This window comes from Phyllostomus hastatus, unplaced genomic scaffold (genome assembly GCF_019186645.2).
Source record: "Phyllostomus hastatus isolate PE091 unplaced genomic scaffold, TTU_PhHast_1.1 phas_scaffold_1224, whole genome shotgun sequence".
Classification (NCBI taxonomy): Eukaryota; Metazoa; Chordata; class Mammalia; order Chiroptera; family Phyllostomidae; genus Phyllostomus; species Phyllostomus hastatus.
This window is the reverse complement of record NW_025334008.1, coordinates 1,369,743-1,478,961: the sequence shown is the minus strand read 5'-3', so window position 1 is coordinate 1,478,961 and position 109,219 is coordinate 1,369,743. Positions and strand designations below refer to the sequence as shown.

At 53.6% G+C, this 109,219-nt stretch overlaps 2 protein-coding genes across 12 annotated transcripts; one reads left to right on the top strand and one right to left on the bottom strand.

Annotated features, from left to right (window-relative positions):
- Positions 1-1,290: 1,290 nt before the first annotated feature.
- KCNC3 (potassium voltage-gated channel subfamily C member 3) lies at positions 1,291-13,238 on the top strand. Of its 5 annotated transcripts, none has more exons than XM_045856462.1 (5): positions 1,291-2,163; positions 6,100-7,207; positions 8,717-8,908; positions 9,144-9,271; positions 12,957-13,085. In XM_045856462.1, the coding sequence occupies exons 1-4, from the start codon at positions 1,291-1,293 to the stop codon at positions 9,245-9,247; spliced, it is 2,277 nt and encodes a 758-aa protein (XP_045712418.1). In that variant the 3' UTR covers positions 9,248-9,271; positions 12,957-13,085. The 5 variants fall into 5 exon arrangements, with proteins under 5 accessions (XP_045712418.1, XP_045712421.1, XP_045712417.1 ...); XM_045856465.1 differs by lacking the exon at positions 9,144-9,271 and adding an exon at positions 11,948-12,007 and having other exon boundaries at positions 12,957-13,058; XM_045856461.1 differs by lacking the exon at positions 12,957-13,085 and adding an exon at positions 11,948-11,981.
- Positions 13,239-16,891: 3,653 nt separating this feature from the next.
- MYH14 (myosin heavy chain 14) lies at positions 16,892-100,715 on the bottom strand. Of its 7 annotated transcripts, none has more exons than XM_045856190.1 (42): positions 100,567-100,715; positions 86,843-87,253; positions 80,804-80,960; positions 78,307-78,334; positions 78,078-78,180; positions 77,392-77,415; positions 76,004-76,096; positions 75,605-75,668; positions 73,113-73,211; positions 72,014-72,154; positions 63,970-64,065; positions 60,712-60,830; positions 59,303-59,455; positions 58,990-59,163; positions 58,517-58,690; positions 57,047-57,161; positions 53,321-53,508; positions 51,616-51,737; positions 49,866-49,935; positions 49,573-49,733; positions 48,461-48,569; positions 45,779-45,910; positions 44,767-44,973; positions 42,772-42,909; positions 40,984-41,107; positions 40,263-40,434; positions 38,394-38,606; positions 37,699-37,843; positions 36,908-37,114; positions 36,148-36,252; positions 35,911-36,063; positions 34,448-34,696; positions 31,388-31,600; positions 29,453-29,665; positions 28,457-28,618; positions 26,530-26,658; positions 25,808-25,896; positions 25,597-25,720; positions 21,718-21,926; positions 19,249-19,357; positions 17,887-18,059; positions 16,892-17,612 (listed from the first exon to the last, which is right to left on the bottom strand). In XM_045856190.1, exons 2-42 carry the CDS (start codon positions 87,248-87,250, stop codon positions 17,459-17,461), a joined length of 6,018 nt encoding a protein of 2,005 aa, XP_045712146.1. In that variant the 5' UTR covers positions 87,251-87,253; positions 100,567-100,715; the 3' UTR covers positions 16,892-17,458. The 7 variants fall into 7 exon arrangements, with proteins under 7 accessions (XP_045712146.1, XP_045712148.1, XP_045712147.1 ...); XM_045856192.1 differs by lacking the exon at positions 100,567-100,715 and adding an exon at positions 92,065-92,112; XM_045856191.1 differs by lacking the exon at positions 100,567-100,715 and adding an exon at positions 91,064-91,271.
- Positions 100,716-109,219: the final 8,504 nt, after the last annotated feature.

Here is a 109,219-nt window from a genome sequence, read left to right as displayed (position 1 = left end):
TGCAGTCGGCCGTTATCTGGACCTAGTCCCCTTTCCCTCACCAGTTGGAAGTTCTTGCCCCAGCCTCTAAGTCCCCACCGACTCTTAGGACTCCGTCCCAGGTTCTCTAATTCCCAAGACTCTTCGTTCCAGGTCTCCCCTCCCGCCCCATCCAGCCTGGCAGCTTTGTACTCTTTACAGGTCCCTTATGCATCCCCATCTCCCGTTCCTTACCCTCTCTTAGGCCTACACTGCCCCAACCTAGCCAGACTGCTTTCAAGCCCCTTAGTGCCTCGACCCTCCCTTAATCTTGCCATCCCACAACCCATTCTAGACTTTTACTATCATTCGTAGGCCCCACCCACCTTCCTTAGTCCCGCCCCATCCATCCTGACATTAATTACCACGGTAGAGCCCCGTCTAATCAGGCCAAGCGTGAAGCCCCGGCCCCATCCTTTCTTTACCTCGTCCCGACCAATATTCCTAGCCAGGCGCTCTCAGGTTCTCAGGCCTCGCTCATCTCCTCCCCTTCTCACTGGGTCTCAGTCCATGTAACCTTTGCCCTGTGCCCTTTCAGCAGCCTAACACCATTTTGCGTGACCATACTCTCCACTCTCCACTTCCAGCTCCCACACTCATTTAGTCCCGCCCCCTCACTGTGCCGGGCCAATCAAAAAGTTTCTACTACTTTTCTCGACCCCGCCTCCTTGTAAGATCCGTCTTTCCCCGTCCGAACAATGTTCGGAGCCCAACCCCGCAGTCTCCAGATGCCCTTCCCCACCAGGTTCTGCTTATCCGCTCTTTAAGTCTGGGCCCGCGATTTTTCTCTTTCCACCCAGAGGAGTCTCCACCATTGTGGCCCCGCCCCCTCACTTCGCCCTTCACGGCCGAGCCTGCTTCTTTAAATAGCTTGGACGGTCCCTTTTCTCTGCCCCGCCCCATCCTTTTTTCATTTTAATCGATCTTTCTTATATCTAACCCCGCTTCTTCAGTTTTCTGTGCTGCCAACCCAGCCAACTTTAGAGGTGCGTCCCACCTCCTGCAACACCTCGCCCAGCCCCTGCTCTCGGAAAGATCCAATCGTTGTGTTTTATCTGCTGCCCCACCCCACTACGCTTGGCCCGGTTAGAGTCCCCGCCCTTCTCTCTCTGCTTCAACTCCGCCCCACTATCCCTTAGACCAATCACTTCGGTTAGCCGCCAATTTAGGCTCCGCCCTCATATTTATTGCCTTTCCCACCCAATCCCGTTTGTCTCTCCCCTGAGGCCCCGCCCTCAAGGCCCCGCCCCTACAGCCCCGCCCCCCCGGCCAATGTTGAGCTCAGTCTGCGTCTCCTCCTTCCGCCGGCGCCAGGGGGCCAGCAAGCAGCAGCCTGCACCGCCGCCGCAGCCTCCCGACACCCCGCCGCCGCCAGCGCCGCCGCTGCAGCAGCAGCAGCAGCCTGCGCAGCCCGGCCCTGCCGCGTCCCCGGCGGGCCCCCCGGCATCCCACGGGCCCGGGGACCGGCGCGCCGAGCCATGCCCCGGGCTGCCGGCGGCGGCCATGGGGAGGCACGGCGGCGGCGGTGGCGACAGCGGCAAGATCGTGATCAACGTGGGCGGCGTGCGCCATGAGACGTACCGCTCGACGCTGCGCACCCTGCCGGGTACGCGTCTGGCCGGTCTGACGGAGCCTGAGGCGGCGGCGCGCTTCGATTACGACCCCGGCACTGACGAGTTCTTCTTCGACCGGCACCCGGGCGTCTTCGCCTACGTGCTCAACTACTACCGCACGGGCAAGCTGCACTGCCCGGCCGACGTGTGCGGGCCGCTCTTCGAGGAGGAGCTCGGCTTCTGGGGCATCGACGAGACCGACGTGGAAGCCTGCTGCTGGATGACCTACCGACAGCACCGCGATGCTGAGGAAGCACTCGACTCCTTCGAGGCGCCCGACTCTTCGGGCGCCGCCAACGCTGCCAACGCCGGGGGCGCCCACGACGCGGGCCTGGACGACGAGGCGGGCGCGGGCGGCGGTGGCCTGGACGGCGCAGGCGGCGAGCTCAAGCGCCTCTGCTTCCAGGACGCGGGCGGCGGTGCCGGGGGGCCGCCAGGGGGCGCGGGCGGCGCGGGCGGCACGTGGTGGCGCCGCTGGCAGCCTCGAGTGTGGGCGCTCTTCGAAGACCCCTACTCGTCGCGGGCAGCTAGGGTGAGCGTGCTGTCGGAGTCCCCATCCCTCTCCTCTCCCCATGCACTCCCAGACCCTCAGAATCCTATGGCCGATCCCAGCCCCTCCCTCCCTCTCTCAGCCTCCCAGTCTCTTAGAAGCCTTTAACCCCAACCCTGAGTTTCCCCGCACACTTCGGAACACACCCTCCTCTCCCGGCCATCCTCAGATCCTCAGAGGATGGTTCTCCAACCTTCAGAATCGCCCAGATCCCTTTGAACACCACCCTGCCTCTCTAGGTCACCCTAGACCCTTAGAAACTTGCTCCAGGGCTCCTCTGAACAACCTCTCCCCACCGTTCCTGGACCCCTCTGGCACTCTCAGAAGACCTTTCTGCAACCCTCAGCCATCAGAAACCCCTCTAAACTCCTCACTTCTCTTGGCCACCCCTTGGATTCCTTGAAGACCCCTTCCTTAGCCCTCAGTTTCTTGGACCAGCCCCAGGCCCTCAGAAGACATCCTTTCCTAAACCTCAAAGTATCCCAAGTCCTGTGAAAACTGCCTCCCTTTCCCTGCCCCCTGCAGACCCCTGCTCTAAGCCCCATCTGCAGCCTTCGGTTCCCCAGTTCTCCCAACACCTCCCTGATTCCTTTTGTCTTTGCCCCTCTCCCTCACCCCACCCTCCAAGTTTGAGTCTCCTGACTATTTTTTTAATACCCTCCCCACCTGATTCTTCTGCCAAAGTCTCAGAAGACTCCCCACCCTAATTTCAACGCATCCTGAACCCCTCTGAATGTCCAGACCACTTGCTCTGGCTAAGATACTTCCTCCTCCCTTCACTGCAATGATAAGTCTGAGGACATCTTTCCTCCTGGGACCCTCTGCACCTCTCTGTGTTCATCAAGTCCCTTCATGCATCCTCCACACCAGCTCCCATCCCAAGGACTTTCCCCATAAAGCTCCAGACTTCCCCATAGGCTTTCACACTCCTCCGTGACTCCTGAGCCCCCAGTAATATGCCTTTCCTCTTCAGAACCTCCCATGAGCTTTCCAGAATTGCGTCCTCCTCACCCATACATTCTCCCAGCTCCTTCCTTCCATCGTTTAAGCTGCACAGCCCACTCCCTCCCTCTGGGACACCCTCCATCCCCGGCCCGCAGCCCCTTCCCTAGTGGATGAATGACTTTTCCTCTGGTCCAGAAGTTTACTTAACCTTAATCCTCGGGACCACCCTCAAGTTATCAGCCCCAAAACAGCTCCCAGTTCTTTCTGCCCTGCCTTGGTATCTTTCCACCTGCCCCAGGCCTGCTTGCTCCCCCTTTTTTTACTCCTTCCCTCCAGTCCGAAGCCCTGGAGTGAGCCCCTCCGCTTCTCCCTGCACTCCAAGGTGAACCAGAGAGAACACACACTCCACCCTTATCTCCCTTGAATTCCAGATCTTCCCCAGCTCCCTCCATCTTCCTCCCCACAAACTTTTATAACTTCAAACATTTGTAACTTCCCAAGCGAAATAGCTACCCTTCCCCCTCCTTCTCCCTGGAACCTCTCCCTCCTCCTAACTTCTTCCCCTTGTTGGAAGAGAGGAGGGCAGTTCAAAATGGGGGGGAATTAGAAAGAGGGAAAGAGAGACTCCAGGGACCCCTCCTAGCTTCCTGGGGACCTAAACACCCTGAGGAGCTAGTCCGCCCCCCTCCCCCCAGGGTGCCGCGTCCTGAGCCGGGAAGGACGCGGAGCCGCAGTGCCGCATTCATGCTGGGGGAGGGAACTACGGGGAGGGGGGCCCGGAGGCTCCGCATAAAGTTTGGTCCCGGGGAAGCGCTGAGTTGGCGAGATTTGGGGTTGGGTGAGGGGAGGTGGGGAGGACGAGGTACAGAAGGGACGTGGCCCTACATGCCCCGTCGGGCTTTTAGGTGGCCCCTTCCCCCTATGGTCTAGGGTGCCCTTCTTTCTTGCGACCCCATTTAAGGGTGCCGAGGTGAGGCTAGATGTCCGGGACAGCTACAGGGGTCACTCGTTGACTCCACAAATATTTTTGAGTGTCCATGACATGCCATTCACTTTCCAGCCTCAAGTGAGATAGCTTGGCAGAGTTGGGAGCTGAAACCAATGAAAAGTGGAGGGTCCAGCCCTACCTCCCCCTCCTCCCTTTCCTCGTAATCTCTCCTTTCCTTCCTACAGGGACTTTATGCCCTCCTAACCCTTCTGCTTTTGAGCCTTCTCGGGACCACGGGTTAAACCAGTCCCGACGCTGTCCAGCCTCTACAGCTGCGCACTGCGGCGAAGCCCACCTTCCTTTCTATGTCTCGGGAGGGAAGGAGTTAATACAGCTCCCCGGCCGGCGGCCTCCCGCGGTGAAGCGGCGGCACTGCGGCTGCGCGTGGCCAGCTTGGTTGCAGCTCCGATGGGGTTAAGACGGCTCCCAGCCTCTGCGGCTGCGCACTGCGGTGGGGGGAACTGTCCGCGGTGCTGGCCGCCGCGCGCCCCGCCCCCCGGCCCGGGCCGCCCGCCCCCACTGCGGTGCCGCATCCTGAGCCGCGCGCTGGGCTAGGAGCAGGCGCGGGGGAGCTCTAGGCATGCGCTCTGCGGCGGCCTCTGGCCTCTTAAACCACTGCGGAGAAATGAAGAGGGGGGCGGGGCAGGAAGGGCCCACGCTGACCCCCAACCCTCCCCAAGGTTTAGGGTCCTCTCTGCAGCCCGACCTGGCCCCCCTCTCTTCTCTGCAACCCAGAACCCTCCACCTCCTCTCCTCTACCCATCTTATGGAAGCCCCCTCTTTGCCCCAACATTGATTCCCTTCCCTATCCAAGGACTAACCTCACTCTTTCACCCGGTGTATTCGATAAAGCCCACTAGCATCTCGAGGGGCCTGATCCACCCAGTTCTCCCAGATCTTGACTCCACTCCCTCCCTTCCTCATCAAAGCCTTCATCAAAACCCACAACACAGTTTGGCAGGACTCTGGTCATCCCCCATCCTGAGATGACCAAGCACGCCCCTACCCCCAATTCTCTGCACCTCTGAAAAGTCCCTTCATCTACTTTGGCCCTAAGTCCTGTGCTCTCTCCCAGGTCTAGGCCCCCTGACCCTCCATTCCTTCTGAGAGCCTTAAACCCCACCTCTCCTCATATGTACCCCCCTTTCTTTTGGCAGACTTGACACTTCTCCCCGCTTAAGGGCCCGAACACCCCTCCTCCCCTATGTTCTTCCACCCCTGCCCTGCCCTGTCCTCTCTGGGTGAGGGCCCAAGGAAACCCTGACTCCTTTCTGAGGCCTTGGCCTTGCCCGCCCCCCCAAAAAAACAAACAAACAAACAAAAAAAACAAAAAAAGATGCCTCCATACCCTCATAAGAGCTCAAACATTACTAAGCTCCAGACACTGGACCAAGCACTGTTTTGTGTTGTTTTTTTTTTTTCAGCCAGTACCTTTGTCTACTTACTAATGTAATCCTCACAATAATCCTGTAAACACTTGAGGTTTGGAAGGCTTAACCACCTTGCCCAAGTTAGGCAGGGGAAATGCTGGAATCAAACCCAAGATTTTACTGTTAGCCATCTTGTGATTCTGCCTCCCCACCCACCTTCTCACCTTCCCCTTCCCTCAGCTCCAGGTCCACCCCCAAACCCTCTGAGACACAGGATGTGTGATCTTAAGTCTCCCCTCCTACACCTGGGTCCCCTCGCAGAGCCCAGGGATAGGGCACAGGGAACAGGAGAGTGAGGGGAGGCGGTCTAGGAGACAGAGCATGGGGCCAGAAATCACTGTTTCCAGGACGTAAATTGCCCATGTGCTCTGGCCCCTGGGGCCAGCTCCTCTCCAGAGCTAATCCTCTACCTTCCCTTTCACTAGTCTTAGTGGGGAGAGGAGCAGAGGGAAGTGTTGGGGCTAGGAAGGGAGCCACTGGGAGGGTCTTGTGGAGACGGCTAGTGGACCAGACGCCCGGGTCACCTTTTGCCTTCTCTCCTGCCCTGTCCCGCAGTATGTGGCCTTCGCCTCCCTCTTCTTCATCCTCATCTCCATCACCACCTTCTGCCTGGAGACCCACGAGGGCTTCATCCACATCAGCAACAAGACGGTGACGCAGGCCTCCCCGATCCCCGGGGCCCCGCCGGAGAACATCACCAATGTGGAGGTGGAGACGGAGCCCTTCCTGACTTACGTGGAGGGTGTGTGCGTGGTCTGGTTCACCTTTGAGTTCCTCATGCGCATCACCTTCTGCCCAGACAAGGTGGAGTTTCTCAAGAGCAGCCTCAACATCATTGACTGTGTGGCCATCCTGCCCTTCTATCTCGAGGTGGGCCTCTCTGGCCTCAGCTCCAAGGCCGCCAAGGACGTGCTGGGCTTCCTGCGGGTCGTCCGTTTTGTGCGCATCCTGCGCATCTTCAAGCTCACGCGCCACTTCGTGGGGCTGCGTGTGCTGGGCCACACGCTCCGTGCCAGCACCAACGAGTTCCTGCTGCTCATCATCTTCCTGGCGCTGGGTGTGCTCATCTTCGCCACCATGATCTACTATGCCGAGCGCATCGGCGCTGACCCGGATGACATTCTGGGCTCCAACCACACCTACTTCAAGAACATCCCCATCGGCTTCTGGTGGGCCGTGGTCACCATGACCACCCTGGGCTACGGAGACATGTACCCCAAGACGTGGTCGGGGATGCTGGTCGGGGCGCTGTGTGCCCTGGCCGGGGTGCTCACCATCGCCATGCCCGTGCCTGTCATCGTCAACAACTTTGGCATGTACTATTCGCTGGCCATGGCCAAGCAGAAGCTGCCCAAGAAGAAGAATAAACACATCCCCCGGCCCCCGCAGCCCGGCTCACCCAACTACTGCAAGCCCGACCCGCCCCCACCGCCCCCACCCCACCCTCACCATGGCAGTGGTGGTATCAGCCCCCCGCCACCCATCACCCCGCCCTCCATGGGGGTGACTATGGCTGGGGCCTACCCACCGGGGCCCCACACGCACCCCGGGCTGCTCAGGGGGGGAGCGGGTGGGCTCGGGATCATGGGGCTGCCCCCTCTGCCAGCCCCTGGGGAGCCTTGCCCATTGGCTCAGGAGGAAGTAATTGAGATCAACCGAGCAGGTGAGGAGGGGGCCTGAGGGGTGTATGGGGTGGAGGGGGGCACAGGCAGAGATGCATGGGAGAAGGTGGGGAGGTTTCGAGGGGGGCAGGAGGAGGGTGCAGAGATAGGGTGGCCAGCAGCAGAGAGGGGAGAGAAGAGGGAATGGCAGTTGCTGAGGCCAGAGAAGGGGCACAGAAATGGACAAGGGCAGAGATGGATATTTTGTGTGACAGAGTTTTGGAGAGAGACAGATTTGCAACTGACGTATTCAGGGGGACCCGGGAGAGACACATGGGGAGAGGGTCTCACATGCAAATCACGGGCTGGCTGGAGACAAGAGGCCAAGAGATGGTTGTAGTGCCTGAGCTTCCTGGAGAACACCCTGAAAAAAGTCTAAAGGCCACAGAGTCTGAAACCTAGAGACTGTCAGTGAGAGGGGAGAGAGAAAAGAGAGAGGACCGAGGAGGAGGGAGGGCTGGGGCGGTCCGTGGCCAGGGTTCAGGTTTATTCAAACAGTGAAACCAAGAGAGGAAATGAGACTTAAGACTAAAAACTAAGAGTCAGAGAGTGGCCAGGGGAGACAGGCCCAGCGGGTGGCAAGGCCCTGTGACGGGACAGTGGCTCGGAACCCAGGGCCCAGTCTCTGGCTCTGCTGAGAGGGGTCCGAGAAGCTCAGAGAGGCGTTGCAAAGAGGGAGAGGTGGAACCAGCGAGTTGGGAGAAGAGTTGGCTGTGCCTTGCAAGTCCCTCCCCCCAGGGGACTCTGTGCCTCAGAGGCGGAGATTGGGGTGTTAGTTGTGGAGGAGGGACAGGCCGGTGGGCCCCACCCCCATGTCTTAAGTAGGTCAAGAAAGGGAGCTGGGCCGCCTGGCCCCCCTGGCTTGCTCCCTCAGCCGCTGACCCAGTTTCACACCAATTAAAAATAGCTCGAGTCAGAGCCTGGGGGACCCCCACTTCCCCCTCCCTCATCTGTCACCTTCTAACCCTTCCTCACTGTGTCCTTACCAGCACCCGGCACCCCTCCCTAAACAAGCACCTCCCAGCCCCTGACGTTCCCACCAGCATGTGCACCATCCCAACACCCTACCAACTCAACACCCAGTCCCAACCTGCTCTGCCCACCCAACTTGCGTGCCAACCACCTCTTCCCCGTGTCCCCCTCTGATGGGTGCCAAATGCTCCACGTCCTGCCCTTCCCAGCACCCAGCCTGACTACCTCTCCTTAGCACTCAATGCCCTCCCTCTACCCACCTTCGTCCAGTGCTGTCCCCTGTCCACCCTTCCCCACCCCACTGTCCTCCCCAACTCTCAACACCCTTCCCCCAGTGGCCCACTCCCCAAGCCCATCAGCCATGCTCCTGACACCCTGCTGCCAAATGGGCCCTCCTGCCACCTCCATCTGCACCCTGCCCTTTAGTCACCTATTTGCGGCCCTCAAGTCTGCCGACACCTTCTCCTGGGTAGTGTTGTCCCCACTGTGAGTTTCCACGCCTCACTCTTTGTGTCTCTGTCTGACCCCCGGGGACGCAGATCCCCGTCCCAACGGGGACCCAGCAGCAGCCGCACTCGCGCATGAGGACTGCCCGGCCATCGACCAGCCCGCCATGTCCCCGGAAGACAAGAGCCCCATCACCCCCGGGAGCCGGGGCCGCTACAGCCGGGACCGAGCCTGCTTCCTCCTCACTGACTATGCTCCCTCCCCTGACGGCTCCATCCGGAAAGGTGAGGTGCCCCCCCCCCCGGACCCCTGGGACCCTCTCTCTCTCCCTCCTCCCCTGGGGGAGGAGGGAGAGGGAGAAGGGGGAGGAGGTGCTGGACTTCTGCCATCCCGTCCCCCAACCTCCTCCCTCCCAGAGCCCCTCCAACCCCAGGTTTCCTCACCACTGACCCTTCACCTGTCTTTATTCCATCTCCATTTCCCCCACCCTGACCCTCTGGCCTCTTCCCCCACCCCCAGCCACCGGTGCTCCCCCACTGCTCCCCCCAGACTGGCGTAAGCCAGGCCCCCCCAGCTTCTTGCCCGACCTCAACGCCAACGCTGCAGCCTGGATATCCCCCTAGTGGACGAACCCCCTCCCCCCCGGGGTAAGTAGCCCCCACCCTCTGAACCCCTTCCTCCTGACTAACCCCTCTGAGAACGAGCAGCTCCCACTGACCGAGACCCCCCCCCTTCACCATGAAGAGCTCCATTCAATTAACCTTCACTCCCGACACTGACCCTGCACCCACCTGCCCAGGACTTGCCCTGCCCCTCACTGACCCCCCAAAACTAACCCCGACCCTCCCCACCACATGCCTGACCTCCCTCCCTGCCCTCGTGACTGACCCCCATCCTCACCCCCATCGACATCTCTCTCCCTGCACCCCCCCTTTTGTTTTTTTAAAAATTCAACCCAGAAAATGGGGTGCACACCCAGGACACTCTTCGGGGTGCATAATGGGATGAAAAAGACTCAGCCTCCCTTTCAGTCACCTGTGAGCAGACCAGTTTATAAAGCACCCACAGGCTCCCCGCCCGGAACTCATGCTCTCTGTTTGTTGGGAGAGGCAGACACAGAAAGAGAAAGTCACTCCTTGAGGCGACATATGAAGATGTGGAGGTGACATGGGGTCATACAGTAAGAGGAACACCCCCAGGGTAGGAGGAAACCACAGGAAAGACTTTCTGGAGGAATCGAGATTGACAGGGTTATCCCCACTGCTGGCGAGGAAGTGATCCCAGGTGACAGTAGTGACAGAGTGACAAGTGTGAGCAAAGCCGGGAGACCGGGGGCTGGCGTAGAACCATGAGGCAGGAAAGCAGGGTGGGGCCGAGGGCTGGGGCCTTGTCCCGGGAGAGGGGGTCAGCTCCGGGCCCTCGGGGATGGACTGGAGGAGGAGACAGGGACGAGGGTCCAGGGGAGAGGACAAGTCTGAGCCCAGGTCATCCCTGGGCTGTGGGGATGGAGAGGAAGGAGGCAGAGAGAGAGTTGGAACAGGAAGGAGAGAGCCAAGCACTGGCCGTGGGGAGGTCAGGGGACAGAGGGAAGAGAGAGCTGTCAGTGAGTCATTCAGCAAACATAACCAAGCACTTAGTGCATGCCAGAAATTAACGTATCTTCTGTAACCCCCACAACGTCCCTAGCTGACCCCTAGCTCCATTTCTCCATCCATCCATCCACCCATCCATCTGTTCAGCAACTAATGATCGAGGGCACAGTTCCAGGCGCTGGAGGTTTGGCATTGCACACAGCCAGAATCTGCCATCACGGAGTTTGTGCTCCAGGCCGTGGGTTGGCACCGTCCAGCCCATGGGCCAGCTCGGTCAGCTAGCTGTCTCGTACATGAAGCTTTACTGGGACAGTAGAATAGAATAGTTGTGACAGAAGCCGTGAGGCCCACAGAGTCCAAACTGACAGGCCCTTTACAGGAAAAGCTGGATACTCCCTGAGTGGAGGAAGCAGAAAATAAACAAGTTAAAAAACAACAACAACAAAAAACAAACCTCTTGCCACTTCAGATCAGAAGGTCTGTGGAGGAGCTTTCTGAGGCAACTGAAACCTGAAAGGCAGAGGGGGCCAGCCAGCCAGAAGGAGCAGCAAGTGCCGAGGTCCTGAGGTCCGGGGTGGGATGAGCTTGGTTTTTGAAAGAAATAGCAAGGAGAGAAGTGACGCCACAGATGGGCAGCCAAAGGGAGAGGGGTGCCAGACCGGCCGTGTGGAAGGATCGAGAGGGCAGTTTTGGCCACGGGGAGAGGCTGGATTGACTTTAAAAGCAATGAAGAGCCCCCTGAAGGAATGCAACCCATCACTTACTCACTGTGGAATCTTCCTTAGAAACACAGATACATCCTCAATCCCTGCCTGCAGCCTAAGGAGGGGCTGTAGGGGGACTTGGGGAGGCTCCAGAGACGGCCTTGCCTAAGCGCCCTTGTTTCACAGAAGTTCAAGGAGGCCCATGACTGCCCCAGGTCATGCAGCAGAGGGCGTGGGGACCAGAGGGGACTGTGTGGCTCTTTCGTCCCTCTGCCTCTCCTTTCTGCAGCCACCCCCCCACACCATCTTCCATTTCCATCTCATCACCGGCCTCTCCCGACTCCCATCTCGGCCCTGCCCCTGCTTGCACCCAGTCCTGTTCCCGCCCTTTGTCCCCCCACCCCCAGGTCTGGATGGGCCCCTTGGAATTGAGGGGCACAGGGAGTGGGGAGGATTTGGGGATGCGGGGGAGGGAGGGCTGGAGGTGGGGTGGGAGGTCTCTGCTTTTCTCGCCTCTGATGCCAAAATCCATTCATTGAACTCAAATAATGGCTGGAGCTGATGGGGCTGACTGAATCCTGGACCCCTCCTTCCTCACTCGCCCCTTCCTCTCCTTCCTCCACGACCCACCCTCCAATACTGCCCTCCCCCTCCCCCCCAAGACCCTTCCTCCTGGCTGGTCCTCCCCCTGCCCCATGACCTGTCCCTTCTTCTCCATGTGCCCTCACCAGCCACCTGAGCCTAACACCTGACACGTGTTCCCCCTTCCTCCCCAGCCTTCCCCCTCCTCCCTTGCCCCCCTCCTCCCTTCCTCCCTCCTCCCCTGGAACCCCAGCCACCCCGGAAGCTCCTTCCATATTTGATGTCTCTGGCGGCCCCCCATTTCACTGCTCCCCTTCCCCGGAAAACACCAGAGAGGAGGAAGAGATCCGGCGTTTCTCCGACCCCCAACAGTGAAGCTGTGTTGGGGGGGTCCCCCATGACCGCCCCCGCCCCCCGCCATGACTCTGTGTATTTCTGTCCCCAGCTCTTGTCACCGCCTGAGGCCTCGCGAGACCCTCGGTCCCCCCCTGCCCCTTCCCCCCAGGTTAGCAATGGGAAATGGCTGGGAAGGGGTGTCCCCAAGGTAGTGGGCTTCCAACCCCTCAGGCTCGCTCTCCTATGGCCAAAACACCATTGTCCAGACAGACCCCCTGACTCCGCTTAGAAAAGCACCCGACACTGGCAGAACTGTTAAGACACTGATAAGCTTCCACAGAAACCACTCATTGCGCCCGGATCTTAGATCCCTGTGGCTGTCCAGACACGGTTAGAACCTCCCCATCAGAAGGCTCCCACTGAGGCTCCCTGGCCCCTGAAAGAGGCCCCACGTGACCTTCAGGTGAGCCTCCACTCTCAGGCTGCCCTCCGAGCTACTCTCTGCCCCAGGGGCCCTGCGGGCTTCGGCTCCATCCTTCAGCCCCTCACAGCGCCCCCTCTCTCAACATCTAGGTGAGCCCCCCACCCCGGCAGACCTGCCAGCCCCCTCCCAAATCCTCCCCACGCTGCTCCCCTACATGCCTCCCACCTGAGCTCACGCCAATGCCCCTGCTGCCACCATCCGCCTTGCTGCCCCCACTCCTTTTTGCCTCAGATGAGGGGGCCAATGCCGGGAGGGGAGGGGGCCGGGTTGCGTGGGGATGGGGTGGGGGAGGCTCGGTGGGTGCCACCCTGCCTCCTAACCCTGAGTCTCTCCCCCCTCCCCATGTCTGGACCTTTCTACGTGATGCGACTGACTGTCCAATTTGTTCACTTCTCTCTCTCTCCATCTCCTTGGTCCGCCTCTGTCCATCTCTCTGCCTCCCTCCCTCTGTCTTTCTGTGTCTTGGTGTCTCTCTCGCCGTCTCTTATTGCTCTCCTGTGTTTTTCTCCATCTGCTGTTCCTGTCCGTTTCTCTCCTGCCTCCCTCCCTCTGTCTTGGGGTCTCTCTGTCTATGGGACCTCCCCATGCCCCCCTGCTCCATGCTTCCTCCCCGTGTTTCCGCCCCTCCCCCCAGGTTACGAGAAATCCCGCAGCCTGAGCAGCATCGCGGGCCTGAGCGGGGTGTCTCTGCGCCTCGCGCCCCTTGCCACTCCCCCTGGCTCTCCCAGGGCTGCCCGCCGCGCTCCCCCAACCCTGCCCTCCATCCTCTAGCGCTCCCCTCCCCCCCGTGGGGGGACTCGGGGGTGACAGGGAAGAAGGTCAAAGGAGCTGGGGGTGGGGGGCTGGGGAAAAGGGTTTTTTTAAAAATCAAAAAGTCATTAATAATATGCAACGGAGACGACCACGCCAGCAGACACCCCCGGGCCCCTCACCCCGCCCTGGGCCCCAGGATGGAGGGGAGGGACCAAAGCCCATGCCCCTCAACTCTGCCCCACCCCCCAAATAAAGCCTTCTCAGGTCTCCATGAGCCATAGGACACCCCCTCCCATCAACTCGTGTAAATACGTCCAAATTATGCCAATTACATTTGGGGCACCTCCCCCCTACTCTGCATGCCTCCCTCAACCTGGACCCCTCCCCCCACAATTCCACCTCAGCAATAAGCGCCGGGGGGCTGCATGCCAAGCGGTTGAGGGAAGGGGCACTCTGGGAAGGGGTGGAGACCTCAAGGGGGTGGGGCTGGCCTTTAAGCCACAGGAGGGTTTCCTGGCCTCCTGCCCTGCACCCCCGGAGGGCAGCCCATCATTCACTGATTTTTAAAAAATAAGTAGCGACAACGTGGGGGAAGGAGGAACAGTGACCCAAGCCAAAAACCGGAGCTGAGCTCAGATGGTAGGGGGGAGGGCGCTGTGGGCAACTGCTCCCACAGCCTTTGGGAGGATCCCTCTGGTGAATGGCACCCTCTCGCCCCTCCCCCCCATCCGCTCGCCTCGGGTCTCGCTGCATGGACTCAGACCTCCCATGCTGGAACTCCTGGGGCAGTCCGGCCCCAGCACACAAAACTCCCCAACATTCCCTCCAGATTCCCGGGACATGAGACCTGCACCCAGAACTCCTGACACGGGCCCTGGCACCCCGCATCCCCCAAACCTCCACACACCCCTGGAACGTAGCCTCTGCGCACAGATGCTGCCCCCCACCCCGCCCCAAGCCCCACCGCCACCCACTCCCTGGAGTGCATCCCGCACCTCTCAGTCCTCCAAGAGGTGGCCGCGCTCTGCAGCTCACTTTCAGCCTTTGGGATGCTCCAAAACCTCCCCCGCCCCGGACACTTCCTGGACACCCCCAAATCCTCAGGCCTCGAACCACCAGACACCCCCACATCTCTGGCATCAGGCATCCACCTCAGGTTCCCCTGCCGCTAGAATTTCCCAGATGGGCCCAACCTGTCTGCAATTCCGGGGAGCCTGACCTTTCCAGGGTACCTCCTTTCTAATGTCCAACCCTGCCCCCCAACAGCATCTTCCCTGAAATGGTACCCAAAGGTACCCTCCTCATGGACACCACTGTCTCCCAGAGGGTCGTGTTCGTGCCTCTGCTGATGCGCTGAGGTTTTAGGCAGTGCCAGGACAAACGCTGGGAAGGTTTTGTCTTTCACGGCACTTTGCACTTAGGCCGGTAAGTCCAGATACTACTACTGCTTGGCCAGAACACCGTTTATTTAGGTCAGAAGTGTCTCCATTTCAAGCAGAGACGGTGCCCGAATGGCCGGACACTAGAACACCAGGAGCTTAGGAAAGGACAACCTACCCACTCGGGCTGGCACCCCAGCCCGCCGTCCCCCGGCGTTCCTCGCCCCGCCACGTCCGCGGGTGGAAAATCACTTCTCATATCCCATCCTGGCTCAAGGATGCGCTACCTCCCCCACGCCCGGGGACCACACCGGTCCCAGAATCCTTAGAGGACCCCCCTTTTGGAGCTGGGGGTCCACAGAATTAACAACCTTCCTCCCTCTGCTCCCACAGCCTCAGGAACCCCCCGCCCCAATTCCCCACCCGAGGGTTGGGGAGGGGGTCACTGAGCACGATTCTTGATGCAACGATTCCTATGCAAGGGGCATTTTGAGTCCCCCCCCCATCCTTCCCTCGGACCCGAAACCCTGGCGAATCAGGGGTGAGGGGTGGGGCAGGTTCTGCGGGGAGCGGGGCGGGGCAAAGGGCTAGGGGCTCCAGACACCAGGGTATGGGGGTGGGGACTGATTATATTGCCAAAGGGTTTAACTTCTTAAAAAAGCCCCTCCCCCGGATTCCCCAGACCCTCACGGAAGCCAAACGGTGCGGGGAAAGGGGGTGAGGATCTTTTCCAAAGGGTACAGACCTCTTCCCAACGTCTCCCCGCCCCCCGCTCGCCAATCTGCCACACGTACCCAGCTTTTTAGTTCAGCTTTTAAAAAATAACCACGATCATTATAAGCCTCTACAACACGTGATTCTCACCCCCCACCCCCCCAAATCAATAAACAGTGTGGGATTCGGGGAGGGAGAGAGAGCGAGCTAAAGGGACAACTTTGAAGTCCCGCTCCCCTTTCCCCCCACCCCCCCGGCCGCCAGGGTGCCCGCAGCTACACGCATGCGCTGCATGACGCGCTCCCCGCACGCATGCGCGCCGCTCCTGCGCTCCGGGAACGCACGGGCACGGGGCGGGGGCGGGGCGACTGGGGAGGGGTGAATGGCGGGGGGCTTCCTGAGCTCAGCGGCTCCCTCTCCCCAACACACACAGCAATAAGTTTCTCTCACTCAAATGTGGGTGGGGCGGGCCTGGCCTGCCCACGTGTAGGGGGGGAGTGACAAGGGGGCGCTCTCAGGGATGGGGGCGGGTGTCCGGAGTCAGTGAGGGGAGGGGAGGTCTGCAAATCGTCCAACTCTGGTGCTAACGGCGGGTCTTCTCAGCCCACCCCCAGGGCAGGGAGGGAGGGGTCGGCACGGCCCCTCCCCCAAGCCTCCCCCACGCCCACCCTGGGTGCATGAACCGCCCAATGCAGAAGCTGCCGCATGTCACCCCCCCAAAGAAAAAGTGTCATGCCCCCTTCCACCCACCCTCTCATTCCCCACCAAAATTAAAGTTTCCTTTTCATTTAAAAGTTGTGTTCTGTTTGTGTGCTGGGAAGGCCTTCCGGTCAGGGCTGGGGAGCTTTGGGGGGTAGACAGAGGGGTTGCGTCTTCAAGAGTAGAGGTCAGATTAAAATGGCATAGGTGTGCATTTGGGGGACCCAGACATCCCCTTGATCACCTGCTCTAATCTTGTGATTTGGGATGAGTGCCTTCCTACACCGCTAACTGAAAGTGTAAGGGCACCTTGGTGGCCTGAGCTCCTGAGTGACCATGACTAGTCGCAGGGGTGGAGTGGACGTGGGTCCCGCGTGTGTTCAGGGGCTGAGGGCAGCGCACTCCATATCGCTGACTGTGAAGCGATCTACATGGGCTCAACTTCTTGGTAGCTGTGTGTCCTTGGGCAAGCCTCTCAACCTCTCCGTGTTTGTTCTGCCACTCTTAAAAGGCTAGGACGGGGTGATTAGTCATCCAGCAAATACGTGAAACCCAACTGGGAGCCGGGAACTGTCCTGGGTGCTGAAAACCAGTACGCTCCTTGCCTCTAGCGGTTGTGCTGAGAATTGAGACAAACATCCCGCGTTCAGCACAGCTAAATAAATGGTCGCAGACTCAACAAAGTCACTGCTGCCCGTTTTGCAAAGACGTGAGAATCAGTCAGAGGCCAGAGCACAGCAAGCACCCCTTCCGCCCCTCACTGACTGGGAGGTTTGGAGTGAGGGACATCGCGGCTCTGAGCCTCGGTCTCCTCGTCTGTACCATGGAGGCAATAACTCAGAGGGAGAAGGCTGGGGTGTGGGAAGTGTCCAGTACCCAGGCGGTGGCCCGGCAAGGGACAGCTGTGATCAGAACCAGCAGACTGCCCCCCCCCCGCCGCAGCCCCGGCAGGTGGAAAGAGCCAGTGCCCTTCTGGACCCATCAGAGATGCCCCCCTGCAGGAACACACACCACTCCAGTGGGGTCCAGTTGGGGCTGGAGTTTATTTCTGCCACAGTTGGAGGCTGGAGGGTTAGGGAGACTCTTCCAGCTCCTCCAGGGACTCCAACTGCACTGTGATCACACATCAGCAACCAGAAGGGAGGACAGAGCATGGGAAGAGGGAGCAATACAGGCCCCCTTATCCTGCCCCTCTGCAAGAATCAAAGGCCGGTGGAGTCCTGGGAGAGGGAGGGGGCCAAGGAGGAGGGCCATGGGCAGCCCTGGCTGAAGAGGGGTGGGGGGCCACAGTCCCATCCTAGTAAAAACCGTTTACACCGAAGGAAGGGTGGGAGCTGTATGAGGCCACAGCATGCCAACTACACCCGACTTTGCACTCCAGGGAGAGAGCCCCGGTCCTTGCCTCCCTGCTCTCAGACTTCTCAGTGTTTACAGGAGGTCTCGGGGGACCCTCTGGGGTGGGGTTGGTAAGTGCTGTGGTGCCAGCAGGTGGCGCCATTTCCAAAGTGCAAGAAGCCACAGGGTGGGTTCCTGGGACCAGCACCTGCCAGGGCCAGGGAGGGAGGGGCTGACAGCCAGGAGCAGGGAGGGGTCACTGGGGCTGTGCTTCTGGGGACGCATCAGGCTCCGAGGGCTGTGGTCCAGAACCCGGCTCTGCCTCCTCGGTCTCCTCGTCTGATGCCACGCCCTCCTCCAGTCGGAAGACCTGGCGCACGGTGCGGGTGGTGAAGGTAAGGGGGACGCGTCTGTGGAGAGGAGGAGCGACCAGGGACAGAGATTAAATGAGGGGAGTGGAGAGAAAAGTGAGAGAGAGAGAGATGTGGAGAGAGGTGATGAGGGGAGAGACGAGACAGGGAGACACGGAGAGAGATGGGCAGAGGGCACGGGTAGGGGCAGAGAGAGATGAGGGGACAGAGAATGAAGGAGACAGGGACACAGGAACAGAGGGAGATGGGGGACAGACAGAGGGGGTGGCAGGGGTTCATGGAGTGAGGGTGCGCAGGTGCAGGGTGGCCATACCGGAGCCGGTTCCTCAAGGTGGTCACCTCGCGGTTCAAGGACTCGGCGGTCTCTGTGACATCATCCAGCTCACGCTGCAGTCTTCTGCGGTCCGCCTGAGCCCTGGACGCCTCTTCCTCCGCCTCCTGCACCTGCCGCTTCAGCTGCTTCACTCGAAGGTTCCCCTTCTCCATCTGTGGGGGAGCAGGGAGGCTGGGTCACATCTCGGGGTGCCTCATTCTCATCGCTCAATCTGCTCCACCGCCCTATCCTTCTCTCTAGCCATCCTGGGAACCTGTTTGCTCCAAACCCACCAAGCTCATTTCCGTACCCCTGGGCCTTTGTCCCCGGTGTGCCCTCTGCCTGGCTCATCCTTCAGGTCTCAATTCAAATGTTACCTCCTAAGACAGGAGCCCCCAATCCTCTGAGTCTCCCTTGGTCTTCATTCCCTATTTCCTTCGTAGCTCTTGTCACGATCTGTAATTGTCTTTCCCGGTCTGTAGGTTTCTTGTGTGTTTCCTCCCTGTGCTGAACATGGGCGCTCCAGGAGCGCAGGCACCTTCTCTGTCACGTCTCCAGTGCCCCACACAGTGCCCAGCACACAGCGGCTGCTCAGTGGTTGTTTGTGGGGTGAATGGTACACGAACTACGGCTGAGCTTTAAAGGCCACGGCGATGCTATCAAGAGCCAGACAGACCTGGGATCCGATCCGGGCTCTGTCTCTGCTAACTATGACTTTGGAGCCAACTGTGTCCCCTTCTCAAGTTCCTGTGTCCTCGCGTGGGAAATCGGGCTGGCGAGGGAATGCAAGCGTGGAGTTTTTGAAAAAGCAGCCAACGCAGAGCTTGGGATTCGGTAACTGCTCAAAAATTAAGAGTGTAGGCTCAGCAGCCAGGGCTGGGGTTTGGACCCTGGGTCCGTCTCTTTGCGGTTAAATAATCTTAAGCAAGTTACTTCACCTTTCTGTGCCTCGGTTTTCTCACCTGACTATGAGAGGAAAAGAGCAGCTCACTACCATAGTGTTCTGATGAAAAATAAGTGCACGATATATTATGTGTTGAGCAGAGCGCCTGATGCATTGAAACCACCCAGTGAACATTTTGTGTTGTTAGTTTACCCCTGGCCTAAATTCTCCTTGGCTGTCTTGGGCCCCAGAAAGCTCAGCTTTCCCATATTCCAGAGTCGACGGATGACAAAGTCCCTGGTCCCAGCTCCATGCGACGGCACCACGCCCGGGGACAGTGTCTGCATGCACTTTCAGCGCAGCACCTGTGTGCCGCCTCCTGTGATGGAAACTCCCCACCTCCAGAGACACATGGGCTGCTACTGTTCTGTCCGTGCCCCTGCCACCCACATGGCTCCCTAGTGACGTCAGCTGCTCACCTGGTCCCTGAGCTGGTCGGCCATCCTCCGCTCCTCCTCCACCTGGAGCACCACTTCCTTAAGCCGCTTCTCGGCCCTGCGCACCAGCTTGCCTGAGAGGATGCGCTCCCTGAGGAGAAGACCGGTAAAGAAAACTCCTGAGCCCAGCTCCATGGGGGAATCCCACTAGACCACAACCTCCATGTCTCATTCATCGTTGTTCCCCCCGTGCCCAGGCAGGAGAGGGTGAGCAGGATGCTCTCGGTACATGTTTGTTGGATGAATGAATGAATGCAAAAGGGAGTCTTATATACTTTTTGGTATAAAACAACACTCTTCTCCACCAGATGATGGATGGTAGGGGAACTGAATGACAGATCAGACATCTGAGATTTACAGCCCGTCTTTGCCTAAGATTGCCTGTATATAAAACAGGGTGACAATGGCCCTTCTCTCACAAGGGTAGTGTGACTCGTATGTATATATACAAGTACCCGAGTCCAGCTTCTGACATAAGACCTCGATCAATGGAAACCGTTATTATTGCTACTCGAGTGTAGACAAATCTACTGCATTGAAATAGTGACACTTATTAGGGTTAGTGACAAAGTATTCTGTTAGTTTTGTTATCACAGTGGTTCTTTATTTTTATTTTTGTTTTTATTTTTTATCCTCACCCAAGGTCCTTTCTTCATTGCTTTTTTAGAGAGGGGAAGGGAGAGAAACATCGATGCAAGAGAGAAGCATCAATTGATTGCCTCCCACATGCACCTGGACCAGGGATTGAACCCACAACCTTTTAGTTACAGGACGACTCTCTAACCAACTGAGTCCCAATGGCCGGGGTGGCACAGTCATTTTTAAATGGGAACATTGGCAGGTGTTCCTAGTTGTTCCAAAGGCTAGAGATGGAAATGCTCTCAGCCCCACACAGCTGTTGTTTCCTGGCTTTGAACATGGATGGGTAGGTGTGATGTTGGGTTCAAGTGAGGCCATTTTGTGACCATGAGGGAAAACACCAAGGGAACTACATAGACTCTGACCCAGAGCCCTGCCAGCTTTCAGCTGCTCACTCCTCATCATGAGAGAAAAAGAAATCCTTCATGATAAACAGATGACAAAATGACTTCAATTGTCACCCTTCCTGTGTCCATATTCATTGCAATATAATTTTGCAGCTGCTCTGATCAAGAGGTACAGTCCATTTCCTCATTGCCTTAGATCTGAGCTGGCTAAGTGACATGCTTTAGTAACAGGATGCAGCAGAAGTGCCATTGTTCCAGTTCTGAGTCTGGGCCCCAAGAAGCCTTTAGCATTGTCCCGCACTCCCAGAAGCTTGGCATGTGAACACTCCTGGGCCAGCCTCGAGCCCAGTTGTTCCAGGTGAGGCCTGAGACACCAGAGAGCCCAGCCGAGGCTGGCACACCAATCTAGCTGACCCTCAGGTGAACACAGGTGCATGAGACCCACTAGGCTCAGATCAGCAGACCCTACCGGCCAGTCCAAAGACTCATCAGCGATAATAAACAGAAGTTGCAGTGGCCAGGTGGCCCAGCTGGCTGGAGTGTCATCCCATACACCGAAAGGTTGTAGGTTCAATCCCTACTCAGGGCATATGCAGGAAGCAACTGATCAGTGTTTTAGTCTCGCATCTCTCTCCTCTCTCTTTCCCTCCCTCCACCCCTTCCTCTTTCTCTAAAATCAGTAAACATCTCCACAGGTGAGGATTTTTAAAAAATATCTATAAAAAACAAATTGTTCTTGTTGTTGTTTGAAATGGGCAAAAGACTTAAGCAGGTATTTATTTCACAAAAGATGGTATCCAAGATGCCAGTGAACATATGAAAATGTGTTCAATCTTATTATGCATGTTGTAAGTGCTAACTCTTTTTTTAAACATTTTATTTATTTATTTATTTATTTATTTATTTATTTATTTATTTATTTATTTATTTTTAGAGAGAAGGGAAGGAAGGGAGAAAGAGGGAGAGAAACCTCGACGTGTGAGACAAGCACTGATTGGTTGCCTCTCATGCGCCCACACTAGGGACCCAACCCACAACCCAGGCATGTGCCCTGACTGGGAGTTGAACTGGTGACCTTTTGGTTCGTAGGCCGGTGCTCAATCCTCTAAGCCACACCAGCCAGGGCTGTAAATGCTAACTCTTAAGTGAATTGATTGTGATGACAGTGATTAATAAAATTATAGCGGTTTCAGGGAAACAGTTGTTATTTTAAGCCACTCAGCTTTAGGATAGTTTGTTATGCAGCTATAGCTAACTGCTACATTACTGTTTAAATCACCGTTACAGTGGAAGTGCAGGTCCTTGTAGCCCAAAGCATCTTAAATGATATAGGGAATCAGCAACCATTAACATTACGACACCTTTGGGATGTTTCTAAACCAGGTGTTTGTAATACCACTCCCCTTCCTCTCCTTGACCAGCATGTGGGCGTCACCCTCCAGCTGTGCACCCCTCCCCCACCTACCTGGACTCCTGCTCCAGCTGCTCCTCAGCCTGGGCCAGCTTTGACTCCAGGCCGGCGATGGTCATCTTCTGGCGGGCCCGGGCCCCAGCGTCCTCCTCGCCCAGGCGCTCCCGGAGCTCCTGGATCTGCCGCTCCAGCTGCTGCCGCCCGCTCTCTGCCTTGGCTGAGAAGCTGCGTTCTGCAGACAGCTCTGTGGTCAGCGATTCCACCTGCAATGGTGAGAAGGGCAGGATATCATGGTGGAGCTCCAAGCAAAGGTGGCAGGTAAATCCAGACACCTGCAGCTAAGCGAGCTGATGGCTGTTACCGTAAGTGCAGAGCACAAAGCCTGATACGCAAAAAGTACTCAGACATATATGGTGTGTATTTTTCCAGATTGACTTCTCAGCCAGCAGCAGTACTAGCCCTGAGATTTTTTTGTTTTGTTTTGTTTTTGTTTTTATTATGGTCCTGATAGCTGGGGCCATTTTTAAATGTTGTATTTATTTATTTTTAGAAAGAGGGGAAGGGAGAGAGAAAGAGAGGGAGAGAAACATTGATCAGCTGCCCCTCTCATATGCGCCCTGAATGGGGACCAAACCCACAACCCAGGCATGTGCCCTGGTCAGGAATCGAACCGGTGACCTTTTGCTTTGCATGATGATGCTCTAACTGAGCCACAGTGGTCAGGGCCCAGCCCTGGGTTTCAACCTTTTGGGTAGATTTTTGCTATTTTAATAAGTTCACAAGACTATCACAAACTTGTTTAAATGCTATAAAGTCTACCCCTGACTGTGAAAGTGTCTATTAAAGGATTATCACACTTTTTTTTTTTTTTGCAACAGGGTTATCTGGGAAACTTGTGAAGAAAAATTCAGACCGAGCGGATCCCCCCTCCAGAGATTGTGCTACAGCAGGTCTGGAGCGGGGTCCATGGGTACACTTTTTAAAAAATTTTTAAATTTTATTTTTATCTTTTTAATATTTTATTTATTTATTTTTAGACAGAGGGGAAGGAGAAAGAGAAGGAGGGAAACATCAATGTGTGGTTGTCTCTTGCGCGCCCCCTACTAGGGGCTGGGCCTGTCCTGCAACTCAGGCATATGCCCAGACTGGGAATCAAACTTGCGACCCTTTGATTCAAACTGGTGACCTTTTGGTTCGTAGGCCGGTGCTCAATCTATTGAGTCACACCAGCCAGGGCTGTGGATGGGCTTTTTTAACAAGCACCTCAGGTGGTTCTGAGTGACAGGCAGAATCATTCTGAGAAATGCCGGCTCAATGAACAGTAGCTACTATACAGAGAACATGTAAACACACCCCCAATAATAGCTCCTGCTTATTTATTCAGCTCGTACTCGAGTGAGGCCCTGTGCTGGGAACACGGGTATGAGTCAGATCCAGTCTGATTCATACATTGTATCACCCTCACAGGAACTCATGGATGTGGTGATTAGCTTAGCATTTTCTGTTTTCTTTTTTTTTAAGATTTTATTTATTTATTTTTAGATATAGGGGAAGGAAAGGAGAAAGAGAGGGAGAGAATCATCACTGTGTGGTTGCCTTTTGTGCACCCCCTACTGGGGACCTGGCCTGCAACCCAGGCATGTGCCCTGACTGGGAATCAAACCACTGACCCTTTGGTTTACAGGCTGGTACTCAGTCCACTGAGTTACATCAGCCAGGGCTGTTTTCTTTTTTTAAAAAGCTCTTAATAAGTAACACTATGATAAAGTAAAAAACTGATCAAATATGGCTTTATGAGTTAATAAAAGGAAAACACCACAGTCACCCCCCTCTTAGGTCAAGAGGCAGAAGCTGGGAACTCTAGAAGCCCCTCTAGGCACCGTCCCAATAACAGCCCCTCTCATCCCTCCTAAAACAGCATGTTGTCCTGGGTTTTAGAGAAATCACTTCCTCACCGCTCTTTCAAGTTTTATTACTCAAAGGTTCATCCCTAGATCCTGTAGTTGAATCCCGCCAGTTAAAAAAATTGTATGCATGTCTTTTTTTTTTACTTTTGAAATTTTATTAATTTTAGAAAGAGACAGAAGGAGGGAGAAAGAGAAACACTGATTTTGCTGTTCCACTTATTTGCACATTTATTGGCTGATTCTTATATGTGTCCTGACTGGGGATCGAACCCACAACCCAAGAATGTGCCCATCCGGTGATCAAACCTGCAACTTTTTGGCATGTGGGATGATATTCCAACCACCTGAGCCACGCAGCGAAGGCAACAGTGACTAATTTTCAAAAATATGGTGAACTCATGGATTTAAGATAGATTTGGTAGATTTAAAGCAATTGCTATTATTAGCCTTCTTAAGCTCAAATTGCTCCATTTAGGGCTGGTGGGAACTTGTCCAGGTTGACTCCTAAGTGCTTTTTAAAAAGATTTTATCTGGCACTTGATCCACTGAGCCACATCAGCCAGGGCAGTACAACTATTTTTAAACAGAAAGAATGGACGAAATTATTATCACACAGTAATTATATTGGCAGTGATATATTGTGCTTCTGAGTATCCATATTGTGCTTCTGAGACCATTGTGTATATAATGTGGGAGAAAGTAAATGATTAAGACAGGATATTGTAATTCCATCATCACCTGTGTCCATCCTGTCAGGATTCTCAGCATATGAAGAGCCCAGGTATAGATGTCATAGAGAAGATGTTAAGTTAAAAACAAAACAAAGCAAAAAAGAAAAGAGAAACCCAGCTTTGACTGGTGTGGCTCAGGGCGTTGAGTGTTGTCCTGCAAACCGAAAGGTCGCTGGTTCGATTCCCAGTCAGGGCACATGCCTGGGTCGCAGGCCAGGTCCCCAGTAGGGGGTGTGTGAGAGGCAACAGATCAATTATGTCTTGCACGAGGATGTTTCTCTCCCTTTCTTCCTCCCTCCTTTCCTCTCTTTCTAAAAGTAAATAAAATCTAAAAACAAATTCATGAAATAACGGAAACATAGGTCTCATTTTGGAAATTCCAGCCCTCTGCGGTCTGCCTAGCAATCTCTTCACTTCTTACGAGAAGTCCTCGGGCATCACCTCCCTCAGGAAGTCTTTCCTCAGTGCCCCCGGCCTCCAGGCTGGGCCAGTGTCTCATCTAATTTCCCACAGTGTCTTGTGCTCCCTCCACACTCATCGGTATGTCTGTATTGGGGTCGCCTGTCTCCTGCACGACACTAGGATGTCCTCAAGCGCAGAGACCTGAAATGATCCATCCCCAGGTCCCCAGCATCACTCAGAATAAGACCTGGGCCTCTAGAAGCCTCAGAAAACATTCTATAAATAAATATACAAATGAAAGTATGCTTTTCTGTGTCTGCCTAGCTCCTGCTTATGCTTGAAAACCCCAGCCAGGCCCTGGCCGGGAGGCTCAGTCACTTAGAGCATCATCCTGAGAGGCCAAGGTTGCAGGTTCAATCCCTGGTCAGGGCACATGCAAGAAGCAACCAATGAATGCATTGAAACAAACAAACACACAAACAAACAGCAAAATACCCTTTCTTCCAAATTCCAAATGCCTTCTGGTAACTCCTGCAGAGAACTTTCTCTCTCTCCCCTACCCTCCCTCCCCCAGCTCCAGGCCCCGAACACGTCTATTGTCACACACGCCACCCTAAAATGTGACAGTGCACTTCCATGCCTGTGTCCCCAGGGAGCTCTGCAGGACGGAGACCCCACATGGCTCATCTCTGGATTCAGCCCTTGAGAAGCCTCATAAATACAAGTGAATGGAGGCATCAAAATCTCCCCCTTTCCTTGAGACCTCCTATTCAGCCTTCAAAACCCAACGCAAACATTCCCTTTCCCTGTGTCTATTCAATAACAGGACTGAAGGTATGGCCCCAGGTGGATGGGGGCCCAGGCTGGCAGGAGGTGACCCGGGGGGCGCTCACCTGCAGGAGCAGCTTGCGGTAGCGGTCATTGAGCAGCTCTGCATTGCCCTGCTCCTCCTCCAGCTCCTCTTCCATCTGCCCCAGGCGGCCCTCCAGCTGACGCTTCTCCTCCAGGATGGCTGCCCTAGGAGAACAGGGCCGTGGATGCGGGGTGAGATGGCAGGACAGCCAGAGGAGGGCACCTTGCCCCACATTCCCATGGGCCACTCACTTGCTAAGGCTGCCATTGGCCATCTCATCCGCCATCTCGTCCCGTTCCTGCTGGGCCTGCCGCCGGGCACGGTCTGAAGCGGCCAGTTCCTGCAGCGGTGGGGAGGGAGGGGGTGGTAAGCAGGGGCAGGGGGAGGGGCCCCTGGGCACCAGCCTCACTGCCTCTCACACCCTAAATCTCTCGGCAATTTTTTTTTTCACTGCACATGAACACACCGACCCTGGGTGACTTTGGTGTGAACTTCAATCTACAGACGCAAGTCTCCTAAATCGGTCTCCTGGGACCGTGAGCCCCGCCCACCTCTAGCTGTCCGCCCCCAGGCCCCTCACCCTCAGCACCTCCCGCTGAGCTCCAGCGCCTCGTTTCAAACCTGCTCCCGCTCAGGATTCCCCCAGTCACGGTGGCCTGACCTTCAGGTATCTCCTCACCTTCTCTGACCCCTCTCCACCCACAGCCACGCACATCCTGCCCCTTTACTCTCTCTGCCTTGGTCTTCCTGTGTCCCCACAGCCCAAACTCAGGGCTGGTCCTCTCTCCCCTGCCTCCCATTCCCTCACTCCTGTCCGTCCTCCATCAGACCCGGGGCAGACCCCGCTCCGAACTCTGCGGGCTCTCCCTCATGACCCTAGGCCGGGTGTAGGTGGATCCCGCAACCCCCAACGCAGGGCTCTGCCCACTCCCCCCGCCACATTCCCCCGGTACCCCGCCCCTCCTTGCTTCACCTCCTGCAGCCGCAGCACCTCCGCCTCCAGCCCTTTGAGACGCTTGTCACTTTCCCGGTTCTGGGCAAAGATCTCCTCCCGGGAGGTGCGCGATTCCTCCACCTCCCGCCACAGCTCCTTCATCTGGGCCTGGGCAGAAGGAGCGAGTGGGAAGGTCAGCCTGGTCCTGGCTCATGGGGAGCCCCACACCCCCGCAGCAGCCGTGTGCGGGCTCCTCGGCTCCTGCTGAGCCCTGCAGACCTGGGTTTCCCCACTCACCCCCAGCGGCTTGCTGTGTGACCTCGAACCAGCCCGCCCCTTCTCTAGGCCTCAGCCGCCTCCTCATTAAAAAAGAAGTCCCTTAAAATTAAAGTAAGCCTAGAACAGTTATAATATCTGGGCTGTGTGGAAATAATCATGATGGCAAATACTCGCTGGTATTTATCTTGAGCCAGGCCCTGTGTTATACACACACTGGCTCCCACAATCCTCCCAACCCCGGGTGGGGGGGGGGCAGGGTACAGTGTTCTTCCCCAGTTGGGCAGATGGAGAAACCCAGGCACAGTGAGATTTACTAATGGCCAGGGTGGCAAGTGGCAGAGCCAGGACTTGAACTCAGGCTATCCTGTTTCAGGACTTACACTTCTAGCGGCTTTGCTACCTGGCTATCTTACTGAGAATGTGTAAAAATGCCGACATAAGGGTTTTCTCTTCAACGGTGCTTAAAATAAAGAAAAATGAAACACAAACCACCATTTAAAAACCCACTCCAGTCCTAGGTGGTGTGGCTCAGTGGATTGAGTGCCAGCCTGTAAACCAAAGGGTCAGTGGTTTGATTCCCAGTCAGGGCACCTGCCTGGGTTGTGGTCCAGGTTCCCAGTAGGGGGCACATGAGAGACAACCAGACATTGATGTTTCTCTGTCTCCCTCTCTTCTCTAAAAATAAATAAAATCTTTTTAAAAAATTAAAAAAAATTCATATCTTTACAACAGAATAGTGCCTAGCTATTGACAACTACCATGAGGACAGCAGAGGGCTTGAGAGAAGTTGGATGGTTATCACTGTCCTTAATATTACGTGCTGTTAACAAAGGCTTTTCAGGGTAGGGGTTTTCCTCTCAGGGACGACAGAGGGGCAGTTTTGACCTTCTGGGAGGGACCTTTCTACCCTAGTGGAAATAAATGCACTGCCAAGGCAGCACTGTTCACACTGTCCAGTAGCCACGTGAAAAAGGTAAAAAGAAAGCGGGAAAATGAGTTTGAACACTAATTTAGCCTAATATATCCAAAGTTATTTCCATGGATCATAACGCAAAAATTATTGAGATATTTTAACTTTTTTTTTTTTTGGACTAAGTCTTCAGACTCCAGCATGTAAGGAGGACTTGGGCCCAGCACCTTGTCCATGCCCACTAGCCACACCGGGCTGGGACCCACGGCATTGGACAGCCCGGCTCTGTACTTTTTCCCCTTTTTTAAAGACTTGGCTTTTTACAGCAGTTTTAGGTCCACATCAACACTGGGCAGAAGGTTCAGAGGGTTCCCGGCCGCCCTCTGCCCCCAGGTGCAGCCTCCCTCGTCATCACCAACCCCCACGCCCCGCCCGAGCCACACTTTTGTTACAATCGAGGTACTCACTTGATCCGTCATTATCCAATAACTTTTTTTCTAACCAATATAACTTTCATAATTGGGGGCAAACTTCAGGTATTTCCATTTCAAAAACTAAATAAGATGGGAGAATTGGCCTCAAAATTAAATACGTTAAATAAAGGCAATAAAAATATAAAAAGAACCAAAGGCATGGATGTTTGTAAGGAAGGCAGCATCTCTGGGTGCCGCCTGTGGGGTGGAAAGGGAGGGTCCCGCGGGTCGCCGGGAGCGGTGGCGCGGTCGCCCAGGCCCGGGCTTCAGCCCCGCCCCGGCCGGGTTAAGCCCCGCCCCTTACCTGCATCTTGCGGAGCTGCTTCACCGCCTCCTCCTTGCCCTGCCCCGCTGACGAGATCTGGGCCTTCAGCTCCTCCAGTTCCGCCTCCAGCTTCTTGCGGGCGGCCACGGCCAGAGCACGCTGCTTGCGTTCCTCGTCCCGCTCCACCTCTGCATCCCGCAGCTGGGGAGGGGGCGGGGCGGCGGCAGGGGTGAACTCAGGGCACAAGAGACCTAAGCTCCCTCCACATGCCCGTGACAGCGATGTCCACCCTCCAGCCCCTGCTCAGGCCTGTGGCCCGCTTCCTCCTCCCCCTGCCTCGCCCCTCCAAGCCCCCCCCCCATCTCCCCGCTCCTGCCCATTTCAGCAGGGTCTCTTTGTACCAGAGTTGACCTTGCCCTTCCCCTGCTCATGGTCCTCCTGTGGCTCCCCAGCGCCCCGGGAGTGGGGGGCAAAGTCTTGGTCCTTCACCGATGGTGAAGGGGGGATAAAAACACCCAGAGATCCTCAGCCTGGGTCGCCGGTTCCATTTCTCCTTCCAGGCCTCCCAGCTCCCATCTCTTCCCCTCCAGTCTGCGGCCCACATGGCCCCGGCGGGGTCTTCCTGACTCTCATAGCTGACCCGCCCCTCCCCACACTCAGCACCCGTCACCGAGCGCAGGGCCTCGCCCGCCGCAGTCCGTAGGACTGAGGAGGAACGAATGAATGCTGCAGAGAGGGAGCGTGATGGAACAGCAGAGGAAGCGGGTGGAAGAGCAAGTGAATGAGGGAGTGAGGCTGTGGGCGAAGGGGGTGGACAAACTGGTCAGTGAGCACGTGATGAGCGCATGGAGATGTGGGGGTTGCTGGGGCTAGGGTTACGGGGTGGGGGAGCAGCAGGCTGGCGGACTTGAGCAGAAACACTAGGGAGCAGGCAGGTGGGTGGGCGAGACTTCCGTCCTGCTTGCTGCCTGGGAAGCCCTAAGTCGGGCCAGCTGGACGGACCCGCCGCAGCCTCCCGCTCGGCCCCACTGGTACCTGCTTGGCCAGCTGCCGCCGCCGCTCCTCCCCAGCCTCGTCTCGGCCCTGCAGGTCCCGCTCGTGCTGTGCCCTGAGAGCCTGCACAGTCACTTCCAGGCGCAGCTTGGCATCCTCGGCTGCCGTCAGCTCGTCCTCCAGCTCTGTCACCTGCGTCCGCAGGTCACTGGCTGCCTGTTCTGCCACCCGGCGGGCTCGCTCCAGCTCGTGGACCTGGTGGGGAGCGGGGAAGGAGAGTGAGCACTGGGCAGCAGGGTGCCTGGGGAGGGTGGAGGCCAGGATCCTGATGTATCCTGGGGGGGGGACCCCAAGTCCATGTGCCCATCCTAGTTCGTTTGTTTGTTCATTCATTCCTTCATTCCTTCACCCTTTCCTGGGCACCTACTTACTATGTCTCATTCCGAACGGTTGTGAAAAGTTTTATAAAGAACCTAAGCACGATCATTCTGTTATCGGAAGCTCTCGAGAGTCTAACTCAAGTCTGTTGGGTCAGCTGACTCTCACGCGGGAGTCGGGGGGGCAGATTACTTTGGACGGTGAGTGCACCCCACGGAGACTACATCTCCGGGAAGGTGAGGCAGTGGGCTGCAGGTGTGACTCCAGGCCTGCCCAGGTCTGTTTCTGCCAGACTCCCCGCTCTTTCCCTCTATTTTTTTCAGGTTGGGGGGCAGTTCCCAGACTTTTAGGGAGGTATATATTATTAAAAAAACCCATACGCCCTGTGGAACAGGTCAGGGTTTATGAATTCTCAGAGACCCCGCCCCCCCCACCTCACGGGTAACTGTCACCTCTTCAGAGAAGCCTCCCCTGACCCCTCAGGGCCTCCTTGCCGCCCATGCTCCCAGCACTGAGCCCCTCTTCGACACAGCCCTGGTCACAGCACTCACTTAACACGCGTTTGACTGTCTTTTTGTGCTATGCCGCCTCCCACGCTGGACTGTGGTTCCACAGGGCCTGCTCAAGGACCCCTGGACTCCCCCCTCTCCTATCGGGCACCTGCCCATCAACTTTGTTTACATGAAGGAATCAAACTTTGTCCCATCGATATCCTATCCCCCCAAGAAGGGTCTCTGGACTCACTACAAACAACTTGAAAGTTTTCCCGAAGGGGATGCCTTAGGAGTTGGAGTGTGAGCTGGGTTTTTGGCTCCAGTATTCCGGTGGGGGGAGGGGGTGGGGGCAAGGACAAAGGTATATTTCAAGTTCGGGGGTTCTCTCCAGGCCTGGTTACAAGCTCCACTTCGTCAACGCCGAAGCCCGGTGACCTCGGGCTTGTCGCAGCTGCTACCCCAAGATTGTGTTTCGGGGGAAATGAAGGCAGGATGAAGTGGGGGGTGGGCCTTTGAGAAGGCGGGGACACTGGCTGGGTGAGGGGGCCTGGGAACAGGCCTGGGGCAGCCCTCAGGGGCCCTGGAGGGGCATGTGAGTCAGGGGGAGATGGAGGCCTGGTGGGGGAGGCCTGTGTGGGCTTGGGGCTGACGTGGTGTGGTCTCCTCACACTGTGTGTGTGAGTGTGCGCATGCACACTCGTGTTTGGGGGCTGGCTCTCAGCCTGTGTGCTGCGGTGTATTCTCCTCATGTTTTCTGTCTCTGAGTATTCACACACACACGTGTGATGTGATTTGCATGCTCTGTGTGTACATGTGTGTTTGACGGGAGAGTCTCCTCACATTCCATGTTTACACACTGGGACATGTATGTTTGCTGAGCCGCCCTCGTGTGTTGTGTGTGAGCATGTATGTGATGGGAGAGGTTCCTCGTTGTCTACGTGCATGTGGACACGTGTGTTTGGTCAGCAGCTCCGCTCCTGTGCTGTGCTTGTGCATGAACACGTGACTTGGATGACTGGGTCTCTACATGTTCTGCATGGGACAGCACAGACATGTGCATGCAGTCGTCCAATGGGTGTCTCGGGGAAAGGGTACGCCCACTCACGCTCTTGCCGACGTCATCCTTGCTGCTCAGCAGTGCCTCCATCTCCGCCCGCAGGGCCCGGTTCTGCCGCTCCAGCTCCTCACGCGCTTCCTGCTCCTCCTCCAGCGCCCGGGTCAGCGCCAGGGCCCGAGCCTCGCGCTCCCGGCCCTCGGCCTCCACCCGCTCGCGCTCCTCCACGGCCCGCAACACCGCCGCCTTCTCCTCGGCCAGGAGCTTTCAGGTGGAGGGAGATGGGGAAGGGGAAATAGATTAGCTGAAGGGAATGTACAAGGGGTTGGGGAAGAGGGAGCAGCCAGGGACACAGACAGGCAGACAGAGGCAGGGATACATGAGAGAAGCAGAGGGATTCACGTCGCAACCGTGTCCCAGACAAGCTCAGCTGTTGGATGGATCAAGCTCATCAGCCCCTCACTCCAGATACCGAACAGAGGAAAGGGTGTTTCTTCCTCTTGGGGTAGAATGAAAACATATACCTCTGTTTTAAAAATGTGCCCTGGCTGATGTGACTCAGTGGATTGAGTGCCAGCCCCTGAACCGAAAAGTCGCCGGTTTGACTGGGGTCAGGGCGCATGCCTGGGTTGCACACCAGGTCCCCAGTAGGGGGCACTTAAGGGGCAACCACACACTGATGTTTCTCTTTCTCCCTCCCTTCCCTTCTCTCTAAAAATAAAGACATAAAGTCTTTAAAAAATAAAAATAATAAAAATAAAAATGTACTTCAACATTTACTGTTTTTTTAAAGACACAGTCATTGAAAAGAATAAAACTTACAATATAGACAAAGAAAGGAAGAGAGTAGGATTCAGTCAAGATAAAAATCAGTCCATGAAAATAGATCCATGGATGACCTCAATACTATTGCAGAAAGACCATGTTAAATTTCAGAACAAGGAGGATACAGCAGGTGAAGAGACAGGGTTATTTCGCAAGGGATAGAAACCATAAAACAGAACCAAACAGAACGGAAAAACACGGTAACTGAACTCAGGAAGTCACTGGATGAAACTGAGGGCAGACTGGACACAGAATCAGTACACTTGATAACAGGTCAATAGAAAATCTCTAGACAGTGAGGGGAAAGGGAACTACCAGGGCTTTAATAACCCATGAGATGGCATTAGGCAGGCAAACACACATGTGTTTGCAGTCCCAGAAGAACTGGAAGAAAGCCCAATGGGATCTATAAAAAAAATCTACCAGCACTAATCAGTGAGTGTAGCTGAGTTGTAGGAAACAATATCAATATTCAAAAGTTGATTGTATTTCTATTCCCTAGCAGGCAGAAATGGAAAGAAAAACAATACCATTTAGCCCTGGCTGGTGTAGCTCAGTGGACTGAGCATGGGCTGCCAACCAAGGGGTCGCCGGTTCAATTCCCAATCAGGGCACATGCCTGGGTTGCTGGCCAGGTCCCGAGTAGGGGGCACACAAGAGGCAAGCACACACTGATGTTTCTTTCCCTCTCTTTCTCCCTCCCTTCCCCCTCTCTAAAAATAAATAAATAAACAAATCTTAAAAAAGAAAGAGGGAAAGAAAAGAAAACCACTACATCCTGTCAGAAAGACTAAGGTTTTATTTATAACAGCCCAAACAGGGAAACTCCTCAAATGTTCACCAACAGGCTAATGGATACACAAAATGTGGTTTGCCTATACAGGAACAATACGCAGCCGTTAAAAAAAAAGGAATAGATTATTGTTACATGCAAAAACATAGATGAATCTCAAAATATTGTGAGTGAAAGAAGCCCACAAAAAGAGAGATTTATATGAAAAGAATTCATATAGAATTCTAGGATACAAAAAAGTGGAGACACGAAAGGCCATGCTGATCTTTGGGACTGCATTAAGCAGCCATACATACAGGTATTTGGCGTCTGAGAAGAAGGGGGAAGAGGGAAGATGGCGCATAAAAATATTTGAAGAAATAATGGCTAAAAGTGTACATTTTTTATCAAAAACGCCCACCCAGGAAGCCTGGCCAACCCAAAGCAGGACACGCACAACGCCCACGGCCACACGTGTAGTCAGAACTGCTAAAAACCAGAGATAAAGGGAAAAACTGAAGCTGGCTGGAAAAACAGGTCACAGGACCCATGGGGAAACAGCGGTTTCAGCATCTGCTAACTTTCCATCTGAAACACTAGAGGCCAGAGATCGTGGAAAGGTCGCTCCCAAGGGCTGAGAGAATCAAATAGTCTACCTAGCATTCTCTATCCAGCGAAAACATCTTTCAAAAATGAAGGCAAAATAATAATGCTTCCATTTTCCAGATTAAAAGAATGAGGCACAGAGAAGGTGGAACAGTTTTCCTAAGCTACACAGCCAGAAAGGGGCTGAGCTGGGATTCAATAGTCAGGGTTGCTGGAACTTTTCTTTTTTTTAATCCTCACCTGAAGACATGCTTATTGGTTTTAGAGAAAGGGGAAAGGAGGGAGAAAGAGAGGGAGAGAAACATGGAGGTGAGAGAGGAACACCCATCAGTTGCCTCTCCTATGCATCCCGACCGGGGAATGAACCTGCAACCTGGGCCTGTGCCCTAACCAGGAATTGAACCCACAACCTTTCTGTTTACAGGACAACACTCCAACCAACTGAGCCACACTGGCCAGGGTCAGGTCGCCTGACATGAATGCTCTGGGGTTCTGTGATCTTTATTTCATCCTCAGCTTTCCAGATGCTCAATATCACACCTATTTCCTAGATGGGTGCACTGAGGCCGAAATGGGCAAAGCAGCTTGCCAGAGGCACAGTGAGCCTGCAGGAGAAGCGAGATGTGTTATTCCATTTAACCCTCACCAGCGCCCTTTGGTGCACCTTGCAGACACATTTGGGAGTAAAGGGGGTGCTACTGATAGTTACTCCGGGACGAGAGACCTCCACCAGGTTGGATGGGCATCTCATTTTAAAGACTCAGAGGGAACGAGCGTCTTGCCCTAGGTCTTGCCCTCAAGTTCACAGTGGAGCAGAGACACCACACACGTTCCCGACTGCCCACGGTGACGATGGCAAGCACGGACTGGCAGCCCGGCATCCCAGTGGCGTAACCTCGGGGGCGCACCTGGTCGAATTTGCGCTGCTTCTTCTCCAGCGTGCTCACGAGCTGCCGCTGCTGCTCCAGGTCCATGCTGACGTCGTCCAGCTCCTGCTGCAGCTGCCGGCGGCCACGCTCCAGCCGTTCCACCACCTCAGTTTTTTCCACCAGCCGCTGCGTCAGGGCCTCGGCCTCGCGGACTGCCCGGCGCCGAGCCTCTTCCCCGGCCTCCAGCGCCCCCGCCTCCTCGTCCTGGCGCCGCCGCCAATCTGAGAGCTGACGGAGAAGACAGAGACGGTGGGTGGCAGTCATGGCTGTGACCCAGGCGTGAGCCGGTAGCATCCCATTTCCCAGATGAGGAGACTGAGGCCTGAAGAAGAAAATTACTCCCCGCCTTGGGCTCTTTTGCCTCAGAGTGGGGTTAAGGTTGTGAGTTCTATGAGCCCCAGCTTTCCCATGAGGTTAAAATTATTCCTGCCACAACCCAGAAGGTGAATCAGACCAGGGCTCTGCCCTGGGGAAGCCCCAGTCTGGTGGCGAGGACTCAGTGTCACAGCCAGGGTGATTGGGGCAAAGGCAGAAGTCTGGGAGCCATGGGAGTCCTCAGGAGGCTTTCAGAATCTGTTTAGAACATTTAAGGGAGACTTCCTGGAGGAGGTGGCATTTGAGATGGAACTTAAGGTATGCATAGGAGGTTGTCAGTTGAAGAAGGGTGTTTGCAGGCGTGCATTCAACACCCATTTCCTCAACAGGCATTTTGCTGGGCCTCCCATAAATCAGGCTCTTGATTGGCCCACATTGGGGACCACATCTAACTCAAAGTCCCACTTTAAAGGAGCTTTCCTTCTGTTTGGTGGGGCAGAGGGTGTTGCAGCCCAGGATGACTGGAGTGGGGACAGAGGAGAAAGAAGGGTCCCGGGAGCTCAGAGGCGGGTGGCCAGGGACTTCCCACAATCGTGGAGTCCTGAAGCGTGACAAGGGTTTCGCAAGTGGAGCGGGAAGCAGACAAGAGAGGTGAATGCAGCCAGAGAGGAAGGAAGGGCCAGAGAAGGCAGGGCCTCCGGCACCCCGCTGAGAGCCACAAGCTTTGTCCAGGGACAGCTGGGGAGCCCGTGGGAGGGCTGTGAGCCGGGGAAGGGCAGGGCCAGCTCTTGGGGTAGAGAGGCAGTGTGGAGGATGAACCAGGGAGAGACAAGGAGAGACTGGAGGCAGGGAGGCTTGAAGGGAAGCTGAAATGAGGATCCAGCGGGCAGAGGAGGAGGCCTGAGCAGGGCTGGGCTGGGTGGATGGGAAGGAGGGGGTAAGACAGGACACCAGGGCTCTGCACAGATGGGCCGCAGGGGCTGAAGGGCAGTGGGAGGCGAGGCTGGCACCCAAAAGGCTGGGCTCTGGCCGGTTGAGCAAAGGGCCCATCTCTGTGTCAGGCAACCGGGAGGAGCAGGTTTGGGGACTGAGGCCCCCCGGAGGTCCCCTCCTCCAGCACTGCTCACCTGGACCTGGGCAGTCTGCAGCTCGCGGCCCGCGCGCTCCCTGGCGGCCGCCTCCTCCTCCAGCTGCTCCCGCAGCCCCGCCGCCTCAGCCTCCAAGGCTCGCACCCGGGACCCCAAGGCCAGCTTTGCCCTGGTCTCCTCCTGCAGCAACTCCTGTAGACAGAAGGAAGAATGGACGTCAGGGGTGGGCAGAGGGGTGGGAGGGGCCGGGAGCCAGAGGGAGGGGGCGGCGGTCACCTGGGTGTCGTGCAGCTGGGCCTCTGTGCTGCTCAGCTCCTTGCTCAGCCTGATGGCTCTGGACTCGGCCTCACTCAGCGCCCCAGACACGTTCTCGAGTTCAGCCTGCAGGAGAGGGGCACCTTCCAGAGGCGGCCTCCCAGAGGTGGCCTCCCCCTGGCCCACCCCAGCTGCTCCTCCACCTCCCATCCCGACCACACGGCTGGTGGGAATGTAAATGGTGCAGCCGCCGTGGAACAAGGTCTGGCCGTTCCTCAGACGGTGAAACATAGAGTATCCATATTGCCTAGCAATTCCGCTCATAGGTGAGCACCCAAGAGAAGTGAAAACATATGTCCATGCAAAAACACACACAGGGCCCTGGCTGGTGTGGCTCAGTGGATTGAGTGCAGGCTACGAACCAAACGGTTGCTGGTTCGATTCCCAGTTAGGGCACATGCCTGGGTTGTGGGCCAGGTCCCCAGTAGGGGGCACACGAGAGGCAACCACACATTGATGTTTCTCTCCTTCTCTTTCTCCCTCCCTTCCCCCTGTCTAAAAATAAATAAAATATTAAAAATATATTAGCACTGGCATCCAAGGAGAGTAAGGAGGACTCTGTGAAATACGCAGGATGTTTGGGATGAGATAACCAGTCAGCAAACACGAGCTAGCCACATGTGATTACATTGGAAAAGTTGGAAGGGGCCAAACAGAAGCCCAGAGAGAGCAGGCGTCTCTCTCCAGGTCACACAGCAGAGACCACGCCTGCCCCACTCACCTGGGCTCGCTGCAGCTTCTCAGCGGCCTCCACGCGCGCCCGCTCCCCGTCGCTAGCCCGGCCCTGCACCTCCTGCAGCTGCGACTCCAGGCGGCGCCTCCGCTGCTCACCCTCCTGACGCGTGGTCTGCAGGGTACTCAGCTCCACCCGGAGCTCGGACACCTCGGTCTCCAGAGCCAACCGGGTCTTCTCCCACGCGCCTTTGCCCTGGCAGGGGAGCGAAACAAGCGACGATTCAGGATGTCCTCCACCACCCAGGCCAGGCACATTCCCGCCTCAGGGCCTTTGCACTGGCTATGCCCTCTGCCTGGAAATCACCTCCTCCCCGATGCCGGGATGGCTCGACCCTCCGCTCCCTCCGTTTTCTCACTCAGCTGGCACCTTCTCACACAACCCCGCCATGGCCTCTATTTAAAGCCACAACCCCCCAACTCAGCACCTGACTCGGCTTCCTGTCCATCCTTTCCCACAGCACTTATTACCCCCATGCCCATGACAAATGTGATTATTTTGCCTACACGCTGCCTCTCCTGCCACAATGTGAGCTCCGCAGGGAGGGGAGTCGGCTATTTTGCTCACGGCCGGGCTCCCAGCATGGTCTCTAGAGCACCGTATGTGCTCAGTGAACGCTCAGTGAAGCTAAAACCAGGACAGGAGTACGGGAGAAAAGAACCCCAGACAGGTGGGCTGGCCTAGACCCCGCCAAGAACCCCCCTTCCAACCCAGCAGCCCGCCTGCCCTCCCTCCCCGTGGCCCCCCACCTCCCCCCCCCAAATCTGGCTTTCACCCACCCTCCGGGCCTGCTCCAGCTGCTCTGCCAGCTCTCCCAGCGCCTGGGTGTGGCGCTGCCTCAGCTCCTGCACCGCCACCTCATGCACTCGCGTCTCCTCCTCCAGAGCCTTCTTCAACTCCGTCACCTCCTGCTCCCTCTTGGACCTTTGTGTGTGAGGAGGGGGCAGAGAACAGAATTTCAGAACAATGGAAGGCGGGGGTTTGCGGGGAGCCCCCCCAACAGCTGGTTGTGCTTCTGTTTATTGTCCCTCTCCAAGGACGGGGACCTCACTCCACATTCCGTAAAGGATCTGGACATTGATGCTGTGGGAGGAACGTGGCTTTAGGGGTGAACTCCTACTGATCTTTCAAAACCCCATCCGAAAGGCCCCTTCTCAGGGGAGTCTTCCTGAACCCCCTCCCATAGATGTGGCTTAGAGGCCTTCTCTTACATGCTACACTGTTCCGTTGAAGCACACCTCTTTTGGGTCGGGTGTGTTCTTCACCCCAATCTGCCTCCCCCCCAGACTGGGAGTTCCCGGGGACAATGTCTGGCTCTGACTCCTCTCTGTCCCCAGGCTGGCCCAGACCTGGCACTCCATAAACAACTGTCGAGTGCCTTGTGTCAAGGGAGAAGTCTCACCCCAGTCCTCCCTCCTTCCGCCGCCCCTGCACGTGCCCAGGCTGTGCCGGCGGCCAGGTGGCCTGGCCTCACCGGAGCTCCTGCTGAGCGTTGGTGGAGTCCAGCGTGTCCTCTAGCTCGCCCCGCAGGGCCTCCAGCTCCTCGCTCAGGTCCCGCCGCTGCTTCTCCGCCTTGGCCCTGGCCGCCCGCTCGGCCTCCAGGTCTTCCTGGGCCTCGGCCAGGCCTGCTTGCGCCTCCCGCAGGGATTTGAGCAGCTGGGCCCGGGCCCCGCCCTCCTCCTCCACCCTGGGGATGGATAAGGACCGCAGAGTTAGTCACAGGGGCAGGGATGACTGGGGGCAGAGAGGCCAGATGTGGACTTTGTGGATGACTTGTCTGTGGTTCCAACACAGCTCTGCTCCTGGGCAGGGGCCTCCAGTACTCAGAGCCTCAGTTTTCTGAGCTGTAAAATGGGAATGACACGGACAGTAATCCCAGGGACAGTTGCTAAGCTCCTGCCACATGCTAGCCCTTTACTCTGTGGTCTCACTTAATGCTGACACCCAATGAGGAAACCAAAACACAGAGCAGGGCAGATGCATGCCCGGGCACACGGTCATTGAGCAGCCGAGCTGACCCCAGAGACCTGCCTCATGACCCCTACGGGACACGGCCTCTTGCACAGAGAAGCGGAATGGAGGGGCAGTGCCAGCCAGGGGCTGTGCAGACCGGGGTTGTTTGTGTCCCCGGCGAGGCCAGCTGCCTGGCAAGTTACCGCCTCTCAACAGTAGGCTCCCGGCCTGTGAGAGGCAGAAACAGCCCACTTCCCAGGGTTGCCAAGAGAAGGGCAATAAAATTCACACAAATGCAAAAGGCTACATGCTGTATGGTCCCTCTTATCAAGAACAGGAAAGTCCCGTCCTGACCAGTGGGCTGTTTGTTGGATGTCGTACAGCAAAGTGAAAGGTCGCTGGTTCGATTCCCAGTGAGGGCACAGGCCTGGGTTGTGGGTTCCTTCCCCGGTCTGGGCACGTGGGAGAGGCAACTGATCAATGTTTCCCTCTCACATCTTCTTTTAAAAAATTTACTTATTTACTTTGAAATAGAGGGGAAGAGAGGAAGAGAAACATTGTCTCACATGCGCCCAACTGGGTACCTGGCCCACAACCCAGGCATGTGCCCTGACTGGGAATCGAACCAGTGACCTTTTGGTTTGCAGGCCAGTGCTCAATCCACTGAGCCACACCAACCAGGGCATTATGAGCACCTTCTTATTAAATTCCTATGGTAGCCCCCATTTTACAGACGAGAAAACTGAGGCTATAGTCGATGGCCCTTGGTGAAGTCATGTGGCCAGAAAGAAAGGAGCCAGGATTTGAACCCAGAAGTCAGACTCGAGGGTGTGTGTTCTTAGCCACACACACACACACACACACACACACACACACACATTGTGTACCAGCGATTCTAAGAAGCACATTTTTCCTATGATCAAGTGCATCTCAGTTTGCATGAGGCACAGTGGACCAGAAGCAATGGAAAAACCCAGCACCCTCTCGGGGACATAGCAGGTGCTCAGTAATCGGGGATGCCTGTCACTATGATTCCGACTGCTAAGATGGTCACACTACTTTCCCAACCATGCCACCTCTGGGCTGCTCGGTGACAGGAGGCTGAAGAGGCAGAAGAAGAAATCACATGTTCTTGCCCCTGTTCTGCACCTAGAACCGTGTGAATTACTAGACACCAGCGCCTTGTTCCACCTTTCCCTTAAGCAGGTGGGCCTGGAACTCTGGCTAGGGCCACTTCACACAAGGGACACAGAGAAGGGGTGGCATGTGCATGGCTGGTGAGGGGCTCTACACCCAGGAGGGTCTCGGTGGGGTGCACCCCCCCCAGCAATGCTGGCAGGCCAGGTGCAGTGCTCTGCACCCTGCCAAACCCCCACCCCCGACCCCGCACCTGGCCACGGCAACCTGCAGCTCCTCCTCCTTGCGGCCCAGCTGGGCCCGCAGCTCCTCCACCCGCTGCTGCTGCTCCACCATCTGCTCCTGCAGCTCTGAGCTCTCCCCGTCCAGACGCCGCTTCAGCTTCTCCAGCTCCTGGCGGCTCTTCTCCTCCTTCCGTAGGCGGTCTGGAGACGGGAGCGGGGGGCCATGCACGAGGGCTCCACACCCACATACCCCATGCCTGGCAGCTCCCAAGGAGACCCGCGGTCCCGCACTTGACAGGCGTAAAGCTCGGCTCAGCGTCTCCCTTCTCTTTCCAGCTTCCCGGCCAGACCCCCGGACACTGTCCACTCCTCCTCGCCCCCTAGGACAGCCGCTGCTCCTGCTTGCTGCCTCTCTGCCCTGCCCTCTCCTCCCTGTCCCCCCAGCTGCCTCCTGTGCTTGGTCCCTTCTGCTTCTGATTCCAAGTCCACAGCAAGAGACAGTGAGACAAAACAAGTGTCGGATACAGTGAGTGGGACGGAGAGAGAGAGAGACCCAAGACAAGAGAATGACTGAGAGACAGAAACAACGGGAGAGCTGAGAGGACCCCCACTCCGTCTCAAGCCTTCTTTCCTGCCCCCATTTAGCAGATATGACCACTGAGGCCCCAAGTGGCGCAGGAGGCTGGCCCGAGGTGTCCCCAGGGAGCGTGCACAGCCCCCCTCGGGTGCCCACTGCCGGCGGGCGCTCACCCTCCATGTCTGCAATCGTGGCCTCGTATTTCAGTCGGAGCTTATTGAGGCTCTTGACCTTCTCCTCCTCTTCGGCGGCCTGGGATGAGAACTCGGCCAGACGCTCCTCCAGCAGCTTCCGCTCCTGTGGGTCGTGGGGGGTGGGGCGTCAGGGCAGCGCCTGCCAGAGCCCCATCTGGGGTGTAGTGCTCACTGGGGTGTCTGCTCGCCTCCTTCCTCTCCTGACCTTCCTGCCCCCAGTCCCTCCCTCCCGTCCATTCCAGTCTAGGGTCTCTGTCCCTGTCCCCGCCCACCGGGCCTCATGCTAACTGTGGTGCAGATTCTTTACTGGAAACACAGCATTGTTCACTGACCACCCCTCCCCTGATGGACCCTGAGGGTGAGTCTAACGATTTGCTCTTCTAAACAACCCTGCGGCATCACGTGGGAGGGCTCAGCCCTCGCTACTGCTCAGCATGCGGACGGTGGACCAGAGGCCTCAGCCTCGCACAGGAGCTTGTCCCAGAGGCTGGATCTCGGGTCTCCGGCCCACCCCGGGCCTGCCACAGCAGAACCAGCATTTTCACAAGCTCTGGGTGAGTATGGTTCCCGAGCTCACAAGAGTTTGACAGGCGCCAGCCCAGAGCAGTACTTTTCGAACCTTGAGCCATTTTAGAAATCCACACAGCAGGTCAGCACGGCCCCTTAACAAGAAGGCAATGGAACAGAGTGCAATAGAATAGCCATGGCATGCTCCAGAATGTTCCAGAAAACTCCTGTGCATCCTGGAGCTCTCTGCTCAGGTGTGGATTCCCCCAGGAAGCCCGAGGTCACCCTGACCATCCCCGGAACAGAGCAGGCCACCCCTCTCCACAGTTTTCTGTTCTTTTCTGCCACAGATTATCATTAAGTCACAAAGCGTGATTATGTTTTATTTCCTATGGGGACTGGCGTAGCATCCCTTCCCCCAAGGAGGGCGTGGACAGCTTTCTAGTTAGTTCAATGTCACGCCCCCTGTGCCCAGCGCAGCCCTGGCTGTGGCTGGTTAGACAGTGGCAGATCCTTCGCTGTGTCCACCTCTTGGGGTGGAGTCTAGTTCCCCACCTTTGAGTCTGTGGCCACTTGAAGCCCAGTGGTCTGCAGATCAGTGTGCAGGCCACACCCAGCCCGCCGCCTGTTTTTATAAGTCAAGTTTTATTGGGACGAATCCAAGCCCCTCCGACCAGCAGCTGTCTGTGGCTGCACCCAGCGACAACGGCAGAACTGAGCGGTTGCGACTGCAACAGAGGGGCCTGCGGGTGTCACTGCCTGGCTTTCCGGAGCCAATGTTCTCCAGCACCGACCGACAGGGTGTAAGGGAAGTGGTGTCGGCTGCTTCTGCTTCCCTGGCCCCGAGCCCTGAGCAGCGGCGTCAGACATCGGGGCTCTCTTGTGGGGAGACAAGCCCCAGAGGAGCTCGGAGACACCAGACACCCAGCCCCAGCTGCCTCAGGGGGGACCGGCTGCCTGAGAGGGGCAGAGGAGGACCTGCGCGGCCGAGCCACAGGGCGACGGGGTATAATGCAATGGTGGTGGTTTGCACAGCTTGTGGTGCAGCGACAGGTAATGACACACAGTAGGTGTGCAATCAATGCCTGCTTGAGTGACAGAGTGACAGAGGGAGGCAAGGGGAGAGAAAGGGAAACACAGCCCAGGCTGCGAGTGACACTCTGTGGCAGGGCCAGCCGGGGGCAGAGGCAGAGGGGGACCCATGTGCCCACCACCCCCGCCCCCCACTATCCCCAGCCCACGGGGCTCCCGGGCACCAACCTTGCTCAGCTTGGCATTCTGGTCTTCCAAGAGCAGCAGATCCTCCCCGAATTTCTTCAGCTTTGCCTCCGTCGTCACCTTCTCCAGCTGCAGCTTTTGCCGGGCCCCCTCCTCCGCCTCGAGGTGGGACTCCAGCTCCTGGAGTGGGCAGGAGGGCAGGTGAGGACCCAGGACCCGGGGGCTGGGGTGTGACGGGAAGGATGGGGTGGGAGGGAAGGCTCACGGACCCCCGGGGCTTGGGGCTCCAAGAGGCCCACACTGCAGGCGAGGCTGGGAAAGACAAATCCCTCATGGCCTTTCTGTCTCACTCATCAGCTCAGCAAGCATTCAATGCGTGTCTCATGTGTGCCAGGCACTGTGCTAGGCACCAAGAACAGATAAAAATCTTTGTCCTGCCCTGGCTGGTGTAGCTCAGTGGATTGAGCTCAGGACTGCAAACCAAAGGGTCGTGGATTTGATTCCCAGTCAGGGCACATGCCTGGGTTGCTGGCCAGGTCCCCAGTAGGGGACACTTGAGAGGTAACCACACATTGATGTTTCTCTCCCTCTCTTTCTCCTTCCTTTCCTTTCTCTCCAAAAATAAATAAATAAACTCTTAAAAAGAAATCTTTGAGTTTTTGGAAACTACAGTCTTGTGTGTAGGAAGATTTTGACCACCCTAAACATTACACATAAACACGTCATGTAGGTGGGCCCTGTCCCCGAGGGTAGTGACCAGGCGCATGGGGAGACTCTGGTGTGAAACCAGAAATCACAACTCAATATTTGGAGCTGCTCTGACACCTATAACATTGGGGGGGACTACGGCGTCCTAACCACAAGCCCTCCTACCCACTCTGCTCCAGGGACAAGGTTCCCAAGCCAGGTCACCCCCTGTCCCACAGGGACCAAGCACAGTGCCTGCTCATCCCTGTGGGGGGACGTCAGATTCCCGCCAGTGGGAACGAGCCAAACAAACCAGTCACATCTTCCTGCAGGAACCAGGGTCATCTCACCCTTCTGTCACTACAAAGCCTGTCTCCTACAGTCACGGCTAGTTCACACTATTCCTGAGTGCGCCCCCTGGTGGCTCACTGTGGTGTGGCGTCTGCTTTGCTCAGGTTTCGAGTTCTCATGGCCAGCACACTGCTGCCTATCTCACCTGTCCCAGGCTGGGAGGGTGCGTTTAGCCATCTCCCCAACCAAAGGACAGGATGCCAGCCTCACCCACCGGGTGAAGGGGATGCAACAAAAACATTCTTGAGCTCTTGAAATGTGAGCTGTGTGAATGAGCAATTATGTTTTCCACTTTATTTTATCTTAAATTTAAAAAAATACACCTAGTTAGCTCTGGCTGAGTGTATTGAGCAGGGGCCTGCAAACCAAAGAGTCACCAGTTCGATTCCCAGTCAGGACACATGCCTGGGTTGCCGGCCAGGTCCCCAGGAGGGGGTGCGCAAGAGGCAACCACACATTGACATTTCTCTCCCTCTTTCTCCCTTCCCCTCTCTAAAAACAAATAAAATCATAAAAATAAGACATCCCATTAATTTCTGAGAAATTTTAAAGCATGTTTGCAATAACTTGGGTGTGTAAGTCAACTTTTTCAACTGAAGAAAGTATGGACTATAAATGTAGAAAAACTATTGCCAGTAGTGACTCAGCCTCTAAATTGAGATGAGGCTTAAATGTAAAATATACACTGGATTTTGAAGGGCAATCCTGGGAGGGTAGCCTGCCAGTGAATGCAGTAGCACAGAGACAAATGGAGCCAGTAAATGGAGAGAGGCAGAGTACTGAGGAAATCACTTCAGCACCTGGATCCAGCCATGCCTGAAGCTTACACATTCTGGAGTCTCCCATTATTTGAACCACGAAAGGTGTTCTTTCTGCTTAACCCACTTGGAGCTGTTTTTTGCAAATTCATAGCCAAGAGACATTGTTTGCAGAAGCCAAGGTAGGTGGGGTAGACAGAAGGGAGGGGGTGGGTGGCTTGTGGGTTCATGGGGACCAGACCTGTATATGTTGCTGCAGCCTCTTCTTGTCATTTTGCAGCTGGCGGCTGCACTCCTCCTCCTCACCCACGCGGGCCTCCAGCTCCGACACCACCAGCTCCAGCTCCTGCTTTCGGGCTGCCAGCCGCCCCCGGGTCTCCTCGGCCTCAGCACACAGCTCTGCCTCTGCTCGAAGCTGCTCTGCCAGGCGAGCACGCTCCTCTTCCAGCTGGGGGTGGGGGAGCAGTGGTTAGCAAGTGATGCTCCCAGGCAGTGGAGCATCAGGTCCCTTCTGTCCCCTGATTTGCTCTGCTCCTTGAGGTACAGCCCCCAAGCCCATTCTTCTCCCAGGTCCCCACCTTGGGGTGACCCCACATTCCCCTAGTTACCAAGTCAGAGCCCTGGGTGCTGCCCTCTCCTTCACTACCCCATCAGTCCCCAGCCTTGTCCCTCCTTCCCCAACTCCCTCTGCCTTGTCCCCTCCTCTCTGTCCTCATAGCTGGGGACCCTCCCCCGCCTGCAGGCCCCCAGCCTCTCCCTCTCCAGTCCACCCTGCCGACAGCCCCACAGAGGCCTCTTCACCAGCTTACATTTCTTTTAACACTCCTACACCCAGCAATTTAACTAAAGGACGCAATTCAAGAAAAGCAAACAAAAATTCTCAAGGGGTTTGCTTCAGCAGTATTTTCAGACCCAGAAACACTGGAAAGAATGAAAAGTCCACAGCCCATACACCCTAATCTTGCTGCACAGATGCTCCCCTGCTCTGCCCTGTCCTGGAGCCCTTCCCCTCCCCCCTCCCCCGCCCAGAGTGTGGGCTCGGCGGGAACCAGCCCCCCACTCAATACCTTGGCTACACCCCAGGGTCCTGCCTCCTGCACATCACTGCCCAATCACACCACACAGTTTCAACCCTTATTCGGCCCCAGTGCACCCTGGCTCTGACCCAGCCCACCCATTCTTCTCACAGCCCCGCCCCTTCTAACCTGGCTCCACCCTCATCCCCGCCCCCACCCGCAGCCCCGCCCCCTTACCTGTGTCAAGCGGCTTTTGAGCTCGCCCACCTCGCGGGCACTCTGTTGCTGCAGCTCCTGCACTTTCTGCAGCTCCTGAGCCCGCGCCTGCAGCACCTCGTCCTGCCGTGTCACCTGCAGCAGTGGCTTCACCTAGGGGCAGGTCAAGGTGGTGAAATGGCTGGGCTGCCGACTGGCCCAGCAGCTAAGAGCTCACACTCGGAGTAGGGCCGGATTCCTGGGTCCCAAAGCCACATCCTCCACTGACTAGCGGAGTGACCTCGGGCAAGCACAGTAGCGCCCCCGTGGGGACAATAACGGCCCCTACTGCACAGGGTTTTCGCAATAAAGGACGGAGTTAACCCTTGTAAAGAGCCTAGAACAGAGTTTCTGTTTTTGCTACATGAATCTTTGTATGCAAGTGACTCCGGTATTCTGCACAGCGTTTCTCAGAGTTCTCAGTCCCAGGTCCGTGGGGAGAAATACACTTTACACAGTGCAATTAGGTGAACCAATCACCGGAATGAGAGTTTCACCAAACCACCCTCCCCCTTGCTAAGTGGGACCCACTCTGCTAATTTCTGTTCCATCGCTTTCGAGTCAGTTCTCAGCTCTAAGTGATTCTTCTCTGCTCGAGCCTTTTTCTAGTCTGTTATCTTCTTTTCTGCCCTAATTCACAGCATTTATCATAGCTACAACTTTATATTTATCTGTGGGATTCGTTCACGGGTGCCGGTCCACCCTCCCCACCAGCCCCCAACCTAGGGCCGGCAAACTGTTTCTTCAAGGGCCAGCTGGGAAATATCTGAGGCTCTGCGGATCACCCTGTCCCTGTCCGAACGACTCTGTTCTGTGGCTGTAATGCAAGAGCAGCCCCAGAGAACACCTGTATTCTCTATCAACCAGTGGGCGTGTACAAAAAGAGGCGCCTGGACCGTGGGCTTGCTGACCCCGTGCCTCAGACAGTGGGCGCTACAGGGCAGAGCTTTGTCTATTTTTGTTCACCATTGTATCACAGTACCCTAAAAAGTTATTGGCACCTACACCCCGGCTGGCGTGGCTCAGTGGGTTGAGCACCAGCCTGAGAACCATAGGGTCACAGGTTTGATTCCCAGTCGGGGCACGTGCTTGGGTTGTGGGTCAGGTGCCCAGTAGGGGGCGTGAGAGAGGCAACCACACATTGATGTTTCTCACCCTCTTTTCTCTCTCCCTTCCTGTCTAAAAGTAAATAAACAAAATATTTTTTTAAAAAGTTATTGGCACATAGTAGGTGCTCAATTAACACTGGCCAAGGGCACACAGGCAGACAGCTCAGACATGGTATCCGAATTATACCGAAGAGCTGTGTTTTCTCCTCCAAATCTCCATCTTCCTTCCTTCTCTCCAGTTCCCCACTGGGGGGCGCGCTGCTCCCAAGCTCACAGGGCACCTGACTACCTGGCTCAGGCCCTCTGCTTTGGGCGGGCACGTGGGCAGTGGGCCTGCTTCACCGGATGTGCATGCAGTGAGAGGGCTGGATGGTCACATGACCGCGGCCGGGCCAATGAGAATGAAACCTGGACTCTGAGCTCTGAGATGAGGGAAGCCCACGCCGGCCCAGCGGGGGGCAGTCAGTCTGCTGGTGGCCCGCGTGGCCAAGTCTGCAGGTGACCACCATGGAGGAGACACAGTGCAAGGTAACTAACCTCACTGCTTGGGCCCTCCGTGTGCAGTAAAGGTTTAAGTCAGCAGGCCCAGCTTGTCCAAACCCTGCTCATTCCAAAGAAAGCACTGGCCCTTGCCTGGGACGAGGTAGCCTCTAAGTCCTTGGAATATCTGTCTGACAAACGACCTGGGGCTTCTGGGGCCACATGGTACCAACCTGACCTCTGGAGGGGCTGGAGACAGAGTAACAGAGGTCCTCCACATGCTGGTCAGCCATGCCTAGGTGACGACCCTAGTGAGAACCCTGGGCACTGAGGCTCGGGTGAATACCCCCCGCTTCGGGTGGGCGGTATCCCAATGTGTTGTCACTCGGCATTTCTGGGAGACTAAGACCTGTCTGCGGCACACCACTGGAAGAGACACTTGGACGCTCCCCTTGGTCTCTCCTGAGCTCTGCCCTGTGTGTTTTTTCTCTTTACTGATTTTACTATTTTTTGAAAGATTTTATTATTTTTAGAGGAAGGGGAAGAAAGGGAGAAAAACATCAAAGTGTGGCTGTCTCTTGCACGGACCCTACTGGAAGCCTGGCCCGCAACCCAAGCATGTGCCCTGACTGGGAATCGAACCAGCAACCCTTCAGTTCACAGGCAGGTGCTCAATCCACTGAGCCATGCCAGGCAGGGCTCTCTTTACTGATTTTAATCTGTAGCCTTTCACTGTAATAAACTGTGACCAAGAGTGTAACAGTTTTTGTGATTTCTGGGAGGCCTTCCAGTGAATTTTTTAATCTGAAGGGGTCTTCTGGACCCCCTAATTCAGCCCTGGATCCAGTTACACCTGAAGCTGTCATGCATCTTTTATCCATGTTGGTTGGAGTCCAATTTTTTTGGCCACTTGCTACCTTGAGAATCCTGATGAACAAAGGTCAGGCTGATTGGTCCCCTTTGACAGATGCAGCAAACTGAGGCCTAAACAAAGGAAGTCACTTGCCCCAGCAGAGTTGCCCCCTGAGGCTCCCCACCTCCTTGCTGCTTGGGCCACCCCTCCAGGTGCCCTCACCTTGATGAACAGCCGCCACCACTGCCAGTGCCTCAGCTTGAGGTAAGCTGCGCAGTTCCGCTGCATCACCCGGAGAGCGCTCTGCTGCTGCTGCCGCTTCTGGAAGGCCCTGGGCGGGGAGACAGGCGGGTGGGAGAGTGGGCTCCCTGCTCCTCCAGGCCCTGCCCCCTTAGCAACAGAGGGCTCCCTTCAACTCGTCAACCGTTATTAAATGCCTACTGTGTGCAAGCATCGTTCTATTACTGGTAAATCTTCTTGTGCACAGTTCATCAGTCTCCTGCCCTTGCCCACCTCTGCCCTGCCCCTGCCCACCTCTGCCCTGCCCCTTCCCCTATCCTCACAGCCCCAGCCCCATTCGGGCCTCACTTTCACCCACCTGCACCTTCACCCAGCCTCGTCCCCAGCCCATCCCAACAAGCTTGCAGAGGGGTCTTTCTACACCTGCCCCTCCCCTGCTCACAGCCCCCCTGAGGCTCCCCAGGAGCCCAGATAAGGTCCCCGCCCCTCAGCCTGGTATCTGGGGGTCTTTTATTTGCTGATTGATCCCTCCTCTGGCCAGTTCCAAGAGGAAGGAGATGCCCCTGCAAAGCTCCTGCATTCCTGGAGCCCGGAACCCCTTCCCCACCCTCTTTGGTCCACCTGGGCGCCTGTGTGACCCGGGTGCCCTGGTTTACTGGGCTCCCCAGTGCACTTGTCTGACCCCCATCAAAGCACATCTTGCCCTGGACTGTGTCACTTTGTGCCTGTGTTGTCTCCCCCTCCGGATGGAAGTCCCTCTAGGGATTGGCCAATAGGGTGACCACCTCCACCTGGGGCTTTCTCTATGTTAGCACTGAAAATCATGCATCCAGGGAAACCTCTAGCCCCAGGCAAACAGGGGTGGGTGGTCACCCTATGACAGAGTCTAGCTCTTCTCTGTGTTTCTAGTGTCCCTCACAGGGACCTCAGGCACTGCAGAACCATGAAGCATGGGCACCCAGTGGGTCCCTCCCTCTGTCTCTCAGCCTTTCTACCATTTCTCAGGCCTTGACATCTGGGGCCATCTGGTCAACCCCTCCCTGCGCCCCCCCCCCTTAATCATGGGAACCCCAGAAGACAGTGTGGAGCCCCACTTGCGAGCCAGGTATCCCCGGGCAGCTGCCTGGAAGGACACGATGATGTCCGTGACCTTCAGATCCCGCTCCTCTTCCAGCTGGGCCAGGACTCCGGCCCGGAAGAAAATCTTACTCTGTCCCACGCGGTAGAGGTTGGGGTCCAGTTCTAGGGCCTGGATCTGTGAGGGGATGGGGGTGATAAGGAGAAGGGGCAATGACAGGGGAGGTCCCTGCCCCTCTCCTCCCTGCCTGGGATTGTGCACACGCACACACGTGCCCCTGCATGCCCCACCCCTGCCCCCCACACTCACCATCTTCTCACAGGCCTGCTTCCCATCCATGAAGCCCTTGGGGATGGCATTGGGGGTCAGGATCTCGTACCTGTCAGGGACGGGCAGGGGTGGGGAGTGCAGGGTTACAGCAAACCGTCACCATGGCCAGGCCCTGGGCTCAGAATGACAGAGAGCAATAACTGATGACAATAAGGAGAACAGTCAGAGAAACGGACATTCGATCTCAGCCACACACCGGGCTGAGGGCATTAACACCACCACCGCTGACACAGACAACAAAAGACCCAGCTCCTTGGAAACGACTGCGTGTTAGCTATAAGAGTTTATTACATCTCACTGAGACGGAAAACAATGGTGGGGCTCAGAATGGGAATTTAAGAATAACAACAACAACAACAACAAAATAGCAGCTGAGCCCTGACTAGGTAGCTCAGATGGTTAGAATATTGTCTTGCTATACCAAGGTTGTAGGTTCAATCCCTGGTCAGGGCCCATACAAGAAGCAACCAATGAATGCATAAGTAACTGGAACAACAAATCAATGTTTATCTATCTATCCATCTTTCTTTTTCTCTTCCTCCCTCTCTCTAAAAATCAATTTTAAAAATGTTTAAATAGCAGCTGATGTTTTGAACCTCTTATGGGTCAGGCCCTGGGCTAAGTGCTTTACAGTAATTTCTTTCAAATTTCTGAGTGGAACTCAGAATTCAAACAAACAAACAAACAAACAAACAAACAAACAAAACCCCTTTGATAGCCCTGGTCCGTGTGGCTCAATGGATTGAACACCAGCCTGTGAACCAAAGGGTCACCAGTTCAATTCCCAGTCAGGGCACATGCCTGGGTTGCAGGCCAGGTCCCCAGTAGGGGGCATGTGAGAGGCAAACAGTTGATGTATCTCTCCCTCTCTGTCTCTCTCCCTTCCCCTCTAAAAATAAATAAATAATATATTTGAAAAAAAACACACACCACATTTTGAAGACTTGATAGGAAAAAAAGTCTGCACCATATCTCACCACTAATTTTTTATACTGATTACATCTTAAAATTATCCTATATCTTAGATGTAGTGGGTAAATAAAATATCTTGTCAACCTTAATTTTGCCTGTTTCTTTTAAAAATATGGCTATCACAAATTTTTTAATTGTATTACGGGGCTAACGTCCTATTTCTAATGTACAGCACTGATATATACAGCTTGTATGAAGTGTAATTTTTATTATAATATTTACCATATTATTTGCTTTTTTGCAAGTTGATATTTTTCTTTTTTATAAGAACTTCTTTTGTTTGTTTTTTGTTTTATTTATTTATTTTTAGTGAGAGTGGAAAGGAGGAGAAAGAGGGAGAGAAACATCAATGTGTGGTTGCTTCTTGTGCATCCCCTACTAGGGGCCTGGCCAGCAACCCAGGCATGTGGTCTGACCGAGAATCAAACCGGTGACCCTTTGGTTCACAGCCCAAGCTCAATCCACTGAGCTACACCAGCCACAGCTGATATTTTTCTGTTCTATCCTATTCCACTTCTTTTTTAAAGAAATAGTGATTGCAACACATTGATTGCACTAGGACGCTCTATGCCCTTTCTCTCTGGGAGTGCACGAGTGGGTGTTTGCTCACCCGTATCACAGAGGGGACTACTGAGCCTCTGAAAACCTACGGAACCTGCCCGGCGTCCCATCACAGAAGCAGCAGTGGGAGGTTAGAAGCAGGTAGGGTGTCTTCCAGACTCAAGACCCACCCCACCCCACCCCTCACCCCGCTCACCGCTGCCGGAACTCCTGGAAGAGGATGCGATTGGGGAAGCCTTGGCGACAGATGCGGATGCCCTCCAGGACACCGTTACAGCGCAGCTGATCCAGCACCAGCCGTGGCTCCAGCTTCCCGGCCTGTGTGGGGAGTGGGATGGACACGCAGGGTCAGTGGCGCCAGCACGGGGGTGCCACTCATTGGACAGCGGCCATCAGGAGAAACTGCGTGGAACGGGCCGGTTCGGCAGGCCGACAATGGTTGGCAATTTCGTTTGGTTCAACCTATAATTTAGCACCTACTGAGCACCTATTGAGTACCTGAGCACCTACTGCATGCCAGGCAGAGATCCCTGCCCTGGGGGAGTTCAGTCCAGTGGGAGAGACTGACAGTAAATGTGGTGAAGTGACTAATAAATGAAAGGAATAAAAAACCATAAATGTAAAGTGGAACGGGGCGGGGGGCACGCTGGCTGAATTAGCACATAGGATAGTCAGCCAAGGCATGGTGTGAACAAAGCCCATAAAGCATTGTATTTGGTAAGAATGATAAAAAGGGTGAAAATCTAAACAGCACACAAATTTAAAAGATACACACACTCCAAAAAAGACCTTTTGCCCTGGCTGGTGTGGCTCAGAGGTTTGCATGCCAGCCTGTGAATGGAAAGGTCATCAGTTCGATTCCCAGTCAGGACTCATGCCTGGGTTGCAGGCCAGGTCCCCAGTAGGGGGTATGCAAGAGGCAACCACACACTGATGTTTCTCTCCCTCTCTTTCTCCTTTCCCCTGTCACTGAAAAGAAGTAAATAAAATCTTTTTAAAAAAGAAAGAAAGAAAGAAAGAAAGAAAGAAAGAAAGAAAGAAAGAAAGAAAGAAACCTTTTGCCTTAAAGAAGGAAAGAAAGAAAGAAACCTTTTGCCTTGCCTGTGCCCCCAGAGCAGTCAACACAATCCCATTTCCTATGGATTAGTTGTTCCCATTTCCTTCTAGATTAGTTGTTCTCAACCCTGGCTAAACACTAGCACCAATGGGAAGCTTACAGCAAGACAATAAAAATAACAAACCCCCCACAAAAAACCCACACCCGATGCTCTGCCCTAGCTCAGGGCAGAATTTGAACCACCGGGTGGTGGGAATTAAAGCATGAAAACCATACGTCTGGATCCTTTCCTACAGCCATTCGGGCATATTATTTTATATTCATGCATCCATCAAACATTTACTGAATATCCACTGTATGCCATGCACTGTTCTGGTTTGGGAGACTCAGCAGTGAAAAAAAGAGGTAAAAGTGCTTGACTTCAAGTTGCTTACGTTCTGGCAAAATGGAGCTTCTGCTTGTCTATTACCATACGTGCCCCTGGTCCTTGGCAATAAGGCTCAAATCCTACGTGGTACTGACCACAGCTACACATCCAACTGGACATCCATGGTGGGTGATTAGTTGAGTATCTGTGTTCTGTATTAGACTGTGAGAGTAGGGTTTGGCTGTGCTTCTCCCTAATGTATCCCTAGTACTTGGCATTTAGTAGGTGCTCAATAAAATTGAAGTCCCATAACACATGAATTTTCTTAACAGGGCAGTGATTACAGGAGAGAAGCAAGTCCCTCAAGTGACACATCTGGCCACAGCTGAGCCTGGGACCAGATGTAGCTCCAGCTAAGTCCAGCAGCCAGGCCTTTACCCCCTCCCAGAGTTCCCCTCCCCCACCTTGGTCACTCACCCTCTTCTCGTGGTTGGGGACGATACAGCGGACGAAGCTGGGGTTGGTGTTGCTGAGTGTGGCCATGAGGCGGCTCAGAGACTCCTTGTAGAGCTGTCCCACGGTCCGGAACATGCCCCGGCGGGGACGGCCCCCTGGTGGGCCATCCCCCAGGCTGCTCACCTGCTCCAGCCCCACAATGCCCTCCACTGTGGGAAGAAGAAATCAGATGGAGGGTGAGAAGGGGATCAGGGATCAGTGTTGGGGGGGCTGGGTTGGCCAAAGGTCAAGGGTCTTACTGTCTATGGGGCCTGGCACTTTACCTACGAAACACCTCACAGAGCCCAGTGAGGCAGGTGGTACCAGCCCCATCCGGCTGCTGGGCAAACTGAGTCTCAGAAAAGTGGAAGATGCACCCAAAGCCACACAGCTTAGAAAGTGCAGATCCAGGATGGAAACCCAAGCAGCGAGCGTCCTCTCAAACGCTGACCTCTGACTCCTCTTCTACTCAAGGACATGACCTTCGTTTTCCTTACTGACCGGTGAGGACAACAACAGCAAAGGCTAAGTTAGCACTCGTTCTCTGCCGGACACCTCTGGCTTATTTCAAAGACTGTAAGAATCGCTCCCATTTTACAGGTGATAAACCAAGGCACAAACACAACACGGCTACAGCATTTGAGGAGCATAAAACAGAGTCATGTTAAAAATGTAATAGTCTGCCCTGGCTGGGGTGGCTCAGTGGATTGAGTGCCAGCCTGTGAACCAAAGGGTCACCAGTTCGATCCCCAGTCAGAGCACATGCCTGGGTTGTAGGCCAGGTCCCCAGTGGGAGGCATGTGAGAGGCAACTACACATTGATATTTCTCTCTCTCTCTTTCTTCTTGCCTTCTCCTCTCTAAAAATAAACAAATAATTTTAAAAAATGTTATAGTCTCCACCCTGGCCCGGTGGCTCCATTGGTTGGATCACTGTCCTGTGTACCAAAAGGTTGCAGGTTCGGTGCCTGATTAGGGAGTGTACAGGAGGCAATCAATGGATGTTTCTCTTTCTATCTCTCTCCCTCCCTCTCTCTCTGAAATCAATGAATATATTCTCAGGAGAGGATTTTTTAAAATGCCATAGAATCTGGCTTTTATGTGAAATAAAGCCATCTGCCTCACATTCAGCATTTTTCTAGAAAGGCCTGACTTCATGGTCCCTGTTTCTCTACTGTCATTTGATGGTACTGTCACTTCAGTTAGTGAGAAATACCCATTCAAATTCAGTGACCACACCATGTCCCATTTCTCAGGATCCTGCAGCTGGGGCTGACTCTGATGTCCTGCTGTCCCCAGTGAGGAGGGTCACCAGTGGTCAGCCAGACTATCTGCCTTTAGGCAGGACTGGGTGTATGGTGGGGGCTCAAACATAGCATTTTCCTCCATAGATTCAACTCTCCCTCCCACTGCTGTACTTAGAGTTATTATCACAATGATAATTACCATTCATTAAGCTCTTATAGCACAGATAAGAGCCGAGGCTCTGGGACTCGATATCCTGGGTTCAAATCCTGGCTCTGCCACTTACTGGCTGTGCAATCTTGGGCTGGTGTCTTAGCCTCTCTGTGCTTTGATTTCCTCATCTGTGTAAGGGGAGTAGTAGTACTAACACCTGCCTCAGTGGGTCATTCAGAGAATGCTATGTGTTGATAATCATAGAAGGGCTTTGCACAATGCAAGGCACATAGTAAGTGCTCAATAAATGCCAGCCAGTAGTAGCACCATTGTACTTCTGCATGCAATTCAGTTAGAAGAAGGCATTGAATCTGGAAACTGCCGAGGGAGCCGACCAGGAGGAAGAAGGAGCGTGAGAGACCTCCTTATGGAGAAAAGAGGGGACGGATATTCAAAAGCAGGTTCCCGGTCCAACGGGCCCACCCTCCTCATCTGGCGAATCTCACCCATCAGCGCATGGCAACACCCACCCCCTGGTGGAGAAACAGCAGAGCCGCGCCTCCCTGAAGATCCTGGGGGCGATGGCGGGAAGGAGCCAAGGAAAGAGAATTGCTGGAAGCCCCCGTGTTCTGGGAGGTGAAGACAGATGTGGGGAGATGGTGAAGGATGGGGGGATGCCAAGGGAGCAGCATGAGAAGAGTATGAGAGGGCAGCGGAAAGAAAAAACAGAGGGAAGTGTTATTAGTCAACAGCACAGGGCAAAGCAGGAGGGAAAGCCTGAATACTGGCCACAAACAGTTAAAGCCAGGGAGACTGTCCTGTTCACCTTTGTGTCTACCCACCAAGGCATCAATGTTGGCTGAAAGGACAAATGTCCACAGTGAGACTTAATGCCTGAGGGAAGATCTCTCTCAGCCTCTCTCAGCGTAGAGGCTGAGTTTGTACATTTTATTAGGTATCTTTTCCCCCTGACTTCCAGGAAGCTCGAGCATTACCTCAAGGCCTCCACCCAGCTTGTGGCATTTGTCTCTCAGAGGCTCATCTCCTTCACCTTTTCTCCTGGGCCACTAGGATGCTGCAATTCAACTCTGGGCTCAGGTAAAATTGTGGGAGAAGTAACCCTGTACCACTGTTTCCACTTTCTCTCTTGGAACCCTTTGAGGGTCTGCCACACACGGGGTGGGACGTATGAGGGATTGCTGGGGACATCGTGTGTTCATGGATGAGGCACAGAGTTTAAACAAGTGGGTTGGGTGGGGGTGATTTTCAGCCTGAAGGAGATGATTCTCATAGCAGAATCTGGTTTGGTTGCTGAGCTGCTTTTCAATCCCTCTGGTGTAAACTCTCTGAGACACAAATATCAAATTTTTCTTTTTCAACTCAGCTCACAAGATCAAGGTACCCCAAGTGCCTTTTTGCTTCATGAGCTTGTTTTGGAGACCACTCATCTTGCTTATTTTGTTCTCTTGTCTAGTTGCATTGGCTGGCATTTCTACAATTATGCTTTTCACTTCAATCAAAGATTAAGGTAAACAGACAGATTCTGGAAACCCGGAATCAGAAAAAAATCAAGATGCTGGTGCTGCCAGTTGTATAAAATCATCTCTCAAACCTCCTCTAAGGATGGGGGTGCAACAGACAAGGCTTGGAGAAGTACAGGGTTTTACCCCAAAGGCATTTGGCTTTTCTGCCCGTGCCTCTTAGAGGTGTGATTCTGAAAATGCTGATGGGCAAATTCACATGGGTCTTGTTGGAGCAAGAAAACTCCAAAACTGTATCTCAGTCTGTTGCTTCCTCCTTCTTCCTGGGGACCCTACAGGGAACTTTGTTGTGAGGGAGCAAAGAAAGAAAAAGTCTAAAAGTTGGCCCACCTGTAAAATGCCACCCTCCCAAGCTCTCTTGTTATTAATTCTTTTCCAGTCGAATGTCTTTTCAGGGATCATATGCCATCTACAAATAACATTGTCCCTTTCTTTACAATACCCACACACTTATTTCTTTTTCTGGCCTGATTGCATAGGCTAGTATTGTCAAAACTGTTTTACACAGTGTTGACAGTGGGCATCCTTGCCTCATTTAAGGAGACGTGTTTTATCGTTGAATGTGATGCTGGCTTCAGACATCAATCAGTCAACACTAATTGGGAACACAACTGTCAGACTATCTGGCCTGCCTGCCTAAGTTCCGCGTCTGAGCAGACAATTCAGCCTCTGGAGCAGAGATGCTCACGCTTCGGGTTGGGAGAAGGGACGCCCAGAGCTGCAGGGATAGGGCCCCAGGGAGTAGGTGTGGGGAGAGAGCCAGTCCTCACCGTCTTTCCAGATCTCCGCTGTTAGCCGATCTGTGCTCTGGTGCAGCAGAGCTGCGACGTTGTCATTCAGAGGGTCCATGTTTTTCATCAGCCACTCATTGGCCTTGTAGTCGACCTGCGCGGAGTCAGATATTGGAAGGTGGTGAACTTGCAGGTTCACTGGCTCTCGGGATTTGCCAGCTCCAGGGTTCACCGTGGAAGAGAGGGCGTTGGTGCCACCTTGTGTGCATATCTTGAACTGCACCCGCACCAGCAAGACTCCTCTCCCTTGACTTCCCTGCCCACCCCTGACCGGCCCATCACCACTTTCTTCCTTATTCATTCTACTCCAGATGCACTGGCTTCCGCACACTTCTGCACTCTTCCTCAAACCTGCAACCTCGTTTCCACCTCAACATTTTTACCCTAGCCATCCCAGACGCCTGGATTCTCTCTTTGTGGATTTTCCCACGGATGACTGCTTGGGGGAATTCAGGGTTTTGCTTTGAGAGTTCCACAGAGTCACAGTCTGGACAACGACTCCCCCCACCGGACAGGGGCTCCCTGAGGCTGGGGCCTGGGTCCGACTCACCTCAGCACAGGGCTGGCACCAGGAAGACATAGAAAATGTTTGGGAAACTTAGTTCCATACGCAGAACACCCACGGGGCTCCTGCCTCCGGACAGCTGTGCTTGCCGTTCCCTCCGCCCGCAGAGCCCCGCCCCCGCCCCCAGCCTTTCCAGCACTGGTACACATGATTTAGACCATACAGCCCCCAAGCCAAATCGCAACTACTGCCCCTTTTAGTAAATAAAGTTTTATTGGAATACAGCCTCCGTGTGTGTATTCATTTCTGTATTGCCTGTGGCTTCCCTCACGCTACAGTGGCAGAATCGAGGGGTTGTGACAGTGCCCCCACAAAGCTGAAACTATTTACTAAAAGTGTTTGCTGACCCTGGGGTGGGATTCAAGATCAAGTGTCACACTCCTCCATGGAAACTTCCCTGGCGTTCCCCTCTGGGCTTCGACTTCGACCCCTCCCTCAGCCACCCCTATGAAAGCACTTGTCAGCCTTCTGCCCCGATTGTCTGTGCTTGCCTCCCTTCCAGATAAGGAACTTCATCAGGACACAAACCGTGTCTGACTTGGGTCCCCAAAGTTGCTCAGCACAGGGCCGAGCACACAACACACGTCTGCTGAATAAGTGGATAAAATGCACATAATTCCCCACTTGGCAAACTCCTATCCATCCCTCAAAGCCTATTGTAAATATCCCCTCTTGGAGGAAGCCTTTGATGATTTCATCAGAGGGTGCTCACTCCTCCTGGGGCTTTCTTAGCCCCTGCCTTGTCTGGGTCTTGTCCCAGTGGACATTTGGTGGCCCCTGCTCTTCCTCTGCACCCTCCCCCATGTCTGCACCCTCCCCCACATCTGCAGCTGAGTTATTGCCATGCCCACTCACAGGCCCCAAGGCTGGCCCCAGCCGCCTACCTTGCCCGCATAGTGCAAGACGCTGAAGTCAGCCTGGTCCCGCAGGTGCCTCGGCCGCTGGAACTTGGGGTGGCCACCCTGCTCCTGGGCCACCTTCTCTACGAAAGACTTGTCCGTGGCCTTTGGGAACCAGCACTCCTCGTCCAGTAGGGCCAGGAGTCCAGGGGGGTTGGCCTGACCGTGAACAGGAAGGGGAGAGCAGGTCAGATCCCCAAATACCAGACACTTAGGTTGCAGTTAGCTTTTTGTTTTTATAAGTGACACTTGGGCAGAGAACCAAACATGAGAACAATAGTCAGTCGTAGCCATGGATCAGCCCTGTGACTGGAGCTGGGCCCCGTGGCAGGCCCGGTCCAGCTCCTGCTCTTCTAGCGGTCACACAGAAGCAATGTCGTCTTCTCCTTTTCACTGACCGGGAGGCCCGAGGCCCGAGGCCTGAGGAGGTGAGGGGAGACGGGTGTGGGCTCGCTCACCGGCCGCTCGATGAGGTCAATGCAAGGCTGCAGGTCGAGGCCAAAGTCAAGGAAGGTCCAGGGGATGCCCTCACGCTGGTACTCCTCCTGCTCCAGCACGAACATGGTGTGGTTGAAGAGTTGCTGCAGCTTCTCGTTGGTGTAGTTGATGCACAGCTGCTCGAAGGAGTTCAGCTGCAGGGGTGAGGGGACGCGTGAGAGAGGGGACAGGGGCCCGAGGGGGGGACAGAGACCCAGAGGCAGGGGAACAGAGAGAAGGGGACAGGGCAGCATGACAGAGCCCTCAGGCCCCAGCTGGGTGAGAAGCACAGACCTGGAAGATCTCGAAGCCGGCGATGTCCAGAATGCCCAGGAAGGAGGCGCCCTGGCGGGGGCTGCGGTCCAGGGCCCGGTTGAGGCGCAGGACGAGCCAGCGGAAGAGGCGCTCATAGGTGGCCTTGGCCAGGGCTTCCAGCGCGAAGTCAGCCTGCGTGCGGCACAGGGTGCAGAGTGAGGGCCCAGCCTGTCCCCAGGACCACTGAGGAGACACTGGGCCCCCATCCCCCCACCCCTACCCCCACCATGGTTCAAGAATGATGACATTAACAGCCGCCACCATTACTCAGCCCTACTATGCTCCAGTGACTGTGTGAAGCCCTCAGGGCTCATTAGCTCATTAAAACAACCCCTCTTCTGCCTGCCTCCTGGAACAATTAGCAAAACAATGAAGAAGGTGGACTCCAGAGCCTGACAACCTGGGTTTGAATCCTGCCTCTATCACTTAGAGACTGTGTTACCTCAGGTTGTGAATAAACCTCTCTGAGCCTCAATTTCTTCATTGGTGAAATGGGTCCTAATAGAACCTGAGCTGAGAGTGGAACCACGGTCAGTGTGACCTCCGGTCCCCAGTCCTCATCTTGCCCATGGCATCTCCTTCATCCCAGGGCCCTGAGTGCCCAGCCTGGGGTCCGGCAGAGGCCTCCACCCAAGAGCTGGATCCTGAAAACCACGACTTCTTCCCACCCCCACCACTGCCAGCTGGTCTGAGCCACACTGTTGTTTGCTTGGATTATGGTGGCAGCCTTCTCCCAACTCCCTGTTTCCACCTGTGTGCCCCCCCACTCCGCAACTCCACTCTCCACACAGAAGACAAGTGGGTCTTTGTTAAAAAAAAAAATACCCTGAATCAAATCACTCTCTGGCTTAAACCCTTCCTGGTCTCCTGCTGCAGCCTGAAGAAAACTCACCTCCTTATTGTGGCTGCTAAGACCCTGAGTGATCTGTCCCCTCCCAACCACTCTGCCAGCAGCTTCAACCACCCTCTTCCCCATGCTGTAGCCTCACCCGCCTCCTTAATGTCCCCACCTTGCCAAGCTTCTCCCAACCCCAGGGCTTTGCATGGGCTGTCCCCTCTGCCTTGACCGGTCTAGCTCTCAGCTGGAACTTTACCTCCTCCGAGAGAACCTTCCTGACCATGCAGCCCTCTCTTTCACAGAAGGCACACCCGTCTGCAAACACCCTGCTTCTCTTCCTTTATTATGTTTTCCTCCTACAGCCTGCGTTCCACATTGCCCTCACTGCTTTCACTCCGGGGACCCAGCCCAGAACCTCGAACTGAGCAAACGGCAAAGGTTTGAGCAAGCAAGGAAACACGGGTCTCAGCCATTTAAAGACCCAGGAGCTTGGCGCTGGAGGTTGGGGTGGGGCGGAGGCCCTATACCCGCGCCCCCCTAGCACGCCCACCTGCTCCTTCGTCTGCGCTTTCTGCACGTAGTCTCGGCCAACTTTGATGCGGGGTGTGAGCAGGGCGCGGGAGAAATCCGTCACCCCCAGTCCCAGCAGGCGGCAGAGCTTCTGGGCAGCTGCGGACGACAGGCACCAAGATCGGTTCCGCGTTCAGCCCCGGGAAGCGGCCCCGGTCCCGCCCTCGCCGTGGGGGAACGAAGCCCTCCAGCCCCCTGTCCCCCGCCACCCCCCCGCCGCCTTTCCCACTGGGGTCATCACAGGTCCTAACGGTGTGCAGGTCCTCTGTTGGGAGCCCAGCAATTCTCTTCTGGAACCCCCAAGTGGGCGAAAATAGTCCCGATGTGAGCAAAGACGGGACTACGGGGGCTGTTTGAATGGTGGATGGGAAAACTATCCGGTAAAGCAAGCAAGTGTGATAACATGTTAATGTTAGAACGTAGAATCTATCTAGGTGGTGGGTATCTGGGAGTTTACTAGAAAATTCTTTCAACGTCTCTAAGTTTGAAGATTTCCTAATAAAATGTTGGGGGGTAAGATATCAGAATAAGAGTTCATTGAGGTGGCCAAACCCAAAATAAACATTTAAAAATTCATTGCTTTTCTATATTGTGGAAAAGAGGAAAAAGGTAAAAATAAACTAAAAAGACCATTTACAATGACAAGAAAAAATAAACAAGTTGAGAGTGAAAATGGGGACAGGGAATGAAGCCCTTTGACAAATGCAGAAACAGCCCTGGCCCAATAGCTTAGTGGGTTGGAGCATCATTCCATACACCAAAGGTCGTAGGTTTGATCCTTAGGGCACATGCCTAGGCTGCAGGTTCAATCCCCAGTCAGGGCTTGTACAGGAGGCAACCAGTCAATGTTTCTCACATCTATGTTTCTCCCTCCCTCTCTCTCCCCTTCTTTCTAATATCAACAAATATATCCTCAGGTGAGGGTTTTAAAAAATACTTTGAAAACTGAAGAAACACAACATGTTTCTAAACAAATCCTTTCAGGCTTTCTACATGTCTGAAAAAAATTTTACAAGAAGGGACAAAATTATGTTGGAAACCGAGAGAAGAGGGAATTTAAGGGGACAGTGGGAAGGGTTCACAGGAACAAACTTAAAGGACACATGGTCATAAACTAAGGGGAGGGTGGTAATGGGAGGGAAGTGGGGAGGGTGGGAGGGGGGACTGGATTGGGAGTAAAAAGGAGAAAACTGTATTTGAACAATGATTTAAAAAATTATGTTGGAAACTATTTAATAAAATAGAACAAAGGGGAAGCCCTGGCTGGCGTAGCTCAATGGATTGGGCGCGGGCTGGGAACCAAAGTGTCCCAGGTTCGATTCCCAGCCAGGGCACATTCCTGGGTTGCAGGCCACGGCCCCCAGCAACCGCACATTGATGTTTCTCTCTTTCTCTCTCTCTCTCCCTCCCTTCCCTCTCTAAAAAATAAATAAATAAAATATTAAATAGAACAAAGGGGATAAAACACTAAATGGACCCTGACTGTGGCTCAGTGGTTGGGCATCATCCTGCAAAAGGAAAGGTCAGTGGTTCGATTCCTGGTCAGGGCACATGCCTGGGTTGCGGGCCAGGTGCCCAGCTGAGGGTGCATGAGAGGCAACCACACATTGATGTTTCTCTCCCTCTCTCCCTCCCTTCCCTTCTCTTTAAAAAAAATAGATGAAATCTTTAAAAAGTACTTTTTTATTTTGAATAATTTTAGATTTACAGAAAAGTTGAAAAGAAAAAAAAGCCCTGGCTGGCGTGACTTAGTGGATTGAGCACCAGCCTGTGAACCAAAGGGTTGCCCATTCAATTCCCAGTCAGAGTACATGCCTGGGTTGTGGGCCAGGTCCCCAGTAGGGGGCGCTAAGAGACAATCACACATAATGTTTCCCTCTCTTCCTTCCCTTCTCTTCAGAAATAAATAAATAAAATCTTTAAAAAGAAAGAAAGAAAAGAAAAACAGTTACTACCAATACTCAGATCCAGCAAAAATGAAAAAGAAAAAGTAAAAATGCCTCAGAGGAAACACACAAAAATGCCAACAGAGATTATTTCTCAGAGGTCCTGAGGATTTAATTTCTTCTTTCTGTTTTGTTGGGGGGGGTTGTTTTGTTTTTTGCAGGGGGTACAATTGCAGTTTCTAATTCTCCTACAGTAAACTTGCATTATAAGGGAAGTAGTTAAGAACCAAAAGAAGTCATTTGGAGTACTATACTACCAGCGACAAGGTGGCTTTATAGGGGTTTAAGCCTTTGCCCCTTGCCAGCTGGGGAATCCCACATGCTGCTTCTCCTGTTAATGTTTGCAAATGCAGAAAGAGTGAAATACACCAGATTTCAAAGGAGGCCAGTTACACCGACACCCAGTTCTCATAGGCCTCAGATGAAGGAACTCTGGTACAGTTCTAGTCAAAAACCTTGAAAAGTCACCCTCAATGAATGAAGGGGGAAAAGCAGGTTTCCAAACAGTTGATAAAATCTGGTCCCAACTCTGCAAACCAAATGAACACGTGTGCAGAGCACACCCACCAGGTGTGTGAACAGAGTCCCAGCACCCCAGGTGATGGCTCTAACCCACACACCGTGGGTGACGCCCCTTCCTTCACATTCTTGGTGCCAGGCCACTTTTGAAAATGAGCCCTTAAGATTTTATAATCAGGACAGAAAGCTCTTTCCATTTCAAGGGGAAAGGGATATGAAGCATGATTCCATTTCTGTGACAATTATTTCCACACGGATACCAACATAGAACAAAGCCCAGAGAGAAATATCCTGAAGTGTTAGCAGTAATTATCCCTCAGGAGTATGATTATGGGTAATTTTCCTGCCTTTATGCTGCTCCATCTGTCAGATTTCCCCCATCCAGCTTGTATTATTTTGTAATAATAAGGAAGCACAGTTATTTCCATTTTGATAAAAAAAGACTATCGACTATAATTCTGCTTTTGAAAGGTATATGTATATATATATATATATATACACCTCCTGGTCCCAAATATATATATATTTGGCAGGTCTCTCCAAGGGGCTGGGGTGCCTGAGACCCTGCTGTCCCCTATATGGCACACTGGTGTTGTTCAGACTCTAACCAAGGATCACACTTTTTACAACAGGAGAAGGGTGGGGAAATGCTATGTTGGTAAAGACTCAGCAAAGGGCAGGAAATCAGAGTGGCCGGGCTGGGGAGAGGGCGCCGTGTGCGTGGAACAGGAATGCAGGGTCGCGTGGGTGGGCAGCAGGCCAGGGGGTGTCACCTGTGTTGTCGGGCATGGAGGCTTGATCGGTGTTGCGCTCTCTCTTCAGGACAATGTTGCCGAACTGGAGAACCGCCGAGACCATCCGCAGCATGGCTAAGGGGTGGGGGAGAGAGGGAGAGAGAAGGAGAGAGAGAGAGAGATATCACTATGGCTCCAGACACTGTGTATGGGCTTAACTAGCCCCTTAGAAATCTAGCTTTAAGCTCCTGTGCCAGCCCTGGCTGGTGTGGCTCAGCGGTTTGATCGAGGGCCTACAAACCAAAGGATCGCTGGTTGGATTCCCAGTCAGGGCACATGTCTGGGTTGTGGAACAGGTCCCCCAGTTGGGGATGAACGACAGGCAACCACACACTGATGTTTCTCCCCCTCTCTAAAAAGAAATAAATCTTTTAAATTTTTTAAAATAAATAATACAGGAATAAACTCCATGTTTCGAGTACTCATAACTGTGCACCTACATCTGCCCCTCCCTGTATATTGTGGCTTCATTCGCATTGAACTCACGGCCGACAGTACTATGCCACCTGCCTGAAGGAAGCTCATCTAACACGCACATTTTCTCCCTAAGGCACATCCCATCCTCCCTGTGCTCAGGGATGCCAGCCAGCGCTCCAGCGCTGTGCTTGGAAGGCGTTATATACTGTGAGCTCACCACCAACAACCAAAAAAGCACAAAAATGCTAAAAATTCAACAGACCACAGTAAGGACACTGGTTTACAGCACGAGAGCTGAAACAAGGCGTCAGGGCGTCCCCTGGCACTGGGCAACGCAAATCCTGCCCCCCCCAACCGTTAATGACCGCAAACGCTCCAGGAGTGTTGGGGTTACAAATACATGTAGTGTGCAGGGGAGTTCCCAAATGCAGAAACGAGGATGTACACATGGTCCCCAACGTGCGATGGTTCGAATTATGATTCTTCAGATTTACGAAGGTGCAAAAGTGATACACCTTCAGTAGAGACCATACTGGGGTTTATCAGGCGGTAACACTATTGTGAGTCTCAGACCCTCTGTCTTAGCTCCTCCGTACGGAGCGGCTAGTAAGCGCGTCAAAAGCGGGTAATGCTGCCCCCTAGTGTACATCTCGGGAAGGTGTAGGGTTTGGTTGACAAAGACTGGGGGCCACTGAGGCAAAGTGCGGGGTGTTTCTGGATGTCGCAGGGAGTGGGCAGGCGAGGACAGGAATCAGACACCCCTCTGGGCCGCAAAGAATTGCCCACATCCCGTGAGACTCCTAAACGTCCCATTGGACGGTCACATCGGTGAAATAATGGTTTCTCTTGATCGGACACGAATCCCAACTACTATCTGTATAAACACCAAAGGGTGTGGTTTTAACACACAGTGAGTTTTCCAGGAGGGGAACCACTGTGCAATCCGAGGAAAGACTGTTGTTTGTTTTGCTCAGAATTTCCTTTAGATCCAGTCAGCATTTGAGAACCCTCTCGCTTCCAACAGCAAAGCTGCATGCGGTATTTGCGTCCAGCACGCAACACACCTGCACTGGACTGAGCTTGTATCCACCGCTTTCATGGGGATGCCACGGATCAGGTGGCACGCACCCAGGCGCCTCACCAACTGCCAGTGCTAGGACAGTCCTCATGATTTACGGACTGAAATGGACACCGACTTTTTTTTTTTTTAACATTCTGCATGCCAGGTCTTGTTCCACTTACAAAAGAACTCATTTAACCTTTGTAACAACTCAATGAGGCAAGTTCTGCGATAGCAATTTACAGATAGGAAACTGGGTAAAATCCTCATTTGACAGATGGGGAAACCGAGGCACATCCGGGAATGAGCTTGAACGGCAGACCTGAGATTTGAACGAAGGTGGTCTGACTCTGGGGTCTATATTTTTATTGACTGTGGTTCCTTTTTCCTCCCTCTTCTAGCGTAAAATTCTAATGTAAACACGTACATAGAGCAAACGTACAGAGAACAGTACAAACACCCTGCTCAGTGAGTCTTTACGAAGAGAAGGCTCCTGGGAGCCAACTCCTCGGTCGCCCCCTGCTGGCCATTCACTGAACACGGATGAATTTCACAATGACGGTTGCAACCCTTGCGCATTTTTGGGTGCCTGTGCTATCGCCCTACATAGTTTACCTAGAAAAAGTGGGTGGTGCAGGGGTGAGGAGGGTGTACCCTCCTGGGATACTCCTGCCAAAAATGCGTAACAGAATCTAATCGCGAGGAAACACACCCAAATTTGAGACAAAACAACTAGTCTGTAATTGTCAAAAGTGTCAAGGTCATGAATGATAAAGACAGACTCAGGAACCGTGCCAGGAGGACAGAGAGCAATGTGATGACTACACGCCACCTGTGATCCCAGGCTGGGGAAGCGTGTCTCTGTGTGTGTGTAACTTAAAAGAACTTTTTTTCTTTGCTATAAAGCACATTATTGGGAAAACTGGCATAGGGTCTGTGAAAAACTTTTTTTGTATAAAAGACATCAGTGAGATAACATGGATTTTGGATTAGATAATAGTACCAATCATGGCAATGTTATCGACCTGATGAGAATACTGCGCTGTGACTGTAACAGACCATGTTCTTAGCAAACACACATCACAGATTCAGGGGCCAGTAGCTGAACAGTGCTAAGACGCCCACCTCTGAACTCCTGGGCCTTGTGAGGGTTACCTTGCAGAGCAAAATGGACTTTTCAGGCATAATTAACTTAAGGATTGTGAGATGGGAGGCTATCCCAGATTATCCAGGTGGGCTCCGAAGGTAATCCTAGAGGCTGTTACGAAAGGAGGAGCTGCCCTGACCAGTGTGGCTCAGTGGGTTGCATGTCGTCCCGCAAAGCAAAAGGTCACTGGTTTGATTCCAGGTCAGGGTACATGCCTGGGCCTGTGGCTTGGTCCCCATTTGGGGGCACTCGAGAGGCAATCCATCGATGTTTCTTTCACACTTCAATGTTTCTCTCCCTCTCTTCCTCCCTTTCCCTCTCTCTAAAAATAAGATAAATCTTTTTTAAAAAACGGAGAAGCTATGTGAGCAGAGGTTAGAATGATTCTCTCTGAAGACAGAGGAAGGGGCTACAAGCCAAGGGATGAGCCCTCGGAAGCTGGAAAAGGCAAGAAAATGGATTCTCCCTGGAGCCTGCAGGGGGAACCAGCCCTACCGACACCCTGATTTTTGCCCAGTGAGGCTGATTTTGGAATTCCAACTTCAGAACTGTAAGAGAATAAATGTGTGTTGTTTTAAGCCACTGAGTTTATGGTCATTTGTGACAGTAGCCTTAGGAAATGAATACGAAGGGTAAAAGGGCACCTTGCCCACACCCCTGTTCTCACACGGCTCAGCAATTAGATAAAACAGGATAAAGCACATGTGGCAACAGGGGACTCTGGGAGAAGAGCATGTGGCAATTCTGGGTATTCTTTTTTTTTTAGTTGTTTATTTTTAGACAGAAGGGAAGAGGGGAGAAAGACAGGGAGAGAGACATCAATGTGTGGTTGCCTCTCGCATACCCCCTACCAGGGACCTGGCCCGCAACCCAGGCATGTGCTCTGACTGAGAATCTAACCAGAGACCCTTTGGTTTGCAGGCCGGCACTCAATCCACTGAGCCACACCAGCCAGGGCTAAAAAAGTGTTGTTTTTTTTTCTAAATCCCTGAAAACAAAAGAAGGTGTCACTGGCCTGACAGCTTTGGCAGGCCTTACCCTGAAGGACACACAAGAAACTGCTAAGAGATGTGGCCTCCTGGGAGCTGGGGACATTTGAATGATTATACACCTTTTATTCTTTTGGAGTTTCATACCTTTTGAAATGTGAGGCCTAGTCCAAAAAAAAATCACTGTCCAAAAAGGACACGGTTTCTGGAATTAGAGAGTGAGACTGTACGCACAACCTTGTGAGTATACCACAAACTACACCGTACACCTCACAGACAGCGAATTTTAAGTGTGTAAATTCTATCTAAATAAAAGCTTTTGTATAGTTTGCAGGGAGAGCTGGGTGTGCAACAGATATTCATTTTTCCTCTCCGTCTCCACTGCCATCATAACTCCTTGTGGAAAATGTCTGTTCCTTACTCATCTCGGAACTGTGTGCTCTGCATACGGGAAGAGCTGCATAAATGTTCTCCTGAGTGAACTCCAGCTTGTCAGTTTCGGGGGAAGAATTCCTTCCATGATCCCCACTGCCTCTCGGTCTAGCCTCTTGTTTGAGTCTTCAGCCTCCTGTTTCCTACCTTCCCACGCCCTCCAGCGCGGGGTCCCTTCCCTGACTTCAACCAACTGCGCCAGCCTCTCAGCTCCTCCCACAGGCCTTTGCGCAGGCAGTTCCCTCCCCCGAACCGCCTCTCACACAGCATCTGCACCCGGGTAATTCCCGGTGGACAATAAGGGCTCGGCCAAGGCCCGAATCCTCCAGCCGCCACCCTGACCCTACCCCCAGGCTGTCAGCACCCCGCGACACGCAGTCACCCTTGCACAGGCTCAGCTTTAATCCACCGCTGTGGTGTGAATCCCCCTGGGTCTGAGTGCTCCACGAGTCCGGGGCTCATTCTGTCCAGGTCACTGTTAGCTTCGCTCGGGCCCACAGATTTCCTCGTGTTGAGTGAATAGATGTATATTAATGAATAACTGGCAGAATTAACTAAGGGGGGACACAGTACTGAATGGTGGCAGTTTGCTGTGACCTTGGGCAAGCAGGGGGCCTCCTAGGCCTCGGTTTCCCTGGCTGCTCAGTGGGAGGGGCTGGGCTCAGGAGTCTCTGGTTCTGCTCATCTGGGGGCGGGGTGGTTGGGGGCAACAGTGAGCCCCCAAAATGCAGGGAGGCTCCTAGCGGGGTGCCTCCCAAAAGATACATATTACCCCTGAGAAACTGAAATATCATTCAGTCCTTAATGTCAGCTCGGGCCTGGCCCAGAATAGCTTTTTACAGTTGGCTTAGGAACCTGCGCTGGTGCCAAGCACCAAGATGAACCTGACGCTTGAGGAGCTGGCACTTAGTTCTCACTGACTTCAGCCCAGCCGATCGCAGGCAAGCCTCGGCCTGCGGAGGCCCAGGGCTGGCGACGCGCTCCTGCCTTCGGTGAGTGACGACCCACCTTCCCGGAGGCCAGGCTCCGACTCAGCCTCTTGGGGTGGCCTTTACGGCGCCAGTGCAGGCACGCGGACAATGGCTGTCCTGCCCGGGCTGGCCCCCGATGCTGTCTGACCTGCTGCCCTGGGCTTCCCAGGGGGCGACCCAGAGGTGCCCGCCTGCCTGTCTGGGAAGGGTCCAGGGCTGGCTTTGGAGTCAGTACCTCCTGATCAGTTGCGGGGAGCCCCGGGCAGATGCCCCACCTCCCTGGACCTCTGTCTCCTTTTGTCAAAAGGAGAGTCTATGAAAAGGTGACCCCCGGCTTCAGTCCTTGTGCATGAAACACAAAATCAGCTATAAGGACTCAGCCCACCTATCACACCAGCAAAAGCCAAAAAACTCACAGAGGTCGGGCTGATGTGCAGAGGGAGGAAACAGAGGCTCAGAGAATGGGAAACTAGCGCCACCTTCTGGACGGTGACGAGGTGGATTGTCTACAATTAAAATTCACGGGGGTTGAGGAGCATACCTGGGGGAGTGGAGGGTGGGGTTAGAGGTGAAACCCAATAAGCCACGAGTGGGTAAATGTTGGATCTGATGCCAAATGCCCAGGGGGCCATTACGCTCTGCTCTCTACTTTCATATATGTTTGAAATGTCCCATAATAATAAGATAAAAATCAAAATTATTCAGCAATAAAAAGGAATGAATCTCTGATCCGTGCTATGTCATGGGTGAACCACGGAACATCAAGCTGAGTGAAAAAAGCCAGACACAAAGGACCTCGTGTCACACGACTTCATCTATAGGGAAGGCCCAGGATGGGCAAACCCATAGAGACAGGGAGTCAGTGATTGGCTGCCAGGGGCTGGTGGGTGACCTCAAAGGGTGCAAGTTCTCTCCTTGGGCCACTGATAATGTTCTAAAATTGATGGTGATGGGCACACAACCCCCTGAATGCATGAACATCCGCCAACTTGTATACTTTAAATAGGTCAATGGTGCCCCAGCAGGTGTGGCTCAATGGACTGAGTGCCAGCCTGTGAACCAGAGGGTTGCCAGTTTGATTCCCAGTCAGGGCACATACCTGGGTTGCAGGCGGATCCCCAGTAGGGGGGGCACGAGAGAGGCAACCACACATTGATGTTTCTCTCCCTCTCTTTCTCCCTCCTTTCCCCTCTCTCTAAAAATACATACAATATTTTTTTAAATAAAAAACTAATTTAAAAAAGAAAGGCTGGAGTGGGCAGTGCTTTAGCAGACTTGGTTCTCCCAGGACAACCTTTGGCCATATTCATATGTCATATGTTGTGCCAGAGGGTTATTTGAGGAGACGTGTGTCAGGAGGCCAGGTGGAATCTGAGGGGCCAGGCGGGGAGGCCCAGCCCTGCCCCCCATCTGAATGTGTTTGCCAGCTGCCCAGGGAGGAGAGTGGAGACAGGCAGGCGGGGCAGTTATGCAACTGCGGTTGGGGAATCCAGCAGGGAGGCCTGAGACCCTGTGTCAATACGCCCGAGGAGGCCGGCCTGTGGGCAGCCGGGCAGACGGCCGAGCAGGCACTGGGCTTGCAGCCCTTCCCCTTGGGCCCTGGAGCCACCAGCAATAGCTCCCGGGGCCTCTGGCCCTGCCGGGGACCAGAGGACAGCGAGACCGGCCCTGGCCCTGCTCAGCCCTGGAAACCAGGGTCTTTCCTCACGGCCCGGTGAAAGTAATCATAGTTCACCGAAAGGTCAAAACTTTCGGCTGACAAAACAGACTGATGCCAACCTCTACATGTCTCTTATAGGTTGAATCACGCCCCCCCCTAAAAAAAAAGATACACTGACGTCCTAATCCCCAGGACCTCTGAGAATGTGACCTTATGGGCAGTGGGTCAGGGCAGATGCAATCACTTCAGTTAAGATGAGGTTGCACTGGTGGTGGGCCCCTAATCCAGGATGAGGGGTGTCCCTATCACAGGTACAAACTGCACACACAGGTGTGCACTCAGGGAGAACGCCGTGTGAACAGGAAGGCGGAGGGTGGGCAGTGCGTCTGCAGGCGGAGGAACTGGGAAGGTTGCCAGGAAACCACCAGACGCCAGGGGAGAGGCAGGGCAACAAACTCTGGCAACACCTGGATCGCAGACTTCTGGCCTCCACACCCCGGACACAGTCAGTTTCTGCAGTGTGAGGGGCTCAATTTGGGGTGCTTTGTGATGGTGGCCCTAGTAGACGAGTATGGTACTGCAACAGGACTACTGTGAAAACGTGCTGTTGGGTGACAAGGTCAGAGGCAAACCGACAATGACGAAGGCTGAGGATCTGATGAGCGTTTCACACCAGGGCCACGCAGCCCAGACCGAGACCTTCTTCCCTGCACCCTGGCCACTGCAGCCTCCTCCCAACCTTCAGTCTACCCTCCACACGGCCCTGCCCTGCTCCCAGCGCCCCCAGGACAAAGTCCCAGCCCCTCAGGCTAGAATTTGAGGCCCGAGTGCCTCTGCAGTGCCCTCCCTCACTCTCCTCAGTCACATACTAGACAAACTTTCAACCCTTCAAACCTGCCACGCCTTTCCTGCCTCAGGGCCTTTGCACAGGCTGTTCCCCCTGCCTGCCATGCTCTTCCCCGGTGTCACCCACGCTCACTCCCCGAGCTCCCCCAGGCCTTTGCTCAGTCATCGCCATCTCAGAGGGCCCCTCCTAACTCCCTGCTTCAAGCTGTGCCCTCCCCCTCCCCCCGCATTCCATGTTCTATTTTCCTCCCCAGCACTCATCACCTCCTCATAGACCACAGAATTCCTTATCTATCTGGGCTGTGGTTCTCATTCAGGCAGTCTCCCCAGGACAGGGGTGTTTATCAGTGTCATTTCCTGCTGTGGCCCCGGTGTCCGCACACAGTTCTTGCTCAATCAACGCTTGAGCAAATAAACCAAGGAATGAATGGCCAGGCCCCTCCACAACTGCCTGCCCTGCAGAGCCCGCCCCCACCCTCCACGGACGCAGGCCTCACTCACAGGTGATCTCCTCGTGGGTGAATCCCAGCACCCTCAGGGACTCCAGCGTCTCCTGGAAGAGCTCCCGCTCCTGGCCCGGAGAGGACGCCGGCCCATTGGTGAGGAAGCGGTAGTGGGAGCAGGGCTCCAGGAGGAGGTCGGCTGCAGGGGGAACAAGCGGAGGCCAAGGTCAAGGGCCAACTGTGGAGTCAGACTCACATCCTGGCTTCCTCAGAGGCCACCCCAGACGTGTCACTCCCCCACTGGGAACCTCTGTCTCCTCCTCTGTGAAATGAGTGAGGAGGATCCCTTCCTCACAGGTTCAGTGCAAGGGCTTGGCATGGAGTGGGTGCTTAGCACACCTTAGGTCTTTAATCTTCCCTCTTTCCATAGAGATTCTCAAGTCTTGGAATTGCCCAGAGCAGGCAGGAGCCGCCAGTAGGCAGAAGCAATGGGCCCAAGGGCATCCGAGTGAGTGGAAGCGGTGGGACAGCAGGGACCAGCAGCAGAGGGCAGGTGGGCTCAGGAGCCACCGTGCACAGGAGCCTGGGTGAGGAGCGGCCAGGAGGAGGCCCAAGCTCTGGGGCAGCAGGAGTTGGAAGGAGAGGGAGTCACAGGGCAGCGGGACCACAGTCCGTAGCCAGCAGGCAGGAGGAGCGTGAGCAGGAGGTGGGAAGAGCCTCAGGCAGCAGCCAGAGTGAGGGGAGCTGCGAAGCCACACAGACCAGGACCCCAGGGACCCATGAGGCAGCGGGAGCTGCGTCAAAGCTGGAGTTGCACCCGCCGGAGTGAGCAGAAGAGACGTGAGTGGGAACAGGAGCCACACAGCCATGTGGCCAGTGTGATCAAGACCCAGGAGACGGCGGGACCAGAGGGCAGCAGAATCCACCCAGCAACTCGGGCGGCGGGGATGGGGTGGAGTTGGGGGGTGTTGGCTCGACTCCCTTCTGGCAAAAGTTGTGAGGTGGCAGGATCCAGGAGAGGACAGAATCCGATGCCCAGCAGGAGCCTGATGTGTACAAACGCCTCCCATTTCCTCCCCCAGGGGACCCAGAGAAGCTGGAAGCCCATGTGCTGCCCCCCACTCCCCCGGCAGCGGGCAGTGGGCAGCGACACTGACCCTTGAGCTGCTCTCCCGCACCGCCCAGCAGCTGGTAGAAGATGTGGAAGCTGCACTCGTCCTTGGCCTGGCGGATGGCCCGAGACTTCTCCAGCAGGTCTGGGTGGGGGCAAGTCAAGGCACCATGGAAGCGGGGAGGGACGGGGCCCCACCCGGCCCCCTCAATCCATTCTGCCCCCCTGCTATCCCATAATGCAGCCCCGGCCGGGGACCTTGCCACTAACGGGGTGAGTGGCCTAGGGTATGTCACTTAAGCAGTTGTGCTTCACTTTCCCCAGCTGTGCAAGGGGCTAGATCACCACACCCACTGGTGAGTTGCTGCAGGAATAAATGAGTTGAACTAAGAGTATCTCCCGCTGCCCTGGCTGGTGTAGCTCGGTGGGTTGAGTGCGGGCTGCTAACCAGAGGGTCACAGGTTCGATTCCCAGTCAGGGCACATGCCTGGGTTGCGGGCCAGGTCCCCAGTGAGGGTCACGTGAGAAGCAACCACACATTGATGTTTCTCTCTCTCTCTCCCTCTTTCTCTCTCCCTTCCTTTCTCTCTAAAAATAAATGAATAAAATCTTTAAAAATTAAAAAAAAAAAAAAGAATATCTCCTGCCACCATTTCCCCTTGCACCCTCAGGTTCCCTGTCTGGGTATTGAGGCTGCTGGCTCCTCCCTCTGAGGAAAGTCCCCTCACTCGTTCACACACTGAGACTGGTGACACACTTTAGAGTAAATAAAACACCCAATAACGCATCTACCCCTCCCCACCACAGTTTTGCTTGGCAGTCATAACAAGGAGCCTGGCCCAAGATTCACTGTGTACCGAGAGGTCTGTTGGCTTAAAGCCGTGGGGTCACTAGCCTGTGAGGACATGGGGAGCAGGGGGAGAGGGCCCCACAAGGCAGGGTGGGGTGGGGGAAGCACACGCAACCAGACAGCCCTGAGCCTTGGTTTCCTCTTGAGTTAAATGGGAGATGCCGGCGCCTGCCTCTGGGGCTCAGAGAGAGAGAATGGTGGGGGGGATAATGTACAGAGAGGCCCCAGGGCCACACCAGGCACACGGGAAACACTCAGGACATGTGGGGGCTGGCGGTGGGGGGTGTCTGACAGAGCCCAAGTCCCATCAGATTGGCCTGGGAGTGGCACCTGCTCCTAGGAGCATCTGTCCACCGGCTGGTGATAGGCCAGGAGGCAGAGAGCCGTGTCCAGTGGGGGCAGCAGCCGCAGGTGCATGAGGAGTGTGGAAGGGAGAAAGTTAGCGTTCAAACACAGTCAGGGAGGACAAGCGTGAAGCTAAAAAGAGGCTGCAGGGACCACGGGGTGGGAGGAGGTGGGAGCCAGCAGGATGGACAGGGCAGGAAGGGTCCTGAGCCCTCAGAGCCCATGTGTGTGGGAGCCACAATGCAGAGAAGCCGTGGGCCTTGGGGACTTGGGCAGCAGGAGTTGGTGACTGCAGGGGACAGACACCAGGCCTCCCGGTGTTGTTCCCCAGACTTCAGGAGACAGGGAGCTCATCAGTCACCCCTGGGCACGGGGATATGGTTTCTCATTAATATCATTAACATTACAATGAATTATGATTAATCGATAATATGAACATCAATAAAGACATTGTTAATTCGCTCCAATCATTAACTTCCAATAACCAGAGCTTGTTATTGACTGCTTACTATGTGGTGGGTGCTGTGCTAAGACTTTGACCCAACTGTCCTCTAAACCCTTCTAGGGCAGGTTCTGTGAGCCTCCCCCTTCCACAGAGGGGGAAACTGAGGCACAGAGCAGTCTCATCACGTGCCCAGCGTCCCAACAGCCTCCAAGCCGCAGAGCTGGATGGGAGCCCAGGTCTGCACGACGTGGTTGGTCTGCACTCCGGGAGCTCCCATGTTTTACTTTGTAAATTCCTGCCGAGCTTTCAGGCCTCCTGAGCACAGCAGGGCGGACTCCGCAGGCCGAGACTGCCCTTGGCTGGGGGCTGGGAACCTGGGTTTCGGAGTGGCTCCCGTAGCCGGCACGGTCCGAGATGACCCGGTGCGGAACACCCGCTTTCCTCTGGGGAGTCTGGGATGTCGGTATGTTCCGGGCAGGGGGGGCGGGCTGGCGACCAGTACCCAGAAAAAACCCCGGGAGCTGAACTGTGGCATGAGTATGACTACGTGCTGCGGCCTGTGAGACCTCCCAGTGCATCCACGAACCTGAGGACGGTCCCCGACCCACCACCCCGCAGCAAGTCCGTGCTGGCCTTCCGATAAAAGCAGGGGAAGCCCCCGCTGTCCTCCTCCCCGGTGCCCCGGTGCCCCGATGCCGTCTCTATCCCTCCCCAAGGTGTTGCGATCCTTCCCCTTCTACAGAGGGGGAAACTGAGGCACAGCTTCTGAGCCGCAGGAGCCGGGGTTCCCTGCGGGACCGACGCCTGTGTCCTGTAAGTAGTGAGATCCCAAGAGCCTCCCTCCTCAGCTGCCCTTGTTCCCCACCGCCATCAGCGGGCTCAGGGCCCTGAAGGATACAGGTCTCGATGTTGGCGCCCACGATGTACCCAGCAACATCAAAGTTGATGCGGATGAATTTGCCCTGGGAGGTAAGAGGGTGGAGGGGGCTGAATTGAGGGTCCTCTTCCTCCAGAAGGTTTGAAGAGCAACCCCCACCCACACTCATTCCTCCTGGAGCCAGGACGGGCCTCTCGACTTTCTCCGGCCCATCCCCTGAGTCCCGCCCCCATCGTGGGGGTCTCAGCAAGGGGCTCCCTGGGGGATCCAAGGTCCAGGCCTTCTCTCCTCAAGAGCCAGGCCCCCAGCGGCCCTGGCCCCTCCTCCCTCAGTAAACCCCCACATCTTGCCCCCCCCCCCACATGCCCAGTTGCTGTTAGGCTGCCAGGCTGACAGGCACTGCCGTCTCTCAGCACTCACAAATCGGGAGGAGTTGTCGTTCTTCACTGTCTTCGCATTGCCGAAGGCCTCCAGGATGGGATTGGCCTGAAGAAGCTGCCGCTCCAGCTCGCCCTGTGGGGTGGGGGCGGGGCAGGGGGAAATGGCACCTGAGCGAGAACATGGGCAGGAGGCTGGGGTCTGGTTACAGCTGACGGGAGTGTGTGTGTGTGTGTGTGTGTGTGTGTGTGTGTGTGTGAAGGACCTCTGTGGATCTGGGTGTGTGCCTACACCCGGTACCCGGGGGGTGCCTGTCAGTCTATTGTCAAGAGAACGAGGAAACATCTCTAGGCTAAATCATTGAGCAGAAACAAAGTAAAACAAACATACAAAAAAATTGCAGAACAATACCTACAATATGATCCCATCAATGAAAAAAAAATCAAAGAAAAAACACCACCAAACAAGACTCCCATTTCTACAGGTGTATATATATACATTTTTATATATAAAAATGTTTATAAACATTTAGAGAAAGGTCTACAAGGATATACACCAAACTGTCAACAGTGCAAGCCACTCCAAGGAAGGGGCACTGAGAAAAAGAAAGGAATTTCACTGTATCTGATTTCTGGGTTCTTGCTGTTGCAGTGAATAAGTACTCATGAATCACTTGTGGAATTAGTTAAGGAAAAACCTACACCACCTATATAAAGTGTTTCAAACTGGCACATCATAGACACTCACGAAGTGAGTAGTGCTAGTGTCCTTCCTATGGGTAGGGATCTTACTCTAAACTTCCCCACAGCCATCTTGGTGTCAGAGCCAGGAACATAGTAGGTGCTCGATATATAGCAGTTTCCTTAGCCTCCTTCCTAGTCAGGTTCTCTAGTGCATGGACTGTTTCTTTAATTTCCCTGTGAGCCCTCAGAGACAGCCTGAGCTGAAGGCCTAAAATAAATGTCAGTGTGGGTCTCTCAGGTTTGTGAATTCTTAGGGTCTATGGGTCCCATCGACAAACATTTAGCAGATTAGCAATACATTGTACTTTTGGTTTCTAAGTTATTTCATGTTGGTATCTGTGGCCAGTCTGCACATACATAGTAGAGCTAATGTAATTAGTATTGCAAACTGGGCTCTATAGACACACAGTAGGACCACACAAAATGACAGCACAAACCCTGGGTGTGTTTGTTCAGTAGGACTGCCGTAAACAACAGTGAGTGACCCAGTGTACACACAGTAGGATTGCATTAAATGACAGTGCAGAGTCCGATGTGCACCTAGTAGGACTGCCATAAGCAGCAGGGAAGCTCCCTGGCAGGTGTGACCACCAGTGCCTTGGGCCCCGTCTGTCAGAAAGGCCATGTGTTGGGATGATTTGGGTGGCATTAGGACAGCATGACTCGAGGTGGTTCCCTGCTACTCACATAAGACACGGCGCTGGTGGAGGCCTGAGGAAGTCACAGGACACGAGACACGGATCGGGACACGGACCAGGACACGGCACATGAAACGTGGACAGACATACAGGTGAACCGGCGGTCTCGGGTGTGGCCAGGGCAGAGGGGGGTGAGGGGGAGAGACAAGGTGTGTGGAGCGGGGTGGCCTGGGGGGACCACGACGCCTGGGTCTGAATCCATTCTAGCCCTTGCTGGGTGTGTGACCACCAAAACCGACTCACCCCAGCTGTGCCTCTGGTTTATCATCTTTAACACAGGAAAATAACACCCACCCCACTGGAGTGTTAAATTAATGTGAGCAAAGGGACAAGCAATATACAAATGCCCATTTATAAAGCCCATGAGGGCATTGCAAGTACCTAAACCAGGCCTGACACACAGTAGGTGCTCAGGAATGTAAGCACCTACTATGTGCCTGGTGGTGTTACAAAGGCCAATGAGTCCAAGAGCTGGCGCTTGCATTTCTTGTCCACCTGCCACTGCTCCCAGCACTACATCAGGCACTTAGTAGGTGCACAGGCAGCATGGGAAGCCAGGAGAAGACCCACAACTGTGGTGCCCCATGAAGGATGTTACAGAGGAGGCAGAGACTGAGGTTGAGAGGGCATTGTTGGTGGCAGGGTTTAGAGCATGTCCCAAGGGAGGTCACTTACCGGTACGCCTGGCTCTTTCCTACCCTTTGGCGATGATGCCACATGGGCAAGGTACTGGATGACCTTCTTGGTGTTTTCTGTCTTCCCAGCTCCGGACTCCCCGCTATGCAGGGGAACAAGGGGAAGTAAGAGGGTCAGCAACGGTTTCAGGTAAACCCCACCCATTCCAAGGAGAGCCACACCCAGCTCAGACCCCGCCTCCACCAGGAAGCCCTTCGGGATTACTCACGTGCAGAGAATGGACTGATCCTCACGATCTGCAGGGGACAGAGGGAAACATGTCACTGGGGATGGTCTCTCCTGCAGGACCCCAGCCGCTTATGCTGGCCACTCCCTTTTCAAAATCATCCCCCCGGGGGATAAGGGAAAGCTTGGGTTTTGATGTGTGATCCCTCTGGATTCCAGTACCCCACCCAACTCGGCTTCTTGTGTGCTGTGTGACCCTGGGAAAGCAACTGTCCCTCTCTGAGCTTCAGTTTCCTCACCTGAGAAAACAATAAACTCTAACTAAACAGCATGAAATTCACTCAACAGACTTCAATTTGAGGCCCTCCCTATGCTGAACATGAGATCCGAAGACAAGAGAGCAAGATCCTGGACCCCAGATAGGCAGCAGTCGAGGACTCTGGGTTCGAATCCCACCTCAGCCGCCCACCCACCAGTGGGACCATGAGTGATGACTGCAATGCCCTGCGCCTCAGCGTTCCATCTGGAAGCCAGGAGATGAGCTCACTTGCTTCGTGAGTTTGCTATGCGGTCAAATGTGTTAACCAATGAAATGCCCTTGCCGTGGAATAGGCACTCACCCTTACTTTATTGTACCTTCACTCTTAAGATACAATAACAGGGGCCCTGGCTGGTGTGGCTCAGTGGATTGAGTGCTGGCCTGCAAACCAAAGGGCTGCTGGTTTGATTCTCAGTCAGGGCACATGCTTGGGTTTCAGGCTAGGTTTCCAGTAGGGGGCGCACAAGAGGCAACCACACAGTGATGTTTTTCTCCCTCTTTCTCCCTCCTTTCCCCTCTCTCTAAAAATAAATAAATAAATAAAATCTTTTTTTTAAAAGGATATAATAACAGCTGAAAGCTATACAAATAAATGTATAACAGATTATATAACCAGGTAAGTGTCACCTATGATTAAGTTTTAATAAATGTATAAAGTGAATATAAAGACATGACATCTAAATATGTTCTATTGCAGGGTGACAAACTCATTTTCACTGGGGGCCACGTCAGCCTCAAGGGTGCCTTCAAAGGGCGGAATGTAATGTTAGGACTGTGTAAATGTAACTACTCCTTAACCAGGTGCAAGGAGCTCTACAGCCAGCCCTTTGAAGACACCCGCGAGGCTGACGTGGCCCCCAGTGAAGATGAGCTTGCCACCCCTGCTCTATTGCATAAAGCAGGTATGTTACAAATCGCCTGTTGGACCAGGGAGCCTGCATCAGGACCTGCAAGAGGTGGGGGTGGGTCTTGTGAAGACCCTGAGCCTCCCCCAGAGTTTCTGCCTCAGCAGGTCTGGGGCCCAAGTGTGAATTTCTGACAAGTTCCCAGGTGCTGCTCATGCGGCTGGTGAGGGGACGGCACTCTGAGAACCACTGCGTAATACGATACGAATATATTACTATAACACACCTTTGAAACAGAGCATGTACTAAATGCTGTAAGTTTAATACGTATAATATAACTATACTGCTGCATACTATTATGTGGCATATGATAGAAAGGTATAAATTTAAAAATATTTAAATTTCTAATCCTCACCTGAAGATGTGTTCATTGACTTTAGCGCGCGCAAGAGAGAAACACCAACGGGTTGCCTCCTGTACCCACCCTGACCAGCAATTTCACCCGAAACTTAGGTATGCCTCCTGACCGGTAATCGAACCCTCAACCTTTTGGTCCATGGGACAATGCTCAAACCAAATGAGCCACCCAGCCAAGGCTATTTCATATGTATTTTAATAGATACAAAATATTTACAAAAATAGATGACATATAAATAAGTAACAAGCGTATCCCTCATGTTACATGTGAGTTGCGCAACTCCGGCGGATTGATTCACCTTGCCGTGCTGTGAGTGGCGGCCCCTTTTAATAGCGCACCACCTGCCCAGCCATACACAGCAACCCCATTCGCCCATCACGCAAGGGGCTGCTGTTTACCCCAAGATAGTACAGAGCGTGTCAACAACGTCAGTGTTGAATGAATGAATGGACAATCTAAGTACCATTGTCTCAGGAGAAATTGGCAGGAGCCTGGCACCAACTGGCTCCCAAATGGTACTTGTCCAGAGAAGGGGTGAACATAGAGGCAGATAGAAAAGGGGCCTGCCCTGGCTGGTGTGGCTCAGTGGATTGAGGGCCAACCTGCGAACCAAAGGGTCGCCAGTTCGATTCCCAGTCAGGGCACATGCCTGGGTTACGGACCAGGTCCCCAGTAGGGGGCGTGCAACAGGCAACCACACACTGATATTTTTCTCCCTCTCTTTCTCCCTCTCTTTCCCTCTTTAATAATAAATAAATAAATAAATAAATAAAAGAAAGAAAGAAACAAAAGGGGCCTAACTGGGACCCAGAGCCCTGCCCAATCAGCCCTGCATTGTGTTTCCTGCCCAGCAGAGAAGCCTCACAGGTCCTAAAACCCTTGACCTGTCACCTGATCCTGATCCCCAGCCCCGCCCCTATCAAAGGGCCGCCTCCAGCAGCCCCAGCCCTACACTCACCTTGGAGCATGCTGCGGTAGGCCCCCTCGGTCACTGCATACACGTGGGGTGGCACTTCATGGCGCTTCTTGCCCCGGTACATCTCCACAATGGACTCCGTGTAGATGGGAAGCTGCTTGTAGGGGTTGATGACCACGCAGAAAAGGCCCGAGTACGTCTGCAGGGGACAAGAAGGAGGGTCTCAGTCACCAGCCTGCGGCCCAGCGGTACACAGCTGGGCAGGTGGTGCCCTGCACAATGACATCTGTCAAAGCGGTTGACATTCACACCTGACTATGTCCATTCGATCATTGTTATAGGCTATGGGTGGGAAAGAATCTTTCCAAATTGCACAAAGGTGCTGTGCGGATAAGGAGGGCCAGCCAGACTTCAGTCACAGCTTGTCACACCATGAAAGGGCCATGGGCAAGCCCATCTACTGCAGCATTCTTTTTCTTTTAAGGTTTTATTTACTTATTTTTAGAGGGAGGGGGAGGGAGAGAGAAAGAGGGAGAGAAACATCACTATGTGGTTGCCTCTTGTGCGCCCCCTACTGGGGACCTGGCCAGCAACCCAGGCCTGTGCCCTGACTGGGAATCGAACTGGTGACCCTTAGATTTGCAGGTCAACACTCAATCCATTAAACCACACCAGCCAGGGTGGTTGGAACAGTTCTTAAATGGTCCCATGGTCCTGAACCCAGGCCCAGCGGGTGCGTGGGTGACTTCAGGAAGTCTGTGAACTTGGATGAAAAAAGAAAAATTATGTCTTAATTGCCATGTGCCTAGAACCTGAAGTTGAGCATTTCCTCCAAGAAGAGTGGTCCATGAGTTTGAGAACCGGTGGTCTAACAATCTACTCTACACCTGTTTTCTGCAATGACACTTTGAGATATCATGTTTTTATATTCACATTATAAATAATATTTCACCATAGGTAAACTTAGTTGATTATATAACCTCGTTCGTTTAAGCGGACCCCGAGAGGCTGTTATTAATAGAAACCACAGAATATTGTCGTCGTGTTTGAGCTGCTGCTGACACTGTGAGCGCCCTTCCCGAGATATTCCGTGTGTGTTCAAGCACGTACATAAAAATATTTATTCCTCTTCCACCCCATTCAATGCCAACAGTTCTCGCCTGGTTTCCTGTCACTTGATAGTGTTTTGGAGATCGTTCCCTGCCCACACACTAACTGTGTTATAGGAATCCACTGTATAAACATGTCTTTGGGCCGTTTCCAGTCCTTGCCCTCATAAAGAATGCTACAGTACACCTTGGCTGGTGTGGCGCCATGGACTGAGTGCCAGTCTGCAAACTGGAGGGTCGCTAGTTCGATTCCCAGTCAGGGTACATGCCTGGGTTGCAGGCTAGGTCCCCAGTGGGGGGGGGGGGCATGTGAGAAGCGACCACACATTGATGTTTCTCTCCCTCTCTTTCTCCTTCCCTTCCCCTCTCTCTAAAAAATAAATAAATAAAAGCTTAAAAAACAAACAAACAAAAAAAAGCCCCTGTTCCAGCTGACCCAAAGCAGGGGGTAAACAACAGGCACTCAGGACACATAGAAGTAGTTACACAACTAGAGAGCTAGCTGGTTACCTAGCTAAACCAACCCAGAGAGCAAACTAGTTAAGCTAGCTGCAATTAGTTAGCTCAGCTACCAGAACTAGCTGCTTAGTGGCTTCACTAGTCACTATTAAACCAGTTAGCTACTTAGCCATCTATTCGGCTAATTAGCCGGCCAGCCGGTTACTTAGTTGGTGAGTAGCAGGACCGCTTTCAACTCCCTGACATCTGGTGCTTCCCAAGCAGGGCAGGGTGTGGCCACCGCAGGCTGCCCAGCTCCCAGGTGCCAACCTTTTAACGGTGGGAGGGTGGGTGGCCAGCCGGGAGCAGAGCAACCGGTTTGCTGGGTGCTCCAGGAGCCCCGCCCCCCCGCCTCAGAGGGCGGGGCAGCCGGGCCACATTCCCTGGGAGGGTATCTCATGGCTGCTGGCGCCCCGGCTGCACTCCTGCCTGGCGGAGGAGCCCACGCCCCCTGCCATCCTCCCACCTTAGCCCCATCCTGCCAGCCACACCTCGTCGCCTGGACGACACCCCTGACAGGAACCTGAGCTGGCTGCCAAGGCCAGGGGGCAAAGGGTAGAGGCTGGCGCACCCAGAGAGTGTTGGAGCCACCCGAGCGACCGGAGCACAGCTGGGGAGACCTGTTGGAAGGGTCTGCGGGGGCTGTCCCAGTACTGGGGACGCTGAAGGCAGACCCACCGGGTCCAGCTCAGCCCCGTGACTCTCCCCAGTCTCAGTTTCCTCCTTGAGAAACCAGGAACGGACACTCCCCACTTCATTACAGTGGCTGTGGGGATTAAGGGAGATAAAGAACAAAAACCAGGCAGCCCAAGGCGGGGCCCATAAAGGCGCTCTAAATATGGGTCCTGAGACTCCCAGGTACCCATCCCACCTGGGAGCTAAGAGCTCGCTGAGACTTCGAAACCACGTCAGCCCAGGGTTCTAGCTGTGTGACTTTACACAAGGGATGTGTCCTGTCTGAGCCTCAGTCTCCAGTCCTGGAAAATGGGGCTTTTCACCCATCACCTAGAAGGACTCTAAAAGTGAAGAGCCACAGTGCATCTCCCAGTGTCCCCCAGAGCAGGGCGCATCACAAGTGCTCCACAACCAGGTGCCCGGTCCTGACTGGTGTGACTCAGTGGGTTGGGCATCCTCCCACAAAGCAAAAGGTCGCTGGTTTGATTCCCGATTAGGGCACAGGCCTGGGTTGCAGTTCCGTCCCTGGTTGGGGCATATGAGTGGCAAATGATGGACATTTCTCTCTCATGTTGATGTTTCTCCTTCTTTCTGTCTCACTCCCTCCCCCCCTCTCTAAAAATACATAAAATCTTTAAAATAAATGGGTGTCCTCCCTCCCCCAAGCTTCCCAATGAAGGACAGTGGCTAAGAGTGATTCAAGGCCAAATAGCTTATTAGAGGCAGAAACCAGGTTTCCGAAGGCCTGGAAGCCCCACTTTCCACCGGGCAGCACTGCCTTCCCATCACTGGACCAGTCAACAAAGATGTCTTAAGCATGGGCCACACCTGACCAGCAGGGCACAGCTTGAATGGCACTTGTAGCATCTTCTAGCAGGGCAGCTCCGTGGCCACCTCAACCTGAGTCTCATTTCCTCATCAAGTGGGGATAGGAACAGTGCTCCCACATACAGGTGCTAGGAGCCATCCACAAGTTCATGTTGAACCTACGCGGCTCAGCACGGGCCCCAGAACGCCAAGGGTGCCTAATGCATCGGCTATAAACTTCTGCCAGGCCAATGCTTCCCCTCTGCAAGCCGTGGGAAAAGGAGGTGATAATCCCCACCTCACAGCCATGTCACGGCCAAGATCACATTGGAAAGAAGTTGAGAACAGCACCCAGTAAGAAATCTGGCCCTCACTAAGTGCCAAGTCGCTTCCCATCTGGGCTTCTGGAATCTTCCATCTCACTTCCATTTGTCAAGCCCCAGTTCTCTAGTTCCTGAGCCACAGCGTCAGCTTAGGCCTCGCCAATCCCCCCCCTCCCCACCACACCCCAGGACTTTCCCAATGATCCTCCTACTGCAGTACATAGGATGTAGGGTTTGGAGTCAGACGATCTGGGTTCAAATGCCAGCTTAGCCAGTTCCTCATTCTGAGGCCTAGTTCAAGTCCTGGCCCCTCTCTGAGGTTCAGTCTCCCCACCTGAAGAACAGGGATGATAATAGACACCTTACAAGGATGCCGTGAGGGTTTAGAGTATTTGTTAAAAGGCAAAGGGTGGCTTGGTGTTTGGGGGGTCCCTCTGATCTCCCTGCCTTTGGTGAGACCCAGGGAAGGGGCTCGGGCAGAGGCCTCTTTCCCAGCACTTCCAAAGGCGAGCGAGGAATCCGCAGCGCAGCCTAGGGGAGGTGCCAACCCATCCAGGGTGAGACAGCCCTCGATCCAAATCCCACATCTGCCACCACCGCCGAGGGGCCCTGAGCCGGCCGCTGGCCCTCTCCCAGCGCGTCTCCTCCTTCCCACACTGGGGACAGAACTCACACGGACATTCCCATCTTGTGCTTCGCAACCCTTCTCTGGGTGACCGTTGGGGCCAGTTTTCTTATTTCCATTTTTTTATACATCACATCGTTTGTTGAAATTTTTTTATTCCTCTCATTGAGGTTTTGTAGTATTTTTTAAATATAAAACCAAGCACTGCCCTGGTTTGGGTGGCCCAGTGGATTGAGTGTTGCCTTGTGAACCAAGGGGTCGCCGGTTCGATTCCCAGGCAGGACACATGCCGGGGTTGTGGGCCAAATGGGGGCTTGTGAGAGACAACCACACATTGATGTTTCTCTCCCTCTCTTTCTCCCTCCCTTCCCCTCTCTCTAAAAATAAACAAATAAAATATTTAAAACACACATAAAACAAGTGCTTTGCCTTTTAGGCTTTTAGTTAGGCATTTTTATGATTCCCCCCCAACCATGGGGCCAATTTAAACGAGCAAGGCAGTGAGACTCCAGGCGTCCAAGCTGGTGTTTGCAGCATAACTCTGGGGCCAGCTGCCCAAGTTCAAATCCTGGTAGGACTCCTTCATGGCTCTGTGACCTGGAACCCAAGCCACTTAACATTCCTGAACATCAGACCATAGCAAGAGTCCCTGGCCTGGAGGTGCGCCAATGACCTGCACGCGGCACTTAGAACAGTGCTCAGAACACCATGAGTGCTCCACAAATATTTGCCTGCCACCCGCTATTATTATTTTTCATTATTATTGCCGACATTCCTTGTCAATCTCTCCAATCCTGTTTGCTCTTAATAACGCTTTGGCTGCCCATTAGAACCACCCTGTAAGCTTATTAAAAACACCAAATCACTGCCTTGCTGGGTGGCTCAGTTGGTTGGAGCGTCATCCCACACACCAAAAGGTTGCAGGTTCGATCCCCAAGTGGGGCTCCTACAAGTGACAACTGACTGATGCTTCTGTCTCTGTAAAATCAATTTTAAAAAATTATCCTCCAGTGAGGATTAAAAAAATACCATATACCCTATCACACCCCCAAGAGCCTGATTTAAATGTGTTGCAATGGAACTCAGGTGTTGGTGTTAAAAAAAATACAAACGAATTCCCCAGATAATCCTAACTCGAAGGCAGGGTTAAGAAACGCTATCCTATTTCTTTTGTTTGTGGAAAAGATTATATAACGTGAGAGACGTTACATGCTTAACAGAGACGAGGCCGCCACACTCAACCTCCCCATTGTCCATCCCGTCTTAATCTTCAGAAGCACCACTGCAAAACAGCAGAGCCCGGGAGCTGGGCAGCCTGGGTCTGCTATGTTCAACCGGTGACCTTGGCTGAGGAACTGGACCTTTCTGCACCTCAATTTCTTTATCTATAAAATGCGTTATACTGGTGAAAGTGTACTGAGACAATGTATAATCTTTATGTAAACTATGTGTTCTCGGTAGTTTTTTTATCTCTTCGAAGTAATGGATTATTTAATTATAATCTGCTATGATATTTTTTTCACCCACCCCCTGGAGACAATATATTTTAGAGTGCCTAGTATATGCTTAATAAATGAGTTTGTATTGTCATTCAACCTCTCTGGGCCTCCGTTTCCTTTCAGATAAAATGGGGATAATGATAGACTCTACTCATGGAATGTAAGAAGAAATGAATTAACACACAGAAGCATTTAGCACAGAGCCTGGCACGTGGTTTCCCACACACAGTGGTTCTCACTAATTATTATTATAGTCCCATAGCCCTTCTCAAAACACGCTGGATGCATGATAGTTGATAATTCAGAATTTTTTTATACTTTAGGAAAATCATAACATGCATCTGCCATATAATATTAGGGGGAATCCCCATCAGGGCCCTAGGCAGTGGTGGAAATCCAATAACACAATTTGGCACATTAAGTGTGGGAATAGTCACACGAGGTGGGACAGAGATAATACACAGCCTCACGTTCGTTCACATCAGGGTGCTGACCCCCAGCCCCTCACCCCCGCACACCGCGCTCCCGGGCCAGAGGCCACTCACGTAGATGAGGCCGGAGTAGTACCGCTCGCGGAGGTTGTGCAGCACCGAGGCCTCGTTGAGGCACGTCAGCTCCGCCATGTCCTCGGCCTTGCTGAACTTGGGTGGGTTCATGCGCTGGATCTGGTCCCGGGGCAACCGCAGCCGTCGCCCACTCTCCGCCAGCTCCACCTCCGCCTCTTCCTCGCCCTCATCCAGCAGCGCCGCCGCCTCGAACCCGTGCAGCTCCGAAGGCACCCACACCAGGCGCCGCGCGGTCCACTCCACCTGCGGGGAGGTGCCCGAGCCTCCAGGCCCAGTACCCACGCCCGGCCCCAAGGGTGCGAACAGGAACGGCTGGGCCGCCTCGGGCACCGGGCCCGGCCTGGGGGACACCTTCCTCCTGGGCATGGTCATGGTCACCGCTGCCATGGTCTACAGGGGAACAGAAGATGAGGGAGGTCAAGTGTGGCTCCATCCTGGCCCCAAACCCCCAGGTCAGTCCCTACTGCCTTTCTTCTTCACCAAACCTCTTTCTTCATGTCATTCATTCACCTCTCTATCCATTCATTCTTTCAATAATTACATAATAAGCCAGGCAGTGATGCCAGGCACTCAGTGCTCAAGGTACTGATCGTACAGCAATGAAGAAGCCAGAAAAAGTCCCGTGCTTCATCAGGCATTTCCAGTCTAGCCCTGAGCTGTCCAGCACCAAGCCATGGCACCATGTGGCTGCTGGGCGCTTGAAAGGTGGCAAGTGAGTCCTGATCAGTGTAGCTGAGTTGGTTGGATCGTCCTCCCAAAAACTGAAAGGTGACAGGTTCAGTTCCCAGTCAGGGCCCAGGTTGTGGGTTCAGGTCCTGTTCACTCACCTGAACTGGGACTGACTAGGAATGTTTCTCTCCCTCCCTTCCTCTCTTTCTATAATCAGTCAGAAAGAAAGAGAGGAAGGAAGGAAGGAAGGAAGGAAGGAAGGAAGGAAGGAAGGAAGGAAGGAAGGGAAGGGAGGGAGGGAGGGAGGGAGGAAGGGGGGACCAAGGAATAAATTTTAATTATATTCAACTTTAATTAAATTTAAATGTAAATAGCCCCATGTGGCTACTGGACACTTGAGATGGAAACTACTAATGGAGGTGCAGTTCTAAATTTAAGATACACACTAGATTTCTATATGATGACATATTGCAATAATATTTCAGACATATCGAGTTAATAAAATGTGGCATTGACATTTTTACTTTTAAAAATTTTAATGTGGCTACTAGAAAAATTTAAATTACATATTTGGCTTGCACTATGTTTCTGTTGAATAGCACTGCTGTGATGCCAGGAGACAGATAAAAAGATAAATAATTATATAGCATGTTACATGGTGAGAAATGCCGAGGAGAAAAATAAGGCAGGGAACGGTGGGTGTTAGGGTTGAGAGGTGTTGCTGCTTTAACTGGAGTGGCCAGGGAAGGCTTCTCTGATGTGGCGTTTGAAGAAAGACCTGAGGGAAAGGAAGGGAGCAAACCATGGGAATGTCGGAGGAAACGTATTCCAGGGCTGGGAGAACAGCCAGTGCAAAGGCCCTGAGGCAGGAGTGAGGAGTGTACCTGGATGTCTGTGGCACTGTGAGAGGCCAGGGAGGCTGGAGTCTAGGGATGGAAGGAGAGAAGGTGGTAGGTGAGGTGAGACTGGGGACAAAAGGGGCCTGATTAGGTCATGATGAGGAACCTGACCTCTTAGATGGGAGCCTTTAAGGGTATCAACCTGATGTCGGTCATTCAGGTACCTAGACTCCCTCTGGTCTACCCCATACTTGCAGAGCAGACTAGAATCTCCTCCCTCAATTAACAGGGCCCTCCTTCCCTGTGACCTGTCTTCCTTGTCTGTGTAATGAATGCGGAGACTGGCCCCATTCATTCACTCTTCCATTCATTCAGTCTCCCTTCCCGGAGGCCGAGGCCAAGGAGCCTGGGGACCCTGAGATGAGCAGACAGGGCCCCACCTGGCGGAGCTCCTGGTCTGGAGTGATCCACTTCTGCTCTCAGACCAACCCAGTGTGAGCTGTGAGCTGTAATGGAGGCACTGGGTGAGCCAAAACGTACTAGGCCCCTCCCTGCCCTCAAAGGGGCCACACACCAGGACCGAACAGAACACAGCAGTTCCAGAACAGCCTAAGCACCATCGGGAAAAATATGCTCCCTGCCCCTCCTTATGCTCTGCTCCTGAAGAAGGAGCCTCTACTCTTTTCCACGGCCTCAGACGTCTGCGGGAACACCCTAACATTCCTGTCTCCCCCACCTTATAAGGTGCTTTTGCCTCTGGCCTCCAGGGCCCCCGCCCCGGCTCCAACATGCCCCTGGAGAGGTCCCCCCAAACACCCAGCTCCTCTCCAGGCATTCCCAGGCCTGGTCCCCTCAGGCTCTCGTCTTTCCTGCGGAGCCTTTCCCACCGGAAACCTGGCTCCAGGCCACACGTCCCACTGCCTCCAGGACCCTCTCCTCACACGCCCAGCGCCAGCAGTCCCTGCCCACGCTCGTTCCTGATTATCTGGGCCTCAAGCCCTGCGCCCCTGCCCTCAGATGGCAGGGTTCTACCACCATCGGATGGCATTTCGCCACCTCCTGGGCCCCAAGGGCCCCACATTGCCCTGTGTGGCCATGGTGCACACTGAGCCCGGCCCTGTCCCTAGGACTTTACCCTCATGCACCTTACCTCACCCCACCTACTTCCTCTCCAGCCCTCGGCCTTTGACCGGGAAGAGTTTGGGAGCTTTTGCAACCAGCCAGTCCTGTGTTTTTCCCTTCCTAGAGCCAGGAGCCCAGACCCCACGCCCTCCTCCTCCAGACTCAGGAGCCCAGGCCCCCAGCACCCTAATCTTTCAGGACCAAGGAGTCTGAACCCTCTGCTGCCTCCTCCCTCAGCCCCCTGACTCCAGGCCCCCTCACCTCACGGCAGCCAGGCTAGAGGTGAGGATGCCTGGGGACTGATTCTGAGGACTGACAACGGCCAGCAGCCCCACCCTCTTCAGCCAGCAGGAAAGCCTCTGCCCGGACTCATTACTGTCACCGGGGCAGGTGAAAGCACCTGCCCTGGGAGGAGTGGAGACTGCCAGACTAGGAGAGGAAAAGGAGCCAGGGATCCGCCCCTGGGGCAAGGGTTGGGGCCCTTGGCACCCAGCCCTCTGACCTCAGCAGAGCGCTGGTCCTTGCAAGTCCTCTCCACCCCCAGACTCAGAAATCTGGGCTCCCAGCCCCCTGCTCCCGCAAGCCCAGATGTCTAAAACCCCCGGCTGCTCTTGCTCAGACCCAGGAACCAGGCCCCTAGTCCACCCGGGATTCTGGACCCCCAACCCCTCCTCCCTCAGACCCAGGATTCCAGACCCCCAGCCCCTGGTCCAACAGACCCAGGAGCCGCTGACCCCAAATCCAGAGTCCTGGCCCGAGTGCCTTTCTCCCTCAAGACCTAGGAGTTCCGGCTCCCATCGCCGCCCGTATTCGGGCTGGGATTCCTGGCCCCCAACCCCCTTCCTCGGATCCAGGAATCCGAGCGCCCAAGCCACATTTCCCCGAGCCCCAAGCGCCTGGGTTACCGCCCCCTTATCCCGAAGATCCTCAGCACTACCTGGGGGCGCCGGTCGGTGCAGGAAGAGGGAAGGTGGGGAGGGGGCACAGGATTCCCCGGTCCCCTTCAGAGCTCTCAGGTGCGGCTACCTCCACGGTCCAGCGCGAGGCGGGGCCACGTCGCGTCACCAGGAGGGAGCCTGGCTCTGATGTCACCCAGCACCTGCCTGGCTTGGGAAGGGGGCGGGTCCTGGAGCTGCAAGCCCCGGACAAGAGGACGCGGGGAGGCGGGGGATGAGCCGGTAGCCAGGTGGGCGGCAGAGGCAGCCGCGGCGCCAGGGGCCCCTCCTTCTGGCCGGGTAAAGGTCAGGTGCCCGCTGCGGAGAGCGCTGAGGTCTCACGGGTTTGAATCCCGCTCAGGCTGTCTGGTCCTCAACTTTCCTCTCCGTGAATTTCGGTCGGTGAAGTAAATCAAACAATGTGGGAGAAGGGCGGGGCTTCAAAAACCAATGCCTCGTGACATCTAATCTCTCTCAGCCTCAGTGTCCCCGACCCAGGAAATGGGACAGTGCAACCTACAGAGGGCACCAGAAGCACCGACGAGGACCACAGAGCGTTACCCTGGCCTCGGGAGCTCCAGGCTCCTCACGGGTGAAAGGAGGCCTAAAGAGCGGTAAGCGCACCTACTACGTACCCCGTGTTTTCTGCTGTTAGAACGAACAGCTCTCTGAGCTCGGACTCCTAAAACGATCTCGGAGAAAACAAGGGGATGGGGACCATGAGCATCTCCGTTTCTCCGAGGGGAAACCGAGGCACGGAGAGGCGAAGTCGCGCGTTCAAGGTCATACCGTCAGTCGGTAAGAGGCAGAGCTGGGTGCAAGCCCCGATGGTTTTCTGCCAATTATAGAGAGGGGTTTGGGGGAGAACGTGCAGTGTTAGGTTCTCAAATATGTCAGTTTTCTCCGCTCATTTGGTAACTCTTTATCGAACCTTCCCCCCCCCCCATCTAAGCCACAGGGACCCCAGCCTTCCCCAGTGGACTACTGGGGGGTGAAAAGGGTTAAGGAACCCAGCACACAGTCGGTCTCCGAAGTGGGACTATCGACTCCGGCTCCCTGCAGTCACCCTGTCCAGCCTCGGTTTTCCCCTCCCTGTCAAATGGGTACAACAGAGCCCACTGCCAGTTCACATAATTACAGGACATGGTTTAGTTCCAACAAACAAAAGCGCCCGAGTGCTTGGTAGGCGCTCACGTAAGTCTCTCCCCACCCGTCTGCCTCTGCCAGTCCTGACCCGTGTCTCCGCTCCGCAGTTTTTACAAGTGACAACAGAGACGCTGTCATCTGGGGGCGGGGGACTGAAGGCGATGACTCAGGTATTAAAGCGTTTAAGGTCCCGAAGCGAGCCTCAGTTTCCCCATCTCCAGAATCGGTCCTAGGCCGTCAGCGAGGACCCCGATCCGGCCTCGCACACAGTAGGGACACGGATTGGAGGGGAGTATAGACGCCCCGCGTCGCCCCCCCACCCCGCGCGGGGCTGTCCCGCAGCACGCCCAAGGTGAGTGTCCCTGTCACCACTCCTGCCCCTGCGCTCACGCAGGCCTCCGGGGCCCCGTTCGCAGCCCCGAGGCCCCAGCCTCCCAGGCCCCTGCCTTGCTCTGCGCCTCCGGCGGGCAGCGAGCCCCGGGGCACTCACCGGCTTCCAGGGCCGTCCCGAGGCTTCGGCCTGAGGAGAAAGAGGGGCGGGCCCCTCCGGAAAGCCCCGCCCACACGAGCGCAAAGCGGGCCAATCCGCCTCCGCTGCGGCAAGCTACGGCCCCGCCCATGGGGAGCGCGCCGCCAATCAAGAGAAGCACCTGGCAGAAGAAGCCAATCAGAAGTTGTCGGAGTGTGCCAGCCGTGGGAAAAGAACCGCGCCTGAGCTCTGAGCTAGGCGGTGCGGTTGTGGGCGGGACCCGAGGTCTGACGAGCAGCGAGTTCGACCAATGATCAGGCGCGGGGGGCGGCCTGGGGCGGGAGGCCCAAGGGACTAGGGTGAATGGGCCGCTTTGTACGCGAGGAATGAATGGGGGCCTTTGTGAGGGCCGGCGTGTGGGGGGGCGGCTGGAGGCCGGAATGCCTGGGTCCCCGGGGAGCTGGCGGGCAGGAGAGACGGGAAAGAGAATTCACTTTTGTAGAACACCGACCGCGTACCAGGCACTCTCCCGGGCTCTCACCCACAGGGGAGGTGTGGGCGATACTGCCAGTAATAACGATCCTGTACTGAGTGCCCGATGTATGCCCAGGAGCTGGGCTAAGCGCTTTACCTGCATGATCTCATTTAATCCTTACAACTAGCATTTGAAATTGGTGTTATTAAGATCTTCATCTTTCAGATGAGGTAAACCGAAGCTAAGAAAGAGGGTGTTAATTGTGGAAAGTCACAGAGCTGGCAGGTGGAAGAACAAGAACTCGGATCTCACTAAATCTGACTCCAGAATTTCTGCTCTTAACCACTATGCTACACCCAAATGTTGGTTAGTGCTTCCCAACTTACAAATGGAAAAACTGAAGCGACTTCCCAAAGTCACAAAGAAAATGTTCCGCTGAACCCTGAGGTGCTGACCACGTCTAAAGTTCACCTTTTGCTGGTGAGCAGAGCACCACTGGTCTTTGAGGTGTATCCCCATTATACAGGTGTACCCAGAGTCTCCAAGAGGGACAAGCAGCTGGGGTGGGAACTGGGAGCTGCATGTCAATCAAGCCCCAGCCAGCCTGGCAGCCTGGCTCTGCTGCTTACCAGCTGTGTGGGCCTGGTTCAGTTGCTGGCCTTTTTTGAGATTGCATTTATTTCTGCATCTATAAAATGAGGATGATGGCTTCTCTGCCTCCACTCTGACAATCCCCCAAACACACAGACTGTCTACTGCCAATGGGATCCTGTTAAATTTTATTCTGACTGCTCTCCTGCCCTATTTAGAATCTTTCATGGCTCCATCTCAGAGTAAAAACGCCCAAGTCCACACCACAGTCCACAGAGGCCTGCATGATGGGCCCAGCCCCCCACCCCTGGGGGTCTGTCTGATCTCATCTCCCCTTCATTGGGCTCCAGCCACACTGGCCTTCTGGCTTTTCCTCAGTTCCTCAGACACTCCCAGGCATGGGCCGGGCTCAGGACCTTTGCATTTGCTCTTCCTTCTACCAGGAATGCTTTTTCCCCAGGTTGTGCATGGCTGCATCCCTCTCACATTGTCACATCTGCTCCAACATCACCTCCCTCAGGAGGTCTATTCTGACCATTCTATCGGAAGTTCCCCTAGTCACCCTCTCTCCCTCTGACCCTTCTCTGTTTCAGCTCATGATTCTTGGAGAGTTTGCTTTTTTGTCTATCTATTTATCATCTCTTTCCCCACTAAAATGTAAGTTCCATAAGGGCATGATTTGTTCAGTGCTGGATTTTCAGGGCCTATCATACAGTAGGCGCTCACTAAGTGTTTGTTGAATCAATGCTAACAAGTTTTCTGTATTGTGTGAATTCAATGAGTCAATGCATACAGAGTTGATGCATTGAGAAAAGGCAAAATAAACAGAGAACTCTTCTTCTTATTATTATTATTATTACCATTGTTATTTATTGCCCTAAAACAGCTTTCTGATAGCATGCAGGAGGGAAACAAGAGAGAAAGTCCAGAACTAACTAGGGAAAGAGCCAGAGAAGGGGAAAGGTTGAAAGGTAAGAGATGGGGAATGAAGAGACGGGAGGAGAGGCTGGAGCTGGGTGGAGGGCAAACAGAGGTGCAAACATCCAGCTCCCAGCTCATTTGCTTGGCAATGGAAAAGACCAGCCCTTGTGGGCAGACCGCAAGGTTGAAATTGCCATGGCAATGCCCACTTCTTTGCAAATCAGGAAATTGAGGTCCAGGGAGGCAAGGACTTTTCTGAAGGCATCTGCAGTGATAATACAGCTCATGTTTATGAGGCTTGCTTATGCACTGGGCACGTGACTGTCATTATCTCGATGTACCTTCATGCCATCCCTATGAGGTTGGCACAGTCATTACCCCACTTTCTAGGCCAGGTTGTCCTGGCTGTTCCTGGTGGCAGATCTGGGCTCAGACTGTGGGCTCAGTGAGTCAGACCCCCGAGTCTGTGCTCTTCGCCAAGACTGAGATGAGGGCACCTGTTACTCTGGCAGAGTGTCCTCCATGGGAGTCTTCTGCAGTGAGGATAACAGGAGCCTTCTCTCTCTTTTAAAATATGTTTATTGATTTCAAAGAGAAAGGAGAGGCTGGTGTGACTCAGTGGATGGAACACCAGCTTGCAAACCGAAGGGTCATGGGTTTGATTCATGGTCAGGGTACATGCCTGGGTTGAGGGCCAGGTCCCCAGTTGAGGGCAGGTGAGAGGCAACTGATTGATGTTTCTCTCCCTCTTTTTCTCCCTCCCTTCCCCTCTCTCTAAAAATAAATAAAGTCTTTTTTAAAAAAATAAAGAGAGAGAGAGAGAAAGGGAGAGAAACATCATTGTGAGAGAGGAGAAATGCCTATTGGTTGCCTCCCATACACTCCTCGGTCAGGGATCAAACACCCAACCTAGTATGTGCCCTGACCTGGAATCTAACCCCAACCTTTTGGTGTATGGGATGACGCTCCAACTGACTGAAATGCACAGTCCAGGGCGCAGTTGCTGTTCATTGAGTGCCAACTGTGTGCTGGACATTGTGTCCTTTGCATGTATTAACTCTCTCTTTGGATTCTTTCAACAATCTTATTAGATTGATACTTTTGTTATCTTCATTTGACTTATAGAAAACTTAGGCTCAGACTGATAAAAATTCCACATGTGCCCTGGCTGATGTAGCTCAGTGGATTGAGCACAGGCTGTGAACCAGTGTGGCAGGTTCGATTCCCAGTCAGGGTACCTGCCTGGGTTGCAGGCCATGACCCCCGGCAACCACACATTGATGTTTCTCTCCCTCTCTCTTTATCCCTCCCTTCCCTCTCTAAAAATAAATAAATAAAATATTTTTAAAAAATCCACGTGCCTGAAGGCACCAGGGAAGAGTGTGGACTGGGACACAACTGACATTTCAGCAGGAGAGAAAGCCCTGGCACCCACATTCTAACCATATTCTGCCTGGTGACTGGTGATGTCATCAACTCTATTTAGGGTTAAATCTACCAGGCAACTAGTGATGTCATCATTCCCACCAAAGGTCTAAACTGGATACATCATTAATTCTGCTCAGTGTCTGGGTAGTTTATGACATCACTGAATGATAATATTAAGCTTCCTTCCACTGAGGTTGTTCTATGAGTTAGACACCTGTGCTAAGCACTCTAATAGCTATTATTTATTGACTGTTTGGCATGCACCAGGCAGAGTCCTAAGCCCTATGTATGTATTCAGTCTCACAATCTTCCCAATAACTCTACATGGTAGGAACTACTGTCATACCCCATTTGCAGATGAGTACATCGAGGGAAAGCTGCCCAAGGTTGCACAGTTAGGAAGCATCAGAGTCTGACTTTGAACCCAGGCACTCTGCCACCAGAGCTTGGGTCACAGATCACTGTGCAAAAACCCCCAGAGTGGCGGAGGCCCAAGAAATGAAAAACTGAGAAGGAGGCACCTGGCTAGCTCACAGCCTTCCCTGTCCTCCGTCCAAGTCTGCCCGAGAGGGGATGCCTCGACTATGCACCCATTTCCTCCCCCCGGGAATTGGAACTGTCCCCATTAAATCGTGAGCCCCTGGCTGTCAGCGGCCAGGTCTGATTCCTCTGTGGGTCCTGAGGATGCACCATAAGCTCTGAAACTCAGAAATGGGGGTGGATGGAATATTAGGGTGGATGTAGAGGGAGGGGGGAATGAGAATGTAGGAGAACTCACAGATCCCACAGAAAGAGAGGGCTTCCTGCTATCTGGCACAGCCCTGATCTCCTAGAGTTGTCACTACCTTGTTATGCAGCATCCGAGTAATGGGCAGCACAGGTGTGGGGGGGAAAGCCAGGGGCCAGCCAAGTTCATGTGCTAGAATAAAACTTTAGTGCTTAGCCCTGGCTGGTGTAGCTCAGTGGACTGAGCTCAGGCTTGCGAACCAAGGGGTCGCCTATTTGATTCATGGTTGGGGCACATGCCTGGGTTGTGGGACAGGTCCTCAGTAGGGGGCACGTGAGAGGGACCCACACATTAATGTTTTTCTCCATCTCTTTCTCCTTCCCTTCCCCTCTCTAAAAGTAAATAATTAAAAAAAAATCTTTGATGCTTAGAGAGGAGGAGATGGGAGAACCAGAAGGGGGCTGCTCAATGGAAGGGAGTTTGCCTTTTGCGAAGATTTTTGAACAAGAAAGTAATTGGGGGGGGAGCAGCTTCTGTGCCTGCAGGGTTTAAGGGGCTCAAGTCTTCATAGAGAAAAAGAGAGGGGCAGAGAGCATGCTAAGTGTCACCGTGGGTCCCAACTGCAATCCTGCCTGGGCATTCTCTCTGCAACAAAGATTTGAGTCATTCCAGCATTTTCTTTTTGGTCGCTGGGCGGTTGTTTTCTTGCATGTGACTCGCAACTGGAGCTGGCTCTGAGACAAGAGCAAGCCGGCAACCTCGTGGGGGTCACAGATAAGTGATGGGCTGCATTCTGCAGTGACCTACATGTACTGAGTGCCTACGACATGCCAGGCCTTGCTCCAGACCAGGAGTAAAAGGCCAGACACGAAACACTTCAGCTTCAAGGGCAAGATGGTCTCTGTTGTAACTACTCTACTCGCCTTTGTAGTGGGTAAGCAGCCACCGATAACACATAAGCAAATGGGCCTAGTGGTGTTCCAATAAAACTTTACACACACAGGGGGTGGACCCATTATTCCCCAAGCTGAGGAGCTGCAGGGAACAAAAGCGATTCCAGCTCTCACAGAACTCAGCTATAATCTCCACCTGCACAGCAGGCAAAGGGAACACATTCCGTCTAAGCAAAGTCCACCCCTGGCTCCGGGCTTGCTCAGGGTTAAAGCTAAGTCCTCGCCCTTTGCCCACTGTCTGCCTTTGCCTGCCAAACCCCTTCCTCTTGATGATTCTGCTCCAGCCACACTGACTCTCCTGTTTCTGTTTTCTATAGCACTTCTAATCTGCCAGCATACTCCATCATTTATTTATTTACTATGCTTGTTATTTATTATCTGTCCCTCTCTGACAGAAGAATGTCAGCCCTAGAGAGGGTGGGCACTCGGCTTTGTTTACGGCTCTGCACCCAGCACCTGGGACAGTTCCTTGCACACAGTGAGCACTCTGAAAATCTCTGTGGGGTGAGTGAAACACACAAACCCTTTAGGAAATTCTGCTCAAGCTGGGAGAATGGCAGGGAACGTTTACTTCCTCACAACTTTTCCTTGCCGCTGGTGTTTCTACAATGACAGTCATTACCTTATAATCAGGAAGGGTGGAAAGGCCATTCAAGCTATTCTTAATTTTTTTTTTATCCTTATCCAGGAAGGTTGTTTTCATTGCTTTTAGAAAGAGAGGAAGAGACAGAAACACCAATGCAGGAGAGAAACACAGATCAGCTGCCTCCTGTACCCGTCTGGCCCAGGGATTGAACCCGCAATCCTTCAATCACTGGATAATACTCCAGCCAACTGAACCACACCAGCCAGGGCCACCCAAGCTACTTTTAAAACATTATTTTCTTTCTGAAGTAAAACAATTTTAATTACACAAGGTGGGAACATTCAAATAAGAGGGTAGCACTGACCTTGGCCAGCACCTTCCTCCTCACCTTCCCTTCCAGGTGTGTCCCTGGTAATATTTTTCTGTGAAGTCTTCCAAAAACATGTACTATTATTTATATCAGATGAAAGTCTGTAGGCCATATCTGGCCCTCTGCCTGTGTTTGTAAATATAGTTTTATTGGCACACAGCTGAGGTCATTCATTTGTCTATATAGCATCTATGACTATTTTCACACTAAAGGGCAAGTTAGGAAATTATGATAGAGACCAATGATGTTCAAAGCTGAAAATACAATTTGAGACTTTACAGGAAAAGTTTACCAACTTCTGATTTATACACAATACATCCTCATTTAACGTAGTCAACAGGTTCTGAGGCTTTAGGTGAAACAATGTGTAGGAAACCAACTTTACCATAAGCTGATCGATATGAACGAGAGTTTACTATAGCATCTCATCAATCTTATAATGAAGCAACATAGAACACAGCAGTGTTATTAGAGGACCTGCTGAAATAACCAAGCAACTGAAAAGCATTCCCAATGATTTCTTGTGTTTAGGAAGTAGGATAATACTTGATCTATTGAACTATTGAACTGTGACTTACTTTCCTTACTAAGCAATTTGTCTTAATAAGCAAAGTTGGTAAACTTTCCATGCCCCTATGTTTAAATTTACCTTGGTCCTTTTCACACCTGTATAGTATTCTATAGTCCCAGTCTATAGTTCCTTTGACCCCTCCCCTGCTGATGGAGCTTTTGTTTATTTTTTTTTATTTTAAAGATTTTATTTATTTTTAGAGAGAGGGGAAGGGAGGGAGAAAGAGATGAAGAGAAACATTGATGTGCAAGAGATACATTGACCAGTGGCCTCTCACACACCCCCAGCTGGAGACCTGCCCTGAAACCCAGGCACGTGCCCTGACTGGGAATCAAACCTGCTACCTTTCAGTTTGCAGGCCGGTACTCAATCCACTGAGCCACACCAGCCAAGGCTGATGGAGCTTTTAGTGGTTTCCATTTGTCGCCTTTACAAATGACAGCCCAGTGAACACCCTTCCTTCTATTTCCTCATGTGCACAGAGGGATATTGCTGGGCCAAAGACTATAATGCAATTAAGATTTTAATAGATGTTGTGAAAGCACCACCCGCAACAATACTAGTTTCCTTTTTAGGAAAAAAGAAAAAGAAACCAATCCAGCCAAGTATTTATTACACAGCTGTTCTGTGAAAGGCTCCACCCCTTGAGGAGGTTCACCCATAATTTTCTGCCCCAGGATGTACAGTGGACTTTCTCAGCCCCCTGAGCTGGCTGTTCCCTTCTCCACCCTTCTCCACCTGGTGGAACACTGCTGGGACCTCAGCATCCACCTTAGATAATGGGACGGGGTTTTTGTGACACTGACTATGCACTTATCCTGTGTCCCAGCAACCCCATGTCCCCCTAGGAACCCACGGGAAAGGTTGACTACAAGGGCATGTCTGAAGGTACACAGGGCGGCACAGCGTGGGAGTGGGAACACGGAGAACACCATGAGACCTGCTACTTGGGGACAGGGCAAGTTAAGGGAGTGGATTCCCCATGGCATTCTAGAAACACGAAATCAGAGTTACATAGTGGAACCTGGAGAGATCCTAAAAACCTAATGTCAAGGGTGAGAAGTAAGAAATGAACCTAGCTCAATAGCACAAACCGAAAGATACAATTTACATCTTTTGTATCAATTTAGAAGACAGGTTTCCACAAAGCAGCCTGTCTGGTCTGCAGGTGTTCATCCCTGCCCGAGGGTGCCCGGATGTTAAACGCAGTGGGTTTGTCCATGAGGTGCCAGGGAGGAAACAGGAATAAGCCAGACATTTAAAGGGCAAAGGAAAAAAAAACAGCAAAAATGGCACGGACAAACTGATAGATACGAGAACTGAAAATACGATGGAACTCCACGAGCCTCACTCCACGCCCTGCGCAAGGGAACATCTTAGGGGTCAGCTCTTCTCGGAGGTCTTCCCCCACCCGCCACGTCCTCCCCAGCTGGAGTCTGTCACTCCCCGGACTCAGGTCCCACCGAAGCCTTCTGCTGTCATCATTAAAGTACAAGTTCACTCAATGGAGACCCTGTCCATGCATGTCTCTCCAGCCATAGCAGGGACATTTTGGGGACAGGGAACAGAGTCTGTGCCTTAATTTTCCTAATCGGTAGAACGGGAATGATGATCAACGTGTCCACCTTACAGTATCAGTGGAGGGTTAAATCAATTCACTCCTGTCCTGTGCTTAATGCAGCAATGTTTGGCACCTTGCCAACACTCAATAACTGTTAGCAACTATTATTATCATGATTATTTTGAGATTAGCCTCAGAACATTAAGCAAGGCCTCCCCCATCCCCCACCAATGCCTCCTCCTTCAGGGAGCCTTCCATGATTTCTAGTACGGGGACTCTGCTGGCGCCTGTGGCCCCTCCACTATAGCCTCTCCCACAGGTGTGGGCACTGCCTGCTCACCTGTTGGTGTCCCCTCCGCTGGTCCGGGATCTCTGCAAGGGTGGGGACCAGGGTTGCTTTGCCTCCAGTTTCTCAGAACTCAGCAAAGTGGCTGGTGTCCCTTGGGCCTCCAGAACCATCTGACCACCTGAATAAGTCACAGGCTAGGAACGCAGATAAGGCAGGTGTATAATTAACGAATATATGATGGGCTGTATCGAACAACAGCCTGGCGACAGGGTAGAAATCGCCAAGAGTCCCTGTCTAGTTTCAATTCACCTCCTGCCTCCTTCCCCCCACCCCCGCCACTCCCCCCCCTGCAGTTTCCTTGCGCTCCCAGCCACCTGGTTCACACACCTGTCCCAGGACCCACCTGTGAGCCTCAGCCTGAGCCCAGGCAGGGGCTTCTCCTCAGCATATCCTTCCTTCCCCTCCCATTGGACTCCAGGCAGGTGGCACAGGTGTGCCCACACAATGCCCACGCCCAGCCCACCAGCTTCCCTTCTGCACCTGATGGTTTTTAACCTCATCGCGGATCCCTTCAGCGTGGAATAAAACCTGCAGATCCTAAGAATAGTTTGTTTCTTAAGAGTTTATTGAGATCTAATTTACATAATGCATAATTATATAATAGACACATATATCAAGTTCCTAGATGAGGTCAAATCCACCCTTTGTAGTGAAGAGATCTGTGAGTTTTGGCAAATGCTCACAGCGTTGTAACCATCAAGGCACTCAGGACCCAGGACAGATCCGTCCGCCCCTGAAATTCCCTTGTCCCTCTTGAAGTTCCTGTTGCTACGACTCGGGCGGTGCTGCGCACAATAGTATGGCCTCAAAATTGCTATGTGTCATATGTCCACATATTCCTCATTAAAGACAAAACCAAAAGCCCTGGCTGGGTAGTTCAGTTGGTTGGAGCGTCATCCCAGGACCTGCGGGTGGCCCGTTAGGCTCAGCCACCGAAAGAGCCTCAAGCAGCACTCGAGTTGTGTGAGGCAGTTTCTCAGGGAGTCGCCAGTTGGGGGTGAGTGGTGTTGACTAGCTTAACACAGTTTCAAACTTGTCACCAGCGCCAGGTCTGAGGCCACTCAGCAAAAGTCTCAGTGTTGCCCTGACTGGTGTGGCTCAGTGGGTTGGGCGTCATCCAGAAAAGCAAACAGGTCGCTGGTTAGATTGCGGGTCAGGACACATGCCTGGGCTGTGGGCTAGGTCCCTGGTTGGTTGGGAGTGTGCTAGAAGCAACCGGTAGATGTTTCTTTCCCTCCCTTTCTCACTCCCTTCTCTCTAAAAATAAATAAATAAAAGTTGGGTTTTTGTTTTTGTTTTTTAAAGAAAAGTCCTGGCTGGTGTGGCTCAGTGGATTGAGTACCAGCCTGTGAACCAGAGGGTTGCTGGTAACATTACCATTCACGGCACATGCCTGGGTTGCTGGCCAGGTCCCCAGTAGGGGGCACTCCAGAGGCAACCATACATTGATGTTTCTCTTCCTCTCCCCTTCCCTTCCCCACTCTCTAAAAATAAATACATCTTTTAAAATTTTTTTCTTAATTAAGAATAAAGAATATTTTAATCCCAGAATTGTTCCCAAGGTGGCTGTATTAGTTTTCTGTGGCTGCTCTAACAACTTAACACCATCTTAGTGGCTTAACATAGCACAGATTTATCTTACGGTCCTGGAGGGCAGACGTCTGAAATGCGTGTTAGGGGGCTAACGTCAAGGTGTCACCGGAAGTTTCCACCCCTTCTGCGGCTTCTGGAGGCTGCCCTCCCTCCTCCGCTTGTGGCCTCATCACCGCAACCCCTGCTTCCGTCGTCCCCTCTTCTTCCCTGACTCGGACCCTTGGGCCTTCCTCCTATGAAGACTATGGCGAGGACATTTTGGTCTTTAGGGCCCACCAGCTAGTCCAGGATTATCTCCCCAACTCAAGGTCCTTAATTCAATCACATCTGCAAAGTCCTGTTTGCCACTGAAGTTGACACTCTCGGGTCCTGGGGGTTAGGACATGGTCATCTTTGGGGGCTATCATTCTGCCTGCCTTTTAAAAATATATATTTTATTTATTTAGAGAAAGGAAAAGGGAGGGAGAAAGAGAGTGAGAGAAACATCGGTGTGTGAGAGATATCGGTTGCCTCTCGCACATCCCCAACCGGAGTCCTGGCCCACAAGGCCCAGGCATGTGCCTTGAGTGGCAATTGAACCACCGACCCCTCAGTTCACAGACTGGCGCTCAATTTACTGAGCCGGGCCAGCCAGGGCTCTGCCTGCCTTTTACATCCCCACCAGCTGTTCTGGTTGCTCCACCTCCTTGGCAACATGTAACACTGTCCGTCGTTCTTAATATGAGCCATTGTAGTGTGTGTTGTATCTCGTTCCGGTTTCAGCTGGCACTTCCCTGATGACTAATGGTATTTTTTTTTCACGCGCTTACTGGCTGTTTGTATCTTCTCCTTTGTGAAGCGTCTGTTCAGATCTTTGGCCCGTGTTTGAATTGGGTTGTTTGTCTTTTCATTACTGAGTTCCAGGAAGGACGCGTGCCTTTTCTATTGGGCTGATTCAGTCCACACTCCCATCCTCCACGTAGCAAAGTCCCAGTGTGCCCTGCTTTCTAATTCTTGTCTTCCTCTCATCTCCTCCCTCTCCTGCCTCTTCCATGGTCCTGGAAGCTCGGTGTCTTCGGGGAAAACAGGGTGAACTTATACATTTCCTGGGCAGTAGGCTTAGTTTTAGCACTACACTGCCCCCAACATAGTAGCCACTAGTCACATGAGTACATTTAAGTATGAATAATTAAAATTAAATAAGGTTGGAAATTTGGTTCCTCAGTCTGGCTTGCCACATGTCAAGTACTCAAGAGTCACATGAGGTCGGTGGCTTACCATGTCCGCAGCACAGAGACGCAACGTGTCCACCACCGCAGAAAGTTCTAGGAGTGTCTACAGAGACACCAACCTGTGCCTTGCAGTAGTGACTGCCTTTCCTATGATTACACAGATGTGTTATCATTGTGCCAGACAACCGCCTTCCCAGTGGGGGTGAGGAAAGGAAGAAATGAAGGAGAGGTGAGGAGAAAAACCCGTGAGCCATAGTAATAATTGTCTGGCACTTAGTAAGTACTCATTACAATGAAAAAAATACCCACATAACCGGCATCTAATGAGTATTTACTGAGTGCCAAGGACTTTCTTGTCCATAGGATCTGACATACGTTTATTCCCAGAGAAACAGAAGGAGCAAGAGAGAACACTCCAGCCAAGCCCTGTCTCTTTCCAAGCAGCAGAGGGATTCACTCTTCACACTCCACATCCCTCATGAGGCTGGTCATCCTGGAAGGAAACCTCTCTGACATGGGCCATGAATTTATACTCAAACATGGCTCATTGCCTCCCCTGCCAGACCTGCTCCAGGACCTGCATGTCCCCTCATGGTAAATGGCCTGTCGGTATAACTAGTTGTCTAAGTTAGGTGACAGGGCCACCACTGTGGCCTTGCCCGCCACAGAGGGGCCTTCCTGCCTCCCTGCCCCCACGCTGGTCTCTGCCCCAAGCCCTGCTCTCCATCCTACCGTGCCACCTCCCATTCAGACCTCGTCCTCTCCCTGCTGGATCCTTATCCCAGCCTCCTCCCAAGTCTCCAGGCTCTCTCCCCTGGCCGGTCCTCATCTGACTCCAGAGGGTCTTTCTATACTCAGAGCTGCTCCTGCGCATGCCCTGCTCACAGCCCTCTCGGTGCTTCTAGGATAACATCCCAGCCCTTCAACTCAGCATTGGAAATGCTCTCATCTCTGCATAAGCACAGCTCCCTTTACCCAGAATTCTCTCCTCTGGCTCTCCCTGGTGAACTCCTACTCATCCTGCAACACCCAACTCAAATATCCCCTCTTCCGGGAGGACTTAGCTGACTCCCTCAGACAGACCAGTATACACCCTCTGAGCCCCTGATGTACCCTGTGACTCTGTGGTCACCTACTGGTCTCTCTCAGCTGTGAGTTTCTGGCCATCCATCAATCTTCCCTGTGAGACTGTGACCTCCCAGAGGGAAAAGTGTTATTTGTTTAGTGGCCACAACATCTCGGACAAGGCCTAGCACATAGCACATGCTCCGTAGATGTGTGCTGGGGAAAAAATGATAAGTAACAGTTAACATCAAATGAACCCTGTGTAAGAATAGTAAGTTCACACAGAGGCCCTGGAAGACAGTGTCTTAAGCACGTTGTCAAAGCTAATCTGGTCAGGAATGAGACATCCCGACGTCACGGGCCTCCTGATGCCATTCATGGGAGAGGACACAGGATCACTCCCATGGTGTCCCACCCATGGTGCTTCACCTCAGTCTAACCATAAGGAGACCATGAAGTAAACTGAGACTGAAGGCTGTTCTACAAAATAAATAGCCAGCCCTGACTGGTGTGGCTCAGTGGATTGAACACAGGTCCGAGAACCAAAGGGTTGCTGGTTTGATTCCCAGTCAGGGCACATGCCTGGGTTGCAGGAGAGGTCCCCAGTAGGGGGTGCTAGAGAAGCAACCACACATTGATGTTTCTCTCCCTCTCTTTCTCCTCCCCTTCCCCTCTCTCTAAAAATAAATAAATATAATCTTTTAAAAAAATAAGTAGCCAGGGCTTCTCAATTTTCCAATGTGGAAACAGGCTCAGGAACAGCAGAGATGTGTTACTCCACAGTCCTGGAGGCCAGAAGTCCAAAGTCAAGGCATCAGCAGGGCCATGTTCCCACCGAGCCCTGCAGCACAGAATCATCCTCACCTCTTCCTAGCCTCTGCAGGTTGCTGACGCTCTCTAATGCACCTTGCCTTCCAATGACACCACCCCAATCTGTACCTCTGCAATCCCATTGCATCGTCCCTCTGTATGTCTGTGTCTTCTCGTGAGGACAGTGGCTCTGTCAGATTAGGGGCCAGCTCTGCTCCACTATGAGCTCATGTTAATTAATTCCATCTGTAAGGACCCCGTTTCCAAGTGAGGTCACATTTTGACATCCTGGGAGTTAGGACTTTAACATATTCTTTTGGGAGCACGCAATTTAACCCCTAACCCAAAGCAGGGACAGGGGACAGGAAGTGCTGGGGTGTGCAGCTGCTCCCTCAGATCGGGTGGCCTGGGGAGGCGTCCCTGTGGAGGGGACACTCGCGTGACAGCCTGAAAGACAGGTGTTGGCAATGCTCTCCTGTGAGAAACGAACTTGAATTTCATCGCCTGGAATTTATGGCATTTCCCTTGGCATCTCAGAGGTGTCTAATCTGTTTTTCTTTCCCCTGCTCATTTCCTGGTTGGGAACCGGTGAGATTAAGAGCCGTGAGGCGCAGTTCTCCTAAGAACCTGAGAATTTTTCCGCCGTGTCGGATTCACTCCGTCAGCGGCTCTGAGAAGCCCCAACAGCTTAAGGCTGCACGGCTCTCAGACCCGCTTCCAGCCAGAGGCCGGGGCCTCGGGTGTGTGCCACGTGTCCAGCTCTCCCAACCATCACCCCTGCCAGCTTCATTGCCACGAACGCGCACACGAAAGGAGGCTCCAGGGGTCACTATCCTCCCTTCTCACCTTGTATAGCGGGCGGGGCGGCGGGGGGCGGGGGGGGTGGTGGTGTGCAGCCTGCAAACTGCAGCCGGAGTGGGAGCAAATCCAGCCTGTTGCCTGTTTTTTTGTTTTTTTTTTTTTTTAGAGAGAGGGCAAGGGAGGAAGAGAGGGAGAGAAACATCGATGTGTGGTTGCCTCTCGCGCGCCCCCTGCTGGGGACCTGGCCAGCAACCCAGGCCTGTGCCCTAGACTGGGAATCAAACCAGGGACCCCTTGGTTCACAGGCCGGTGGCATTCAGTCCACGGAGCCACACCAGCCAGGACCTATTGTCTGTTTGTATAAATAAAGTTTTATTGAGATGCTGCCACGCTGTTCATTTCCTGTTGTCAATCACTCCTCATGCTGCAGGGTTGCGGCAGAGGTGATATGACCCAGAAAGTTGAGAATATTTTTTTATCCGGTCCTTAACAAAGTTTGTCAGCCCCTGCTGGGTGACGTTCCAGTGTGCAGCTATGACACGATTTATTCATCCAACTGTGAATGGGAATTTGTGGAATTTCCAGTTTAGGGTGATGACAATAGGGCCGGTAAGAACATTCTAGTATGGGAGCTATTAAAATTTTTCTCATCACATTAGATAGCTGATTCTCAGCAGGAAGCAGTTGTGCCACTTAGGGGGCATTTGCAGTGTCTAAAGACCATCTGGGTTGTTGCTACAATCTGTGAGTTTGTGTCTCTGCCCCCAGATTTAAATGTTGAAAGCTTGATCCCCAAGGCGAAGGTATTAGGAGCTGGGACCTTTGGGAGGTGATTATGTCACGAAGGTGTAGCCCTCCTGATTGGGATTTGTGACCTTATAAAAGAGACCCTGCAGCCCTGGCTGGTGTGGCTCAGTGGATGCAGTGCTGGCCTGTGAACCACAAAGTCACTGGTTCGATTCCCAGCCAGGGCACATGCTTGGGCTGTGGTCCAGGTCCCCAGTGGGGGGTGCACAAGAGGCAACCACACATTGATGTTTCTCTCCCTCTCTTTCTCCCTCCCTTCCCCTCTCTAAAGATTAATAAATATGAATAAATGAGCTCAGAGGTTGCAACAGAGACCATATGGCCTGCAAAGCCAAAAATATTTACTATCTGGCCCTTTACAGAAAAAGTTTGCGAACCTCTGGCAAACTAACATTAAAACCTTACATTTTTCAGAATGCTTGCTATATGCTATATGCATGGTTTTTGCTGAGCTTTTTTTTATTTTATCTTCACCATGACCTTTGAGATCATGGATATCTGTGTTATAGATGAGGAAATGGAGGTTCAGAGAGGTGACATCATTTTCCCAAGGTCACACAGCAAGGGAGGGAGGGGCAGAGCACCAAGTACGCTTGGGTTTGCACCTCACGTTTTTCGCTTTGTAACACACCTTGGAGAGGGTTCCGTCTGTAACCACGTATATCAGTCCCACTCGTTTATTGGACAGCCTCTGCCTGGGTTCATCTGACAGCCCCCTCGTGATGAACTTCTAGGTTGTCTCCTCCTCTGCAGGATGAGCCCTCAGTGCTTAGTTCTTGGAGCTCACGTGGGAGCGTTATCTGAAAGCTAAATTCCTAGACTCGGTGTGGCTGGTTCAAAGGGCATGTGCCAGGTAATGACTTCGGTATTTCGCTGAGTTCACTGGAAAGGTGGGGAAGGAGGGAACGGGCAGGCGCTCCAGGTGAGGGACCTGCATGGAGCAGGGTTTGGAAGTGTGAGTCAGGCTGTGCCAAGTGGGTGAGTCTACGAGGCAAATGTGATAAGTGATGGGAGAGTGTGGCCAGGTGTCTCACCTGCCAGGCTGGACTCTGTCCTGGAGGCACGAGGGAGCCCTGATGGGGCTGCTGCCAGAGAAGGAAGGGCTGGGTCAGCTCTGGGGCCCTGGAGGGAATGGCCTGGAGTGAGGAGACGGGAGGCCCGGAGGCCAAGGGCGAAGGTGGGGCCAGGGGCAGGGGAGGGGACAAGGGCTGAGACCTCTTTTGCGAGCAGAATTCCTAGGGGTTCAAACAGGAAATGACCTGTGCTTCCAGCTCACATTTGTGGGACAACGTGTGTGTGCCAAGGACTTAAACTCATCATCCCATTTGCCCCGACTACAAAAGTGTGGTGGATCTACCAACACGTCCTCACTTCAACGCGGAGGCTCAGGGAGGGGACTGTGCTCCTGGTCACATGGCTCCTAAGGAGCCAGACGGTGGATCTGACTCCACAACTCATAGGTTTTTGTTTGTTTTACTTATTTAAAATCATGTGTTTTTTGTTTTGTTTTGGTTTTGCAGGGCGGGGGCGGGGGGAGGCGGGGCAGGCCCTGGCTGTGCAGCTCAGTTGGTTAGAGTGCCAGCCTGATACGCCAAGGTTGTGGGTTCGATCCCCTGTCAGGGAACATGAAGACTCAACCAATGAATGCATAAACAAGTGGAAAAACAAATCAATCTCTCTTTATCTCTCTCTCTCTCTCAAATCAATCAGTAAAAAATAAATAAAATCTTTTTAGGTATAATTCACATACAATAAAATCCACCACTTTAAAATGGGCAACTCAGCCCTGGCTGGTGTGGCTCAGTGGATTGAGCGCTGGCCTCCAAACCACAGGGTTGCCAGTTCAATTCCCTATCAGGGCACACGCCTGGGTTGCAGGCTAGGTCCCCAGTAGAGGGTACATGAGAGGCAACCACATAGGGATATTTTTCTCCCTCTCTTTCTCTCTCCCTTCCTCTCTGTCTAAAATAAATAAATAAAATCTTTTTAAAAATGGGCAACTCAGCGCTTGAAGTACATTCCCAACACTGTGTGACCAGCATCTCTGTCTCATTGCAGAGCAGTTTCACCCCCAAGAGAAACCTGTGCACTCTCCCCAGTCACTCTCCAGCCCCTCCCTCTCCCCACCCTCAGCTCCTGGCGGTCACCGCTCTGCTTCCTGTTTCCGTATTTGCCTATTCCAGACATTTCACTTAACAGAGGTGTCCAACCTTCTGGTGTCTCTGGGCCACATTGGAAGAAGACTTATCTTGGGCCACACACTAAATACATTGCAACATGTAATCACACACAAAAAAATCTCATCATGTTTTAAGTAAATTTACAATTTTGTGTTGGGCCGCATTCACAGCCATTCT

Bases quoted from the DNA above. Each gene is read 5' to 3' on its own strand.
- KCNC3 (XM_045856460.1), top strand. From the start codon at position 1,291: ATGTTGAGCTCAGTCTGCGTCTCCTCCTTCCGCCGGCGCCAGGGGGCC. The intron at 2,164-6,099 runs GTGAGCGTGCTG...CCTGTCCCGCAG, and splicing joins ACTCGTCGCGGGCAGCTAGG to TATGTGGCCTTCGCCTCCCT. The intron at 8,909-12,956 runs GTGAGGTGCCCC...CCCTCCCCCCAG, and splicing joins TGACGGCTCCATCCGGAAAG to GTTACGAGAAATCCCGCAGC.
- MYH14 (XM_045856190.1), bottom strand. From the start codon at position 87,250: ATGGCAGCGGTGACCATGACCATGCCCAGGAGGAAGGTGTCCCCCAGG. The intron at 73,212-75,604 runs GTATCCTTCAGG...GCCCCCACCCAG, and splicing joins GGGCGCCAACATCGAGACCT to ACCTGCTGGAGAAGTCTCGG. The intron at 31,601-34,447 runs GTGCGCCCCCGA...TCCACCTGAAAG, and splicing joins AGCAGCGCAAATTCGACCAG to CTCCTGGCCGAGGAGAAGGC.